Consider the following 142,012-nt stretch of genomic DNA (forward strand, 5'->3'; position numbering starts at 1 on the left):
TAAACTGCCAGAGCTTTACCGACTAAGCTAAAGCTATATAGCACTTGGGTGACAGTGACAGATAGAAAACAAAGGCTGGGAACATTGATTTCTGAATTATTTCTCTTGTCTCTAGACAATACCTGTATGTAATAGAGATCAGCTAAAAGAATGGTAGTGGAGCAGATCTGAGGTTAGATATGCTCAGCCATTTGCTATTGCCAGGTTGCTGTCTTTGCAATAGCTGCTTAAAAATTGATTGCTTTAAAGCTGAAAAAACCCACCCAAACCCAAGAAACCCGCAACTGTATTTTGCAACCTGATTATTTTTTTCCAGCACTTTTGCCACAACTAAAAAGTAGGTTTGTTCCTTAAAACAATTAACTGTACAGAACTGTTTAAAATACAATCAATATTTAAAAGAAATCTTACTTTACCTTGATTTCAGTTAACAACCCATATTTATAATTTTGTATACTTAAAATTTTCTCCATCTGATTTAACAATTCAGCGTTTCCTGACTTTTATGTAATATTTGTAATTGACCAGTGATTTTTATATTGTTGTCTTGTATTCAGTTTTTCTATTATGTATAATCGTTCAGCAATTTCAACTATAACTGATGGAATCACACAACAATTTCTCTTTCAATCACATTAGTTCTTTATACTATTTTTCTTTCAGCTAATTCTAATTTTAATTAGTTAGAGCAGCAATTGATTGTACTGATGTACTATTAATTAATTCCACAGTGGTGACTGAGGTTATTTGCCGAGTGACAGCAAAATACCAGAGTACACCGTATTTTACAATAATTACTTACCAGTTCTACTGGAAACAGTGGCCCATCACTGGGTATATCTAAATGCTGATTTTAAAGTCACACTTACTTAGATTTTTTAAACATATTTCCCATGAGAAAACAAGGATGACTTCATTTGTTAAGTGTAGAGATCACAAGCTCTGTAACATTAAGAAGGAATTTTAAAAACTGGCCATACAAAACATCTTGAAGTTAAGTTTTTCATCAGGAGCAGGTGGAGTCTTGGTTTGTTATTGTATGCCCATTGTGGTTTACCCCGTTATTGCAGATCATGTAGACGCAGGGAAAATCATCTAGTGATCACTCTACTGTTATGGTCTTTTTTGTCTTTTAATTCCAGATTGAAAGGTAAAATACAGACTACACTTTTGTATTTTCTGAACCAGACAAAGCAGCTTTGGCTATGACCTGTGCAGACCGTAGACAGTTTGATCTATGTGGACTGTACATCTGTGTAGACTGTAGACTAAAACCTTGTGTACTGATCGGCAACAGTCCGCATTACCTATTCAAATAAGAAATGTTGCAAGAAGGTAAACTTCATGCCAGCATATAATAGCAGAAAAATACTTAGCGTATCTGACCTAATTCAGAATTGCCAACCCCAAGCATTCAAAAATTCAATCAGGACACCAATCATGAGACTAATGTAAAATCCTGATTTAAAAGCACATTGATTTTTCTTTTATCTACAGGTTTCTAAGTTCACAGGGATCAGGCTTCCAGACTTTCCCTGGCAGTCATGAAGGATGAAAACATTGTTTGAAGGCTGAGCTTCTCGCATAGCCTTATGCTTCTTGGAATCGGTGCTCCGAGGGATACCAAATATTTTGTGCAACAATGACAATACTACAATAATTGGCAACACAGTTCACAAAGGCAGGGCCTATGATTAGTCCTCAGTTATTATAAAAGAAATGGGAAGGCTAATAAGGAGCATTTGTTTCCTTCTCTGCAGCTAACTACAGTATTGTTAGCTTGTGAAACTCAGACACCAGCTAGAGCTCTTAAGGGTGAAGTCACCTGTCCCGTATGAAGTTGGTAATTAAGGCTGTAGACACATAGTAGAGAGCTGAGTAGGAACTTAAACCCAAGTCAGTGTCACGTTACAGGATTGTTGCGTTGCCTTCACTCACAACGTGCAGCTGCTTTTCCAACCCCTTGGCCCAAATCAGTGCCACCATCCCTCCGCCCCATTTGCCCAAGGTCTTGGGTTGACAGGATCCACCAACGTAACTGTCAATCAGCAGCAAGTCCCTTTTCCCACCTCCCCAGACTGTGGCTGCCACGCCAAGCTGGGATGGGCCGGAGAAGAAGTCCTGCCCATGCACACAGATACTGCAAGGCTGCGGCTGGTGGGTCCCCAAGGAAGCTGCCACGGAGCTTGACCAGGTTGAGGGTCCACCGGGTTGAGCCTTCCTCCATCAGTAGGGATAAATGACTACACACACTTGAAAAATGCTCCTTCCAAGCAAAGAAAGCACTGGTGCCTGGGCTTATGCAATCCGTAAATTGGTCATGCAGCCTACTGGATCTCCAAGTAAGAGGTAACCTCCACTGTTTCTCTTCTGTTGCCTCTCCCTCCATATTTTTCCCCATGTGAGGGGAGTATCAGCTTGCAGTCCTGAGCGAAGTCCAGTGTGGGTAATTACATTTTGCTGACATACCCTACCTCGGCAGCGGGACGCTATATCTTGCGCCGCTCGCTCTGAACTCTTGCACGGCCCCGCCACGTGTCAGGGGGTTGTGCACCTCCCTTCAGACGGCTGCACCTCATGGCTGGAAGATGCAATGCCTGCGTCTCTGTGGTCTGCAGAACAGCCAGCTCTGGACAGAATTTGGTATTTAAATGCAAAATGGAGATTACGCTGCAGAGTCGAGCCATTTAGCAGCAATATTTTGAATTTCAAAACTGTAGGAAAGATCAGTTTTAACCTTTGAATAGGGTTCAAAAGATGTCCCTCAGCACACTTTCACTTTTAAATAAACAGCAGAATCAAGGGTCCTGACATTTCCAAAGCCCAAACCACCGGTTTGTTTTCCTTACATAAATACTTTGAATCTTAGCAACTGTCTACAAATGATAACGATAGAATTTGTCATAATAAAATGTGATCTGACGATAGATTTAGCTTGCAGTTTTACAGCACCTTTGGGTAGCTTTGGTCCATTGAAGAGAAGAATTTGGATGTGTTTTGAGCTCTAAGGACACGTTCTTCCCCCTCAATGCTTTTCGTAAATGTCATTGAAGATGCAGCAGCCATGCAGCAAGTGAGAAAAGCAGCTGTGTTACCGTCAGGCTGAATTAGAATCATTGTGCAAATATACTTAAGTGACTCAGCAGTAGCTAATTGAGTATTTGGGATCTATTCTCCCCTGGTAGCGGTCACGTAATTCCCCTTCATCTACATGGGAATTGAGCATATGCTTTAAGCAGAAACTAGATGATGTGTAGTGATCTAAACCCTTTAAGAAGGAGATTTTTTTTTGAGAGAAAAGACACTGACATTGCTTTCAACATTTTTAAATTAAGCGAATCATAAGTTGGGAAGTTTTCTGAAAGCTGTTATTAAAATGAACATTTTTCCAGATTAGAGAGAATTAAAAACCCCTTTGTTTTTTCCAGAGTATCCAGTGTTTCTTTACCTCTCCATCTGTTAGTGACACAGTATTACAACCCTACATGTATAAATGACTTTTATTACAATATCGATGCCTTTAAAAGGCAGTTTTAAAAAGCAGGAGTAGCGATTTTTAAAACAGGTTAATTTAGATTTAGGTGTATTTTCTCTTCAAAGAACTAACACAGAGAGACCAAACACCTTTACTGTCCACCTCTGAACTAGACAACACCATTTTCCAGATTTTCAAACAACTTTCCAGTCCCTCCTTCTCAAGTCCCTGCTAAAATGTCTCCCACTGGCCTACACGAGTGGGTATTGGCTCATACTCCAGACAGAGCAGCACCTGGTAAGAAAACCTGATGCACCTGCAAAAAGATAAAGGTATTTGCACAGAAGGTGGAAGGAGCCCGTCTGGGAGGTGGCAGCCATGTCCTCACCACAGCGGGGTGTAAATACATTGGTGCGGTTTGGACCTGTACAGCTGGGATTGTGGTGAAGATTACGGCTCTGCGCCCGTCCTGGGGAAGCCACCACTCAGCCGGGCGGGTGGTAAAGCACAAACAGCATCACCCAGGGAACAGAAAATGGGTCATCATAAAAAAAGAAAGGTGAAGAAAAATAAAGAATTACAAGCCAAAAGACACAATCTGATTTTTTTGCCTCTTGTGCAAGGTATGAATTTCAAGATGAATTGACTGCCATCACGTAATCGCGAAATAAGTCCATCACACAGCCTCCGGGTCTGCATGTTGTTTGCATGTAACCCTCTTCGAAGCAGCAGCATGAGGCAGGCTGCTCCTTTACCAAAGACGAGGAGGCATCTTTCTATTGCTTAACCATTTTTTCTTTTAGTTTTACTATACAGTTACAGCCTTAGGCTGGGAGAAAAATTCATGCTCTTCTCTCCTGTGTATATGTCTTCTAAGGACTGCACCGCTCTTATGCATATGCAAAAGTGCATGCTTTGCATATTTACTTTCTTCATACAAAATAGTGTGCCCGCCACGTCAGGTACTGCTTTCACTTCTGTGCAGATTCCCCCAAATTTATCATCTTCTCATATTTAGAATGCAATTCTCACTCAAATCACAAGCAACCAGCTCTTCTTAATAAGTTATTCCAGAGATAACAGCTAATTATGACATTTCAAAAAGCGTACATTAATATTTCAGTAGGCTCCATATTTTGAAATACTACTCAGAGAAACATCTTGGTCTTTTTCGTGGGTGAAACACAAGGTTCCATTCAGCAGACAGACAGTTAAAACACCCTTCAACATACCCTTGCACACCCTTTCTACAGTGCCTTCTGTTTGTCATAAGCCACAGTTTGGAAAAACCAGCTTTAATGGATCGTTTCTTAATGTAATTAAATATATTTAACAACAATGTGCTTCAGAGTCCTTAAATTAGTCCTTTGCCTGAAGACAATGTGTTCATCCAAATCCCTCCTTAAAACATTCTTCTTCTGTAAATCCTATTAGCATTAAACTGCTAAGGCTAGGTGTGCTTTTTAATTTTTTTCAGATACCTGGAAAGCTTTGAGATCTACTGCCCACTTGCCATCTTACAGTGCCAAACACTTTCGGAGGTCTGATTTAGCCTGGAAACCCTGCGGGGTCACGTCACCTTCCCCTGGACATCCTCAACTCAATGGTGCCGTAGGGAAAATAACAAAGTGGAAGATGGCATCAGCAAGGGTGTGGTAAGAAGGGACAAAACTGAGACTGAAACCTAACTGTGTAAACTATTAGAAATGCAAAGGAGAGGAGGGATAATTCACCTCTCCTTTATCGCTCCCACGGTGCATTTTGTTCCAGGAACAACAGAGACTTATATCTGAAAGTCCTTGGACAACCGATCACATTTAAATTCAGCCTAAGCCTCTGCAGGCTGGAGTGAGGCCTGACTGCGCGGCAAGGTGGAGGCAGCGGGGACCCCAAATATTTTCCAGCTCTGAAAAATCATGGTCAGATTATTGTTTCAAAAGGAAGATTAACACCTCTCTGAATCGACGTGAAATGCATGAACAAAAAGCCTGGAAATGAAAGTGGCTTTCTGTTCCTCCCCGAGGTGCATGCAAAGTCTTTCTTGGAAGAAAGAAGAGGCTGCGTTTTCCTTTCAGGTTTATCTCACGGGCACGTGAAAGGCGCTCGGGGCTTCCCAAACCATCAGTTAAATGCTGCGAGAATTAGTAAAAGTGGACAAGGGGAAGAGGGAGTTATTCGAGGATTTCTAAACTATTTTCAGTAGGAGCATTGACAGATCTCTGAGTAGGCGTTTTTTAATCATTAAAGAGTTTAAAATCTTTGTCCAAGGTTCTCCCTGCTACTTTTAGCTTGGTCAGGAACACAAGACAGCAGGGGTGCCGACTTTATTTCCGATTTGGAAAGGGTGGTGTTGCGTAGCCTTGCCTCCCAAGCCAAGAAATGCGTCCTGAGGAGAGACTGAACCAGTATGGGCAACGCGCGAGCCTCCTCTCTTTGGGAGCCGTCATGTTGGAAAGAGTTAATGGTTTTATAAGGTTTCAGTGCTGGTTTTTACTCTGAGCTCTCCGGGTTACTGCAGGGGGACACACAGCCCAGGGACACTCACGCCCGCCGAGGGACTGCGCCCCAGGGAAGGCCCGGTGGCCGGCGGGGACCGCGGCTGGCCGAGGCCGGTGGCCAGGCCGGCACCTTGGCCCTTCCCAGGAGAGACCCCGGCCTCCGCGGGGCCTCCTGCCCGCCATCTTTACCCACTGGTGAGGAAGCCCACCTTCCCAGGAGCGGAGGGGCGCGGGGGGCGGCCCGGACCAGCCAGGCACCCGCGGACGGGGCTCAATTTTGGAAGAAAAGGGCGGCTTGGGGCGGTTTCCCTGCCCGGCGCCCTCTCCTGAGGGAACAACACCTGGGCAGGTACACGCCGAGCCCCGGTAATAAAAATCACGGCCCAACCCGGTTAATACGCGGGGCGCCGAGGCTGAAACTTTGCCCCGGGGCGGGAGAGGAGAGAGGGGGACGCAGGCGGAGGCGGCCGGGGCCGGGAACCGCGCGGCCCGGGAACGGCCCGGCCCGGGCGCCGCTGCGGGGCCGGGGCCTCGGCTGCCCCGCGCGCCCCGCCGTGACGTCACGGCCCGCGGCCAATGGGCGGCGGAGGCGCCCTGGTGCCGGGGCTGGAAGTTCCCCGGCGGCGGCGGCGGCCCCGCGACCCCGGCCCGGCCCCGCGCCCGCTCCCCGCTCCGGGGCTCCTCCCCCGGCCCGGTCCCGAAGCGCGCTGCCGCCGCCCCCCAGCCCGGTTTCTTTAAGCGCTCGCCGGCACTTTCCCCAGGCGCTCCCGCTCCCAGCGGGGCGCTTTACCGGGAGCGCCGCGTCTCCCGGGGGGGCCGGGGGCGCCAGGGCGCTCCCGCGGGGCAGGGCCCCCCCCGTGCCCCGCCCCCCGGTGCCGGCCCGCAGCCCCGGCGGCGCAGAGGGGCGGGAGCCGCCCGGCCCGGCCCGGCCTTCCTGCGGTGGGGCGGGGGGAGCGGCGGCCCTCCCGGCGGGCGAGGGGGAGTCCGGGGAGCTCCTCCCGCGCGATCCCGGCAGCGGCAGCGGCAGGAAGGGCAGGGCGGGGGCGGGGGCTGTGCCTGTGCCGGGGGGGGCGGGCGGTTGGCGGGGGAGGGGCCGCTGCCGCCGCCGCCGGGCGCAGCAGGCTGAGGGGAGGCAGGGAGCGGAGCCGCCGCCGCCGAGGGCCGGGGCCTTGGACGCGTCCGGAGCGGAGCGGAGGAGGAGGAAGGGGAAGGGGGGGAGCCAGCCGGCCCCTCTCGGAGGACGCGGCCCGCATCCGCCCGGGGAAGGGCAGAGGGAAGCGGAGGGGGGAGCGAGCGAGCGGGCGCCGCCGCCGAGGAGACAAAGAAGCGGAGCCCGCCTGGGCTGGGAGCCTCCCCGCCGCCGCCGCCCGCCCCGCTCCCCGCCGGCCGGAGGTAAGCGCGGCCGCGGGCGGGACGGGGATGGGGCCGGGGCGGGGGCCGGGGCCCGCCGTAAACTTGTGGCGGCGGCGGGGGGCGGCGGGGGGTGGGGGGGGAGGGCCAGCGGGAGCGGGGGGAGGGGCGGGTGTCACCTGGGCGGGGGAGGCCCCGTCGCCGCCGCCTCCCCGGGGGGGACCGGTACCTGCCGGGGGGGCGGCACCGGGGGCCGGGGGGTGTTTGTGTGCCGCGTCCAGCTGCGGGCGGGGGGGGCGGGGGCGGCTCCTCTTCATCCTCCCGAGTTGCAGCTTGCGAGTGTGCGTGTCCCTGTGTGACAGCCGCTGCTTTGTGCCTGCTGGCGGGCGGCGGCGGCGGCCCGGGACACCCCCGCCCCCCCCCCCCCCCGCTCCCCGCGGGGCTCCGCGCCCGGCCCGGCCCGGCGGGCGAACGGAGGCGGCGTGTCCGTCGGTCGCGGGGGCAGCCGGTGGGCCCGGCGGCGGGGGAGGGCGGGCAGCGCCTCCCGGCCGGAGCGCGGCGCAACCGGAAAGTTTCCCGGGCGGGAGCGCCCCCGGTGCGGAGCGCGGCCACAGCGGGCCGCGGCCGGGGGGGCGGCCTCCGGCCGGGGGGGGGCGGCCTCCGCGGCCCCTTGGCTTTCCTCTTCTTCGGCCTTTCCGTTCCGGGATTTTGACTTTCTGGAGCTGGAGGCGGGGGTTGGCTTGAGGAGCGCGGTGCGGTATGCCCCCGGTCGATGGCAATGTAGGTAAAGGACGTAAAGCTAAAAAAAAATTAAAAAATAAGGCAAAACTATACCTTGTGTACTGACTGCTCAGTAAAGCGCATCCCTGGGTGTTTTGGGAGGAAAATTGCTGAAGTTTCTAAGTCTCTTCATCCTGTTTTTAATTAAAAATGTGCCCGCACTAGGAGATGCGCCTTGCTGGCAGGCTGGGCGCCGCGGACCCCCTCAGATAAAGTTGTCAGATCGGGATTCAGGTTTGTAACTGGGGTCTGACCTGCCACCGGCTGACCGTGAGCGCCTCTCCACTCTAGTTCCTACGCTAGCATCTCCCACCCTTGGCTTTTTTGCAGTGCCTGTGGCCCTCTGCCTGTATCAGGGTTATTCCGTGAATTCCGTGTAGCATTTAACTCAGAACTGTCTCCTTCTGTTGATACTTTAAAACTCGAATGCTGACTGAGCCTCGGTGAGAATTTAAAGCGTTCTTTAGCTGAACCGCGTTTCTTCCCCTTGCTGTGAAGCAATATTTGTTTCTGAGGAACATACCGCTACTGTTGTAGTGGCTCAACGTAGGAGAATTTGACTTTTCTTTCATGAAACGCGGTCGTGCCCTTTGTAAAAACGAATTTTCATGGCCTAACCATGCGTGGTTTGTATCATCGAGAGTTTGGACTGGTAACAATATGGAGGAATTTGAAAGGGCTCACTGGGTAGGAGCTTATGAAGAATTTCTGTTTGGAAGGACTTGTTTGGCCACTGCTTTTTAGGAATCTGAAGCAGTCAGCACCGTGTAGATGATGTTAATGGTACTGTGTTTTCATTTTTAGGATTATAACTTCTGAAGTAAAATAATGTTTTTGCTTCTTGGAGGTACTGATTTCACAACTCTGGAAATCAAAATCCTCTGTCTGACCCAAGTCAGTTTAAGCAGTTAAGGAGATCGCTTTGTCTTCGTAACTGCCTTGCTTCTTGAGACTGTGACAGAAGATGTCGCTTTCAGGAGCAGTGAATAAATGTAGAGGTAGAAGGCCCCTGTACCACGAAGATCAAGACTGTAATTAGCAAATGTTTTTATATAGGCCATGAAACAGATACGGGCTCTTTGTGATGTTAGCTCTCATTGCCGTTGTTCTGTCATTGCAACGTTAGCTGTTGTATTGGCCTTTTACTTCTACCGGGTGACACTTCCAGTTGCTGTTGCGATATAATGATACACAAAATCTCTTTTGCTATATTTTTCCAAAACCAACAGCAGAGTTAGTCCTTGATTGTCTGGATGGTCCTTTTTATTACATCCTTGCTACTGAATATATGATAAATTAAAAACTTCAGCCTTTGCCTTGTTACTGCAGTGGCAAGGGAACTACTTCTCTCCCCTTCCTATCTTTTTCTTCTATAGTTTCCTGGCTAGCTGTGTGGGAGCGTAAGGAAAGGTATTCGCTCTCTTATGTGTCACCTCCCATCTTCTGTCTGCTAAAGAAGAGGGACAAGGTCAGCGGCGTCTGCTTCTTTTCCAGCCCTTCTTTTTTGTACCTTGTGTTGCTGTCGGTACGTTACTCCTTTGCAGCGCTCGTGGCTTTCCTCGGTAAAAACTCTAACACTAGCAACTCAAAAAGCGATGCCCAGATAGCTTTGTTTGCTGGTCATGGTCTTAAGCAGCAGCAAAACTACCTGGAGTGTCTGTGTTTTTCGTGTTCCTTGAGCATAAAAGCTGCTTCCAGACTCACGGAGGCAGGTGCTGTATCAATTTACTTGCTGCACGTTTGAAATCAAAACCAAGGCATCTTTGAATCCGAAGCATATGTTCTAGAAAATATTTCCTGTTTGCATCGAGGGACTGATGGTTTCTAAGCTGTGGGTATTCTGCCCCCTGCTCTGTGTTTTGAGGAGGGGGAATTGCTGGTGGGGAATTAGTTTTTTGGAGGAGTTTTTAGATAGCTGAAAACTGTCTGTGAAACCAGATGCTACCGCATTTTGGTTAGTTCAGTCAGACCCAGGGTAAGGTGCTGGGTGCTCGTCGCTGGACACCCTGCTCCCCTGAAGTAGGTCATCTGGCGTGTTGAAGAGGTGGAGAGTTGAGGTGCTCTGCAGGAAAGCTGCTTTCTACTTCTGCTGAAATAATAAACTTAAAGGCAATACACTTTATCCTTGTATTTACTAGGTATACAGAAATGTTGCAGAACAATAGTTTCCACAAAGAGAAAGTCAAGAATCCTTATTAGTTCCTAGGGTGGAAAACCTTCAGAGAGAACTGGGATGGTGTTTGTCATGTGGGAAATAGCGTTGTTTCTTCTTCCTAAAGCGTATAAGCGAGGCCTGCACTATTCATTTAACCAGTGGACCATTGTCCAGTCTTCTGAAAAATGTACTGCATGAGCCTGGTGGCTTATACCTTTTGAAAAATGACTTCTCTCTTTGTTTTGCTTTGTAAATTTATGAATGTCAGCCCAGGTATCCTAAGCTCGTTTCTGTTTTAGGTAGTTCCATTTAAATTTTTCTTGCAGATTCAATTAGGCCCGTTAGTTTCCTCATAATAACGTAGTCGTTGGTGTTCTGCCCAATTAAACCGTTGCTCTGTTCTATGGTGGGTAAAGTAATTCTTTCAAGTGTTAAGTTGTTTTTTTTCTTGGATTAATCTTTTTTTCCCCATCATAAGGATTCTTAATTGTTTCATAAATACTAATGAAATGAGTAGATTGGAAGTGCATTGAAATATGAAATATATATTTTTATATTCCATTAAATGTATGTGACACAACAAATGAATTTGTTTCTCACCATTAATGAAGTGAGTTCGTATTTTAAAACGAGCATAAATAACTGTGTGTGCAGTGAGGTGGCCTGGCAGTGTATGTTTTTAAGCTTTAATAGAGTATTGTAAATTTTAAGAATTCAGGTGCAGAGGAATAAATCTTGATTAGAGAATAGCAACCCATTGCATTTTAAATTATTGCAGCTATGCACAATAACCTGATGTCAGTAAAGTTTTAGAAATACTCGTGCTGAGAAAAACATCTGTTAGAGTGGAAGCTCAGACACGCTGGTATAGCCAGTATTTGTTCAAAGTCGTAGAGACAAACTTTGTGGCTTAGAGGCTTTTTTCCTCTGTAGGTTTGTTGTGCTGGTTTTGGTCCTGATCTCATTAACAAGTATTAATATAGTGACATTAACTAACATTGATTATTCTGTGAAGCAGACAGTGTGGTGAACATGCTGGGACTCTTGGTAGATACCTGAATTATCAAAAATGTTGCTTCTCTCTTACAAAGATGACAAAATACTGATGCAAAATAAAATGCAGTACAGGTGTGTTTTTAATCTAGGCTGAAGAAATCTGATCCAGTTTTCCTTAACTCATCTAAGTTATTGTCCGCAGAGTACACACAACTGTAGAAATAGATGTGAAAACAGATTGTGATATATACTGCAGATAGAGTATAGCTGAAACTTTATTAGGCAAAACTTGGTATATTTAGTATGTTTACAAAATCAGGTAGTAACCTTCTCAAGCAACCTCCTTTTTTTTTTTTTTTTTTTTAAAAGCAAATGAAATATAAACTTTGTTTCCAGGAAGATTTTTAATTTAAAAAAAAAAAAAGTATAATTAGATGGTAACTCGCTACCGTCATGTTTCAGCAGGTTGTGATGTTTTGGTAGGTAGGGCACTTTCTTCTTCTGTCACTTCTGCAGGTGTCTAATGCGTGGTCCTTGGAAGTGGCGTGGGTAGGATTTGCTGTGCCAGGGCTGGACTGTTTAGCTAAAATGGATCAATAACCAAAAATAAATGATCAGGCCTTCAGATTATTACTACTTGGGTAGAAAGGCAGATTTTAGCCTTCTGAGCCATTTAAAGTTTCTGAGTTCGAGAAATTACCAGAGTATTTGTGAGGCCCTTAATAGGAAGTGCAGTGACAGGGGTGTGAAAGCGGATACCGAAGTTTAGCGAGAGGCTGGAGGCTGTGGACGCTCTTCCTGATGCAGGTGAACTGGGTCACGTCCTCTTAGGGTGTGAGAAGCTGCTTTGAGCTGAGTGCTGTCTCTCGGCTGTCTTTCCTTACAGGTTACACTGGCTTCAGCTCCATGCAAATAGAGAGGAGCCGTCAGACCCTGCAGGAGAATGGGAGGAGGGTTAGCAAAAGCTTTCTGCTCACGCTGGGGTGAGATTTTGGGTTCTGCTAGCAGTGCAGCATTTAAAAAAAAAAAACAAACCAAAACACTTTTATTTTCTTAAAAATTAAATTTTTCTTAAAAATAAAAGTAAGCTGTTTAAAAAAAAAAATCAGTCCATTTCTCTTCTGATTTAACTATATTGTCCTTATTTATATTATTTTTCAAAAGTCATTAAACACTGTTTTAGAACCTTTCCTTCAAAATGATAATAGATCCCTTCAGGGTGGGAAGGTTTAGAAAGGAATGGTGGTGTTCATTAAGCATGCAAACTGTAAATTAAATATATTGGGGTATTCTAACTTATCCTTCTTGTCAAATTTAAGTTGGCTTAAATAATCCGTTTCGTATACCAAGTAAGTTTTTAGTTAACTGTATAGTAAAATAAAACAGTTCGTGAGTAGTTCCTTCACGGGTTTAGGAGAGAAGAGGAACACTAAATCCTGTTAAAACTTACTCTACATATGGAGAGTTAAATTGGTTTATTATTCTGAATTTCTTTAGGGTATTCTGGATTAATAAATCATTTCAAGGAACAGCAATAAATTAAGCCTCCTGTTTAGCAAGCCCTGGCACCGATACCGGAGGAGAGGAGTCCCGAGCATCGATTGGACTGGCCTCTTGGTTTTAATGCAATAGGAACACCCTCAGCGTAGCGTGGCTGCAAGGTTTTTTCCTTCCTGTTCTTACAGTAGCAGTGTATTCATCACACTTGTTTTCTCCCACATCCGTTGTGTGTCGGACTTGGCTCCCAGTGCCATCCTGGGCTACCGCTGTTCCAAGGGAGTTGACTTCTTAGTTGACATCTTAATGATGTTTTGGATGACAACAGGGAAAGTATTTTTCAGCTTTTTAATGCAGAAGGAGAGATACGTGGCTGTGTGATATGTTCTCGGGCTGAATTTTGATAGCTGTCATGACAACAAATCACACGTTCATTTCCCTGAATGGATGGTGTCCCTCCAGACACACACGGAGTGTTATCAAATTTGACAGATCTTGAATGATGACATGTCAAGGATTCTGGATTCCACCACAGGAGACTTGGGCTGCTGCAAATGCACGCTGCCACCTGGCTTGGCAAAACTCACTGTAGGATTTTTCTTGGTTTTGAGTTCAGGTGGAAAAACAAGTGCCCTTTGGGTTTTTGTGTGTTTTGTTTTAAATGGATTTAGTATTTGTTGAAAAATTAATTGGCAATTTTAGATTGAAACTTTGGTAGATTAGCAGAAGGAAAAAAAAGGTAGTTGGACTTCATCCTGTCACTTTCAAGATGTGTATGTTTCAGGTGCTTTCAGTGTTTTTAGTAAGAACTTCAGAAGGACAAGTGTTGGGTATTTTCTAGGTTGGAAGTGGGCACTTTATTCACTGAATTTCCGTTTTGTGTTAGTGCTATCAGTCAGTGATGATACAAACACCCTCTTAATTCTGCTGTGGAGGGCAGGGACAGGAGCTGACACCTGTATAGATGGGCTGTGAAGGGGGCAGTGGCACAGATGGTTTGTTTGGCTTATTTTTAGCCTTGGCTGTTGTTTACTAGTAAAGTTGCAATTTCAGTTGGACAGCTGTTTCTGGTTTAACCAGCCTGCAGAAGTAGTGAAAAGCTGGATAAAAGCCTGTAAATACTGGGTTTTGTGTGTTTTGTATGGGAATGTTATGCTGGGTTACGGCCCTTCAGCATCTAGCACTCTGGTAACTCTGACTCAGATGATCTGCAAACAGCAGTTTTACATGAGTGGTGTTGTATTTATTTATTTATTTAGAGTTCTGAATTATTTTTGTTAGCAGTATTGTCTGGCTATACCTGTAACATAAGTGAATTAAAAATTGGTACCATTTAGTTGCTGGAAAAAAGGTACCATGTTTGTATCTTTAATTAGTCCTTATTACCAGAACTCCTTGAAATCCTGTGGACATAGCAACTTTGGAAATATAAGTTAAGACATAGCATTTTTCCCAGCGAGTATTGAAATTTTGTAAAAGCCCTTGCTATTTTTGCAGCTTTGTGGTTTTAATTAAGAATGTTTTTGTTCCCGTCGTAAAAGAAATTGGCTATGGTATATCTTGCTTAAATGTGTTTTCCTTTAATCATTGCATGTTGAATACAAAAATATGTAGATGGTGTTTATAGGTATAAAGATGTATAGTTTTAAATCAAAAAAGAGCGTAAGCCGTTTAGAGTATAAACATATTGAGCTTCACCTTGCCTGTCTTTCAGAAAAAAGATTTAAAGGAAAATTGATGATCAGTCTCCTTCCTTTACATTTTCAGGTCTGTAGGCAGTCTTTCTGCTAGTGCTCCAGGGATAATATAGAAATAAATATATTGTGGACTATTCATAAATTCACACTGTTTTTAATTCCATTTAATTCAAATAGAGAAAGAAATTAATGCTAGTATCCCAAATAATTAATGCTATAATAAAGGATCTGCCTTCCACTTGACACTGAATGACTTATGTTCTGTTACATCAAAAGACTTAAATCATTTTGAGCATTCAATATTGAAATTCTAGTTCATGAATATTAGAAATTTAATCAGAGATCTCAGTAAGGACTGCGTGGATTGTATTGGGTTTAAACATGGGTAATAATAAAGCTTGTGTTTAGCACAAGTATCAAAATATGACACATCATTTTTATGAGCTCTGAGGCTCTTAAGGGATGCACGGGGAATCGTAATGAACTGAAATGTTATAGACCTCCTATGACAGAAAACTATTAAAGTCTGTGTAATGTTGTTATTGCGGCAATGTGTGTCTTCTGCCGTTAGTCCTGTCTTGTAATACTGATGGTTGTATTCCTTTAGGATCTTTTCTGATTTTGCTGACAGGAGATCCTGGATATTTATTTTGTTCAGATATTCTTTTCGCCTCTCTGGAACATCAGGAAGATGTAACATCTTGGCTTTGCCAAAATGTTCGTTATTTGTTTAATATCCCAACTTTTCCCATTGTGGCCCTGTGAAAATGCAAGGATGGGCTTAATACCTCTAGTGGTCCTGTTGGAATGAATGTCTCTTATTTACAAAACATGAAGCTGAGCCATAAGTGCATCTTTTTCAAGACAAGAACCACAATTACGTTGCAGGTCAACTCTTTTTTTGGTTATACGTTCTTTAACTTGTCGTGACATGTATGTTAAATTACATGTTGAACTTCTGCCTGCAGTGTCACATAGCCAGCTTATTTTTACAGACAGACTTTGTACCTATATGTTGTGTATTACATTACTCCATCAGCAGCCCCATAAAGTCAGTGGGACTGCTGGTAGTTTAGCATTGTTTAATGAATGATGATACTGAGATGTTAGAGAACAGGAGTGGATCAGGCAGTGCTTGGTATAATGCCTGCTTAAGTTGATGGAAAAAGGAAGTTAGTTCCTCATGGGGAAAACAAGGAATGATTTAGTTTGGTCGTTAATTTTAAAATATGGAATCCTAGAATTTAAAACAGAAAACCAGACTGTATGAAAGCAGAAAAAAGAAAAAAAACTATTAATGCGTGCAAGAAAAGCCCTTAAATGCATTGAGGGTTCTAATGTCTGTTTTGGAGGAACTGAGGTTTGAAGATAAGTGTATTAATGTAGATCGCTGAAATAAACAATTTTTAAAACTTGCCCCGCCATGTTTTAACTGTAATACATTGTTTAATGGTGCAACTAGACTTTGTTTCAGTCTTATGTGATAAAAGTCTTTTCAGCTTGTCCTTGTGATTTATCTGTTCTGTTCTTTGATGTTTTTCTGCTCTCCGGATGGATAATTTTAGCGGTTAAGTAGTTGGTCATTTGGATTCCTTTGAGATAATATAAGTGACATACTCGTGGTTAAAAGAAGATACCATATATAACTGCAATCTGAATTAATGGACGTTGCCTTACTCTGCTGCAGCAATGGCATACATACCATTCCTAAGTGTACATAGCGTTAGAAGCAGCTTGGTATTCAGTAGATTATACTGTGCTTGCTAAGCAGATGGTAAAATTTTAAATGTTTCATTCTTCAAAGATAGCAATCCTGAGTCTGATGTCAGCGAATCACGAATGCAGCTGAGTCAAGGTGGAGTTACACTAGAGAGAAGATAATTTTTCTGATGGTTGAGGTAGAGCACCTGTTGCTGTATTATCAAGTCACTTTAGTTACAGAAAAACCTAGGAGTCTATATATATATATAGATCAGCAAGATAATCATCAGCTACCTTGTGATCGTAAAGCCTTTTTGGTGTTGATTGTGTAGAGAACAGCTTGGCATTGCTAATTCGAGGTGCATTTGGCAGTTTAGGTTTTCACTGCGTGAACTGAATGTGTTCGGCAAAGGAGCTGGTAAGGATGAGCAGCGAGGGAAGGGCTGCGTGTCCCCCAGGTGTCCCGTGCTCCGCAGCCGCGTGAGGAGGTGTTGGTAAACGTGCAGGGCAGGGCTCGTAAACTGCAAGCAGCTCAAAACCCAAGAAAATGAAATGCAGTATCAGACAGCTTCAGTCATGTACACCGGTCAGCTCTCATCCCAGCCAGGTGGGGGGGGGAAAGAAATCAGGTGTTGCCCTTCAGGCCCCAGCCCTTGGGCAGCACTGTCCTGCCTGCAGGTGAGCCTGTCCTGTGCCTGCCTGGGCAGTGCTGGCAGCCCGAGATGTGACCTCCCTCTGCCATCCCACTGGTCAGCTCTGCCTGCTGCCTGCCTGCTGCCTGCCTGCCTGGCAGCAGCCCTTGGCTCTCGCTTCTGCCCTGTTTTCCTGGGACCGGCTATTTGAACGTAAGGGATGTGCCCAGGTTGCAAGATGCCGTGCCTGCTGTTCAGCAGCTGGATTTCAATGGGTTGTTTAAATTGCTGACGCCGTCCTAAAATCGTGATGCCCACTAGATGTAGGGAAACCCCAGCAGGTTCAACCCCAAAAAACCCAGCAACAATCAAAACCCCAAACCTGATAAGAGTACTTGCATCTGGTATCAATATAATTAATAATTTCGTTGGTTATGTAGATGCACCTTTAGATTTTATCAGGGAAATACCATTTTATTTTACAAAGTTTGTAAATATTTGATCTTCATTCTAGTAAAACTTTAGTTAGCGCATCCATTGATTGTAATGTTATCTAAACAGACGGCTATCGGCTCTGCTTTGTGGCTTTGTTAGTCTTTTCCCTCCTCCTCTTCCATTTTGCAGTGTTTTGTACACAGTTAGTATTGGGAATGGCCTTGATTGTGAGTGAATATGTTTTTGGGTTGTCTGTAATCCATTCATATGGCAGAAATCTTTCAGCAATTAAAAAAATAATTAGATAAAACTAAAAATACCCCCCCCTCCCCCCGTATCCTGTTTAGCATGATTACACTCATTTGGGAATAAAATGAGCAAGATTTGACTGAAACATTACAGTTAAAAGTGATGTTAAAAAATACAGTTGATGAGGTTTCTGAAATGAGGACAGATTATCCACACTTTTGAACCCTTGCATATAACATTTCTGTAAAATTGTTTTAAACTTTATTCTTCCATGTATATGTTCTGGCTTTGCATTAGGGTATTGGGGTGGGCTCCCACGTGTTTCAGTCAATAAATGTCTTTCACTAAATAAAAAGAAGCATGTTCACATTGAGAAAAGTCGTGAATGTTTTATGTTGGTTTTATGTCATTTTCAGCGCAATTGTCTTAAAATACTGTAAATTTACAGAAGGCTAAAATGAATGCCGTGGTGCGTACCCGTCCTGTGGAGAAGTCTGTCCCTGCAGCTGCTGTGTGAGAGTGATCATCATACGTTGTCTTGAATCATGCAGCCCCTTGCTCTAATCCCTCTTTCAAAGCATCCAAATCTGCCTTCTTCCCATCTCCCTGAGCAGGGGGGCAGTGGTCATTGCCTTAGAAATACACTTCTTTTGACTAATTCAATTTTTCCAAGCAGCTTAGAGGTGGTCAGGTAGCTGAATGGCATCCAGCTGCTGTGTTATGGAGCTTCTTGTCTAACGGTCTGCTGTTACAAAAGTTGCTGTGGAGGCTATTACTCATGTATTCTTCATGCCGAAAGAGTCTTTCCATTAAATTAACAGCTGTGAATAGGATTTGGATGAAGATATTTTTGTTCTTGTTTTGTTAGCTCACTATTCTAAGCATGTAGTCACACACCAGTCACAGAAATGAGGTTGTCTGCTTGCTTTACCTGCTCAGGCTGGGGGTAAGTACGTGGTGCCTTACAGGTTATTGTGTTGAATATCATGTTTTCGTTTCCTACCTACATATGTATATGCCTGCAACCTGGTATTTGGGAATGATTTGTTAAATATGAATTTATGAATATCACTGTGGTCCAAATTGGGGTAGGATTTACCAGTGTGAACTGGCTTTGGACTAAAATGAATTGTATAAAAATAACACCGTGCTTTCCTTCCCTGTGCAGCATCCTCCTCCTGCTTGTCCACTCTTTATTGTGGGAGAGAGAGAGCTGCTGAGAGATGTGTGATGAGGTCCAGCACTGGATCTCAGCACGGCAGGGAGCTGGGGGAACAGCAGAAGCAGTCTTATGTTTTTCTGTTTTCCAGTAGCTGGATATTCTCTTTTTAGCAATATTTCTCCAGAATGTTGCTGTTACAAAAAATCGCTATTCTTCTGTACTGAAATGTAGCTCGGGGTTTTCAGCTTGTAGATGTGCGATAATATACTTTGTGACAGTTGCTGTTTCTGAGGCTTTCATATGCAACACGGATCTGAAACTTTTAAATTTCTAGGGGTAGTTAGAGGAAAGTGAGTTGGAGAATAGAAATCCTGAGCTTAGAGAGAGTTAGACAAGGGATGCATGATTTACAGCTAGTAGCATTGAATGTGTATATAGCTTTTTTAAAAAAAAAAAAAAAAGTTTCATTTGGGCATACTTCTGAGCTTGGTTTTTTAAAGTCCGTTTTTTGTGCCTACCAGCCTTCGCTGCGAAGTGGACATAATGCAGGTTGCTGAGTCATTGACCCTTGTAATCAACAATTTATATATCTTCAGCTTGTTTAGCTTCATACCAAGAAGCGGTAGAAAAGTGATTTTTATATAAAATCACTAGGTGAATAAACTTGTTCACGAAGGAAGGGCTTTAATTTTTCTCTGGTATGTCTAATTTTTTATCATTATGTGTGGACTTACAGAATGTGCTCAGCTGAGATTGATCACTGGTGTGTGAAATGACCAAATTATAACAATGGAGAGTTTTCTGAGGTGGGTAATATATTTTCATACGTAGCTTCCAGCAATGAGTTTAATACACTGAAGGCCACATTTTCAGTGCTTCTTTTATTGAAATGTAGTGCTCTGATCGTTTTTCTGCTGAACTTCAATTTAGAGCTTCATCTGGAAAACATCCAAGGGAAAAAAAGCATCAAAGCAAAATAATAAGAATTGTCTTGGAATGCAGGAGGATTTTTAAGTATAAAATTAAAATATGCAACGAGAGCTTGAAAAAGTGCATAGAACACCTTAAAGGCTAAATCTGTAAGTAAGAAAGGAAAATAGCTTTACTGGCTAATAGCTTTACCTTGATGTTGTAATAGTTTGCTAACCTTGGGTACAGGAAGTAAACTTTTACGTTCTTACTGTTTATAGCTTCATTTCCCATCTCAAATGTTTTGGCTTTGCTTCAGCTAAAGAATTGTTACCATTTTAATGATAGATCCCCAAGGAATATACTACTACCTGCGGAGCTCTGGTTTGGTCCTGTGTTCAAAGCCAGCAGGTGAACTCTTCCAAATACTTCATCAGCTGAGTTATGATACTCGAGCCACTTAGAAATATGTTTAGTTAACTTTTCCAAGCCTTAGATTTGGGACTTTGGCAAGAAAAGCACATACGTGAAGAAGAAAACTGTGATTAAAAGAAGTGTATGCATAGTTGAGAATCGGTTCTCTCTCTTTAGCATTTTAGTTGTGACAGTATGAGAACTGCTATTCTAGATGCTTTTGTCTGTCTAGGAGAGTTTGTGGCCAGCGTAGTAATAGCTGTGGGAGGATGGTAGAGTGTGTGCAACTTCAGCATCTGAGGACTTTTCTGTTTCCAGGACCTGCAGTTAAGAATATGGTAAAAGTTGAATTTCAGACTGATGGCCAATATATTTTATTGTAGGAATAATTAAAGAAGAAACTTCTGCATTATGCAGGAACACCTCCATATATCATGCTGAAGTCATTCTCTCGTTTAGGCTTCCCATGTGGGATTTTCTTTTCTTTGCAGCAGGCCTGGACCTGTCAAACAGAGGCTTGGGTTCTTCTTGAATTGTTCTGGCAGCATCAGCAGGTGGTTTCCATGCAACCTGCAAAACATATAGAAAGTTTTGTAAAGTGCAGATTTTCTAGGGGTTTTGTTTGTTTTTATTCCTCCTTGCAATGAATATTAAAATGTTCAGGAAATTTAGCATACTTTATTTGTCTGCTGGGCACAATAAAATGTTGCTGTAGCATGTGAAAGCAGCTTTTCATCCCACCCACAAGCTAGGTATACATAAAAAGCCCAGTTTTTGGCTGGGGAGGGAGAGATCTGCTCATCAACCTAAATCTTAGCAGACATGGGGATTTTCTTCACCTCTTTTATTACCGAGGACTCTTGTGCATGCTTTAGTTTCTACATTGTCTTTCCAGCTCAGCCCATGCATTTTTCCTGCTTTTCTAGGACAGGAATAGCTTCCTTGGGTGGCAACACCAGTGGCTGGAAGTGCTGTGCTTGTTACGCCTGGGGAAAAAGCCCTGGCTTTCTCAAAGCCCACTGCCTCTAGCAGCAGCGAGCAGATATGCTGTCATCATTAGGAGATGTGAGTGGCAGATATGCAGTTGTCTTGTCTCTGGATGGCTGAAACACTCATCAGCTGGAGCAGCTGAGTGGATCCTGGTCTTGGATGAACATGATTGATGAGTATACAATGTCTGTGCTGTGTTGAATATCCCAGTTGATGCTGCCGTAAGTTGTTTTAGGTGCTTGCAAGTATTCTCTCCCAGTTAGGGTGGAAATGCTCTTGATTTTCTTCCTCATATATAGAAACCTTGCAGTAGGTCTGGATTAGACTGTGATTACAGAATCACTTGTGCTTCCTTGCTGTCTTTCCAGTCACCTCCCCATTCTGGTTAAATAGTATACATATGCTGTCTCCAAAACAGATTTTGCTATGGAATATGCACACGGGAAGTTCTTCAGAGACTCTAGCATCCACCCCTCTGTAGTAAGGTTTGTTTTTTTTTTTTTCTTGATTTCTGTGTGTGTTTCAAAACAGGGTACCACCCCCAAAGCAATTCTTTTCAACAGAGTTATTACTCACTGTTAATTTTCATCCTTGGGGTAAAGATGTGTGCTAAGATAACTTAGTTTCAAGAGGCAACTTGAGGAGAAAAGAGAGGAAGGTAAAACTGAGCGTGCCAGCAAAAAAGTGAATGATTCTCTGTTTCTTTGTATCTGTGTCGGAAAATACCATGATCTGTGATTCCAGCCTTGAAAGAAAAAAGCAAGGAGGAAAGTCGTTCCAGTCATGTAATGTCATTTGATTGCTGCTTGCTAATCTGCGTTTTCTTTCTTAGAAAAAGAAAAGGATCATTCATCACAGATTGCAACTTGTGGAAAGTAGACATCCCTGGAAAGTAGAAATTGTAGTAGAAGGATGAATTAGTTGCTTTCTACCTACAGCACAGGACTTGCTCATTTTGGCAACAGCAAGATGTTTAGCTCAGCTCCGCCAATTTTTTTTTTTTTTTTTGAAATCTCACTCTAATTTGCTGAGTTTGGAGACTGTGTGATTATTTCAGCCAGCAGGAGAGCCTTATTTCTTTTTCAAGTTTTAAAAAAAATCTGTTTGCTAATTGTTCTGTTATTTTTTTGAATGTTACTTCATAGTGTGCACCATTAAAGTTTGTATGCAGGAATGGGAAGAAGTAATTATTTCTTCTTCAGTTGGTTCACAATGAAATAGCCATAAAACTCTTGATCCTGATTCTCCACTGTTTTGCAGTTTGTAAATCATTTACTTTGTGCTCCAAGTGCAACACATTTGTATAATTCTAGTATTGATGTTGATTTATTATTTCTACTTCAGTCTCACTTAAGGTAAGTGTAAATAACTTTACAGAGTTGCAAAACAGTAGGGAAATAAGCCTCCACAAGCTAAGGCATCAGATTTATTTTCTGGGGCAAATGAAAGAGGTTCTTTGAAGCCTGATCAAAGCCCAGGCTCTCCAGTTGTGCATAGTGTAAAGTTGGTGGCATTTGAGCAGAATCTGTTGGCTTCAGGAGGTTTTATTTTGGTTTTTTTTTTTTTATTGGGGCTTTATATCTCTGGAACCCATATTCAACATATTTCTGGAAATGACAAATGCACTGCCATATGGCATGCCAGATTTCAAGCCACTCTGAGGTGCATGTGTGAATTTTAGAGTGCCTGGAATAAATGAATGAAAACCACATTCTCAATTTTATCTATTGCCGAGTTCTGTAGGCAGAGGAGGGGGGAAGCTTTGAAGTAAATTCTGCTGGAGGGATTGCATGCTTATTTCTGAGCCGCTGTCCTAATGCAGCAAGGTGTAGATGTAATTTATGTTTCAAAATATGCACTAATTTCAGCAGGACTGTCAGTTTATGTGGGGCTGTGTTTATTCTGGGAGATGCTAAGAAGTATTGAGCATCCTTTTGCTACTGGCAACTCTGTTACCATTTTCAATCGTTCATTTCCAACCCTTTTTATGCCTAAATCTCTCTTTCAGGCTTTAATGCCTGAACTTAATTATTACGTATTGTTGAACTGTTATTTTAATATATGTTGTGTCTCCTTAAAAGGTTCTGTATCGATTGTGCTTCATGAGAAGACTTCTTAAGCTTTTGTTGGTTAGTAAAAGCTGAGGAAGCATTACTGGAGATATTTGTACCAGGGTTATTTTTAATCCTGGAGACTCTATGAAAAGTTCTTAAATGCAGAAGAGATGTTTGGGGAATTTGTGTCAGGTTTTGCTTAGAAAAAACATCTCCTCCTTGAGAAGGGCAAACTAATAAGGTAGTTCCTTATTAAGATTAGTTGTGTTCATGTAAACTTACACAAATTCTGTGAATTTTCTTCAGAATCAAAGACAATGAATTTTGACATTTTCTGTATGCAGAAAGGGGGAAAAAGCCTACTTGTGAGACAGATAATTTGAATGATTAATATTTTGTCACAGTAGTTGCTTAGCTGGTAAAATTTGTTAAAATTAATTCTGTCTTCCTGTAGCAATAAGAGAGAGTTCACAGGGGGAAATAATGTTACTTTACTAAATCCTTTCCCTAAATTTTTCCTTTAAAAATGTTGTACCTTGATATAGTAATTGTTCATAACTGCTTCCAACCCACGGCCCCTATGCTCTTTGGTTTGTATGAAACTCCAAGGCTTTTGATAAGATTGTGAGTTTCCTCCATGTTAGATCATCTCTGTGGTTCAGTTCAATTTGCCGTGTGCCAGTTAATTGCCGTTTCTGACCTTGAATGAAAGCGTGCGTTGTGCGCTCCAGTTGCAATAAAAACGTGACGGCGAAGGGATGGTATTCAGTGATGTAAAGCAGCAGTTTTACATGTGTTTATAATTACCAACAGTTCTGATATTCTTAGTCACCCAGCCTTCTGGTGGAAAAATGTTTTCCTTCCTCCTGGAAAATACCGATTCATTAGGCCTATGTTAATTAATAGATCAGTTTGATAAGGATGGATCTTCTGGTGAGAGTCAAGCATCAGGAAGCTGCGGTTCTCGCCAGCGGTGGGCAGGAGGGCCGGGAGCTGCTCCTGGGGTCTGGGTGGGCGCGTTCCTGCTCCGGGCTGCGGGCAGCTCTCCTCGGATAGAGGTCGTGGTCAGGAGCACGAACTGACACGGGGTGCGGGATGCCTGATGTTGAGAGCGTGTTCTTTTGTGGGGGGCAATGGGTAACTGAAAATTCAGGGAGATTTCTAAGAGGGGAAAACTATATCCTTCCTCTCTCTCTGAATGGGTGCTTTTTTTTTTTTTTTGTGAAATCCATCTTCAAATGATCTTCCTCTTTCTGAGACGAAGACTTTTTTTTAATAATTTAAGCAAACTTTTTTTTTAATACTGAATCTCAGCTCATATCAGTACTCCACTTCTGGTGTATAAATAAAAAAACCCAACAATAATAAGACATTGTTCTTTGCTCTTGAAATTCTGTAACGCCATATGTAGCATTAAGCATGTACTCAATGTAATGTTTATTTGTGATCAAGAATTTGGCATTTCTGAAAGGCAACTTCTGTTTTTTGGTAGGAATAAAAGACATTTTAGAGTTTTTAGCTTTATGTGTTTTACAGACAAAACAATTTTGAGTATAGTGTTCTATCTCAGAATGGTAATATGATTCTCAGATTTCCATCCATATAGAAATTAGCTTTGAAATGACTTAGGTGGAGTATTAGTACATTATGGATTTGTTAGTTAGGGGTCTTTCTTCGTATCTCCATTTGAAAACTCTTCTCCCACTTTTTCCAGAAATGTTGTGTGTATTCACATCTTTAAAGAAACTTTGGAAACAAACTTTGAAAAATCACCAAATGAAAGTAGTCAGACATTTGAAGAATCCCTGCATGCTGAACCTTTTCATCTTGTGTCTTTGACTTGGATCGGAATTAACAACAAAAATCTCCACCATTCTTCCCCTTCTGAAAGACTGGCTTGAATTCATTAGTATTTTATTTTATCTTTGAGGATTAGAGTTTAAGCTGTCAAATACAAAACCTTAACTAAAACCTGAGATCTTCTGATGTAATACTCAGTGTAGATGGTCTGTGTTTCCTTTATTGTTTATAAATTTCCTTAAATTTATTGTCTCTGAAATTTCAGTGTATCAAAAAGGATGTCTGCACCTAGGCTATTACCAGCCAACCCTTATTTTCTGTCAAATTGTTCTGAATACTTTAAAAAAATCTGCTATAATTAATGGTTGTTTGTCATCAGCTTAATTAAGAAAACTAAACTCTGCATAGGTCTTCTGTGTGTATTTCTCTTTCCCTGTCTGTGCAGGGAATTGCTAATTGCGTAAAATCTTTCTGCATCTCTCTGTGTTGTTCCTCTTATGTTTTGGCTGCTCTTGTCCTGTTTCTTCCTCTGCTTTTGCACTGCTCGACCTTCTCATGTGAGTTATCACACCAGCCTCCCACTCCATATTGTACGCAAGGCGTGGAGTCTTTACCAGCCACTTACTAAAAGACTACATCTGCTATCCAAGCTCTCATTTTGACGACACCAGTGAGGAGCAATTTGGCAGATCTCTCCGCAATAAAATTAAGTTGTGATTGCATGCCCATCCAAGCTTTAATCTAGATATTGCAGGTAATGGCAGTAATGAAGATGTGATAGTATGGTCTAGCAACCAGGATATATCCCCGGTAGATTTGTACGCTCGTTTACATGTTGGTACTATTTGGAGAAGCTCTGTAGACCTGAAGCAGAACTCATGCTGTCCTCAGGCCATCAATTTACACATACTTTTAGATCTGCAGGTTTTCTTTGAAACCATAGATGTGTGGGTTTTTCTTGTTTTGTTTTGGGTTGGGGTTTTTTTTAGTGAAGAATTGTTTTGTAACATTTGGTGGTAATTAGCCTGAGTCAGTCTTTCGAGTTGTGGGGGAAATCCTGCCCTGCTGAGAATTACAGAAGTCCTGTGGTTGATGTTTGAGGACCCCACAGCTCATTCCATTTTTCAGTACAGTTTTTGTATAGGTACACAACATGCCTTCAAAGTTTGCGGACATGTATGTATTAGTCTGATGGCTCATTCTTCAATTTGACATCATCAATTTGACGGAGTAACACGTGCCAAGAACTTTTTAAAGCTGGTGTTTGTCAGATTACCTACTCTTCTGCTTGCCAGTGTAACTCTTCTTCGAATAGCAGGTCGAGGCAGTCCTCCTGCCTCTCAGCTCTTGTTTGAGTATTGATAGGACAGAGAAGTTTTTTGCCTGCGGGTATATTACAAGGGTGGAAGAAGAAACAATACAGCCCTCCTTTGAGGTGATCCTTCCTTCAAGAATCTGAAGCTTTATTCAGACAGGAGGCGTTTTCACTCTGTGGCAGCTTTGAGTTTGGTTCTCAGACCCAATGTGCTCATTTGAAGCTCCCATCGGGTACTCTGCAGAAAAGAGGAGTCATGTTTCTGTGGTAAAGCCAGCCAGCTTTTTTAGGTGGCAAAGCTAAAATTGGCTTCTGAAACATAAGTTATGCAAAGTATGTAACATTTAGCTTCACAGTTTATAAGTGCAGCACTATCTTCTTCAAAACTTCATTACTGATCGGAAATAGGCATAGAAACCCATGCTAGGGAATTTTGCTGGGTTCTGGAGGGTTGCTTTTTTTCGTGTCCTCTGTTTCCTTTTGCGTCTCACAAAGTGAGATAGTAATGTCTGTAATAAAAATGAGCAGGCCTGAGTTGCTTTGTTCCATGTATATTTTGAAATGCTGAATATAGATTGACCCTTCTTGAGAGCATTAATGCTAGTCATCAGCAGGAAGGGTAAGGTAATTCTAGTTGAACAAGCAAGTTTGCACATGTAAAGTTACTACAAGTTAGTAAAATGGAAGGTGAGAGTTGTTTTTCGGCAAAGGAATGAATTAATGGTGTACACCATAAGGGGACAGAACCAGTACTAGGTAGAATGATAGAATCGTTTAGATGATGCATCATGCTTTTTGTCCTTGGTATTACATCACTGTGGTATGTTTATTGCTGATTGTTGGACCATCACCAGAATTTTGACTCCTGTTCGCACAGAATGTCTGTTCCTGGACTGATTTTTTTTTTTTTTTTTTCAATAAATTTTTTGCTACCATATGTCAAATGTGCTAAGAACTTGAAGCTTGTTGCACTGCTTTCTTAAGGTACCTAGTGCTTCTAAAAATACAGTAGCTATAATTTAAGCACTTGATATGCTCGTAGTCTGTATTTAGGCTCTAGTTATGAAGAGTCTTGATTTTTACTGGGAACTGTTACTTTATATTTGTCAAGAAGAAAGCACTCATGGCATCTGTGATATCGCTGATTTAAATGGAAGGTTGCTATAACTGATTTTTCAAAGAAAAATTGTGTGTATACTCTAGCAATAGACAGTGGGTTTCTGAGACTGTTACTCTTAAGTTTCATGTCAATAGGCTTTGTGCTCTGAAGCATGTGCGATGTTTCTGCTCTTTTGCAGCTCGAGAGGTGTAACTTCCCTAGAAGATAAATTCTTGTGATAGGATCCGTATTTGCCATCATAGCCTACTGAAAGGAATGGTAAAATACAGTCAAAGCAAATATAATTAAAATCCTGTAGAAAGGAGGGGAAATCGTTCCATCTCCTTGAAAGTAAACCAGATTTTTCAAAATTCTTTAAGTATACAAGTACAATTTAGTGTTTTCAGTTCTTTATTAGATTTAAAAACTATGCGATGATACTCTTAGCTTCATTTTCAGGCAAAGACATCTGGATCATCTTCATATTTTTGTAAGTGAAGCCTATGTTCCTTAAGGTCTGTTATATTGCTCAAAGTTGCAGGCAGAGTTAATTCAGGGTCTGTGGTTTTTGGCTTTTGTTGTTCCCTCATGTGGCCTGTCCATAGATTTAGATATAAGATGAAGATAAATGTGACGGACTTAATTTGGAGCAAAAGATAGGCAAAGCAGTGGGGAAGGGGTTTTAAAGAGCGTACAGGAAAAGCCCATGGAAGTATACTAGAAAAGATGATGTGATTGAGTAATATGCATGGAAAAATGCCTCTACTTTTGCTTCCTTTTCTAGCAAAAGCGAAAAAAAAAATCAATAATGTTACTGTCTTTGTAATCTCCTCCTCACAGAGAAGGCTCTGGCCTAAATCTTCCCATTCTAATTGCAGAATTGGAGCACAGACCTTGAAATGACTTAATTACCCTCCCTTCCCCCCAGCAGCATCTTCTCTCCCTCAACCTGGAACTTACCTATTTCTCATCATTTTACTGACTATTGGTGTTAGGCATGTAAAGGCGAAATTTAATAAAATTGTAACTAAAATTGTTTAATGGGATGACTGAAATATTTAAACGTCTGTTCTTGAAACTTTGAACCTTCCTGTCCTAGCAACAAAGTGTCTGGGGAATATGTTTGTAAGGACAGCATATGTTTTCCTGGCTTTTGTGCTTTAACAACAGATCATGTGTTTAAATGTCAGCATGACATTTTGATTTCTAGCCTGCATGAGGAAGATGATTTAGTCAGGTCAGCTATTAAGAAACAGCTATTCAACAAGGCTTTTATGCATGCTTCAGAGAGAGCTTTGACTGTGGCGACTGCTTACTACAAATGAGGGATTTTTTATTTGTTTTCTTTGGGTTTTTTTTGAATTCCCAAAAGAAAGGGCAGAGCTGGACATATATAAACAGTAGTCACTGGGTAGTGAGACGAGCTTGGGAAATACTGTAATGAATGTAGAGGGCCATATGATTATAATATATCCATAAAATAACTCCACTGAAATGGTGAAGTATTCAAAGCTTCTGGAAGTCATGCAAATTTACTTTGCACTATTTAGCAATGATAGTTTTTTATATCCAGATAGGATAAGCGCTTATTGAGAAATGCCATCATCTTTTCAGTACGCTTCAGATTGGTGGGGTTTTGTTTTGCTCTCCCCTCCCTGCTTCCCAACCTGATGTTACCCTGTGTCAAAGGGTTCCTTACCCAGGAAATCTTAAAAAAACAAACAAACAAACCAAAAAACCCCCAACCGTGACACCTTTGGAGTAAATGTTGAATTCACTAGGTGGCGGTTGGAAGGGTATGCATGTGTTTTAAGCATTGAGCACGGGGACAAATTTCTGTGCCACAAGCAGAAGGCTCAGGTGTTTGAGAAGCATGAAATAGCGATGGCCAAGTGGCTTCTTCAAGGGAAGATGGGAAGAAGCAGCGTTTCCCAAGTCTCCCTGAAATGCCTGGCAGAGAAAAAAAAAATTCAGACCTACCTTCCTTGTAAATGAAGTTTTATTAAGCTGTGATTGCCATCTATGTCATACTGTAAAGACAGTTGAAAAACGTGCTGATGCTCATTTTGTTCAGTTTATTGTCATACCGTATGGGATTTAAATGAGACCTAATAGAGTAGTAATTGGATTTGCAGTGCCTGTGTGACACAAAGGAGGATTCATGGTACTGTGCTTGGTGTGTTCTAGAGAGCAAATGCAAAAATGAAATCTCTTGTAATAAAGAACTGTCAACAAATGGATTCCTTGTATGTGTTCTTAAATTTAACAAAAAAAAAAAAAAATTGAAGCTGAAGAATTTTCTTCTAGGCTTTGCCAAAATGTTTCTGACAGCCTCATTGACTGCATGGTTCAACTGGAAGCTATTTTAAATAAACTTTGTATTTTTTCATTGTAAGAAAATACTCAAAGTATATTATGAACAAGTTTAGTTAAAATGATTGTACCTGATATTCTAAGTTATGCTTTAACAGCAGAAAATGTGGTGGGTTACTGATTTGAATTTTGTCCAAACTGGTAATATCCAAAATTGCTGGATTGCAAAGGGATCTCTATGCATGCTTCTGCAAATGGTTCTGAGATTAAATGCCCTGAGCGGGTGAAGATGGTAGCCGATCTTCCTTGGCACTGCTTTGAATTAAGGCTATCTCTGGTTCTGGAGTGCAACCCTGCATTTGTGTATTACCCATTTCTTTGAATTTCTTTTTGAATTAACCTGTACACTCTAGAACTTACCAGATTTTGACAAAAAAAGCTTCTTATTTTCAGACTTTTCTGAATATCTCTAATGACTGTGCTCAGGAAAAATAAAAACAGCAACAATGCCTCCCCCGCCCCCCCCAACTGTGTGAGTCTTGGTGTAAGAAGCACAGCCTGGAATGTGCAATCCTAAATATAGGCCCATTCATAATGAAGCTTTACTCTCTCCTGACTTTGATATAGTGTTGGTAGGAGAAGCACTTGCAATATATGTACAGTGAGTTATATCCTTACCTTTGAAAGCGTTCTCTCCAGTATTCGGATAGATCGGGGTTAGAAACTTTGTCTAAATCAGTGTCTGCTATTTTGCATCATCATTTAAAGGTTTGTTTATGTATTCATAATGGAGTTAAAGGTTTCTAGTTAAAATGTAGTTACTAACTGATATATATTACTTCAGTTATTTGGCACATGCAATTTTTTCTTCAGATTCCTAGCAGTCTCTTGAATAGTTTCATTTAAAAAACAGATAAACTTATATTTATCTGTAGTTTCAAAAGCAATTATTTTAAGATGCCTGCAAAGAAAGAAAAAAAAAAATCCTTGTATTTTTTTCTTTGTTGAATTAAAAGGCTATTTTCCCCCCACCTTGATCATTGTCTGTTTTAAAACCACAAATAAACAGAATCCTGTGGCAAGGTTCAGCAAACGGAATTTGCCACGTAATTAAGCAGTAACACAGACACTTCCCAGGCAAAAGGGAAATAGGTGGTTACAATGGTTTAAGGAAAGCAGCAAAAGCAGCAAGAAATCATACTCTTGAATTAAAAGCCCTGAATACCATTTGTCACTGCTGCCTAATATTTAAGTGAGGGAGAACATTATTTTCTTTTATGTAGGTTTTAGATGAATTTAGTTCATGCTTCTGGGAAGTTGGCATGTTCTACCACTACTGTTAATATTTTGTTGGGAAAAAGAAGTTTTGGAAAAATCAAAGCGGTAGTGGAGGATGTAGAGGTAAGCAGAAGTCTTTTTAATTACTGGAGTTAATACATGTTTTTTTGAAGAAGTGAACCTGGAAGCTATTATCTTGGGGGGCAAATTTGGACAAGGTAATTGGCTTTGACCTTTTGCCAGATGTCTAACAGTTCTTTTTCCCTTCTCCCTTGTGTCCAGATAAATGTCATGCCTTTAGGTTTTTGTTCCCTTGTTCTGGTTTCAAGAGTGGAGCTGCTTATGTAGCTAATCTGTGCTTAGAATTATTTCCACTTCTAACCCCAGTAGGACTCTCTTTTGGGGTATTCAGACAGAATTGACATAATTGGATTTCTGCCCAGATACTGTATTTAGATAGCTTTGGAGATGTTATTAATTTGACAGCTGCTGTAGGAAATCTTTGTTTTGACTATTGTTACAGGGCCTGCAATGTTTCTGTTGCATTTTCATTTGTAGTCTGCCACTGAATTGGCGTGATTAAAGTGGGTAGAATAAGACACCATCAAATGTGTACAAGACATGAAAGGGAGGAAATCAGTGCTGAAAACCTCAGAAGGTAGGCTGTTGCCAAATTTTATTGGGGTATTATGAGATTTTGGAATATCTAGTTATCTTTCAAATAGCAATAATAGCAGTGCCTGCGGCTAGAGCTGCTGTATGCTGCGGTGGAACCAAAGCTGTGTTAAGGTTTCTCTTCTTGTTGTCAACCTAAAGCAAAGTTTCTGGGGCAGTTCAGGCAAAAACTGCTTCAACAGTTTCTGATGATTAACTTGGAAGAAAAAGCAGGTGTTTTGGGGGACTTCTGTGTTTTTGGGAAGTGGCAATCCCAGCAACTCAGGCGTTGGTTCCTTTTTGTGGCCCTGAGGAGCCTAGTGGTTTTGTTTTGACCTGCAGATTGAAGGTGCTGACTTTGGGGACTGCCGTTCTGCCTTGTCCAAAGGGGACAGTCACAGTGCCACACGTCGCTGACTAGCACGTGCCACCTACCAAGTCATGTAGGAACCAAAGCTGCTTCTAAATTCCAAGTGTTTGTCTTCCACTTACCGTTGGCTCTTAGTTGTGATCCCCCTAGTTATGGTAGTTTTGTACTTGAACTGCAGGAAGTTTGTTGGTTTTCTTCAGTTGGGTCATCAGAGGAGACTCGGAAAAACTTCAAATCTGGAATGCTAGTTTTTCCCAGCCTTTGATATACAAATATTATGTGGACAAAATGTCTTGCTCCTCCCAAGGAAGATCATTTTCATCAGTGCATTACTGAATTCTAACACCAGGTACTATTTGAGCATATTCCAGTTTCAGTAAGGGATTTTGTGTTGTGGTTTTTAGGTTTTTGTTTTGTTGTTTCCCCCCCCCCCCCCATTTTACTAATATCCAGTTTAATGTCTGTTTATGTGAGTCCTGCAGCCCTGTGCTTTTCAATGTTGTAAATGAAATACTGAGTTTACATAAACAATAAATCTCTCTACTCTTCCTGCTGGTGGTGGTTGAGAGAGATTTCTTCAACTTGCTCCCTCAGCTGAAGTCATTATAGATTTCTTCACCTGAGGGCCAAGATGCCTGGACTTCTTTCTGCCATCCCTTCCACGTGAAATGGCTCTCATTTACGCTGACAAGTACTTCAGGTGCAGTTTGCCTGAACAGAATAAGGCAGAGCTTGCATACTCTTCAGAATAAGATACTCTACTTGGGCAGTAATGCCTACAGCATCCTTATATACCTGGTGGCTGTGCACCTGGAGGAAGGGTAGAACCCAAAGACCCTCAGCAGGCAGGCTCGGGCGCAGGCAGTGATTGCTGCAGCTGTGGGTGATGACAGCTTTTACAGCAGGTGGGGAGTGCCCAGACCAGGCCTTGTTCTATCAGCGTAATGTATCAACTTGCCACTTTGCAGTTTGAGAGTTACCAGGACGTTTCTGACAATGTTTTCCTTGAAGACGTCAGTCAGGATCTGCTCTGTGCATTTCCTCCAATTACCTGTATCTGCCTGGTGGTTTCAAAGACAACCACTGACCTTGACCTATCCCTCTTAGTATCACCTTATCCATATAGTTTAGCACCAAGACAGTAGTGGCACTATTATTTTAAATTCAGACAGTGCTATGTTGAATGTACACATAGGAAAGATTTTCCTTGGACTAAGAAAGAATGAATAATTTACCAGAACAGGATCTCTAATAAGGATTGTAGTCAGCCTTTAACTTTGAATTACCAGTGGGCTAAGTCTGCCTTACTTGACTCTACTGTATTAGTGATCTGTAGTCTTTCTGTAGCTCCTGCTACAGTCCATTTTCTGTTACATCTCACCGCAAAGCAAATCCTTTCTAACTCTGTAGATGTGAGATTTATTTCCTTATTTTAAACATTGGTCTCCCTAGCAAAGAGTGGTAACCACGCGTGTCTGCCTAGTGTTTCTCTGATAGTGAGTTAGCGTTGCATCTTTCTGTGGTAGCTAATTCATTAGAACCTGTGGTTTTCACTTCTCCAAAAGGCATCTGTGAATGCCTCTTTCCAGTGGAGGTGTGCGTTTTCAGTAACTTAGATGTGCAGATTACGAGATTACTGTAAAGAGTATATTAATATACTGTTTGTAGTCATCTTTCACAGCCCTGAAATCCACAAGCATTGAATTAAAAGCTCTGACTCTAGTAGAGAGGTTTGGAAGAACTGGTATGATTTGAGGGGTTGTACGTGTCTTTATGTAAAACACTTTAGTGGCAAAGATGCAATAGGAAAAACAGATTTGTGAAGGAGCTGCTTGGGCTCGTGAGTTGTTAACCACTCAGGTATTCAAAGATTCTGAGCTGATTTTACTTAAAGGAAAAAACTGTCATTGTGCAGTTTTTGCAAACAAAAAATTAAAGCATCAATCAGAAAAAGGGTGAAGTTCCACTGGAATGAATTATTAAACTATATGTATAAAATACTAATTTCTAAAGTGTGAAGAAAATTATCTAACTATAAATGCTAAGATGTTTCTAAAAATGAAATCTGTAATTTGAATAATGAGGTATCCTATTAAAGAAACCAAAATAATTATCTCATGTTCAAACCATGGCCTGAGAGGCTTGCTTAGTTAAGCACTACCTAAGATTGAAGTCTAATCCTTTCCTTTCCTTAAAGATAGTGTGAGACAAAGTTTAAGAACAGCCTTGGTACATGTAGTTCAGTTTCTGCTTATCTATCTGCAATTATAATTGGTAATTCGGGTCTTTCAGCATACATTTGTAAGGGTTCTTGAGGTGCTTAGAGCTGTCCTAAGCATAAATCAAGACCTTTGTTGCTTCTCCTATGTGGGCTTTAGGGATATTTATACATGGCACTTCCATAGCCAGCTTGTAAACCCTTAAATAAGGAAAATTAGAAAGGTGGTGAGTTCCTATTCCTTATTGTAAATAGAAAAGAAAAACATAAGGGAATTGAGATAAAATGGAGTTTGAATACTTCACCTTTCACAGATGGCTCTTGAATAGGAGTGCTTAAAAAACCTGGGGCTGTTTTGGTGGCATGGTACCTTTGTTGTGAGCCTCCTTCAGCTTGCAGAGAGTGACTGGACACGGCTTGCATGTATTTTGATGCTTGATTATCAGTCTGAAAGACAGGTGTGTGTGTTTTTGTTGGTCGTGATTTTTTTTGTTTGTTTTTGAGATTGCAATATTACATGTCCTCTCAAAAGTTAGTAGCCTTGCTGGGGGGAGGCTTCCTGGCCTCCCATTCACGAGTTCTCCACTCTCCTGTGTGGGTTTTTTCTTTTTCTCATGCAGGGACTGCCCTGGAAGTTCGCAGCTCAGCATAATCAAATTTGAATTAGGTCAATATCAGTAAGCATTAAGACGGAAAATCCTGCTTAAGCCAGGAATTAAAAAAAAATTGCATATTACAGTGAGTTTAGGTAGTAATTTCGTATCAGTATTAGGTTTTTTAATAGCTCAGACTTTTGGGGGAAACTTCTAGCTGGGAGAATGTAAGAAGCGTGTGATTCCTCTTAATAAAATAATGTGAATCTGTGCTATATATATCTTGTAGAATTCTTAGCAGATGCAGTCACTAAAGATGTAACCCTCCTCATTTCTTTCCAATTTAAAAAGATGCTAGTCATGCATCCGGATGGATTGCAACTACAGAGGAAGCTGGCAATGGAAGTTGGGTTTTGAAATACAGTATTTATTTTAAATGTTGATATGATTTAGACAGTCAACTATTTGTGTTTCATGAGTAGATTGGGAGTTGGTGGTTGTGCAAGTAGATGTAAAAAATGTTCTTGTTTTTTGAAAATGTGTCATGTATACACCAGAGTCTGCAGAAGATATGCATTTGACTGCAGGAGTTAAATGAGAATATAGGTCAGCGTAGCCTCTTTGATTGCATGTGGTTAAAGTATTGAGCCATAGTACGCTTTCTCTGGTTGTGTTCCTTTCCCCATTCCCCCCCAAGTATATGTTTATTTAAAAAAAACCAAACAACAAAACCAAGGGAAACCCGGAAAGTTGTTTGAGCGAGCAATGATACATGTCTAATCGCTTCCTCTTTGATCCAGACAGCATGGCCAGGAGGTGTACTACAGCTCCTGCGTGCCAGATAGGAGCACAGAGAAGATACACAACCTCCTGCCTGTGCACTGTTCAGAAGCGACCAGAATTTCTTAGGCTAACCCTTACAGCCTCTGGTGATGGCTCCCAACCCGCACTGCTTAAAAAAGCCCCTTTAAACACAGAAGTTTGTCTTTGCTTTAGTCTCATTTTCACAGCTGGCATACAGGCTTAAATCTTTTACAGTGTTTTAAGTATCTGGCAGTCTGTTCTGCATGCAAGGCAGTGAACCTGTTCTTGTGCCCCATTTCACTTGCTTCCTTGCTGTTAAGGAACCGCAATCTTAAGAGAAGAAAAGCTTAGTTGTGTAGAGTATATAGCATGAAAGGATTTTAATTTTTTTGTTTGTTTTCAGAATGTTATACACATTGCAATGCAACGTTGCAATCTGTTGCCTTTTTGAAACCTTAAATATGATATGAATCCAGTCTTGCTTTCTCTTTTCTCCCTGTGTTTCATGCTTAGTTTTAAAACGTAGTATTCAATGAATGCCTTTGACTTATTCGAGTTAAAGAATAGTTGCCTATTTTAACATTACCACTTTCTTAGCTTTAGAAGGTAATATTAAGTGAGTTTTGTGAGGATATATGTGACTAGGAGGTTAAAATACTAAGCTTATGGTAGAGTCTTGAATAAATTTGGTGGGTTTCTTTTCCCTTTAAGCAAATTCAGGCATAGAGCTTTTGAGTGCTTAGGCTGATCTGTCTGCTGCTGGAATGTGCTTGCCCAATTGTCTGCATAGTTAAAATATTTTGAACATGGCCTATTTTGATGTAACTTCATTTGAAATATCTGCCTAATGGAGAAGTCTTAATGGAATACTTTAATAGCCTGAAGTGGTTACCTGCAGTTGCTCCAGCGTATTTCAGTCAATTACAAAGGAAGGCAATATTTAATGTTGGAGTGGAGCTAGATGGTGTAATGAACTGGCAGATTGCCAGCTTGATCTTCTCCACAGGAGAATTTGTATTAACGTGATGCTTTTCATTTGTTCTCCAGAAGGTCACCAGTAATATGTCAATTGTTGAATTTTATCATAGTTATCGGAGTCACTTGAATGCCTTACTATTGGAGTTAAAATTCCCACTCTGTGCAGTACAGGTTTATGGTCAGGTCATTCTTGTGTATTAGCACATTAAGTATCAAAGAGATTATTTTAGCTATTTCATGTCAGAATTTAAATAGGAGGTGGTCGGGTGTTGGGAAGAGAGCCTGAGAGAATTGTCATTGAAATAGCCATTGTAAGGCTGAATCTGGATTTTAGCCATGGGGATAAAGAAAATGGGGCACATCAAAGCTATTAGTGAAAGGAAAGGTGGCTAATAACTTTGGATGTTACTTGTAATACAATCATTACAAGAGCACTAATTTATTCTTAAGGTTGTAATCTTTAGAGATTACACAGTTAAATATAAGGTGCTTACTTTACTATATTGGATGTTACTGATATTTGTCCTCTGGTGCTTGTTTGCAAGCATCAAGTTCAGACTTTTATTTCTGACTGTTCAGAAGTGCTTTTTACTGTGAGACTTGTTATAGTCCTTGTGTTCCAAGGACCTTGGTCTAGAAAACAAATGACTGAGGTTGCCGTTCAAACGCAGACAAATCTGTCTTTCTACCTCGCATGTTTTTAATCACACGTTCATCCAATTCCCATGCTCTGCCATTCCTGTTCCTTGTTGTCGTCTTCTGTTCCTCTGCTCTGGGCCTCACGGTAAGCGTAGGATATGAAGGCAGTCGTGAATGGTAAGGAACTGTGGCGTTTTGCGTGCAGCAGGGCTGACGTTACTGCCGTAGTATGGGTATTAGGATTGAGGTATGACAAATGGACGTCACACTAGGTGGCACAGAAGTGATGGGCACTGGTGATACCATGGGATACGACCTCCCAGCTCTGTGCCTCTGTTTGCCTTGCTGCCCTTCAAAAAAGTTGTTGGCTTCGTTTCCCAAGTTTTCTAATGTTGCACCAATTTGTCTTTTGGGTGGACAGTAAGCATTTACCATGTGTGTTCCAAGGCTTTTGAAGGCCAATGGAGATTATTTTGTACTCTCAAAGTTTAACTATTCATTCCCCCAAAGCCTGGCTTTGCTATCAGATACAGCTGTCTAGGAGCCTGGCTGGTAGGATGCAGCAGCAGAACCAGAAAACCCCACCTATGGTGCAAACCCTCTGCCTGGGTGCAGATAGTCCCAAGCCCTAACTGCTGTTTCCATTTACTGCCCCTTGAGAAGAAAGATCTTGCACTTCTCTAACTGAAAGATTGCTTCAAGGAACATATTTAAAGTGTAAGCGAATTATTTGCAGACCAGGTTTCCATCCTGAGTTTGAGTCACTCTGCAACTCACAGTGTTGCAGGCGAAGCTTTGGGCTGTGGGGGTGTGTGATGGAAATTGGTTGCTCTTCTGGGGAAGTGGCTCTTGGTGTGACTCCTCGCAGAAAACTTCCTCTGGCTCTTCTGTAGCAAAGCGAAGATTTTTACCAGGAGCAAAATAGAAAAGGAGGTCAAAACGCAAATGGAATTGAGCCCAGAGAGGACAGAGACCAGTCTGCATCGTGCACTCGTGTGTCTGTTAGACTAACAGAGTTTTATTTCAATCAAAGTGTTGGTAGGAATGAGGTTTTCTTGTGCATCTTCTTCCTTTGAGTCTTTGCACTATCACTATTAACATTCTGAGCTACTTTTAATGTATGTTAATTGAGCTGTGAAAATAAAACTGTTCTTGCTGTATAGAAGGAAGTTAGTATTGTTATATTGAGATAAAAACATGACTCGTTCTTTTCTTATGTATTTAGATGGGATTTGGACTCTTATTTTCCCCAACTGTACTTCCTCCCCAGTTGACTAGTAAATACAAGGTTAGTTTTTCAGGTATTGATGATTGACAGTACTGTTTTTCAGCTCACTTTCAAGCGCAAGGTCTCTATGCAAATGTGTATTTGTAAAGGTGGAAGCAATAATTGAGGGGGCGTTGGGTTTTTTCTTTAAGGAACAAAATTAAAAAGAAGAAGAAAAACAAAATCAGAAGCTTGGTACAGTACTTCAGTGGTGGATGGTAATGGGCAGTAGATGATTTGTGAGGTAGGAAGGGGAAGGATAGTACTGTTCAGAAGATTTGTAACAAAAAAATGAAGAGACTTTTATTTTCTCACTTTTTCCCCTTAGTAAGAAAAATGTTCTTGCATTATTGACAGGACAAAAACATGTACTACAAAACATTCAGCCAGTAGGAAAGTAGATCTGCCCTGCCGCAGGGTTTTAATGTTGCTTTGCTTATTAAGGTATCTTTCCCATTTACTTGGTATCAGTCTTATAATTTCAAATATAGAGCAGTTTTCAGCGAGAACACAGTTAAGGTCTGTAACTGGGTAGGAAAATTGATACAGCAAAGTGTTGCCCACGGTCCATGTCTGCAGAAAGCTCAAGACCCAGGTGGGGTGCTGGGGCAGCAGGCATTCCAGCCAGCACCCTGGCAGGGGAGAAGGGAGTAGGTCACCCTCCGGTCCCATCTGCTCTCTGCTGTCACAGGCATGTCTTCATTCAGGTGCCAAACTGGATCAGGAGCCTCTTCTGTTTGAGTAACACTTCCTCACGATTTGCTCTCCTCTGTTTTTGTGGTTTGTTTTGGTTTTTTTTTTCCTTCCTTGTGTGTTTTTCAGGAGGGCTAGCAATGCTCTGGCTCCCCTTGCAGCTGCTGGGGAGCAAGGGGTGAGCCGTCGGGGAGCTGAAGAGCAGAGACTCTCTCGGGCTTTACCCCCTAACAATATGTTTATGCTTAAATGTTTGTCAAACTGTGGTTTTAGTAGTTCTGTTACTCCACTTATTAATGGGTGGAAGTCTAAATCTCACTTTTAAACATCTGTGTAAGGTATTTATGATACCTTTGTCAATACTTTTTCTTTTTCTCCATCATTATGATGCATGGGATCATTGGATGAATTGCTCTTTTTAATAGGATTTCTTCATAGGATGCTTTTGTAGAGTGGCAACTGGTTGGAATCTGTTCAGAGAAGGCTTTGAACAGAAACATTTGTGCATGAGTGGCCTCAGGTTGAGTAGGAGTTGTAACATTGTCCTCGTGAGCTAGGGGCTGCAGCGCTGGAAGGCGCTCAGGATTTTTTTCCTTCTCTTTGAATTGGATCTTAATGGGTTTACGCTGCCTGAATTTGTCAGACATCCTAAGGAGGCAGAAGCGTCATTAAAAAAAACAGAAACAAATGCTTAAATACTTGGAAGTCTCTTCTGAAAGGTTACTTTTGTGGCTAGAAATACTTAACAGAACAATGGAGGCCAGGAGGGACCTCTGGAGGCTTGTGCCGTCCAGCTCCCGGCAGGGCTACGGCTGCAGCTGGGGCCATGTCCAGGAGAATTTGAGACTCTCCCAGGAAGAAGGTCCATCACTTCTCAGGGGCCATGTGGCTGTGCTTAGCCACCCTCGTGACTTCTTTACATCCAGCCAGAATTTCCCTTAACGGAGTTCTTCAGCCCTGTGACCAGCTTCACCGCCTCTGTCAGCGCTCACTTTTGTTGGGCTGGTGGGCCCCAAACCGCACGCGGTAGTAATCCAGCTGGTTTACATGTCCAGATGTGTGTGAGTGCCTCCCGGGTGGAAATAGTCCTGTCCCACAAAACCGCTGGCTATGCTTTTGCTGATGTACCTCGGTTTTTCATGTGTAACAGCATTTCCCTTTTCTTAGGAAGTATGGGCAAGTTAAACTGACTAATGTAAAAGTGAAGGAAACAGTAAATAATGGTCCTTTGAAAAATGTAATCTTTCTAAAACTGCGCTGAATTTTTAATCCCGTTTCTTGACTGATTTTTCTCCGTATTGTGATGACTGGGTTTGTAGTTGGTTTCTTGCCTAGATGGTTTGGATTGTCTGTGGTTAAATTGACTTTGTATTCATCGAGAAAAGTTAAATATGAAGATGGATTCTATTTATGCTAAACAGGTGGATCAAGTTAGAGCCATTCTGCCTGCTCTTCAGTGTCTCTTAGGAGATTTTGATAGTATGAAAACTAAATTGCCTAGCTAAAGGTCTTCTAAGTTTAGGGCTGAAACTAAAATGTGTTGTTTGTTGTTTCAGATAGTGGTGTACATAACTTTGTTGGAGAGTCCTACCTTTCACTGCCTGGATCCTTTTAACAGTGTGCCAAAGGTGAGTGGTTCAAGTTCAGTGGTTATTTTCAAAAGTAAAGATAATGAGTGAACTGGATGTATTGCTTGGTTTTTGCTTTTATGTAGAGTAGTACTTGTGATTCCCCCCCCCCCTTTTTTTTTTTAAACTGCTAGATGGGTGATTAAATAGCAAGTCTCTTTCCTTCAGTGATCTGAGACAAATGAGTTTTAGCTCTTACTTTCAAAAAAAGACAAGAAAAAAGGATAGGCTCTGACTATTAATTAAGCACTAGATATTGCTACCACTGTGTTTTGGCTCCTGTCTCCTGTTACCTACTGCTTTGACGTGGGACGTTTTCCCCTGAAGGCAGGACATCGTGGTGTGGGAGGTATGGAGGAGTAGCGGCCATCCATAGCCTGTGGTGGAGCAGTCGTAATATTATTCTTTGATTGAATTCTAAAAACTAAGTAATAGCTTATAAAGTATTGAGAGGAAAGAAGGTTTGTGGGTGTTCTGTGAGAGCAGAACAGAATTGCTTTCAGTATATATAGAGTATCTTCCTGGGCTGGCTCTGAAGACCTGAAGTAACCTAATTAAGCTGATGTTTTCCATAGGATTCATTTTGTGGCAGAGTCTGGCTATCTTCTTTCTGTTAGTTCATGTACCCTGTTCTCTGTTCCTAGTAACTGTAGGTGATCTCTGTGGCTTAGTAGAGATTTATTAACAGAAACTTTTAATGAAATGAAACATCATTACAACTGTGCCAAAAAATAAAAGCAAAAAGGCAGAACACTGAATGAACTCTCAGCATTGTAGTGGCTGCAACACAGAGCAGAAAACTGGGAATCTTAGTTTCATTCATTACTTTACCAGGTGGATTTATTATTTCTTACTCAAATTCTCTGTTTATAAAATAAAAATAATGTTGCCTTCTTCAGAAGGAAGTTACGAAGGCTAATTATTGACATTTCGGAGCCTTCGAATGGAAAGCAATGTATGAAGTCCTCATGTGCCTTGATATTAGTTGTGAGTTCTGTTAAATACTTGTTCAATGAAGTGTTACCAGATGTTGAAATTAGACTTAATTTGTGTAATAAAGTGCAGGTGAACCAGTTAGAATTAAAAATGCAATCCAGTCTTAAGTATAACATCTACATATGTTTTTGCAAATCATTCAGTTTTCTTCAAACTGAAAAGGAAATTCTGAAGTACTAGGATAGAAACTCTGAAATGGTACAATTGGCTTTTGCACTACATTTTCAAATTATCCGATATATGTCTTTAAATGTAATGGACAAATTTATAACGCTGGCCTTTCCAACAGATCACAGTATAGCCTTGAACATTTTTGTTTAAAGACTAATAGTGAGAAATCTTTTTGTAATAATTTTCTGGAGTAGAAACTCCAGTGTTTCCTTTATAATTTTTGTGTGTCGTCTAGGTAGCAAAATTAAAATATTCTTGAAAGGGCTGTTAATGTAAAAACAAAACAAACACACAATCCTAAAGCAAGTGATCCATCAAACAGTAGACTTAATCATAGTAAAATTATTCCAATTTTTCTACTAAAATTTCTACTCAAAATTAAGCTTGTATTTTACTGACTGTGGCCCAAATTTTTTATTTATTTCAAATATGTAATATAAAACACTTTAGAGTTTTATCTTCAGAATCTCTTTCTTGTCCTTTTTTATAATAGTTTACAGTTCAATGTTCAGTGAAAATAATTAAAAAAAAAAATCCATTGCTTTGTTCAAGGAAATAGGTGTTTGGAATCTGGGTTATGGATTTAGAGTCATCTTTATTTCTTGAACTTATTTCTTTGATATTTGGCTTATTGAGTAATCTTTTCTTCTGCCCTTCTTACAAGAAGTGAGGAGGGGAACCAAACATGCCCAAAGTGAAGGTGTTTACAGCAGGTGAAGGTTTTAGCATGTCTTATATCTTTTAGCATATTAGTATGTGCTTGTCAAGATCTGCCAGCTCATCTTTTATGTAGCTGGGCAAGCTGGCTTTTTTCAGTTGTTTGTTTTTGGTTCTTCCCCACCCCCCACCCCCACCCCCCCTTTAAAGGAAGAGAATTATGTAGACAGCACCCTTTAAAAAAAAAAATATCTGTCATTTCTGCAATTAAATTAGTATGAAGTTACAGATGAAATCTAATGTTCTGGCGATTTATTGCAATCATTCAGTTGTTGCAAATCTGAAACTATCTGAAAAGCATTTAACCTATTTTAGAACATCATATTGTATGTAGCGGCATTCTGTGCTTTTGAACTTGTTCCTCATTCACTTACAGTCTTTGAATAAAAAAAAAAATCATATTTTCACAATAGAATATTTGGAAAAGTGATTGCGATATTAATATGTGCCTTGAGCAGTTCTTTTTTGTAGTTTAGATATAATCTTCTGGGAAATGTCCTTTAATAGTATAATTTTTTGAGACTTCATACACCTTTATGGAATATACTGTTTGGTTCTTCAGGGATATCTCTGTACACAGGAGAGGGAGGCTGTTTGATGAGATCAGAAGCAAACAGGTACAAGCGAAGTTATCAGTGTCTTAGTACTGAGCAGATTGGCCAAAATGCAATCAGATGTCAGTGGCTACGTTACCACAACATTTAGTGAAAAGCCTAGTCTGTAAAGGTACTCGGAACAACCGCGACACAAATGTGCTACTCGCGTTGCGAGACTGGGGACCTCCTCGCAGCTTCTGAAAGACTGATCCCCCTCCTCATTTAAAGAGGAAAAAATGCCACAGACATTTCAACTTGATGGAACTGTCTGCAATGCTGTATCAGAATATTTCTTGGTATTTTTCTGTGGGTCAGCATGTTTGTAGTTGTTGATTTTTTGAGGAGTTTAAACCCAAGGAAAACAATCCCTATTCTTAATGTTTCCTATGAGTTAGTTATGGGAAATTTTGATTCTGGCGGTAATTAAGAGAATGAAAGGTATGTACTGAGTAGATGTCTGGATTACTTTCCCTTAAAAAAAAAAAAAAGTTTCCTGTAATTATGTCGCTTATCCCAGGTGCCTAAAGTGTTGATTCTAAGCCTTTGAGTGCAACTTTAGCATTACTTAAATATATTTACAGACATTTAGTATAATAAATGAATTTACAGAATACTACCCTTTATGTTACACTAGTGGCATAATACTTTGTAACCTGTAATTGTGGACAGTAAGGAAGAACACTTTCACCCCACTCCTAACACCCCCATAACCACAGGTATACCCCCCAAATAAATTGATTTTCCCTGAATTGTGTAATTTTAGTACTTTCTTTTTTAGATTTTTTTACTACATTTTTTCTGTTTCTCCTTGTAGTAATTGTAGTTCTTTCCATGAAAATACAGGCATGCTTTTATTTACTAGTAATATCAAAATAGATTATTAAGAATCACTTGTCTATAATTTTTTTTTTTTACAGCTTTGATAGCTTCAGGCACAACTCAGGTTTATAGATATCAACGGTACCTGTTACGGCCCACAAATGGCCTTTGCAGTATACTTTAACTGCAGTCCATATGGATTCCTCATCAGAGAACACCGTACAGCTTTCATCAATACATGAAAATTCAGTTCAGTAAAAATAAAACGATGACCACGATTTTCCTGGTGGAAGTAGTTTTGTGGTTTGATAGCCAGTATGGACTTTGGCTGTCTTCTCATCCAGCATGTCAGTTTTTCTGAGCCAGAAAAAGCTTTGCCTGCTGAAAAGAATCTAGCATGTTGCTACGAGTTAAGCTATATATATAAAAATAGATATATATGGATAAGCTAAGGTTAAGCTTGTGCCGGAATATGTTCGTGAACTGAACGCAAAACACACAGTGACCAACCTTAGTGTCTTGACCAGTGTTCAGAGGAATGCCGCTGGCAAAACCGGTTACTGAGCCCCTGTTTCTGTGGTTTCTAAATATAGATATCCCTGCATTAGGCAAGGTTGTTGGAAGATATGAATATGCACTGCACTTTTGAGGGACAACTGATGTGGCTTCGAATATGATCTTGAGAAACTCTTCAAGGTAGCTTATGCAGTTAAGCTACATCACAGGGAGGTGTTGAGATGCTGAAAGCGTTCGTGACTTAGATGAGTGTTGTACGTAGAGGCATCGGTCGGGGAAAGTCAGCACGAGGCTGTCGGGATGTGGGGACTGTGCGATAGGGCTGTATCGGCGCAGGGGGGGGTCAGTGATCCCGAACCCTCCCGAAGGAGGAAGCAGATTAGCAGCTGAGGCCACCGACTTACTCCAAGATCTAACTGCCCCATAAAGGAGCTGCTGTCATCTGCTTGCAGATGCCTCCTGGAGATCCCCTCCCCTCAGGTTTCTGGGGGGGTGCCGTGCCTGTTTCGCAGCTCTTTAGGGCTGACTGCTTGAGCTGACGCTTTGCAGGAGCGGGCATGCAGCCAGCGTTGGCGTAGGTCACTTATAAAATCAGTTGAAGGCTTGTTCCTCCATTTGATAATGGCTGGAAGGGAGTTCATCTGGTATGGAGGCTTTGAGGGAATGATTCATTGTTCGTGTTAGAATTGGTATGTGGTAGAAATACAGCTAAAACTGTAAACGTGTATTTTCAGTAGTGCTCTTAACATATTCCATATAACATCATATTCACATGGTATATATCACATTAAATTATTATGATATTAAAAAAGAGTTTGGCTTGCTGAAATACTGCCTCTTAATGAGTGAGAAGAGACTGTACACGCAGTTCATCTCATTTCATATCTGGCGAATGGTTTTGTGTGTGTTACCTAGAGGCACTTTGGATAACTGCTGAAATTGGTGGATTTCACAGAACAGAAAATATTTAAAGGTTAGTGTGGTATATTTGCTGTGGAATTCTGTTTCTAATAACTTGGTTAATTAATCTTGGATTACAGTTAGTGTTTGCACTGTAGTAACAAAGCTTGAATTGTACTAAGCAGAGAGGACTGAGAAAATGAGCTTGTCCTGTTGTTTATTTTTTAAGCCAGTAGTAACACAAAGCATAGAATACCATGCATACAGATACAAACCTTTTACAGTCTTTTTCTTTCCCTGATTATAAGTTTGAGTCTTGCTTTAAGACATCAGAGGCTCCCTGCAGTCTCCTGGGTTTAACCCCTGCTTTCCTTTGTGCTCTCTCTTCACACCCTTTTGTTTCAGGGATCCCCTGCAGCTCTCATCTCTCTCATCTTACCCCTCCTTATTTTGGAGGCTGTTGTCTGTGTCAGCTGCTCTTAGTTGTTCCCTGTAATAGAACCTCTGTGCAGCTTATTTTCTGCCTTCTCTGTCACCATTTTTTTTTTCCTCCCCTCCTCTTTTCTTTAAAATGAAGCTATTCCTGCTTTTTGATTCAGCAGCTGTATGTGCAATCCTTCCAGCAAGTCCCCTGCTACTTTTGTTGCTACTCACACTGTTTTTTTTCCTCTCTAGTCTGAGCCCTTGCATTTCTTTTTAGCACTTATTTTCTCTGTGACCACTTGTTTCACCTCTTCCTGCTATCCTATAAAATTTACCTGTAGTCTGATTTTTTTTTTTCATGTGAAAAAATGCAAGTTAAGTATCTGCCTCTGATGCAAGCAAGCTATCGCAGGTGATGTCGGAGAGGTCCTTTGCCTGAAGAAGAAGGTAGTTTGGGGGATCCAGGTTTTCCCAAAAGGCTGATTTTTGAATTCTCTGTCTTGCACCAAAATCGGTGGTTTTTTGTCCTTTGGTGCTTAGCACATTCCCTGATAACCTGGGTTCTCTCATACCATTAGTTCTGAAGTTGTCACGTACCAGCCCAAAAAATGCTGTTGAACGAGGGTTAGACCTCTCTTTCTATTTGATCTCTGAATTTGTCTTTCAAGATTAAACAGTCAGAGTATTACTTTTCCTTTCTTAGTTCTCCCTTGAGATTACTGAATGGCATTTTCTACCAGCTCTGGATTTGTATAGGATCTGGAAAGGTCTGTTCCATTATTGCTAGAGAGAGTGCTGGATTATGATGATGAAGATCTGAGTGTTTGGTAAGCTAAAGCATTTGTCTCAAAAGAAAAGGGTGTGACATCCTTGGGTTTACCGAAATGTTTTGACTAGAACGACAAACCTGGGGCGGGGGTGGTGGTGTATATGTATGTTTATAAAACTCGTTTTGAAACTAGCTTGTAAGCTAGGTTTTGAGAGTTGTGCTCTTCAGAAATTGAATTTACCATCAGAGGAATAATGGAATCTTGCATTCTCAACTGCTGACTGGCGCTTTGGGCACTTTTAGGATACATGGACTGCTATAGCATACTTTCTGACTGCAGTAAGAGACTGAAACTTCAGGAAGTCTTAAGCTGTGAGCTTTAACTGTGTAACTGGGAACACATCATCATGTGGCCAAAATGGAGACGTCCCATATGTGTGCTGGGCTTATGTCCAGTTGTGTGAGGAGCAGCTGCTGCTGTGTATTCTTCAGGAACCAAGGTGCTGGCGGAGAGATCAGTAGGTTGCTGTGACCTGCTCCCTGGCTGCGGTTGAGGAGAAGCAGAGGAAAATGACAACAGAAAGCAGGCTGCTGGTCAGAGTAAGGATTCTGGCCCCTAAGTGGTGGCTGGGTACCTCCGCACCCTGAGTCAGTACCCTGACTAATTCTGTAGAATCCTTAAAAACAAGAGTAAGGAAAAGCTGAGGGCAGCATTTGATGCAATGGCACAGTACTGCTCACTTTTTTGAAACTAAAGCTTGGTTTCACGTTTGAATTTTTGAGCTTAAATGTACTACACACTCGAGGAGCAGGAACAAGGCATCAAATAACACTTCAGTCCAAGACCTGTTCCTCAGAGCTTAATTTTCAACAAGCAGTTTAAGAACAAGAACAAATAAAATAAAAATGCTTGGTATTAGTCACTTGAAGCATTCAGAGGTTCTGTGATTCAGGAAAGAAAAAGGGATCTCTCTTCTGTAAGTTCTCCCTGAGGTCCAGGGGGAGAGGGAATGCATGTGTCTTCCCCCTTCTCCCTATTCTCTTCCCCACCTTGAGGTAATTTGTGAATTTTTATATACTTGCTCTTACTTTTGATGAGTCAAGGGATTGTAACTTGCTGCTTCTTTCATACGCTGCTCCACATGTCCCACTATTTGTGTATGAATTCTCTTTAAAAAGCCTTTTTTATTGAGGCCTAATGCAGATTTGGAAACACTATTGGCTTCTCTTAGTAACGTCTGATTTAGATAATGAAGAAATTGTCTACTTCTCTTATAATATTACTTATAACAGAGTTGTGCTGTCTTGCTCTTGAATTTTGACTATAACTAATACTGAGGTACTACAAGAAGCTGTCAAGTGCTAAGTATTTTGTGTGGTTCTCAGCTGAACTTGTATGTGAAGCAACGATGGCATAGACACTTTTATTGAAACTCAGTAGCAATATGAATTTTTGAATTTGTATTAATCTAGAAGTAATGAGAACTCTGTGGCTAAACTTCCAAATTTCAGACCTGTGTTTTTGAGCCTGTTTTTCCTTTATTTAATCTTCGTTCTAGGACAGATATTAATCCCCACAGTCTCTCTCCATGTTTGGAAATTATTTGGCTGCTATTATTTCCCTTACACATTTGTTGATGCATTTTGTTGTTACCTGGTGGGAGTGAGGAAGAAAATGTGTCTGCGAGCGTGTGAGGATAGAACGTCTCGTCAGTGTAAGAGTACATAACGTTTCTGGATGAACGGGAATGTGATGTAGCAGCCAAAGCCAAGTGTTTAATTTTGAACCGATTTGTTTATTGCAGGGAGATTTTATTCAGAAAAGTGAGCTGTGGAGAAATTTCTGGCAGAAGATGAAACAGTAGGAGGAGATTTAGAGGAGTTTGGAAAGATTCAGTTTTGTTCAAGCACTGGAGCTGAGAGTGGGAGAATCTGGCGTCGCCAGGCAATGTTGGTCTCTATTGAATGTATATTTTGCTCACAGAAATGTAGACTCCTCTAATTGCTTACTCTTTGGTTTTGAGTAACTGTTTCTATGGAAAAAGTCGGATATTCCTAGTCTTTATCCTGTAAAAGTTTATTTTCAGAAGCTTATCTTTTTGAGCAGCAGTTCTGCTGCAGTGGAAAATCATGTTGGGGTAATAGCAGTGGAACAGCTTTTTAGGTTGTCTGTGTAAGCGGTCTTAAAGCAGCTGACACCTGCACTGCGAGGTAACGAGTTCAGAATAAGGAGCATCTTCCGAACATGCTTGCAGCAGCCTGTGTTCTCTGGAGCACGCCTGGCAGGAGGGTTTCAGTAAATTCCCTTTCATCCTTTTCCCCCTTTGGTTAATGGTGTTTCTCTCTTGGTTTTGTGTCCCTCCCCTTCGACTGATGAATAAACAATGACTGGCTGCTGCGATCGTGTGGCAGAGCACTCCCAAGTACTTTTTTTTTGGAAGAGAACCTCATTTGAACTGGAGGAAGGTATGTAAGAAATAATGTGATTGACATAAATGAATGCTGCCACATTCCAGACCAAAAATGCAGTCTTGACTTTAAATTTAAAGCATTTTTAAGAGCTATAGGACAGGCCATTTTGAAACCTGTTCTATTTGGAAAAGTGCAGGGGATAGAGTTTCCTCAGCACTTGTGTTTTGGGAGCAGTAAGAGAGGATTTCTGTCTTGACTCTAAAGAGCTGTTAGATGGAAGGAGAACAGATAACTTTAGGGGGAGACAGAGATGGCCCTTTCTTACCTGGGCTGATACTTTTGCGGTTGCGTAGCATCAGCACACCGGTCAACCTGACCGACAAGAGACTTGGGAAGCTGCAGCATTCAGTCACAACGCATGCAAGGTCCAAGAGTGTCTCTTCATTTAAATCGTTCCTTCTCTTGGTATGTGTCCTATCAGGAAATTAAAAGGATAGCTTTCTGAGTAACTGTCCTGTGGTCCAGGCTTCTTCAGGAAGATGAACGGATGTGTACAGGAATAAGTTTAATGGTATTAGCTGTTTCTAATGAAACCTAACACTGTATCTTTCAAGCTGCCTCTTTGGTTATGTAGATGATACCTTGTGTCTGGTGACTATTTTCACCTGTACTATTCAGAGTCCCTGCTTCTAGAAAGTAGCTTGTTGCCGGAGAACCTCTCTTAGTTACGGGAAATAGGTGTTCAGAAACCCTAAATTCAGGTAAAAATCTGTGAAACTTTGCCTTGAGAGTTAAATTGAGAAGTATCTTAACATTTTTTTTACACTGCCACATGCACCTTTTTATGCTGGATAAAAATTCTGGTCCAGGTGACCTAGTAAAAAAAAAAATCTAGAAGTCTAAGAATTTAGTCAGTATTTGAAATGACAGTAAACTGGAAAGCTCATGGGAACAGAGTCTGAACAGGGCCCTTAAAATACTTAGTGCTCTGTGTGCTAAAAAGTTAAAAATTGTTTTAATATACATATTTTTCACATTTTCCTACTGTCATGAGGTAGATTGAATGGTTTTTTTGTAAAGCAATTGATAAATTGCTTAAGACTATAAAGTGAACATTGTCTAGAAATGGACAATGTACTCTTTTTTTCCTTAAACAGCTTTGGTTGGGAATAAATGCGTTTTTGAACTGAACAAACATCTCTTCCTCTTTCTAGTTAAAAAGTGGATATATGATTTTTCTATTGGGGAACAGAAGGTCAGCAGTTCAATTTTATTTTCAGCATTTTATAGACAGTTTAAAGTGAAATCCCTTGAAAAGTAGGTAGCAGTGTTTCAAGGGATTAGCAGTAAAATGTAGCAATCCACAGTGATTCTGAGCTTTGTCCTTCTGTGCGAGATCAAGGTTAAACTTCTTATGTCTGAGGACTGTTCTTTGTTTGTACAATACATAAATGTACTAACACGGCCAGTGAGTGTAATTCCTGCAGACTATTAAATGTTTGAGCTAGGGGAAAAGCAGCAGCAATGGAAGCAAATAATTCAAACGCTTTTTTTTTTGAATCTTGAAAGAAATTCAAGGATGTCTCCTTTATAAAATTTCATGGTTTTCACCATTTTCTGAGTGGCTGGCTGTTTTAATTTCAAGGCGAGAAGGAAGGTTTATTGATAGTGAAGATGAAAGTGCATGAACAGCAGTGCACTTAATTTGTTCTTCCACAGAGCATGTTTCACCAGTCTATCATGTGTCTCAGTAAGGTGTCTCAGTAAGGTGTCTGTTTTCTTTTCTCTGTGATCTTGTGTGCTCCCTCCTACCCCCTTTTTGTAAGGGACTATGGAGAGGTTGGTAGGTGTAAAATGATTTGTAATTTTGTCTTGTTCAGGCACCTAACATAAATAGTATTCTTCCTGGACTTTCCCCTCTCTTCTATTTTGTTTTTTCTTTTGTTGTTTGTTTTGTTTTCATGTATTTCCAAATGTATAGGTAAGCTTAAGTGTCTGCTGGGAGGAATGGAGAGATAACAGTCTAGAGCAACACCAACAAACATTAAGCTTATCCGTGTCTCTGACTTAGTAGAAACACCCATAAACCAACGCAGAGATGTGGCCATTAATCATTGCTGCAGTTTTAGAGGCGAGAAGAGGTCTCTTTTCCCAAAAGTTTCCTTTAGTGCAGTTGAGCTGTTTATTAGCTGCATGGCTTTTCTGAAACTGCTTTTCAAAGAATTCAGGAAAATGTGAGTCGATGCTCTTTTCTGACCTTCTTGCTGTGTATATCTAAATGTGAGGCAGCGTTTGGGGTTCCGTTGTGTTTACTCTGCAGCCAAGAAACATAGGCCAAAAAAAGCTGCCTCCTGCCTGTTTGTTTTGTCTCATGCTCTTTGCAGCTGAAGGGTCTGAAGATGTCCTCTCCGCACAGCCTGGGTTTTACCGTTGCTGCCTAGAATGTGGAAAACCATCACTCTTGATGGCAATGCCTTCAAAATAAAGCAAGAAGCAGCTTTTTGCCTGTAATAGTGGGAAAAGTCACCGCAGATTGGGTCATCCGCAGTGGTTGCATCTGCATAGGCTGCTGACAGACGCAGAATGAGAACCTGCCTGAGCCCTGCCTGCTGGTGGAGCCTGCAGCAACAGATGTGGGAAAGGGAGGTTGAGGGCAGATGACACGAGCATGTGGGGGCTAAAGGCTGGAGGAAGGGGTTGGTAGCAAGGGATGTTAGCTGACTATCTGCAGTTGGAGTTGCTTTATATTCAGATGTTTCCCCCCCCCCCCCAACAGACTAAAACCAGTGATGACAACTTAACAATTCATGCTCCTTGTGTTTTCTGATAAGTATATAATAAAAGGGTGTGAAAAGATGCAATTTCGTATAGTCTTCAAGATACGGGGAAATACCTTCTTCCAAAAATACCATCTGGGTTGGGTGGAGCGCTTAATAAAATCATCTAACTACAAAAATCTTCTCTCTCAGCATTTTTTGCCTGGTCTCTAGAAGGTTGCCAGTACTGTCTGTTAATCTTTGTCCTGCTTTCCAAATGAAATAAAAATATAAATTTCTTAAAAACACCTGCCGCCCCAAGCAAGCCGAAATGTTTGATTTTTTTTTTTTTTTTTTAATTCCTTAAGGTTGTCCTTAGCCGATTTCTTAGTAGTCATCCCATGTTTATGGAAAGACTTGAGCCAGGTTTTTATTACAAACCCTTTGCCCTTTGTGTTGGTGACCATACTCAGTTTCAGTGTAGCTGAAGACCTATTAGAGTGTTTTCTCTGTACCTTCTATGACTATCACTATCTATCTTTTAAGCATAGGTAAGTTATAAGGCTCCTAACTAGTATTGCAAAACTTAACATATGTTGCTATACCAGATTGTTCCTGTAGAATACCAGCTTTTTGTCCTTTGAAATGAATTTTAAATTTAAATCATCTGTCAGATCTAAAAATGAACACTGCCTACTTTATAATAGGCATGCTCTTCCAAAAAGGGTATAGAAATATCCTTTTCTTTTTAAGTAAGACATCAAAAGATTTTAAAAAACTTCACTTCCCGAAACAGCAGAGTGCTTATCACATAAATAGGAGAGAGAGTACTTAGTATTATGTGTTTTAAAGACTGTCACATTGATTAAACATTTGTATCTTGAACTGCCCCAGACCAGGAAATTTTGTAGCATAGCAGTATTACTAATGAAATTTAAAAAATCTGAAATTGGGAAGGTTAGCTTGTATGAAGGTCACAACATGAAACAGAGTGAACAGCGTATAAAATTAGGGTGGTATTGCATGAATTAATAGAAGGCCAGAACTCAGATTTGTGTTCTTTCAGTGCTGCGGCAGCCTACCTTGTAACAGCCCTGATGGCTTTCTCTTTCTACCACTAGAAACGTAGCAGGCTGAAGTATCTGCTACTTTCTCAAATAAACGTTAGCAATTTTATTCTTATCTAGTAACATTTTGCAGAGTCTTACTGCTATGACAGCATTGTGTCCTTTTCTTGCAACTTCAACTTTTTCTAAGACCGTATGCCTCAAATTATGAAGCTGTGTTAGTCTGAATAATGGGCAGCCGTGACTGTGAGGTGACCTTGGCTTACAAGAAAGGTGGAAAGATGTGAGCTGGGGAATTGCCCTCACTGCGTTCGTTGTGCTTGGCAGCCTCTACCTTCGAGGGCATCCCCGCTGCTCTTGGCTGGCAGACACTGGTGCTGGAGTGGGCTTGGAGAGCTGGAAAGGGCCTTGTCACCTACAGCCATCAGAGATGGTCATCGCTAAGACTCTGGGCTGCACACAAAGCATATGTGAGTCTCGCTGAGGAGATGCATGCTTTGTGATTAAAACTGTTCCTTAAATGGTGAGTTTACATTTAAAAAGCTCATTTGAAGCAGTCCCTGCTTATTTCATCTGGGCAGGCTGATTCGTGTGATAGGTTTCATGAAAACATTGGGTGGGAAATTTTTTTACAAACATCCTTTTATACGTTGTTATATAAACATATATAAAGTGAGATTTCTTTTTAGTTCAATGATAAAGTGCTGTATGGACTCTTTAACAGGAAGGATGTGTTTCTGGGTGTTTCTAATCTGTATTCTCCTTTATTTCTTTGTGTGTCTTTTAAAAAGACTTCTAAGACAAAAAACAAGCTTAACTTTTGTGCTCTATTGGACCTACGCAGAAATTCGTTACCACTAAACTAGTCTTGAGGTTTCCTGTTTGCAGTTGTTCTGTAACACAAGATACAAGGTGCCAGCATGTAGCTGCAGTTGTATTAGAGATTGGGATATCAGATATGTTGTGGGGCTGAGAAGCAAACACTGCTTAGAAGCTGTCAGAGGCATCCAGTTGAAGAAACAAAACCCCAAACCCTGCAGCACTGGGCCCTGAAACAATGGCAGGCGATGCAGAGCGGGGGAAGAGGGCTTGAGGTGTGCGGGGCAGGCTGTTGGGTAGCATCAAGGTGAACAGTACAGTTAGTAGTACTTAGCTAGTACAGTTCTAAATTAACAGTTAATTAAGACTGATCTTTCACTTTTTTTGAAGATACATAACCCGCTTGTATTTTAGCAAGAAGTGCCATCTAAAAAAAAAAACCGTGCTTGAGGCGACCGCAGAAGTGGGCTGTGGCAGGGCAGGGCAGCCCTGCCTCTGGCGCACAGGCCGCAGCACCTGCGATAGGATTAACCATTTCACTGGGCTGTATCGCCCTCACAGTTTTATCTCTAATTATTGTGGTTTTTTTTCCTAAGTGACTCATAAGGAAACCGAGTACTTTTGCACCTAAGAACAACTGTCTTGGGACCTGCCAGAAAGGCTCATGGTGTTTGCTGAGCCTGCGTTTGAAGTCACCCCTGTGGCTGGGCCTGCCTGGCAGCTGGTTGTGAACCTGTCCACCATGGGTGCAGGCTTGGGTGGATGGGTAGACCTAAATCAGGAGCTCAAATGAAGTGAAAAATGTACAGAAAAAATAGTTAGTTTGTGCCTGTCTTCCTTAAAACCCTTTTAATAGGTACGAATTGCACATCCATAATCTACTGGTATGCTGTGTGGGTTTTGGGGGGAGTCCTTTGTCTCTTTCCTTTATTTTTCTTTAGGATTAGACTTCATCTGACTACTTGGTGGTGTTATCAAGGACGTCCAATTTACGCTTTCAAATTAGCGGCACAACCGTAACTCTCCAGAACTTCTTCATTGCTCCAAATTTTCCTCAGAATTGACGTTAAAACTGTGAAAGCTTTGTGGATGGTTCTGCTATCTTAGGGTGCATTTGAAGATGAAAAATATTTAATTTTTCTTACTATTTTTATACCCTAGTTAATGACAGAGAAGAAAATGGTTGTCACTGTAAAATAATGCCATAGTGTAGAAATAAGTATTAAACATTTTGTTCTTGCATCGCATGCAGGAAACGTAATGTTCTGTCTAATTCTGTACTTATTCTATTGCTAATATTTAATTTATTCCAGATGCAGTTTAATGACTTTTTATGGTTCTTAATGAGCTGAACTGCGCTTCTTTTGATACCTTCAGTTTGCATTTCCTGACTTGAGCTTGTTGCTATCAGTTTTTCCTTTTCAAAGAAAGGACCAGGGAGAGGGGACACAGAAAACCTTGAGAGCTTTTTACCTCACTTTTTAAACAGGTTATTCTTTTAACCATATACTACGACTTTTGTAAATGCTAAGTTGTGAGAGTAGGTTCAGAAACGTAATAAAATGTTCCTCCTTCGCAGTGGATCCATTTATTTACATCTTTGTTCATGTTTATTCTTTACAGCTTCCACTCCTCCTTGCTTTCAGCCTTGGAAAACTGACCCTCCTAAAGTACCGACAGTGGCTTCTATTGATTGTGACTGTGTCTTCAGTTGGCACATCAAAGTAAATTAGATAATAATCGCTTGCACTTACTCAGCTATCACTTTTAGTTCAGTAGACAGTGCATCTTAATGAGATCTAATAGCAAAAATATCCCAAATTAATTGTCAAGCTTGTGTTAAAACAGCCAGCAATTTTAGGCAGCCTGGGTATGTGGGGGTTTTTCTGCTCAGGTGTCGGTTTGACACCTCAGAACTGCATAGCCAGATGATGAATGTTTGGTCACTACAGCTATTTAGTTAACTTTCTTTAAAGGCGGGGGGGGTAGTATTCTTACAATAATTTTTGGTACAGTGACCTCTTTCAAAAGAAATGTGTCTCTTGGGGTGGATTGACACACTATATGCAGTATTATAGTGTTAAACTGCAGAAGCAGTTAGCCAAGGTGGCCTTTATGTGCTCCATCTCCATTTGTCTGAGCACCAGCAAATAGCCCATGTCACAGAGCATGGAAAGGGTTTTACTGGTTTTAACAAAGGGCAACGGTTTGCCATAGTTTGGGTCAGCTTGTTTACTTTTTATACCTCTGCCTTCTGAGGTTTTCTTGTAGCAATCGTTAGAAATATGATATTTTGCTTAGTTTAGGTTAACTTTGGCCTTCGTGTGAAGGAGACGATATTTTCCTGTTTTTTCAAACATACATACTTCAAGTGTCAGAAGTGCTATGTTCTACTGGAAATCGCTAAAAGTATGTCCAAAAGGTGTATTCTTTTTCACAAGCCTTCATTTGAATTCACGTTTCTGTTCTTTTCAATGCCTTCGGAGTTCTGTCTTTGAGTTTGGTGCTTTACTGATCCCCAAGAACCAAGTGAAACAATCTCAAATGTAGAGAGATGCACTTTTTTGAAATCTTTGTATATGTCAAAACTATTCATCCAGGCTGATTTTAAAAAAAAACAAACAAACAAAAAAAACCCAAACCACTAACCACACACCCACACATGCAACAAAGAAAACAACTGTAAGTGAAAACAAAGCTTCAAACTTCCTGAAACAGTAGGCAGGCTAACCAGAGACTGCATCTTTGTAAATAAGAAAGCTTCAGACTTAGAGTATACTTCAGATGAAGTGATCTAATACAAGTTATTCTATTAATTACAGAATACAGTAAGCACATCTGCTTACTGTGAAAGAGGCCTTGATGGAAAGAGACTTTTTTTTTTTTTATTTTCCACAACTGTGTTACTTTAGAGGACCAAATATTGCCTATTTTCTTTAGCTTACAAACAATTAACCAAGTAGACACCAGATAGCTGGCCCGTCAGCAAAACGTGCTGCAGGGTTCAAAACCCATTTTGATTTTCAGAGATTGGGGGAAGAAGGAAAGGTTGTTCAGCCTTCAAATCTTAGAGTTAACTGTGATATGTCATTAGTTATCTTTTCATTCTCCCAAGACAATTAACTAAATATTGTGTAGTAATTATGTCTTATGTAATACCGTATAGCAATTATGTGTTTTATGCACATCAGTGTCATGTAAAAGCCTCCGTATCAATTTTAGTACCTTTCTTTCAGTGTGTCTTAGGAGAACATCCAATTCCAGAACAGTCTGTTATATCAGTTGTCACTTCCCATTAATAGAATTTTTGCTTGTTCCCTTGGTGAGGGATTAAATTTCAATCATTACTGTCAGTCATTTTTCAGCCGTGTTTCTTTTTTGCAAACTAAGTTGTGAACGGGGAGAGCAACTGCTTCTTTTCTCACTGCGTCTTTAAAGCTCAACCGTACCTCCTGTCTGCACTGTCCTAACTAACTGTATCCCCGACGTAACCCCGAGCCTTCCTCCTGACGGCAAGCAGAGATGCTGCTTTTCTGCCCATTGGGTCAGGGTGTTAAACTAGTGGGGGTGTTAACTTATGTCTGCGGGAGAAGATTCCAGTTTGGGTGTCATGCTGGAATGGATCCTTTCTTATTTACCACTGTGGGAGAAACACATATGGGGGGGAAGGGGAATAATCCAGGCCTGGTAAAAGAAAATGGGATCTGTGTGATGATTATATATAGTTTGATATTTAAAGTAACATCAACTGAGCAAATATTTCACGTGAAAAATCACTAGCAGATTTACAAGTTTGTGGGAGCAAATTCTCTTAAGTTCCTCTACATCTAAGTTTCCGTAATCTCGACTATTGTTTGCACGGTTCAGTTTTAAGCATTGGTTCAAAATGGCATAGGTGGTTGGTTTGTTTTTGTTTTGTTTTTTTTCTGCCATTGATAAATTCTCGAATCATTGATAGTTTATTGGACATAACCTTTTCCTTTCTGGACTTTCTTCTGATAAAGTCTATAGAGGAGCTACAGTACTAGATACTCCTCTGATGTCTGCCTTTGTTCTGCCTTGGGGTTAGCTAATGTTCCTCACCTGTCGGAGCAGGCGTTCAGTACGGTCTTCTTATGACTGGCTTTACCTTGGCTGGGTCTTTGTTCACTACTTTCCTAGCCTGGCAGATTTCTCGGTTTTTCCCTCTCTCCCACGTGTGTTCTTTGTGTTGGAACACTTTCACATGTGCTTCTGCAGTAGGGCAGCTGCCACTGAAGACAGGACTCCTCTCCTAACAAAAACTGGAGGGAAGAAACAAAGTGGCTGAAAATACCTGAGCTCAGTCTAAGCGAATTAGTTGTAACATTTCAGCAAATACAATACTGGTAAAATACATTAGTTTACTACCACTGCTAGTAATGAAGGAAATGCTGGCTTAAAAGGGGTTGGAAGTGTGCATTGGTCACATAGTTAATATAAGAATTACATTGAAGGTCTGGGTTGTGGAATTTTGTTTGTTTGCTTGTTTAGCGTGGTGTCTTTGTGGGGTTTTTTTGTTTGTTTTTGTTTTAAAAACTGCAGTTGGAAGTTGGATTGCTGTAAAAGTAAAGCAAATGACTGCTTGATACAGTAAGCTAAAAACCAAGGCTATACCTACACTTTTTAAAGTGAAACAATCTTGTACTGAGAAATGGCTATTTTGCATTTCATAAATTTACAGTTCCTTGCATAGGTATTTCAAAGCTTTTCACTGATTTTTAAAGTGGGAGGTGTTATCCTATCGGGTATGAGGAGAAGGCTGTATTTCAGCGCTAGGACTTTGGAGCTTTTTGAGGAAGAACATTCCAGAAGGTTGTATGCCCAGCAGTAATGGATTTTCATTTTCTTGATGAAGAAGGAGCCTCGTGTTAACAGTAGACCCAGTGGGGACTCTGGTGTTTTGTGTTGTGCAGTCTGTAAGCAGTATACTAAAGAAATTCCATGTTTTGGGTGTGTGTGAAGTTTTTATGGGGCACTCAGGTGCTTTGGAAGGTTGTATTATTTTTTTTTTCCTATATGTTTTTCCCCCAAATCTAGTTATGTGATTTGCTTCTAATCTTTTGTTTGGTGCACAGCTGTTTTGCAGAAGCATTTCAAAACGATTAATTCTACAGCCCCCCTTCTGGGGAACAAATGTGTCCTTATTCACATACAAGGAAATCTTAGCTCTGCAAATGTCACAGGAAGAACCTTATTGTCCTTGATGGAGCCAGTCTAATGGTGTAACCAGAAGAAAGTAATTTTAAGAACTTTAATACTATTTCCCCACATTTAAAAACAAACCAAACCAAATAAAAATACCCCCAAAAAACCAAAATCAACCCCCCTCCAAAAAAAGAAAAAACAAACCTGATAAACCAGCACAACCAAACTCCTCCACACACATGCATACAGCTTTAAATGGACAAATGTTTAGCTGCAATTATATGATGTATTTTGACTCGTTATAAATCCTGTCCCCACTTGGGTAGGAATGTTTGTGCCGTTAAGCATTCAGCAAAACCGGGAGTACTTTACTGACTTGGGTTCTGCGTGAGCATGCCACTTGAGAAACTTGGCTTCCCTACAGTTCTGCCAAAATTGCATCATGCAAGTGCTCTGCTTGTGAAATGACATTGTTTCTCCCGCAGAGTGGCAGTTTTACATGTTGACAATGACTGGAATTGCAGAAATTGGGTAGCTTGGGGCTCCCTGTCCTGAGTGAATTTCGGAGGACTGCGTAGTCGATGATGTCAGCCCTGAAGTGTGGCCTCTTCCTGTGCTCCTTCCTATCCTTGCCCAACACCTCGGGGAAGCACTTGGCGACTCTTACAACAGGGGCTAGTTCAGTTTGGTTTTTTTTTTTTTTTTTTTCTTCAGAGGTATAGGAAGAGTTTATTAGTTTTCCATCAGTCACTAGTCAATGTGTGTTTTATTATTAGTATACTGTAATATATCGAGAGATAATTTTAACTTGCCTGTGTTGTGAAAATAACCTTTTTTTAGAAGCGGAGCCTGTGTGGTGGCAACATCAGCCAACTGCATTGATGGTGGCCTCTTTCTTCGTGTTCTCCATGACCCCCGGAATAGTAAGAATTGACCATTTTACAATTGCTGAGATAAAATAAACCGATCTAAACTGGAGAGAGAGATTATATTGACAATGCCGGCCGCCAGAACATGCTTGATTGCAGTCCCCCTGTGGCTACATCAGCTTATCGACCTGTGGGCTATCTGTCCATTTTATGTGAGTCAGGAACCAGGGCAGTTTATTGGAGACTGCGGTTCAAAGCTCAGGCTCTCCTATGTCATTGTCAGACGGATTATTATTTTAGGGAAAAAAATTGTTGAAGGGTATAGTGACTGACTTCTTGTAAAATCATCAATTCCACCTCCATAAATCACATCCTGTTTGAACTGTAAGGGTTGTGTTTCTTCTCAGTTGTTCAAAACATCGTAACTTCTTTCTGAATTAATCTTGGGGCTCTCAGATAAGCATACTCGCATTTGAATAATGTTTTAATTGTTGCATGTTCCTTTGTGTTTTCTAATTGGAAAATGAGAACTTAAGCCTATTGATTTTTGGCTGCAGATTTTCAAAAATGTCATCCTACCTTGGCCATAAGGGGTGACATTGCTGGTGCGTTCCAGAGCTTTGCTGTCAAATAGTTTAGCAACCATAGCTCAACCCTATATGATGTTCTGCTGGGAACAAAAATGAGTTTTAATAGCGTCCACTATTGTGCCTTATGGTTATAGGTTAATTTTAAATAAGGAAAACGCTCCTTTTTTTTTTTTTTTTTTTTTAAAGAGTAGACTTCTGGGCTCCCTAGCACGTAGCTTTCACAGCTTGTACTGTAGCTAAAGGGAGAAAGTGTTTGTGTGTGTGTGTTTACAGACTGCAGAAGGAACCCTTTCTGAATATAGGTGATGTAACTTACATGCTGAACAGAATTTCTAAATGAGGTTTGGGGTTTTTTTAATTACCTTTCTGTCATGTGAACTGTTAGGTATCAGAGGTCATAGGGTTGTGGACTGCTAAAAGCTAGGCAACAAAGTCAAATCATGTTAAAAAGATCCTTGGACATTAATAGTTTGAAGTACTCTGGGACCTGTTTCTACTAATCTGTAATTTAAAGGAAATCAACAGCTTCTACTTTTTAAAAAAGAAATAATCTGCTACATTGATTTTCAAATATATTCTCACCTTCCACTCTCTCCCATCCTCCTCCACTTCTCTGTCCCCCAAAAACCCCTGGCAGCGATTAGAAAATTTTAGGTAAGTTCTCAGAATTTAAAGGATAAAATCAACATGTTTTGGTTGGCATTATAATATGTTTGAATGTCACTGGTACTGGCATGGGACTTTTCTCTCCCTTGCACACTATTGTGCTCCCTCACGTTGTTCCCGGTAATTACGGGGATGCGTAGGAAAACGTGGAGGCATGCAGCTGTCTTTATGCAGCTGACAAATAGCTTTGGAAAAGATCATTCTTGTTACAGGTAAGTAAAAAAAGACAGCTCATTCAGTCTTAACAGAATTCTGGATAAGTTTTGGGTAGGGAAGAAATGAAATGCAGTCAAGGGAAGTGCAATGGGTGCTATTCTCCACCCTGCTGACTCGTGCCCAGCACAGGACTGTGGTGAGCTGGGATCTTCCCAGGAGCGAAGGCTTCCTCTAAAATGCAGTCTTGTGCTGCCTGCCTGTGAACAAAGGCTTACTGAAGACAGTACCCTCTTCTTGATGGCAGGTTTCCCTGCTGAGTTACATTACTTGAAGTATTTTTAACTATATACTAAAAAAAAGATGGATAGCTTTGTTTAAATGCAGAAAACTTTTAAATAATATGTTAGTATGAGGATGAAGAACTAGAGCAGAAGGAAAATATATTTTTGGAATGTTGCTATATTTTGTTTTTCTCAGATCAGAAGTTTGAATGCCAGGTATGAGAGTTCTATAATGCTATATGCAAAAATCTAATGGGTTTTATAAATTAGGCTTTGCTAATTATATCTGAATAATATTTTATATACATTCAGAGGAAGCAAATGTAATACATTATGACTAGAATTTACTATCAAGGTGTTTTCATGTTTTAGTGGCAGAAAAAGCAAGAAAGGTCAACATGACTTCTCTTATTTTTAAAAGAGCAGTTCCAATCTATGAGGTTTTTCTCTGTATGGCTTTCTCATTTTTCCGTACCCTTTTCTTGCTTATTTCAGAAGAACTCAAAGAAAATACCGAGTAAGAACTACATGATATAATTTACTGATGAGCATGTTTTAATATTTTGTTGCAGAAGGACTCCATGAAAGATGACAGAAGAAGTTATTGTTATTGCAAAGTGGGATTACACTGCACAGCAGGACCAAGAACTTGACATCAAGAAAAATGAGCGTCTTTGGCTATTAGATGATTCCAAGACATGGTGGAGGGTAAGAAACGCGGCCAACAAAACGGGATATGTGCCATCAAATTATGTGGAGCGAAAAAACAGCTTGAAGAAAGGTTCTCTGGTTAAAAATCTAAAAGACACATTGGGTAAGTCCTTTTTTATTTTGGAAGAAGTTTAGTAGACTTGATATGTTTGAGATTGGGAATGTAATGTGCATATAAATAATTTTTAACATGCTCGTTTGGATTTTGTTAACCCTTAGTTTGAGGTGACATGGTGGATGATGGAGGGAGGGAGAGAGAGAGTGGGGGGAGAATCATGTGCAAAAATCTGTAACAGGTTTTGTTGCATCACATCAAGGAGAATAAGATGTTATTTTTGTTCATGTTTGTCAGAGGTTGTGTATTTTCAGTGGCTGAAGAACTGTGTTTTCATTGAGGTATCAACTACTGAGTCCTCTCATGCCAAGTCCTCTCACTCAGAAATAGAAGGATGTAAACTGGATTGTTCAGCATAGCTATCATAGCAAAGCTAAATCATTTTATGAATGGGATTATATGATGTAGCTATGTGCAACGTCAGGGGTTAAGTTTTTGTGGTCTGAGATGTTCCTCCTGCTTCCAAGTCCTTAATATGTACTCTGTTGTATATTTGCACATAAATTCTTCACAAGAGTGTATCATACATAGAAATAATATACCTTTGAAAAATGTTGAGTGTATTTTGAAGAAATGTCTTTGGAAGTCAGGTGAAATGAATTCTTTTTTTCTTTATTTTTGCAATGATTTTTAATGACTGATTAAATTACTAAAAAATAAAGGGCTTTGCATATGGCTAGAAAAGGTTAAACACAATGATAAGTGATCATTGTACATATAGATGCCAAAAAAAACCCCCACCCACTAGTTGTATTTTAGGATGTAATGAATAAAACAGAAACAGATATGCACCTGGTGGTGTTTTGAGGTTATTTTTTGCTTGTGTTTTGGTTTTTGCCTGTGTTTTGCAAAGTCTTACATAGGGAAAACTTATTCTGTTGCAGTTTGCTGTAGAAAATACTGACTCTTCAACAGAAAAATTAGAATTTAGGATTGGACTTGTTGGAAAGCAAAAAGGTTCACTTAAAAATAACATGGCAATAGCTCGTGTAGGTTTATCACAGCTGTCCTGTGCTAGCGTTGTGTCTAACAGGTTAGATTTCTTGCTCACTTCTTCATTACCATGTCCTCTATTGCCATAAAGTACATGGAAATTGAGGACTACAGGATGGGTGGCAGGCAAGCAAGGTTATCACAAGATTTACCATGGTAATATTTAAAGTCATAGGTCTTTCTATAGATACTCTTGGAATATACTCATTACAGTGCCAGCAAATGTGATTATGCCTTTTCAAAGATTTGTATAGAGAAGAAGCCCCAACATAATTAACTAGTTAAAATCAAAATCTCAGTTGTGACCTTAAGCTCCTTTTATATTGATTTATATTGTTTAAAATATATATATATATTTTTAAAAGCTACTTTATGAAAGGATTGTGTTTCTGTTGTGATAATATAGCAAGTGTTTGTGTAAAATGTGGACAGTATTTATTTAATGTAAATAAACACGTTTTCATTTGTATCCAACAGAAATGTGTTTAAGTGAAGGAACAGAGAGGAGTCCTAGCATATATGCATGTTTACCTCCTTGATCTCAACAAAGCTGCATGCTGCAGGGTGTTTCATTTCAGTATGGTGGCGACCGATGAAATGGTGTGAGAACAAAGCTTGGTGGTTTCATGGCTCAGCCTTCGCTAGTGTCGCATCTTCCAAACCTCAGCCCTTTGCACGTACACAAGTTTTTAAGTTCTGAAGGACCGTTATTACAATCAGCCTACTGATTCCCCTGTACCTTTTCTAATCGTTTCTGTGTGCATCGTTTGTTCAGCTGAGGCAGAAAATACCATGTGGTGAGCCTAGCTTTTTCTTTTGCAGTGACCACATGTACCCGCTAAGCGTACAGAACGCAAAGCACCTCTCACACTCTGTTATGCTTCTACATCCTGTGACAGTAAGAAACTGCCTAAGCTGTACCTAACCCACAAATAGGCTCAGGATGTTCTTAACACCCCCCCAAAAAAGTTGGTGCTTAAGAGTATTCTTTTTTTTTATAGTTTAAGGGCTGTGAACTGCTTAGCGTAATGAAACTTATGTCTGTGCTGTGCACTACATATCTACACAATTTTCTTTTTACCTTTCCTGAATCAGAGTCCTCAACTAAACTATAGTCTTTAGACTTTGCTTGTCTTGCTGTACAGTAATTTCCCATTCAGAACAAGGAGAGCATATGTCCTTCTTTAGAGGATCCTTTGTTCTGAGTGGCTGTCAAGAATGCTTTTTTTTTTTTTTTTAAACGAAAGCTTGCAAATTGCAAGGCTGATGCTTGATCTAGTGAAACAGCTTTTGAAAGTTTTGCTGCGCCCAGTGAAACAAGTTCTTAAGTTCTCTTTATAGAAATATGTCTAATGATTCATCAAACGTGCCTCTCCTAAGATCACAAGAAAATTCACATTAAAATGCCCGCTAACCCAGCACAGATGGGAATGGCAGTCATGAGTATTCGTCCTTAAACCAAATCTGTTTCCAACTTTGATCGTGAAGCTATTACCAAAATACCAGGTACTGAAGTGAAAAAAAAAAAAAAGTCATTTAATAATCAGTCAATAATTAACCATAAGTCTTATGACATGTCAGGCTCTTAGCTGCTTCCAGTGACAAGGCTAGAGGGCTTGAAAGAGAAGGACCCTCTGATGTACCTGGACCCACCTTTCATACTTGCAGCGCTCCAGCAAAGTTGCTCCTGTGAAGATGCACTTTTCCCTACCTCTTCCTTAATCAATTACACTTCCCTGTGTTCAAACGTATTTCATCTGAAAGCACTGTTACCTCACAAATGGTGTGGTGTGCTGTCTACGTGATTGCCTGTAGCTATCTGCCACTCTTATGCTTATCCACAGTAGTTACTGGTGGTTGATTTATACTTACTTCCAGATGTTCAATAAATATGAAAAGTGCCATCCATAGTTCAAGTTGTGGCAGACGCCATAAGAGCTATTACTATTTAATTAAGTCCCCATAGTTGGCTGTTGAAGGTGCATCATCAAAATAGTTCTTAATCCATGTAGTCTGTGTTCTAATGAAAGTTTATGGCACCAGTTAATACATTAGTGTCTCGTACATAAAAAGCCAAATACACCACGAAAGTTTACTGCCTTTACGAAGTGGCCTTTTTCAGGAAAACTTTTAATCTCATCAGAGAATGAAGTCGTGCCTGTTTGATGTGAAAACTAATTTTCCTGGAACTCTGTTGACTGTCATCAATTGAATCTCAGCCCTTGCATACTTTATTAATAGAATCCCATCAGCTTTACCGTTGTTTGGCTTGGGGTTGGTGGAAGGTTAATGGGCATGTGGGTACCTAGAACATGCAGCTTGGTGGTTTAAAACATCAGCCCGTTTTCAGCACTGTCTTAAGGCTTCTGGTATTTCCATTGTACTACAGCATTTTTGGAAAAGAACATCAACAAATAAAAAGGGTTCAGAGCCAGCTCTTTTAAATGTGTTGGGTGCATATTAAAATGCTGATTAACACGTGCTTAGCGTATGTTCATTGAATCAGTTTCTTGTTGACTGAAAAACAGCTCACCTCAAATCTCAAATGACCCCCAGTAATTTCTGAAGGGATACTTTTGGATTATCCTACATCTTTTTACAAAACAATAGCCTTTTCTGCACCATTCACTTTGCCTTTCTCCTTCTAAGGGCTTACTCTGTTATACTGCATCTTCTTTTAGTCCTGTCATCAGGGAATTTTTCCAAAACTTTTAGATTTTCTTAAGTGACTTGGAGACGCTTTGAGACTTGTAATTTTTCTGTTGATGGGTGTCTGGTTTTATCATTTTTCTGTTTGATATACATTACTTCTGTGTTCTTAAATCTCTTTTTTTGAGTGAACTCTAATGAATCCATAGCTACAACAGCCTGGTTTTAATTACGGAAATGTAGCGTATAGGCCACTTATTAAGTATTTTAAATGCTTCATCTTCTCATTCCCTTTTTTGTCTTAACTGAGTGATACTGCAAGTAAAAAGTTAATGGCAATTTAGCCATTTTAAATTACTGTCTTCTGTTTGCTCATATTGAATGAAATCTGGTAATTATTACTATTCTTAAGGCAAAAGCCAGCTTCCAGGCCTGTGATTAAAATTTCATCTTCGTTCATTACAATGAAGTTTAAAATAGTTTCCTTGTACAGTATTTCTTTTGTGGGGAGGGTGTTTTTTATACATTTCGATGAAGTCTTACTAAGCAAGAGACCTCCAGCATGCATCTTCCAAAGTGTAATTTTCTGTAATATAATTCTTCCCATGCACTGGGGGTAGGAGGGAATTCCCATTCCCATTTGGATGGAGCGGGTGTTTGCCAGCACCACCCCCAGAGCTGCCTCTGAGTGCGGCTTCACGGGTTTCCCCTTCTGCAGCAAAGATGATCTCTATGCTTGCTGGCTCATCTCCGTCATGCCGAACAGAAACCTTATCTGAAGGAAGCAAAAATAATTTAAGAAGTCAGTTGTTTGTGTAAGCAAAATAAAACTTATGCATTTTTTCCATCCCTTTGCAAGTCATTTTCCTGGCAACAGCACAACGCCCCAGGCAGCAGTGTGCCACGGGTGACTAATGCATGTGATCCAGCAGCAGGGTGCCATTTTCATGGCAATCCACAATTTTCTGAATGTTACTGCTTTTGCATAATAGGAATTTCTTAAAGGTGTCTGGTCTTGCTTCCTTTAGTGAACAACCACATAAGAAACCATGAAGACGTTTCCACTCGGTTCTTGGTGTGGGTTTTTGAACAGGTGCCCAGCAAAAGAAAGAAGGCTTATTAAAAGGTATTGAAAGAGAGATTGGACACGAAGAATACAGGAGATGCGTTTCCAAAATGCGTAGGAACAGTAGAAACACTAGAGAGGAGTGTTGGCAATGATGGCAAATAACAGTAATCTGGATAACATTTCACAGAGACGTTTAAGTTCCACGAGAGACTCTTCAAATGGCTTCTTTATTAAGCTTCTGTAAGTCAGCAAAACCTTTCAGTAACTTTTTAGTTTTAATTCACTCAGCATGCCAGATTTTCACATGGGAAGTAGGAGTTGCCAAGTGAGATGTAAAGTACAGAAACCAGTCCTTACTTGCATCACCGTTCCTAGTACATTATTTCAGAAGTGTCGTGAGCGTCCAGGAGTATCTCCTGTGTTCGTCAGCCTCCACGGTGTCTACCTGGGTCAATCTGTAGATCTGTGCAGCGGTTCCTAAGTGCTATGTATACTGTTGCTTCCAGAAATCAACAGGTTTGCACCTCTCCCCTTCTCCCCTGGTTATTTTTATTTATTGATATGAAAAGGTTTTTTCCACATCTGTAACTTCACATTTTCCAATTTGAGAGCTACTTAATACCGCCTTCACCATGCCTTTCTGGAAATTGCCAGGGGAGTTAGCTCTTTTTTTCTTTAGGCAGTCACTGCTTAGTAACAAGCAGAAATGCAGAACAGGTCATTTTTTTTAATGCAATGTTTTCTTTAACATTGGAAAACACTGTTGGTTAAGAGGTTTGGTGTACTTCCTCTTTAGATACAAATATTTCAACTCAAATTTAAACTATTACCATCATAGTTCTGCATAACATGGTCATGAAATCTCGTTCTCCAAATAAGTCATCAATCTTTAACTTCTGGTGTGTGGGTTAGTGGTCTTTATTTTTTATTTTGGTTTGATTTTGAGGATTTTTTTCTTATTTTAAATATCTTAGCGGCCCAGTTTTGGTAGCTCTGACATGTGTCTAGTACATTTAATTGTACAAGGTGGTATTTTGACATTCATCAAATTGCTTCTAAATCTTGTTTTAAGTACTGAAATTTGATTACTACTTAAGTCTTTCACTGGTGAAAGTTGCTTATGTGACTCTAATTGTTGTGGTTTTTAACTTTTTCCAGTTCTTCAGCACTAGTTTTTAAAAGTGTAGTCATGAGAAGCATACACAGTATTTCTGGCACAGTCGTAGCTATAAATTGAGTCTTCTGTACTCTTGCTTGATGAATTTGTGTGTGTCTGTCAGCAAACTGCCTAAGCCGTATTAGCTGCAAGATCACAAAAAACACATTAAATCAGTAATATGACCAAGTACTAGTTTGAAAATATTTCTATTAGTTGTTTTCAAATTTAGGATTTTCTGGACACCATGTGGGTGTAAAATTTACTACAGAATGAAAGAATGGTGGAAATAAGAATAAATATGGTATCGCTGTGTAATAAGCACACTGTTGTACAGTACAGCCTCTTAAGCCTTGTAGAGCTCATGTTAATAAAAACAGGGCTGCCTTGTAAGACAAACAGAAGTTATTTTAATCTCTTCAGAACTTCGAGTTCCCGATGTTGTCAGACTTCTTTGTCACAGACCTGTAAGAAATGCTAGTCTTTCCACTCAAGAGCAGGCATTTAATAAATTTGATTTAAAAAAATAAATAACCAGCCAACCTTCAGAACTTTCTCCAGTATGTAGCTACTTGTCAAATTATTTACCATATATAAGGATTTCTAAGAAGGAATGATATGAAGTCTTCCATTTAGCCAAACATCTCTAGTTGAAATTAGCAGTAAAATCCCCTTGTGGGAATTCAACACAAATAAAAGTATTTTTCCTGTGTCACTTTATGTTGCTTTGAAGCTTTCTAACTTGTCAGAAAATGCGGGCATGACAGTAGTGGCACATCTGTCCTGTGTCTTGGAGGACTGCATGAGGGTAAGTTGTCTGTATTGACACTTTTAAGCAGTCGATACACAGGAATTAAAGTTTGTTTTACAGAGAGGAAGTAGTTGAAGTTTTTATATACAGCAGAAATTCTTGCTCAGTTTCCTAGAATCTGTGTATTAAAATAGCTTATTCCATGGTTGAATTTGTTCAGCAAAAGCACTTTCTCTGCTGTGCTTCATCCTGCTTTTTTAGTTGCCTTGCTCAAAGTAAGTATGTTTGTTTGTGGGGCGGGGTGGCAACAGTGATGGCTCTTCACCAGTAATGAAATTGAGGAACATGGTTTTGTGGTAGTGAGAGAAGCTGATGGGAACTCTATTTAGGTGTGGTGTCTTTGGTGGTTTGGGGTAAAAAAAAAAAAGCTGGAACAACTGCATTTCTTCCATCTTCACAGTAATAGTAGGTCAGTCTGGTTGCATGGATTACTGTCATTAGATGCTGAGAAAGGAGAAATGGGAGATGCTCACCATGATTTCAAAACACAGGGAAGAGATTTCTTCCATTGCCGTCTACAGCATGTGGAGTTAGAAGCTGGCAGTATTGATACCACTGGAGTGGTAGCAGATGATTTGTATAATAAGGAATTCGAATGCTTTGCTACTTTCTGGAAACATATCTGCCTCATGATCATCATCAAGACCTAGACTTAACTTAAGCAGCTATTTTCAGTTCATTGATGATCTTTGAAGATCTAGAGACATATTCAACAGCAGTAGCTCTGCATATGGAAAATGATACAAGAAGATATTGCTGACATGGTAGGGTCTGCTATGTCACTATCAATTTGATACATACATAATGACAGAATAATATATTCATTTTGAATTACTGTTACTATTATGCATGTTAAAATAGTTATCCAGAATGCAAAACAAACTCACAAATTTCTGGTTATGGACCTATTGTACACCTGTAAAAATTTAAATAACTTTATGCATATCAACTATGTCCAGTGAAAGTAGCATTAAAGGAATTGAAGTCTCTGCTTTGTGGAGCTAAAATCAGACTTTCTAAAAAATGCCGTGTTATCATTTCTAAAGGAACATGTGCTTAAGAAAGAAAAAAAAAAAATCTGAAATTACAGAGCAGACTAATGCAAAGAAAAAAAAAAAAAAACACAAAACAGAACAAAACGAAATAAAACACAAACTTCATGCTTTTTTGTTACCTGCAGCAAAAAGACTTTAAAACAAAGAAAACTGGTAAATATTCTGGAGAACTCAAGGTACAGAGTAACGCTTCTTTCATTGCTTGATAAAAGACTTTCTTTGCCAGATGTATGCATCGGGCCCTTTATCTGATCTGAGGTGAAAAGCCAAAAGCAGCGAACCTACAGCTTGTTGAAGTGCCCCTGAGGTCCAGTGCTAGCTGGTGTTGGCAGCAGAAGTTTGCTCTTTTTTCAGTTTACAATTGCATGTATTATATTCTGCTGAAAGTTTGTCTTATGTGGATTATTTAAAGGATTTGCTGCTTCAAGAGTTTGAAACAAACATATAATGGAAATCATGATGTGGCCTACCTTTCAGCAGATCTTTCTAATGTGGTGGTTGCAGTAAAATGTTGCAAGGCTGAAGGTGTAAAGAAATCTTGCTGGTTTTAGTCCATGTTGAGTGAATAAATTTGTTCTTTGTATTGTATTAGAAGTTTTATGTAACAGGTACTTCTCTCTCCCCTCCCCCTGCAGAGAGTGTGTGTGTGTGCGCTTGGAGGTACAATTTGACATTTACAGATTTCAGAATGAGCCTTTATTTTAGTGATAATCAAGTTTTGAAAAAATAAAAGGATTGCCTTAACTCAATGTGGCTGCATGTACTGGTGTCTTTGGTGGTATTACTTCCCTCAACTGTCACCTTTGAGGAGCCTTGGTTTTGCCCCTCTTCGAGCCAGTTATTTTTCAACATGTTACTGTGTTTGGCCTTAGAGCAAGCCCAAAAATTAGCTCCCAAGGTATTTTCGTGTTCCCTATTAAAGAGAGTCACCCTGTTGCCGGTAGCTCTTCCTACACCCTGTTCCAGCTGTGGAGGCAGAGTCTTTTGCTCTCTTAGCGTTAAAAGTTCATGTCTGAACCCTCAACTCTTTTGATGTTTCATTTTTTCCATAGAATAAAATCCTTTAAGCATTCTGCTAATTATGTCTCCTCTTCTTAGGCAGTGAAAATAGAGTACATTTTTTACCAAGTAGTGTCTTGTACTGGACTTCTTGCGTTGTGTTCCCTTCTGTCCTCCTTTCCTTCCTCAGGTTCCTGGGAGGTCCCAAGTCTGCCGAGGCAGCAGGACTGGGGCCGCAGCAGTGTGGGTGCGTTTGCACCCTGCTGCCTGGCTTGGACCCTTCCCGTAAGCATGTGCTTGTGGGGGGATGTAGTGACCACCATTCTTCAGCAAATGTGGTCTCTCTGCGTACTGTCCTCTTCTTTCGCTTCACGTCCTAGTGCATGAAGGTGGTAGCAGAGAAAAAACAGTTGACAGTAGCTGATTTTGAGGTCTTGCATATACATTGTTTGGTGTGTATAGCTGGGTGACCCTTATAAAGACCAAACTAAGAGGGCCGGCAAAAATCAATAGCCAGTTAGCCAGTGTATGTCCTCTCAGGGACACCACTTTCCAAAGAATTCCAGTGACTTAAAGGACAAGTGGGTTTTCTATATTGAAGTGACAGTGGCAGCTCCTCCTACCATCTTAGCATCGTCGGGGATTTCTTCTCATTCAGATGTGGGTATTTCCTCCAATATGCATCCCTAAATAATTCTTTCAATGTTACTGGATCTCTCTTTTTGAGGCCTTGGGTTGTCTTAACATTTGGTCTTCCAAGGTCTTTTGGAGTATTAATTTGTTTCTTTTTCTCTGCGTGGTCCCACTCGGGTTCCATTGCTTTCTGTTTCTCAGGGTTTTTTTTGAAGGTCTGAACAATAGGTGGCCATTCTGTGACATGTTTTCATACCACACAAACAAAATTTCTAAATTAGTATCCACGCCAAAAAATTGGGATTTGTCTTAGAATGTAAAAGACAATATTTCCTTCTTTTCTCTGAGTCTCAAAAATGTTTTTTTTTGTGTGGGATGTGTCCATAAAGCAGGAATCAAGATGCATGCAGTGTATGCAGACACCCAGCATAAACCTGCCATGTGAGAGAAAATGCCCACCTCTGTTGTTCCTAAGGAGGAGCGTTCCAGTGGCAGAGATGGCTTTCTCTGAGAGTCACTTCAGTGGTAAACATGATTGCTGAGACCACAAAAACTACTTGTCAGTAAACAAACAGATTGGGACAGACACGTTCTTAGTGTGAATGGGTGGTCAGGTTGGCCAGGTGGACATTCAGGGGTGCTCTTTCTACTAGGTGACTATTTGTAGCTGTATTTTGCACCAGAAAATTTATTTAAGTCTTTGGCTGTAGACTGTCTAAACTATACACAATCATTGCCATCACTCCTGTTTAGCAGTCTTTAGGACTTTGTAAATGAAAGAAAATGGAAAGCAAAAGAAAAAAGAAAGGGAAAATGTATTCTGATGTAGTGAAAACACCGTTGTTGTTGTACATGGGCTCTACCAATTTACAAACCTGTGAGATATTTTTTAATTGTTCATTCAGGAAGTTGTTCTGCAGAACAGGAGCTAAATTTATTACTATATTACTTATTAATTCATTATCGAGTTTTAATCTACAGAAGAAATTGGTTTAGTTTGTGTGTGTGTTGTGGGGTTTTGTGTTTCGGTTGTGAGGGCCAAACGTCAGAGGAGACGGGCTGTTTTGTTGAGCAAGCCTTTTTCCCCTGTTACTTCCCCTTCGGTGATGGGGAGGTCTGGTTTTGCATATGTAGTTGCAAATAACCTGAGAACCTTTGATTAATGAAGCTACGGGCATTGCAATTCAGAGAGGAAGCTAGTAAAGAAAAGGTGGTATTTACTTTGCTTTCCTTTCCTGAAAGGAGCTTTGAATAAAATTGTAGGATCTATGACAGTCTTCTAAGGAGGTCTGAGGTTTCCAAAGAAAAAAAAGTAGTAAACACCTTGGATTTTCTTGTAACATGGTATTTAATGTTTGAAAACATGAGTATAGTATAGCATTGTCATTCTGACCTTACAGTGGAATTACTAAGGCTTTACATCATGCTCGGTGCTGGTATGGGCCAACTAGAATAAAATGCTATAACCTGAAAGAGTAGCTGGCCATGTTACGTTCAGGAGGGACTATCTTGAGCTTTTTGATGCCGAGGGATTGCTCTTCTTTAGTCAGTGTTTGCATCATTGTCTGCTAATGCATTTCTTTCTATTGAGGGACTGTGTAAGTACTGCTTTGTAATTTATCTGTTCAGGTTTGGGCTTGATGATCTGAACTTCAATCTGTATTTGTAACACTCATTGAGCCTTTCATTTTCATGTACAGAATTGAGGGCAAATTTGAGAAAACAAGAAGTGAAAAGACGAAGTTAGTACTACAATCACCCACATCCAAAGTAGAATGATTCCGTCTCAGTTATCTGGAAGAGTCTTTTAATTGGAGGGTCATCGTCTTACATTCATGGTAGTCTACTTTGTACTTGCTGTATTATTTATTTTTTAAAAAATAAAAAAATTGAGTGGGTTTCTGTTAGCAAGTTGGATTTATATCCAAAGCTGTCCTGTGCACCTCTTTTACCTCATATAAATGTGACATAGCTCAATATAAATCATCTTTCCATCAAATGCTGGAGGAAGGGGGGGAACATAAGCTGTCATATACTTATTGAGGGACAGGAGCGTGTATTGGGGTAGACAGTTTGGAGCACCTCATGCATGTTAGGGATTTCTTTGTCAATATTCTGTTACTGTTTGTGAAGGAGAGGCAAAATGGTGTAGCTTTCCTTCTGCATATCAAGGGAACAGAAGGCACTGAGAAGTGCTACAGGGCTACTGTGCCTTCTCCCCATACTTTATAAATCTGTCCTTAGAACGATAGGGCTGCCTTAGGTTTAAGGTGGTCCTGGTTATTTTGTCTTATCGGGGTATTCTACAAAATCAAGAAAGTATCATTAGTAAGATTACAAGGTAGGTGGAAATATCTTTAAATGATCTCTATTTGAAAGCAAAGACTGTGTATTTAAAGCAAGCTGTCTTCAATTTAAATTTGTAGACAGAAACTGGAACCATAGATCTTGAGAAACCCCATTCATTTTATATGCCTTCTGTTTGAGACTGAGACAGCTGTTTTCCTGTTCCATAGGGTATTTAAAATCCCAAGGCCATTTTAAATTTGCCTAGTAAGACTTCATCTACTTCACTTTTCCACTGGAGTAAGAACATACATGAGGCAGTTGATGGAAGCCTTCAGATCATGTTTGATGCTTTTGGAAAACTCTGTCCACATACATTCCTGTAGTACATCTTTCAGTTTAAGCTCTTGTTCTAAAATGCTCTGGGTACAGGAAACTTGTTATCTGGTACTGGCATTTGAATGTACCTTTCCTGATAAGAGAGAGGCATGTTTAACACAGTCTAAATTACAAGAAATAATGCAGTAGTTGTTTTTAATACGGTTGTTGAGTTGAGTCCTTTATGGAAGCCTCCATACCAAGTAGTGTTTGATGTATGGGAAACTTTGACACTACTTTTTCCTGTAGTTGAAAAACATAGTGATAAAGCAACCTGGTTGTTGAAATGTCAGAATTTCACTTTGACATTTAAAGAACAGTTTCCATTTTCTGATTTGTTCTAGTGTGGCTTTTTTTGACATTGAGCTTCTTAAAGAAGATACAAAAAGTCATTAATAGAGCTGTAAGGCTTCATTTCTGTATCACAAATGCAGTTGAAGATTTCTGGAATTTATAGCAGTGTCCTTTAAAGAGTGCTATTGACGGAGACGTTGCTTTTAAAACTGACTATCCCATATGGATCTTGGCCTTTGAACGTTCGCTTGGAAACTGGACGTGTAGGTGGAGGGGGAGAAGAAGGGGTGGGAGGCTGCAGACTGAAAACGTGCAGAAATGTTAGGTTTTTCTTTCTGTGGAACAGAAGAAACTTCAGTCTGCTGAATTCCTTTTTAATAAAGAAGCAAAGACAAGTTAATTTAAAATTATAACAATAATAATGATAAGTAACAAAGCTAAATGAATGTCTGATCTGGACATTCCAGCTGTCAAGAAGTTATGTGTTTACCTTTGTATTGGGTGAATTAATTACTTAATTTACATACTTTTATGTTTTTTCTCAAGAATTTTCCCGAAAAGTTAATTACTACTTAATACAATTTTTTTGTTTGTTTTAAAAAAGACACTGTACACTTTGCATACTTGTTAACTGTATGCACTAATATGCAATATAATTCAGAGCCTTAGTATTAGGAAATTAATAACTTATTTCCTAAACCGAAAAGGATCATTTTTTAACTGCATACGTGTGAAGCCAGATGGATTTGCAGTTCTATTAAAATGCACAAGAAAAATCATGATTTTAAGTATCTTAAAAATTGGCTAAAATGTTGAATAAATGTTACCTCTAAATAAAAATGGATTTTGATAAACTTGCTTGCTTCTGCTGCATCTAACACAAAACACTCAATCAGTAAATTGAATGAGAATTTCTGGTTACCTTGTTTTTGAAGATTTTTAGAACTAGGAGGGCTGTTCCGTAAAATTTGGTTTTATACTCGGGGGAGCTAAAACATATTTCCATCTCAGCTGAAATTGATTTCTTAACTTTTTATATAAGTCACTAAACTTAGCAGAAATTATTTAAAAAATGTTTTTTCTAACTCTTTCAGAGATGACTATTATTGAGTATTTGAACAAGCTCTTGCTCTAGGTATTTATACTGGGAGTTTTCCTAGCTCATTTGTTTGACTTCCTTAAATTTATCAGCCTCAAACTTCTTTTCCTTGAAAGTTTCAGCTGTTTAATTGACGTTGTCTTAATAGTTTGTAGTAATGTTAATTTTTTCAGCTCTGGATTGCCTTGTTTCAATTTGAATTATAATGGGTTTATTTTTAAGGAAGAAAAACATTATTTTAAAAATCTGCTTAAAATGAAAATATTTTCATAAAAAAGTATTGTACTTATGCTCTTTGTGGTTGCTTCTATGATCATTTTTCTAACCATAAAGCTAGTAGAACTGTTTAAAGCATTTTACTCTAGAAGGAGGGTGCACAAATTGAGATGCATTAAGATTTATATAAAAATTTTTACAAGTAACTGCTTTGGTTTTGTTTTTTTAATTTTTTTCTTTTTAATTCAGAGAAGAATGACCAGTAATGTAAAGAAGTAAATTTCCAAATACTCATTCATTTCATGTTTCAAACCCATGCTTTGACAGCCTGCGTGAGAGTTGCGGCAGCGTGGATAAGATTTAAGGCAGAAGCTGAAGGAACTGTCTCCCAGAATTTTCTCCCTTTTTCCTTCTCTTTTCAATACCTTCGTTTTTATATATTGGTCAGTTTGATACTGAACGGCTGCGAACTGAAGTGCTGAAGTAAAGCATCAAGCTGAAAGGCGTTGCCATCCAGTGCAAACTGGGAAGTTGGGCAAGGGTGTTAGGACATGTCAGGAGGGAGGCACTCAGCCCCGCAAACCGTAGCTCCAGCACTGCGGCACGCCTGCTGACCCATCAAAAGCAGCCCAGCATTGCATTCATCTCGCTAAAATCATGCCGGTCAGTCAGCTTTTGACAGAATGTGCATCACGGGTTGATATTTTTTTGGGTACTAACCTGATCGTAAAGCAAGTCTCTTTGGGGGAAGGCATGGCCTGTTTGGGCAACTTGGGGGCTGGGGCGGGGGCCAGGAGGTGGGAAGGCAGGGGTGCTCACTAGCCCTGCCTGCCTTTCCAAGTGGGCAGAGCATCAAGTTTCTGTTTCTGGAGTATTTAAAAAATAAACACATCTACAAAACTTAGTTTAGAGAGATAAAAATAAAATACACCATTTTTTACCCACCTTTGTTTTTGACTGTATAGAAGTGTGCTTTTAATTCAACTCTAGTATCAGTTCCTGTGTTTTGACTAGGTGGTACAGCATAATTTAGTTTTTTAATTGAGAAAAAGCTTGGTTTTTTTAAATGGACTATGAAAGAAAGTAGCTGGCAGTATTTGATGGACTATTAATTCAAGATACCTATTTGATGACCCTGATCATACTTGAGTTAGTTTTTTACTGGTTTACACCTTTGTAATAATATGTAATAACTGATGGAAAACTAATTTCAAACATAAAAGCTTGAATACATGATACAAAAATCAGTTCTGACTTGTTATGAAAAAGAATCTATTAAGATATGTAAATACAGCAATAAAAGAAAATCAACTTTTTCTATATTTTCTAATTGCCACGGGGAGAGGGAAGGTAACAGCATTGCTCAGCAGCATTTGTTATTATATTTCTAGCTGTATATCTAGACTTAAAACTAGCTTCTCCAAAGCTGATACAGGATATTTGAAGGACACTGTTTAGCAGAAATCTAGTCCCTCAAAGAGGAACTAGTTTCCAAGAATTTAGTTGTATTGAGACACTTTTGCTGTTTGTTTTGCAGTGGGTTTTAGAGTTTAAAGGTCACTTACTTTGAGCGGCGGGGGGTGTCCTTCCTTAATTGCTCTCGATATTTTAATAAGTTGTTGGAGGCTTCTTAAGCAGTTGTATCTGGCGTATTTAGTGGCACGGTCTCTCATTGAGTTCTGGATTGAGGAATTCTATTTTGGAAATTGTTTAGGGTTGCCTTTATGATTTCTCAAAACAATATGGTTGTCTCGTATTGCACCTTTTTTCTGAAGGGCTTTTTTTTTTTTTTTTTTTGTCCTGTGAATTTGATTTGATGTGCAGGTAAGCTACAGAAAATATTTTTGCTCATGATTAATGTATTAAAATCAGAGGTGGTTTTAAAAAAGATAGGTTGGGAGAATTCAGATGACACTAGTTTCACTTGCCAACTATTTTTCAGAAATTGGCTTTGGGTATTGACTGACCTTTTTTATATACAGAAGATGGGAGACTGGAAAAGTCAGTAATCTGAGGTATCAAATAAAATTTCTTTGGAAAAGATGCAACTGTATTTAGCCTATTTAAAGTTAAGCTACATACGAGATGTAGTAAATTTAGGGAGCAGTCTTGGGAGGGGGATGCTAGACAGTTGGACTGCAAATATCTTCAGTGTTTAGTGCATGTGGTTCTCAAGTAGAACTTAATAAAATAAATGTGAGTACAGTTAAGCCTGCGGAGGTGCGTTGTACAGCCACGTCAGTGAATCTGTTCTTTCACCTCTGGGGATGAGCAAAAGCAGTTAAAATACAAAATGTGGTCACTCATCGGTTTCAGACAAGGACACCAGCTCCCAGACTCATCAAACAAGTCTTCCTAAAATTAGGAAAAGATATCTGTTTTGTAAATCGGCTTTTTCTGGTAAAGGTGGTATGTAATATAAACCATAATTAGCAAATGGAATATGAATTTTTACTAGTGGCAAAAAAATCCCTTTCTATGCACGTGTTATGTATGTATTTGATAAAAGTGTGTATTAGGATAAAGTTTTACAGATAATTAAACTTGTTTATCCTAAGCACCAATTTTCATAAAGATCATAGCTGTGCAACCTTGTTTCAGTGCCTTCGCTGAAGGCAGAAGAAGGAGAGAGAAATCCTTCCTTCGGTTTTAGCAGGAGAAGGCTAGGCAGTCGGAGCATCTGTGCCGTCTGACAGGTGGCCAAGCTTTGGGCTAGGAGTGTGGCCAGCACGGCAGAAGACATAGGTAAGGGTAGGGGAACTGGCAGTATCACAGTGTTGAGCCAAAGGGGGACCAGAAGGAAATTCCACCACTTTGAGGTTTGGGGTTGGGGGCAGCTAAAGACATTTCCCAGGGGAGCTTAAGGAGCACGAGGGGGGAAGGCTGGAGGTGCTGCAGGGAGAGGGCGTTGGAGGTGCGAGCTGGAGGACCTAGGGGTACGATGGGAAGGGCGTCACAGGGACGAGCTGGTAACGAAAGGGTGCAAAGCTGGGGTTTGCACAATGGGGACTTAAGAGACAGGAAGCAAATTCTTAGGAAACTGGTCTTCCTTCGGCCTGCTGCTCGCAAAACAAGCTATTCTTTAGACAGGCTATTCTTTAGAGCCGCAACTGAGCGAGGAAAGGAAAAGGGCACGAAGTAATGCGGGAGGCACGTTTCTGGGTCTCCCTAGGGCTAACCTCGGGGCCAGAGGGTTTCTTTCACTGCAGAGAGAAGGAGCATTTGCAGTCTATCCCATCTCTGGAAATGATGCTAACCAGTTGTTTTTTGTTTTTTTTTGTTTTTTTTTACCTCAGCAATATGTCCACCTAAAAATTAAACCTACTCGCATCATTCGGCAACTTGTTTGTAAGAATGAAAATGAACTAGTTCAGTGTGGGTCAGCTGTAGATTGTGAACAGTGTTATTTCTTACGAGACACCATAACATAAAGCAGGCTTTCTGCTGCTTTGCAATGCTTTTGCTCCCACTCTTTTCCCCTCACTTGAAAGCTAATCCATTGCTTTATAGGTTTCTCCTTACAAGAAGTAGTTGTAGTTGAACTGTAACCAGTGAGTCAGAATGGGAAAATACAGTTACATTTCACTAGTAGATAAGTTTTCATTAAAACAAAGACAATAAAAATGCCAAAATTATGACTGCAATCACAAGTATATTTGACTCTTCCAAATGTGACTCCCAAAGTGCTTGAATGTTTTGTTTTCCATGAAATTCCTTACATGGGTTTCATTCCATTCAGACATAAGCATAGAAATACCCTTACAAATAGTCGTAAGTGAACATTTCTGTTAGTAGCGAGTAATGGCAGTGTTTACTCTTCCAATGATTCATGTAGATTGTAATTTTTTTTTTTTAATGGAGTTGCGATTTTTGTCAGATGCATATGAAGTTTATAATCATCTTAACTTTATTCTTGCTTAGCTATGATCAGCCATCCTACCAAATTATATTTTTAGACTTGTTCCCTAAGGAAATGAAGCTTACACTAGTCATGCTGTCACAGTCAGCTGTCATCGTCCGTCCATCTGTCCACCCTTGATAACTCAGCCAATTTTAAACAAACTTGACAGACCGGCAGAGATAAACTAACTAGTTTTCTCCAGCTCGGTGCCTGGGAGAGTCATTGCTGGTGTCCCTCACTGAAGGAGAAGCCAGAGCAATCCCAGCTCTTCGCTCAGTCCAGGCAGGGCTGAAAGGCAGCGGGGCACCGTGCTTGGCTGGCCAGCCCAACGAAGGTAGGGAGGGCAACACCAGGGGAGATGGAGTATACTTTGAGGGCAGTTTGGAGATTGCAGTGGGGAGCTGGAGGTATAAGAAGGACCTGGGGATGCCAAGGCAGTCATATGGTAAGGGGGCTTATTGTGGATCCTGCAGGAGATGGGGGAGGCAAAGAAGGAGTAGTGCGGCAGGAGGTGTAAGGAGAAAAACAGGAACAGATTTCCTTCGTTCTGCTCGTGGAACAACTTGTTTCCTCTTCTGTCACAGACGCGGTTATGAATGTTGTAACCTCAGAAAAAATGAGTGTCAGCTAATGTTGTGCATGCCCTTCACTGTGCTTGGCTGCAGATGGGTCTCTGCATAGTTACCTTGGTCAAACCAGCTGGAAGCACAATCTTTGGTGCACATCACTGCTATTGCAAAAGGCTAATCATTACCATGCTATCAGCCTTAAAAAGTCTGGTTACGTTAAAGGTTAAGCTTAAACTGAAGAGTTCGGACAGCCTTTATTGATAAAGAAAAAAAGTGAAGTTTCTGATTTTTTTTCTGCCCCCCCATGTTGTTATGGTTTGTGTTGAATGGGGAGGATAGAAAGGAACATTTAAAATGTCAGACGCAGCATTGGAAGGTTTGTGGAAAAAGATTCAACTTATGAAACTCCAAGTGAAAGAAAGTGCTTGGATGATAACTTTTTGCTAAATGTTTAGACACCTTTATCAGACTTCAGAAATTTTTTTGAAAAATTTGTTTCTTTCTCCTGTTTGTCAACAATTTTTTTCTCTAGATAGTTCAGTTTATGGCATTCTCTTATCACATAACATCGCCATATCGCACAGTTATCTCTGTGCTCTGATTTTCAACCAGTTTTCTCCCGGCCAGCTACTTCATCATCTACTGGTTTTTTTTTATTTTATTAGTTGTTCTGCTGTAATTCCAAGAAGTGGTGCTGCATATCTCCGTTACAAAGCACATGAAAACCTAAGCTTTTAATCTGGAAGGTTCAAGCTCAGTGTAGGGCGTTATGTAGAGTGAATCTATTGAAATACAGTTGCTTGTTTTCCATGAAGTTATAACAAGCAATTTCCCCCCTTTCCTAACGGAACGACCCTTAAGTGGTGTTTGTTTGTGTCACCCTAATTTAATGCTCCTTAGTTCTGATACATCCTTGTCTTTTGGTTGAAAATGATCTCTAAACTGATAAAAATTTCCAGCCTTGGCAGAGATCAGAAGCCTGGCCAGCTTCCGATTAGCGCTTGCTTGGACACTCTTTTCCTGCGATTGTCTCCCCCAGTACAATAAGCTGCTCTCCCTCATTTTGCCTGAGAATGCAGCCACCGGCTCTCGGCTGAAATGTAGTTAGAATGACGTTAGGATGTAAGCAGGCTCCGACAGGAAGCAAGGAGCTGCTGGCGAAGGTCAGGAAACACTTTGGGATCATTGGAATTTTCTGCCATCTTCTGAGACCTTAAGACTGTATCAATTAATGTATTTAACCCTTCTAGTTAGCAAACCCTGCGTGGTCGTGCGTGTGCTGTTTGTCTGTGCTGTACAGCTAACCCTGTGAAATAAACTGGGTAGTTTCGCACTCAACAAACAGCTTTGCCGAAGATGTTCATTGTATATGCATGTACATATATATGTATACATATTTTTAAAAATGAACACACTTTCCAGCAGTGGAGTGGCCAGATTAAATAGTCCTGAATTGTTAAAAATGAAATAGCATGCATCTCCTTCTGTCAGATTATTCAAAGAAACAAAAGCAAAGGCCTATTTTTTTTTTTTTCCCCATTCAATCTGCCATAATCAGTGTGTAGTCATTATGTCTCAAGTGAATCTGTCACCTGCCAGCAAGGCTCTAGGAGCATGGAGAAAAGTACAAAAGCTCCTATTTCTATGTTGGTTTTTGCTTTCTGTCTCCTGCATGACATTTTGGGTGTTGCTTGGTTTGTGCTATACTGAGACTTCATCTTTTGTTTTCTCTTCAGAACTTCTATAAGTGAATTTCACAAGAGAGGGCTGCCTGTCCACTTTATCTTTCTGTTTATACATAAGCTTAAGCAGTCCTTGCTGGAAAAGTTTGAAAAATACACCAAGTGTGTTGTGTGGTTTTTCTTCCATATTTAAACAGACATTAGCCTGGTTCCTCTAATTAAGAAAAAAAGAAAGTTAGGTAAATGTTATTGTTGTTTCTTCTGTACATTGTATTTTGTGCTATAATTAAAGCCACAACAGTACATCAGAATTTAGAGGTTATAGGGGAACGTATGCAAATGGTCTTCCTTGCTGTCAGGTTTACGCTTTTATAGTACAGGACGAAATGTAGATGAAAGAGGTGTGCATTTCAGAAGGGGGCTTGCAGTTGGAAGGAGTTGCAGCTGTAGCTGCCTGGGGACTGACTGAAGAATGAAGAGAGCAAAATGTAATCTGCGGAGAAACTTAGGCTTTTATTGCTGTGCTAGTTTATTTTTGTAGATTTTCTTTCATGTTTTGGTTGAGCCAAATTAAAGTCATCACTAAAAGGAAAAGACGTGATCATTTGGCTGGATTTTTAAGAGACGTAACAGCAAGCTGTGCAACCGTTCCAGTGATTAGCTGTTCTCCTAGTGAAGAAACTACTGTTTTTAAGCGTGTTAAAACTCTGGTGCTTCTGGGAAGGGAAGAGAGCCATTATAATGCAAATTGCTCCTTACCTAATGATGCATCAGCTGGATGTTGAAGATAATCTCTTAAAGGTGTTACTGTTTCTTGACTATGTAGTGTTACAGAAGAGATCTCCATTTAGCAGTGTTGTTAAGGTGACAGAGGAGCATGCCACCAAATCCAGCGTTTGCGTTTGCGGTCTGGGGACGAGCATTCCGAGTGACCACTTCACGTTTCTCTCTTTAACAGGTTTGGGAAAAACCAAGAGAAAGACGAGCGCGCGAGACGCCTCACCCACTCCTAGCACGGACGCAGAGTACCCGTCCAACGGCAGCAGCGCCGACCGGATTTACGATCTTAACATTCCAGCCTACGTGAAATTTGCCTATGTCGCGGAGAGGGAGGATGAACTGTCCCTCGTTAAAGGATCCCGAGTGATTGTCATGGAGAAGTGCAGCGACGGCTGGTGGAGAGGTAGCTACAATGGACAGATTGGCTGGTTTCCTTCGAACTATGTGGTAGAGGAGGTTGAGGAGGCAACTGCAGATTCACCCAGCTTTCTCAGCTTAAGGAAAGGCGCTTCCATGAGTAACGGCCAGGGCACCAAAGTACTCCACGTTGTTCAGACACTGTATCCATTCAGCTCCGTCACAGAAGAAGAGCTCAATTTTGAAAAAGGGGAAACGATGGAAGTCATTGAAAAGCCAGAAAATGACCCAGAATGGTGGAAATGTAAAAATTCCAGAGGGCAAATTGGCCTTGTTCCTAAAAACTATGTAGTAATCATTAGCGATGGTCCTACTATTAACACTTCCCATCCGCCTCAGATAAGCTACACGGGACCATCTTCTACAGGACGGTTTGCTGGAAGAGAGTGGTATTACGGGAATGTTACCCGACACCAAGCAGAATGTGCCCTGAACGAAAGGGGAGTGGAAGGAGACTTCCTTGTTAGAGATAGTGAATCTTCGGTAAGTGGTACTCAGCCCGGCAGGCTTTGTAATACCCGATGCTTGGGTTAGCAAGCGTGACAGTTAATAGCTTCCCTATCTGTAGTAAGGGGCTTCTCACCCTTAAAGAAGCAAACAACGCTTCAGCGTTACCAACCTATATGCTTACAGCTTGTGAGAATCGGTCTGTTACTGAAATGCGGTGGCATTTACAATGAAATTTAACAGCTGTGGTCTGTATTATCCAGGGTTTTTTAATTAGTGGACAAGCAAGTAAATATTTCAGGCTTCAGTTTGAAGCCTTTTCATGTGTTCCTCATGCAATCCTCCTCAAATCTACAGCACTACCAGATAAAATAATTCTTGTGAATTGCAAATTTGGTCATTAATTTGATTTTAAAGCTAATTTCAAATGGGATCTTTGCATTGGTCAGTTTTGTTCTGCTTTTAATTGAGTAATAACATAGGTTCTTTAAACTATTGGTTAAAATCCCATTTTAATGTGTATCTGCTCTACTTACATTATTTAGGTTGTAAAAGGTAAAGTTATTATTGTATCTAATTGTTAAGATTATGATACACAACAGAGAGGGTCAAGTGAGCCCCTCATATGCTTTGTAAATTGAGCCTTGATGACATCAGAGGGATATGAGTAATGCTGCTTAAGGATCATGGTAATTCTGAAAGTTCAAATTTAAAATTACACTGAAAGGCCTTTCGTGTGTGCTGAGGCCAGAGAATTCATAGGTAAAGCTCTCAAAATTTAATTATCCCTTGACTGTGATTTTGAAAAGGTGACAGATTTTAATAATTCCCCTAATACATCTTTCAAAAGCTACACAACAAAAAAAAAATCAACTCTGAATTTGTGATTAGGGCTTTTCTGCATTTGTTTCAATTGTAGGGCCATTCCATAACGACAAAAAGACAAGAAATCCAAATAAAACTTTGCATTCTAATTTTTGGAAAACATCAGTAGTTTGTTGTTATTATTATTGAAGTTAGGACTCTTGCTACTCTCTGAAATTTTTACATCATTAGGTAACATTATTGACAAAATACAATTCTTTAATAGTCCCGAATATTTATTTTTTTTTTCTGGATACAGTATTGTCTGATTAAATTTTGGGCATCTTTCCTTGATCAATGTGCTCTGCAGAAGACATGAGAGCTGTCAAACTACCCTTTCTTTGAAACTCTGTGTCATTGAGTTCTATTTTTGCTCTTAGTTAACTGTAATCACTAAACGAAGGCAAATGCAAATAAACCAGAGGAGAACAGGAAAAAAAAATAGAAATTAAATAAAAATAAACCGGAGGAGAACAGGAAGAAAAATAGAAATTTAGAAAACATGACTGACTCTAGGCTGAGAGGAATCAAGTTTGTTTAATCAACAGAAGAAAAGACTGAGGTGGGGCATACAGTCTTCTAAAATGTAGAAAGCCACTAGAGGATTATGGTAATCATTAAATTACAGTAGTTCAGCTGTCTCTTCAAGGTAGCACCCTGTCTGACAGGGGCAGGCGGGTGTACTGGCTGCGGTGTGCCCTTGGTGTGTCTGTCCAGCAGGTAGAAGCTCACTTTCAGATCTGGATGCTGCATTTTCGGTTATCCTGAGACAGTAGCTATTGATTTTCTTCTGTCTTTCTCAAAAGTGCCAGAAGGACAGTTTGGAAATAAATACATTACTTAAAATACAAAAATGCACAGCCATTTCTCAGGGCGTGCCATGTCACAGTGGCTACCGTGCTACGGCTCGTTTCTTTGCTCTGAAGAGTCTACCTCTGGAGTAAACGAATTTCCTTGAAAGGACACCGCAACCTTTTCATTTAATATGATATCATAACACTAAACACCCTTGTATTCAAAGCAGTTTCAAATTTGCTGCCTGCATTGTTGCAGGGGAAATTGTTGCTTGTGGAGCACAAAAAGATTCATTTGGAGTGTGGTCTTCAAGTTGTTTCCAGCATCTAACACTTACTGGAATCTCAGAAAGTTTACTCAATTCATATTACAGCAAGTTTTTTGCACACACACCAAAAAAAGTGCTGAATTGAGGAACTTATCTTTTTTTTCTTTTTGTAGTCTTGATCTTGTCTTGCAGATCCTGTATTTGGGATTTTTTTGAGCAGTGAGAAAAACTGTAGTTATGCATGGAAATGCCTCCTTTGTCTTAGTACTACTTGAGAGTTTTAGTTTTTATTTGGTTTAAAGAAATATTTTACTACATCTCAAAATTTTGTCTGCCCTAATCTTTGTGTATCATACCATCATATAATTTGTTTATGTATGTGAATTATAAAAGCATTGGGCATTGCTAATTTGTTTTTATTTTTTTTTCTGAAGTGCCAGGCATGATATAATAAGCAAATGGGCATACTTGATAGCATTGGGAAAAAGATCATAAAAGATCTATTTCAAGCTTATTGTGTAATGGAACAAAAAAGGATTTTAGAAATAACTCTTAAATTCTTGACGGTTGCTGTATTTCACATGTTTGACTACAGAGGCTGTTCGTGCTGTGGCTAAAAGTCACCAGGAGTGTCTGCACAATCAGAGTGAAAGATCTTGATTAGAGAGACCAGACTGAACAGAGCAAAGTTGTCAGCTCTCAGATTTGCTCATCTTCCCACCAGACCAGCACTTCCCGTTGCATTGTGTTATGAGCCCACCTATTAAAGCTGTGGATGCAGGGGTTATTCCTTTCTAAAAAGGCCCATAGATAAAACTGAGTCATCCTGCTAATCCTCTGCCTGATTTTTTGACCTGTTTTAGGGTTTTCTATAGTCTTCCATCACCATAGTTACGAAAAGTCACCTGTATAAAAGTTTTCCTTAGATTTCTTTGAGTTTTGCTCTTGTTACTGAACTATGAAAAGCACTCCTTGGCTAGATGAAGGTTCGTATTATTCTGTATTCACTTGATGAGACTGTCATGTTTTTCCATTTCACATTTTAGTAGTTGCAAGATTTTACAATGTTTCTCTAGATTTAACTTACCAGATGTTTGTCTCACAGCTAGATTCCTTTAGCCAAAAATATTCTCCTCAGTTACGCTTAGATCTAAGGGATGTTGCCATAGTGGAGAATATCCTGAGATGAACTGTTAGGTAGCTAGGAGCCTGATTATCTTCATTAATTACGAAATACTATTATTAGAACCATAAACTTGTTTAAATCATTTAAGCCCATAGTTTATGTAACAGGCACAGTTACCTACTGATAACATTTTCGCCAGCTCTGTTATACCTAGGTAACGTCACCTTAGTTTTGGAGACGTAAAGGAGGCGACTGAAGTGGAACATACCTAGTTAGAAATACTGCTTGATTTGTTCTTTCTCTTGCAGGCTGCTCAGTTGATAAAAACTGAAGTTTGTTATCTTGTTTAAGTAGCACTCCTGAACAAATAATGCAGATTTAATCTCCGCAATCTCTGTACAGCCACTTCTTACCCTTTTTGAATTGCAGGCTCTTTAGCGGTCAGATTTTTGTTCTCTCTGTGTAATACCCAACGCAAGACAAACAAGCCTTGGCTGACACCGTTGGCCTGGTTTGGGTAGGTGATCGTCATGCTTTGAAGATCTAAGATTCCACGGGGGAGATAAGCAAATTTGAAAGGAAGAGGGGTTTTTGTTCAGATTCACCCCGGGAAACAAGTGTGCTTGCTAGCACTGCATCTAACAGGAAGGAGTAAATAGGTTGTGGCCAGTGATGCAGGAGGGCAGCCACACCACACCTCTAGCTTCTGAGCAGGTCCTCTGCTGCAGACACCCTTTGACTTCAAAGGGAGCTTCTGTCAGGACTTGCCGTCCCCTTGCACTCCGCTGTGAGTGGGTGTGAAACTGGCGATGAGACAAACACCGCTGCTTCATAGCCCTACGATGTCTTCCCATGAAGCAGAGATGATGTTTTTCTCAGACCAGTTCTGTTTATTAGCATGAATGAGCTATGCAATTTTTTGGACAATTTCAGGAGCAATTATTCGTTAGGAAGTAATGCCAATACTGTCACAGTTATCAAATTATAGTAACCAATCCTAGATAGGGTTGCAGGGTGTAGTGTTAAGATGATACTGACGTTTGTAGATGTATTAAGAGAATACTGTGGATTGTAGGTGCGACTGGATTTGTGTCAGTCCTTTGAGATTGCATTGAGCTTCTGTGCTCCTTGTCCAGCAATAGTGACAGCAGGGGGAGGAGAGACAGGCTGAGAGTTTGTATGGTTTTTGAGGTGCTAATTCTGTAGTGTTCAGGGTGTCCCATATTTTCCTGGGGTTTTAATCCTGCAAGTGTTGGATAGCAGAAATGAAATGTGGCGACTGTTCAAAAAACTGAAGCATTTGTCATGTTCTGTGACATGCTGTGATTGATGAGTACAGCGGAGAGGAGGAGAAAGTTTATCTTTAAAAACAGGCTTAAGGAAATATCCTAGTGGTTTATTTTAAATGGAAGAATAAAAATCTTATTAGAGTTGTATTTGAAGATCGATGGAGCCAATTCATGTTGCTGACCTGTGTAACGTTGATTTTGGAACATGGTGAACATTACATAGAGAGGAAGGGTATTTGTTTATATCTAAATGAGGTGAAAGGGGTAGAAAAAGGAATTTTTAACCCTCCCAGATGGTTCTGTCCAGCCTGACCTTAGACCTTTGAGCTATGACTTTATTTTTTTGGCTGGGTGACTGAGTAGGAGGAGGAGTGAGGGAAAACCTGGGTATGTAAGTGGAAGGAGTTGGGGAGCTCCAGGGCAGGCTCACAGATGGGAGCTTGAAGGGTCTAGAATAGTCTGAAGAATGAGTGTATGAGAATATCTTCCATGGAGGAAGGGCATTGCCAAGTGGAACTGGATCAAAAGGAAAAAAAATAAGTTACAGGAACAGTAAAAGGCTTTCAGAGGGAGTTATTTTTCCCAACATTTGCCGTTTATGATAAAATTGTCGTTTCGTTCTCAAATGGAGATTGTAAAGCAGCAACTTTCTTTCCCGTTTTCAGTTGTTGTCCCTTATATCATTTTATAACTTGCCTTCATAATAAAGTTTTCCATCTTTTTTGAAAAGACAGTGAAGTTCCTGACCAAAAAAGTAAAATTAAAGGAACTTCTTCCTACCTGTTGTGTTCCACATGCTGTAGGCACCAGCGAGAGCCTATGGTCATCTTAGTCATAAGCAGGAATTAAAGTAAAGGAATCTGAAACAATTCAGAGAAGTGCTGCACCTGGACTGAAGAGCTGCAGATGCATAACAGCTAATCTTCAATTTTCTGTTTTAGAAATTGATTTAACTTTAGGTTTAGGTCTTCCCAATTATGACGGTACAGAAATAGTCACAGGTTCCCTGCCACGAAGCTATGCTCTGTCATTCTGTTGCAGAATCATCAACTCCTCTATAGATTTCAGGGATTAAAGCTCACTTCTGATGTGCCTTTATTTGGTGTATGTGAGGCTTTTATTCCTGGAAAAGTTAGTGTGCAAACATCCAAATGTAGCAATTAATTTAAGAGGAGGAGGGAGAAAAATTGGCCAGCAGTTGAAACAAAATAGCTTAAACAGTAAATAAAATAAACAGACTTGGAGCAACTCCAAAGAGGACAGCAGGGAACCAATTCAAGCTGCATTGAACCAGCATACTTTGAAATGGTAATGTTAAGAGCAGTAGTTTATCTAGAGATTTTTTTTTTTAAATAAGTCTTTTTTACATGTTCGTTAGAGTGGGAAAGAACCAAAATAAAAACAAATGCAAGTCCAGTTGCTTTTCCTGTTTGTTCTCGAATCCTGTAGAAGTTACTATGGTGAGGCCAATAAAGGGTTTCAGGATTTTTGCAACAGCTGTTCAAGCTCTTCCATCTCTTTGCAGCGGATGATGGCTCTCAAAAGAGTTAGATCAGCCTTTCTGCTATTTTTTTTTTAATTAAATCAGATCACGAAAAGAATAAACTTTGTAACATATTCTGGAGAAAATAAGTGATAATGTTGTCTTCTATTTATACGTCAATCTTACTAGCAGCTCTGAGGCTGGGAAGAATGGACAATAGTTCAGGAGAATGTTCATTCATTAAAGTTATAATTAAAATGGCAGGAAAAGTATTTAAAGTATTGTGTAGATCATCTCACAAAGATCTAAGTCTGGCCAGTGCCTGGGACGTAGGACAGTAGATCAGAGGTCTAAGACCTATTCCAGCACCTTTCTGGGTCCTTAGTACATCCTTTTGGGTCTAAAGATAACGATTCTCAGCAGATAGAAGGAGCTTGGAAAACTCATAATTTTGACATGCTGAAAACAACTGTGCTTTGTCAGAAAACATTAAAACTTTGTTGAGTGCAAAGTGGTTATTTCGCTTATTTTTAAACCTTTGTCATAACATCTTCTCCTGTTCTTAAAACAAAAAAATGTGTTTGGTTCAGATTATGAACTTCCCCGTTTGTAAGTTCTTCTATTTTAAATGAAGGCCCTTGGTTACTGGTTTTCGTTTGGCATAGGCATCGCCCACGGAAGCAGCAGAAGTCAGTCAGCAAGAATGGATCTCGTTTTTTGAATCCTAAGCAGCTAGTCCATAAGTGCTTCCCTCAGCGCTGCCCTTGAAGAGAACCTATGGACCTGCCTGGTAGCCTGTGTTCGGAGCACGGTGATCAGCACGCTGCCCAGAGCCTGTGCCTTACGTTTCTCCTCCATGAGCCCAGGGTCCCAGAGCTTCTGCAGAGCTTCATTTTTGCAGGCCTGTGCTTTGTTACTGTTTAATGGCTGCTGCTTAGAGCTATGGAGATGTCCATTGAAAGAGGTCCTAGGCCTCTGTGGTTATGGCTGCTGGAGGGTTTGTCCACACTGCATTCGGGGTCTTAACCACAGTGCAGTGTTGGTACAACTGGGTTAGCTTTAACCCAGTAGTATACGTGTTGAAAATAGGTCAGTCTTGGTGTGGGCTCTGTGCAGCCTCATTTGCAATGCTCCTGAGGCAGGGGTTTAATATCAGAGCTAGCTGGCTTAAAATAGCAGTTTTCAAACTTGGAGCTAGGGATGGATGACAGGGCACGAAACGTATCTTGGGTGGAGCATTGGAAACCCCAAAGATATGCTGTCATGCACATTTCTTTCCATCCCTTTCCCCCACCCTCCCCAGTCCTCGCCTCTTGGCAGTCGCAAGGGGTGCTGCGTGTATTTTGAGGCGGTGGCTTTGGAGCTGCTCGATGGCTGAGGCAGCCTTCCTGATGGAGCCCACGCTGACCTGGCCAAGGCCCGCTGACACTAGATGATCGATGGAAGAAGTAATTCTCCTACAAGTGTTACGTAAAATAATTTTAAAGAAGTGATGCTTGTGGATCTCGAAGGTAGTGGCTCGAGGTAGAATAGGGTTAGTCCAGAGGTGTGGAGAGCTAGCTGCTGGCTTAAGCAGCACAAGACGGGAAGAGCTGCTGCCCAAAGCCGAGGTGCGAGCCTGGGGAGTTAGGCCAGAGCCAGATCAGCAGGCATGGCAGGAGCTTGGTTTGCTCAGGGCAGCGCAGATGGAGTCGAAAGGGAAGGCAGAGAAGGCGTTGGTACTAAAACAGGCGAGGGGAAGATGCGAGGAACGAGATTTTGGGATAGGCCGAACGTGGGGGATGTGTGGGGCAGAGACCCACATCATTGCAGGAAAAAAGACAGCGTGCTTGAGGAAATGCTGTCCTTCAGCTTGCTTGGGTACGTACTCAGTGTGTGTCTGACCCCCCAAACGCAGTGTAGAGGACCCCGGAGGCTGTGGTTGCATGAACCGAAGTCTGGTGACAGCAGTAACATTCGAGGGCTCCCGCTCCCCCCTTCTCCGTCCTCTGCTGTGCTGCAGCTGCACGCGGGGTTGTTCGTCAGGCGATGCTGTGAACCGGGTAGTCCCTTGTGGGTTTTGTTTATCCTGGACAAGTTCAGGTTCGCAGCACTGGCCCGACCGAAGCAGCAGCGTGGTGGGGGGGAGGACCAAGGGGCTGCAGGAAGGCTGGGTCTGAAGTCTGGCACGTGCCTTCCGTAGTTTCTGCCTGAAGCCATGCCTTCAAGTGGGCAGAGACCCTGCAGTAGTACCTTCAGAGTCGCATCAGGCATTAGTTAGCCCCATTAAGCACTTGCTACAAACCTCTGGTGTGTGCTTTTTATTTTTTATTTTTCCGTTTTCCTGCTGGCTGGTGACACCTGCCTCCAGCCACCTCTCGTGGGGCAAAGCCCGTACTCCCGTCTCTATGGCCAGCCAGCAGCGGTCGATGGCTAGAGATGGAGTTCAGCTGGAAGCAAGGGACAGTGTGTCCTTTCTACACTCCTACAGCAGCATGTGGTGCAGAAAGCTGAATGGTCTCATCCCGGCTGTTTGGATGACAGCGCTCTCGAAACGAGAGCCAAGACGAAGAGATTTATCGTGTTCTGTCCTGTATAACTTAATTAGTGCTTAATTTTTTTCTTTTGTGGGCAGCGGTTTGATGGTGAGACTTGTACTGTGTTTTCATTCTATAGCTTTATCTTTTTTCTTTACAAAAAAGGTGTACTCAATAGAAGAAATTATTCCCCATATATGTGGTAATGAAGATAAAAGGTGAATGTGTTTTTGTCTTTTGCAATGCAAAGCAACAATGGCCCTCTAGTGGTCACGGCTCTAAAAAAAGCGATATGGGGAATTTTCTTCGTCTCACCCAAGAATGTTGCAATAATTGCTTTCTCCAGGACTCTGTAGCAAGGAAACCATACATGATGAAAGTTTTTGCCTTCTCCTTGACATTCTCGTGCTTCTAGATTGAGTAACTAAGATAATATTTGCAATGTAGTCATGTAATTGGCAACTTCAGACCGTGCATCTGGGGAGCTTTCACTTAACTGACTTAACTGTTCACGTTAGTAATGACGGCAATTATTTATTGAATAATAGACTATTGGGTTTCTTAAGTAGCTAAAGCACCGAGCTGTGGAACAAAGACTAGCATAAATTACCATCAACTATATGACACAGTTTGTTCCTGAAACCACAAAATTACGCCTTCATTTTGTTCACCTTTATATAATTCTTTTTTTTTTCTTTTTGAATTCTTCTCAACAGCCCAGTGACTTCTCGGTATCTCTAAAGGCGTCGGGGAAGAACAAACATTTCAAGGTGCAGCTCGTGGACAATGTCTATTGTATTGGGCAGCGTCGCTTTAATACTATGGATGAGTTGGTGGAACACTACAAAAAGGCTCCCATCTTCACCAGTGAACACGGGGAAAAGCTATATCTTGTGAAAGCACTTCAGTGACGTTGAAGATGGACTTGGCCACCTGGGCCTCTTATAACTTACAAGCCTTAGGTCCTAAATTCACTTTTATAGAGCAGAGCAATATCTGAAGCAGGCTTAAGGAATAGGCTCTTTCTAAAGTGTTTGCCCTGTCGGTTGCTGTTTGTCTCTTTTTTTTTTTTTTTTTTTTTTTTTCCCCTGCCTCTTTTCGTGTTCCAGTTCTGTTAATCTCCGACCACCTCTCTTCAGGTTGAGAGTTTCCCTTGGGTGGCCGTGGCGAGCGCTCACCTTCCTGGCTGAGTTCAAAACTCCCCTCTCCTGTGTACGTTTACATAGTTAGCTCAGATCAAGGAGGGGCGTTTTCAATTCAAACCAGTGTTAATCTGTTCAGATTGCTCACACAGGCAGAACTCTCCGTTCAGAGACATCGGACACAGTTTGAATGCACTGAAGCTGCAGCTACTTAAGTGAGAGAGAGTAGACATAACAGTTGTGGCTGTGAGTTCTGTAGCTATATCGCTTACCGAGTAGTATATTACAAAAACTCCTAGTTCCTAGAAGCACTCTTTACACTGTACTCTGCTATTACATTGCCTCTCTGACTCTTTGTAAAGAGTACACTAATTAAAAGCATTTTGTAATAGTACTTCTTAAACTACTATGGTAAGATTGTAGTAAAAGAAAACTATCTAGTGTATTTTGGTCTGTAATTGCAACAAAGAGAAATTTTATTTGAAAGTTGATTACTAGAGAAAGAATCATTGAATTGTAAAGGCTGAATGTTTTGGTAATCTACAACCAAATGTGCCATCCACATAATGCTTTTTCCTCTTGCCCTTCTGCTTGTTTGAATTAAACGATTATGTATTTAATTCTCAAAGTAATATGTATCTGTAGCTGATTGTTGACACTAATACAGAAGATTAATAAAAACTGATCTTGGGACGGGGTGGGGCGGGCTACCAACACTATATATATATTTGCTTTACAGAAAGAAATCTTAGGGTTTTACAGAGGATGGCGTGGTTGGTAGGAAGAGACACACAGAATGTTTATGAAGAAAATGCATTTTTCTCTTTTCTTTACATTTAAACTCCTTTATGGTTTAAATATACAGTCTTTAGATGGCACATTCCTGAGATTGAAGAAGGGATCGTGAGATCTCAAAATCTTGCATACTCAGTTTTTTTGGATATTGTAATAAAAAAGGTATTATGTCATGATGGAGTACTGGATTTATCCTTGGGTGGTAGTCCTGGTGTTGCTTTAGCAAGGTGAAATAGAGTGAATAATGAATTTGTTTGTCTTGGAATTTGTGTGGCCTGCAAAGAAAAATTCTGCGACTGCAGAGGACAGTTTGATATGAGGCAGTGTCTAATGAGCTCCGTGTTACTTGTTTCTGTGATAAGTAAGTCTGTTCATAGCTTTAATGAAAACTGCAAGATGGAGCTGTTTCCTGGTACCTTTTTGCTATTAAAACATGTTCCTTACCTGTTCTGTATTTCAGCCAGCGGTAGTGCAGCTGCCTCTGTGCATAACTCCAGTGTAGGTTAAGCAGACACCAGTGCTGTCTGACTCGCTCTGGTGTAAATCGTACCACTGCCAGGAGACTGCACTGGTACGTCTGCGAATGAATTGCAGTCTTGCTCAGACCCAAGGGGCAAGCACAATTTTTGAAGTTCTACGCACATACTATTTTCCCACCACTACTGAAATCTTATTTCTGCTAGGTTATCTGAATTGACAACTGTATTTGAATTAACAACTGTATTTTTCTGTACATGCATTAACTAAAAATTGGGCAGCGACACTTCTGCTTGGTCCAGCTTAATGAAGGAAAGCAGTGATTCAGAGCAATCCAGAGTGGTCATGCATTATCCTGAAGAGCACCTACCCATGACTATCTTCGAAGAATATAGAAGCTTTCCTTAGGAAGTTGGTGAGAAGTACCAGTTGTTTACAACCTACCTACGGGAGGACTCCACAGTGGGCTGCTGCTTAAACTTCATGAGTGAATTCTGCAGAGAATGTAGGTTTCTGATAGCTAGTTCTTTAAGTGAATCTAAGCATGTACCGAGTATGGCAATGACGCTAAGAAAGTCAACTATATGTTGTATGAACATTTTCAGGTTTGAGTGAATTGCTTTTCAGTCTCATTGACTCCTTGTAGTATTTGGAAAAATGATATATGGGAATGGTTTTCCTTTTCAGTAAAGTGATTACTGCAATTACTCTTTCATGCCCTTTGTTCATTTTTCTGAAATGTTCCCCATGTTTCCTGTTCCAGGAGCCTTTCTATGCCTCTTGCGATCCTTTTTTTTCACTTTTTTCTATAGTCCCTTTTTACAAACTGTGTTCGTTCCTAACCCCTTTCTGGTCTTAGTAGCTTAGAACTAAATAAAACAGACATATAAGTGAAGTTTTTACCATATGCTTTATATTTTAATGGATTTATCACATCTTTTATTTGTTTTTGGTTTTGGGGTTTTTTTGTTACCTCATCCTCTGTAAACAGCTTCTGTGTATTGAGGTGTGAATTGTTAAAGTATTTTGTTTTGGAAGCAGTTAGTTAATTTACGACCCAGCAGTGTAAATGACTAGCTTGAGCTTTTTTTTTTTTTTTTTTTTTTTTTTGAGACAAGCCTCATCTTGTTTTTGCCGATGCTGCATTTAATCAACATGCTCTCCATTCAACAGGCTCATTAATAGTTCTTCAGTTGTTCCTGTCTTTACTAATTGAGATAAGTTTCTGCAAGTTTTGCTGCCTTTTTGACCTCATTGGCTGCATTGGGCCTAAGCATTAACCATCTTCAGTACTAACTGCTTAATAAAGACATGGATCTTATTTTTATTTTCGTATTTTATATGTACATTTCTATCATTTCACAAACCCTCACCCTTATTTTTTGACTACTTAAAGCCTCTTCGTCAAAGCTTTGGGTTTGGGGGTGTGTAGGTTTTTTGGTTTGTTTTTTTTTTTTAAGATGAGAGGAATTGTGGTGACCTGAGTTTCTTCACTGCAGTTTTCATTAAAGGCTCAAATAGTTTCTGATGCAGTAGAAGTAGTGATTTTCTTTATGGTATTCAGTTTGGCTTTTCCCATCCATACCTGGTTCGTATAGATGCATAAGTTGTACTTTTAAGAATTATTCCTGTACAGCTGTTTAATGTTTTCTTGCCTTGCTGGTGTTTGCACAGGAATGTGAATGAGTTGTCTGAATCCATAGGAGGAGTTGTACTTTCCGCGCAGTGGCAGGAATTTGAGATCCATGTTTTCAGCTTTAGCTCTGGGAGCTTGTTGACGAGCTCCCACTTCCAGTTATCTCGACCATTTGTGGTCTCACCAAATAGCCCTACCTTGAGTAGGCACAAAAAGACGGTCAAAATCCTGTCACCTCTGAACTTACATGTCATATCCCATCTGTTCTGTGGCACTCCTCTTCTGAGGACGTTTTATTTAAAGAATGCTGTGGTAGCTGTTCTTCCTAAATATCTACAGTGTAGTCCTTGGTCCCAGCTTTTATGCTGTTCGGTCGTATGCACGTATGAGACATTTTCCAAGGGTTGGGGAAGACTAGTGTTACACCAGCCACTCCAGACTGGTGTGTAGCCCCGCGGCAGCTGGGAGCCGCTGCTCTTTGTGCAAGCACCTACACTGTCACTGGTGGTGGTAATTTGGCCAAAAACGTTGGAGAGCTTCAAGGTTTACACTGGTTGGCAGATAAATGCAGGCAAGCTTCTGCACAGGTCCCAAGCCAGGCAGCTGCTAGCCAGATCCAAATTGGAAGAAGCGTGAACCCGTGGCGTGGTGCTGAGTCTCAGCCTGAGAGTCTCGCAGAGAAGTACAGCAGAAACACTTAATACAGCTCTGCAGCGTTCAGCCGGCTTGGAGCGTCTGTCAGCAAAATACTGCACAGTTGGGTACCAGGTAGCCACCGCTGGCCTGATTTAGTATCAAGGGTAGTCACCTATTAGGTGGGGTCAAAAGGACTATTATTATTATTATTATTGTTAAAGGATTAATATAAGAGTGAACTGAGAACGTGCCAGGTAAACTCACATGGATCTACTGTATTATAACAGCAAAGGATTTGCTTCGTCTTTGCTTCAGGGGAGAGGAGAGAAGAGGCAATAAAGACGTGCAGTTGGGTAATTAATGTTAATATGGACTATATGAATGGACTGTAAAGTCCCACTCTTGAATGATTCTGTTTAGTGTTCTCTATTCAGATATTTTTGCCTTACAAATTTATATGAAATCCTTAAAGTTTACAGCTGTTCTTCCAAGCCTTTATAGTAGCTTTTCTGTACTGTAAAGTTTGCTGCCTGGTTTAATGGTTTCACTAAGGGTAAATAGAGATCTTCCACACTTGGAACGTTAACGTTTGTTATAACACAAAGTTGAAGTACTTTTAAAATACCACTATACAATTTTACTTATAAAAATGAGTCAGATTTTGCCTAAATTATAAATCAAAAACTAGAAAAGGGATCACACTTCGATTAGGTCTGGCAATTTACTTGGCAAAAGCTACTAAATAACTGTAAGGGCTTTCATTCCTTCTTGGTCTTAAACTAGTCTAATTCCGTGATTTAGAGGTAAATGAAACCTGTGCAATCTCCAGAATCTGAATCTGATAACACGAGTTCTGTTTTCTTACTCCAGTGGGATGAGATGACTCATTTTTAAATGGAAACTTGTTAACGTATTTATAACTGATAAGCTGTGAAAGGTGTATTGCTAAAGTAACTCTCAGCTCTTAAAATGCACTAGGAGGAACTGTGAATCTTTGTGGTACATCCAAAATCCAGTGCCTTTTTTAAGAAGTGGAAAACTGTAAACCAGCAAGAGCACAGGGTGCGCAGTCCTGAATAGTGTTACAGGACGCCTGGACCACGTGAATGAAAGATCTGAGAGTAAAAGGAGGATGCAGGTAAACGCTGCTCTTCATTCACTAGTTGCTCCCAGGTGGAATAGGCTTTTAAGTAACAAGGAAATCAGTTGTGCAGTACTATTCTAGAAAGTATACTGCAATTGCAACCCAAATGTGCACCAACTTTAGTATATGATAACAATGCCTCATATGCGTATGTTCTTGTGCTGGTGTCTTGCAAAAGCAATAGCTTATTGTCTTTTTCTCTGTTTTAGGTGGGTATTCATATCTATAGCTGTTGGATATAGTTATAGTTTGTTGGAAAACCAGCACACAGAATGTTTTTTGACCTAAACTGACTTAACGTGAAATATAACCTATATATAATATGCGTAAAACTATAATATTTTCTGGTCCTTTGCATGCCCCTGGAACCCTATGCTACTTTTGTATTTTAAAATGTGAGTTTTTCTGGCATATTCTTGGTGTTTCTTTTCTTGTGAAATAGATTGTCTCCCCTGTTGTTATTTGAAATACCTACCCAAGCTCATACTGGAGCTGACTAACAGAAGTGGCATGTAACCATTGACAGATTAGACAAGTTTTTCCATGCTTTTTCTTTCATATGTGGTAATATTAAATGTAGGAGTGGGAGGTTAAAAAAAAAAAAAAAGGACAACTCTTTAACTTGACAGGTTATCTTCAGCAGTGGGAGTCCACAGTTATGAGGAAAAAGTAACAGGTAAGAAATGTTATTTTCTATTTTCTTAAGTGAATTTAGTTTGGAATTTAGCTTGACATCATATGGCGCTAGTGCGTGAAGTATTACAAAGGTTGATAAATTAATGCTGTCTTGGTCCAGCTTAATGAAGGAATGGATGGATAAAATTGTTAATGTCCCAATCTAAAAAATAGTAATCTTCAAAAGGGGACAGCTGTGATTTTAGGGACTGTGGTGGTGGTGGTGGGTTTTTTTATTTTGATTTTTGAGGGGAGACTTCAAAAGAGGTGCCTTGCTCCAGCTTTCAAGCCAAATTTTTCTTCTGGGCTTCTTCCTGAGTAGCATCTCTTTGGGTGTGAGCCAGGCCACAGAGAATATGTTAACTGGAATTATTCTCCCAGCTGTAGTTGAAACGGTGGTGGTGAATAATGGGTTACTTTTTTTTTTTTTTTTTTTAATTTTGATCTCCATTGGATTGGATACATACATCTATATGGTAATTAATTAGTGGGTTCCTTGGGTTACTGACTTAGCTTTTCACCTGGGTTCAACTCTGTCAAGTTAAAATAAGCTTGATGACTTTTTTTGTTGTTGTTCCTTTTTATGTCACAGAACCAGTAGTGCGTTCAGTGCAATTATAATTGGTAATGCAAAGAAGCCCTTCAGTTGTGGGCGGCTGGTATGTTTGGAATACTAAGTCCGTAGATGATGATGATAATACAGCCATAAAGAATCACGGGTAAGGGCACCAGCAGACAGGCAGAGAGAACAGGCTCCTGGGATCATGAAGCAAGTATCTGATGGTTGCTCTTTGGAGAATTAGGATGTTTATTTTCATTTGAATATGCATAGCTAATTTGTAAGAGTGAAACTTAACCTTTTTTTGATGTACAGCGTGTTTATTCAGAAATAAGTGCCAGGAATTAGCATTGCAGGAGGGAAAGTGGATGTTTAGGCCTTAAGAAAAGTTAAGGGTACTGGTGGTTGTGGCTGCTTTCCTACTGAAAATCCTTCCAGGTTTACATCCCAGTGAAAAGTGGGATACTCCGTGTTACTTGGTTTTGTACCAGTGTTGGCCCGACTTTGTGCTGGCATAACCCATCTCCACTCAAGACGAGGTAACTGTGATTATGTTAGAAGAGATTTCCATAATGTAGTCAAGGTTCCTGTGCAACTGGCTTGGGCTAAGCACAGAGTTCAAGGTGAAGAGCAAGCTGTTGAATGAGTGTTCACCAGTAATGGATGGGTGCCACGGAGAACTCACTTAATCCAGTTATTTTTGTCCTTTGCCCTTACTAATTCAGCAGTGGGTGCTGACATTATCAGTGTTTGATGTTCTGTGTTAATAAGGCACAGAGTTTTTTCTTCTGCTAACAGGTGACTTTGATCAGATGTGCCACTTCTCTGGCTGTCTCTGTGAAATCATTTTGCTATGAAATTCAGGATGATTTAAGAGAAATTATGTCATTTCTTTTTAGCAGGCATTTCTGATGCGGTATATAGCACACCTACATTGTGAGCCTTCTGATGCTCTTTGGTGTAACCTCTTCTGCAAGAATGAGAAGTCTGAGTATGTTTCAAAAGTTAGCAATCTCAGCTCAGTCCTTTGCTATGTGGTGAGTGTTAGATTACCAATCATGGGCCCCTTGATGGCAATATCTCATGTTTTTTAACTTCAACCAGTCTTTGAGACTTGTCTTCCTAAATTAACATCGAATTTGTCTTCCACCCTTTTTTTTCCCCTTCCTTTTTTTCTTTTTTTACCTCCACCTTGTCCTCAAAAAAGCACATGCATCTGTTTTTGGCAGTCCTGTTTCTTCTCAGATAGTCTCCTTAGCTGTTAGAAACTTTGTGTACTGTTTGGAACAACGGTGTTTCCATCCAGTGTTGGCTTAATGGGAAATAATACGCTTGATGAATTGCATGATCCTGTGGTGGGGGAAATAAGACCCGAAGGTGCTTTCCTACTTTATACTAGGTCTTGGGAGCACTTAGTGCTAATGGAATGAACTCTGGCCATTCTTTAGAAAAGAAACAAAAAAAGGGAGCAGGTTACAGTTCTGGTTTAAATCAAATCACTTTGTAAATGCTTGTGAATCATCTTAAAACTGTAAGGGTGGAGAAGCTCATTATATAGTGCAATGCCAAGAACTACTTTAGTTATGGATGGAAGGAGGAGACTGCTTTCTTCAGCATTAGCAGAATGTTAATTCTGCAATATATGTAGAATTTTTGAAAAACAAACCCAACCACCTTCAGAAACATATCCGAAACCAAGCAGCCGTGCTAAATACAGTTCTGAGCCTTTGAGCATAGGGCATCACACAGTCATCTAGCTTGAATTTTTGTTATTTTTCTGTTAACTGCAACGATTTTACTTTTATGATTACTCAGATGAATGAATTTTTCTTGTGTGTTTTCTAGTGCAGTTGTATGTGGTCCTGCATCGCTTCCATTCGGGCTGGTTGAGTTTCCAGGACTCCTCCTCGTCCTGTGCTTTGTTCTGCACTGCCTGCCTGCCCCCTTTGCACTTGGTTTCCTACTCTGCCTTTTCTCCTTTCCTCCTCTGTTTTATCTCTTGTGCCCTAAAGCTTCTCAATTTTTTCAGCTCCTCCTTCCTTTCTTCAGTTGTCTCTCCTCTCCCTCCATTTTCAACCTTTAATATTTAGAGCCTATCTAATGGACAGGAAAATTGCTGTACTCCACGCTTTGCCCTTGCACATCCAGGTTGCAGAGAAGCAGGCCTGTGTCCCTGGGTGGAGCTGTATTTGTGCTGTGGGCACAGCAAGGAATAGGCTGTCGAGGGACTGTATTGCTTGAGCAAACCTGTTCTTCGCATTCACAGAAGTGGTTCGTGGGATGATATAATCCCAGCCTAAATCAGCAGCTTGACTTCAGGGCTTCAATGCATGTGTTCTCACTGTTGAAGGCATGGCGTTCAAACAGGCTAAGGAACTGCAACTCTGAAATAGGGAGGGGAAAGTGACATGGTCAGTATTTCTGCATATTTACCCCAAATGCCATACAGCGTGCTTGTCAAAACAGAGGCAGTGAAATTCTTATGTTGGTATTTGGGGGTGGTTGCCCACCCCTCCTATCCTGCTTGCCGAAGTTTCTTCTCTCTGAACTGCTGGATGGTATTTTCCGGTACTGAAAAAAAGAAAATACCAAAGATTCCTCCAAGAGAGCTGCAATTCAGCAGCAGCAGCAGCAGTTTTTGTGAGATCTGATTTGCTTGAAGTGCATCAATGCATAGTTAGGCTGACATGGTGGAGATGTTATGCTGGCATGTAACTATAACACTGTGTTGTAGCTGTCAATGACAGTTTGTACTGTTTATTGGGACTATTATAATTATGGAGTCTGCTATAAATCTTCATTCAAAAACCTGATACTGTAAACAAAGCCCTTTAACTAAAAAAAAAAAAAACCACCCACCACAACCCAGCCCACATACAAAAGGAAGGAACAGCTCAAACTGAAGAGAGCAACAAAAAATAATTGCTGTCTACTGTACAATGATGATGGAGAGCAGACAAAGAGCATACACTGAGGAGCCATGGAAATGAAGCATCATAAAAGGACTGGTGACAGATAAGGCTATTAGGAGCGCGCTCACCCACGCGACTGTGATGATACATACGTTGGCACCAGTGAGCAGGAGGGAAATTCAGAATGATTGCACAAGGCATTTGCTAAGGGACCAGGCTCCGCAGGGCCGTGCCGGGGGAGCTTCAGTTTCGTTCTGAAGCAGTTCTTGCTGTTTTCTCTCAAGATGCAGAGCCCCGAGTATAAACAGCAGTAGGCTTGAATAAGCAGTCAGCCTCTGCCTCTGTGGCAGGAAATGAAGACATCTAAGAAATCCCCTTTGTGCCGGATAGATGCGTGTGTGCATGTGCTTACTTTCCCTCCATTTAAAAGATTTCTTCAAATTTGAATTGTTCCAGAACTAACTCCCTCATCCTTTCAGAATCACTGCACGCCTTTCCGTGGCAGGACAATTGCTGGGGAAAGGTTTGATTACGTTTGAACGTGTGTGCAGACTTGCCCTAGACTGCACGTGGGTGACTAATCCTTGATGAGCTCAGCGCTCTCTGAAGGGAAAGACAGTGTTTGAACAATTGTGCCCATGATTGCATTAAAAGTCATCTACTCTTCCACCTTCCCCACCACACTGATTGCTTGGGGACACATATCCCTTTGGTTTCTGTGATCTGTTCTGCAGCCCTGATACTTGTTCAAATATATTCCAACTTCAAGTCTGATACATGGAAGAAAAACCCTTGAGCCTGCTTCTCCTCACACCGGCCTTTCCCACTGAATATGACAAATTGCTGCACTTGTGTAGTCATACACATGCCAGCCAGGGAACCTGGCTGTCCACTGCCGTAACCAGATGAACACGTTGCCTGCCATCAGCATCCAGGCAATAAAAGATTGTTCCGTCACCAGTGGAGCAGCAGTATGAGGCTCTACGTCAAGCCCATGTCATTCCACATTCACATGAATATGAGTTGAAGTGGGAGCTGGTGATGTGTAAAACTTGATGAGAAGAGGTAAAATATGGTGCATGTCAGTTCTGAATTGGCTCTTTTAAATGCAGTGGTCTTAATGGCTGTGCTGGCCCTCTTGTAACCATGCAGTTGTAATAGTGGACTTACCAGTACACGTACGTTAGGGCGATGCAAGGCCTGAAAAGCACTGAAATTCACTGTGGTGCTTCTGTTTCTAAAGCAGTGAATCTAGACTAAAATACACCTTTCTTGTTAGTGGTACTGACTGACCCAGTCTCTTTGCTGGTTCCCCATCAGTTCTTGTGGGGCCTTCTGACTTTCCCATCTCCTCCGAGGCAGGATTAGTAGAAGTGAGTGGTGAACTTTTAGTATGGTGCTCTGAACTAATCCTTCCCTGGGCTTCGGGCTGCTGTGCTTCCCGGTGATGAAAACCACATCCATCATTTACTGGTCTGAAAAAGAAAGCGGAGATATTTTCCCAAAAGCTTGGATCTCTGTCAGCAGACATTAGCAAGAACAGTATTTTGAAATTAAAGTATGATGAATTGTGATCTAGACAGCTAGAGATTTTCATGCTCATCTAAGATGACAGATAGCCAGGTACCGCAAAAATAGGAAGAGTTAATGAAGATGCTTCTTTCCTGTAAGCCTTGGCCTTTCCAGCCCATAGGGAAGTTTGACAATGCTTCCTCCCCTCCTGATTTCGTGCCCCAGAACTCAGGAAACTGGCCTTGTCTTGATCCTGTCTTCTGGTGAATGCTTACACACTCACTACATGTGTTGAATATACAGACTTGTTAACATACTTCAGCAAGATTCTTGTGTAATTATGCAAGCACAGACACAAAATCGGTGACCCTCAGTGATGCTGCCTATCCTGGTAAGAGCACACGTACCCCTGCAAATATATATATTTTAACATTTTTCTTATAGGTGTTAGAACACGATAGTGCTTACCTAATTTTTTGCATCTTTTGGTAGACTTCTGGCTGGTCCTTTGTGTACATGACTGCTTTCCGTAACTAGGTACTGCATGCAGATTCGTATCCTTTATCTGGCACCCTGATTGTTACTTTGATAATGCTTCGGGTTTTAATGGGCAGTGGCCATGAACGGAGATGCAAAAAAGAGAAAATGATTTGCAAAGAGCCTCGCAACATGACGCAATAACCACAAAGAGCATCAACGTTTACTTTCCATGTTTCCTAAGGGTTTATACCAAGGCAGGCTGAAATTTAATGGAAAGATCAAAGTGACTAGGCTTGGCTTTGGATCAAACTCTAATACAATTCATTTCTTACTGACTTTCAGTGATATCAGAAAGTATTAAGGCACTTACCCTTATGATTTTAAGAGGCCTAATTTTAGAGGATAGAGGGGATCAGAAATGTTAACTTCTGTTCCAGAGCAGCTGACTGAATTATACATCTGTGTTTTCTAAACTATCACAGGCAAAGCGTATTTACTTTACCAATCTTGCAAAAAGGATTAAAAGTGGAGATGGTGCCAAATCTGCAAAGAAAATGTCATATGAAAGAGGATTTCATGCTTACTTTGGTATCAACTATTGCAGTGTTCTTTAACTGAACCTGACTTCCTAGGTTTTCTGCTATAGAATTGCTGCAGCTTTTCCCAGATTTTCTGGTTATTCAAATTGAGCCCTCCAACTCCTGAGCTCCCTTTCCTAGTGTTGTTTTATCCTAGCTAGAGGAAAGTGGTTTAAGCGATAGATACATTTTTAATGGACAAAACCTTCTTACTATTAAGAATTTAAAGAATATTATACTACTTCTGGACTTAGAAACCTCAGGTTGGAGAAGAAAAGGATGCTATTGCTTTCTTCTATTTGTTTTATTTCACCTTTCGAATAATGTTCCAGCTGTCCAAGGAATGCTGCGGTATTACTGTGCCTGTGCTCTTGGACCATACGTTCACATCCCATAGGGATTTTGCACGTTTTGTTCACCTATAATAAACCACCATGAAAAAATAAACCCTGGGTATAGAAACATACTTTCCCTCTGTCTTCTGGAATTACAGAGTAGACAGTCCCTGGGCACATTCCCAGTTTCAGGACTTGTTTTCAAGATAGTCACTTGTTGAGACATTGTAGTGAAAACTTTACCAATACATGAATGAGCTCCAAGGGTAGATTATGAATGGTTGTTTTCAGTTCGTTCATCTCATGGGTTTTGATGTCTATCTTTGCGATGGTATAGTGATATAACACACAGCTTAGCTAAGGTTTGGCAGTTTGTTCCTCTTGGGTTCTCTTTGTTTCATCTTCTCAGTCCTTGCTGCTTAGTGATGTTGCTTTCTTCTCCACTGGCTGGAGCTGGCTGGAGTCACAAGCTTAATATTGCAGTAATTGCTCTGGAATTCATTATAAGATGTTTAGTATCAGAGCTTGGCTACTTAAAGAGCAGAGCAGCAAGTTTCCAGGCTGGGATCAGGTTCTGGTAACTGCTTGCAGAAGGATTTAGTGAGGTTACACCTGTTTATCTGCTGCAAGCTGGTCTTTTTTTTTTTTTTTTTTTTTCTTTCTCTTGCTGCCATTTTCCCACGTCTTCAGTGATTCACAGCCTCCTACACTGCGGTCCACTGGGACTGCCAGAGATGACTTTGTTATTAGATGATGTTTCTTGGATGGCCCAAGTTTTCCTTGTAATCTGATTCCATCGAGGGGATGGTGTCAAGCCTCTGGGACTTTTGGGAATGGCTTGAATTGCACACACTTAAGGGAAGGTTGTTCAAAGTGACCTAAAAGGTCAAAAGTCTCAAAGCAATCACGAGTTTTCAGTTCTGGGCCCCAAAACATGAGTTACTGAAGAGCCCGAGCTCTTTAGGGCGAGTCCCCTCGCTCCGTGCTCAGCTCTCCTGCTCGCCTCTCTAGTCCTAAGCTCCTCTGTGCAGGCAAGGTCAGGGTCCCGCCTGTGCGCGGGGCAGCCGTGTCGGACGGCCCCCAGTGTCTGTACTGCCCTGGTGCTTTCACTGCTGTGGCCTTCTCTTGTATCTGTGTGCTTCGTATGTGAGATTTCTCGATCACATATAGAACTAAAAGCGCAATCTTGGGGCCTATTTATGAGGCACTGCTGAAAAACCTTTACAGACTTTTGCTTCTGTCGGATATATGAAAGTCCACCTTCTTGACAGAGTGGCATGTTCCCATTCTCTGCTTATGAGAACAAGAACAAATCACAAAATATCAAAAGGTTACTTCCGTACACTGTACGCACTCTTTGTAGACACCCCAAAAAGCAGAGGGAATTAAAAAGAGAATTCGAAAAATAAACGGTACTGTGTGTTTTCTGCCACCTGCTTGTTAAAGCTCCCACTTCTTCCGCATGCTTTGCAGCACTGAGAAGTATAAACACAGCTAGTCTCTTCCTTTTTCAGCGCTGCTTAGACAGTGTGTCCCTCTGCTACTCAGATTCCTTGCCGGAGTTGCCAAGTGGCAAATGGCACTAGTGAATGGACGTTCATTCACTTGAAATTGCATTGGTGCTGCAAAACTGTTTCCTATAGTCACTGATTTGCTGTCATTCAGGTGATTAGTGATGATGTTAATAATTTATTTTTGCTGTTGATCTGAGCCACACTTTAGTCTGTGAAGAAGAGCGTAGAGGATTTTCAATATAAATCTGAACTGTGCAATTCTCTCTTAAGGTACATGTCATAAAGATGCCAGGGAATTAATTCCCTCTCTGCTTCTGCCACAAATGGGATTTAATGTGAGCCAAGAAACTTCAGCTGATGTTCAGTGTTTTATTGTGTGTCAGGCAGGCCCGGAAACTTTCTGCATGAGGGCTGTGCATGCTGTTGACTGATGAAATATTTCACCCACTTCAACAGTGGGAGGTTGTTTAATTAAAGAGAATAGGTAGCACCTACTATATCAAATACTTTAATTCTGAAAACTTGGAAATGAGAATTAATAGATTCATGCAGAAGCGTGCTTACAGGGGATTAATGACTTTTTTTAAGCTGGTGATTATTCATTTCCATTTGAACATTGCTCTGAGAATACACTTGGGATCCAAAAAAATAAAAAATGAGGGTGTGGGGGCTTGAGGGTGGGAAGACCAGGACTGAAATGTGTTTCCCTCCAGTGGCACGGAATTAAAACCCCTTGACTGATGCTTCAGGTAACTGTGACTGTCATTTCAGCCCTGCATGCGGCCCTGCATCCTTCTGCTCTGTTTTCAAGCATGCAGGGGACATACACATATGCAGGGGACAGGGCTTAAAGAGAGCTGTAAAAATACTGGGTGTGGAATGTTAAGAAAAAGCCCTATTTCATACCCACGGTTGGGGGGAAAACACAGTGAAGGTTTGTACAATGTTCACATGGGTTTCGGTGTCATCTAGCTCTCGCTGCCCCAGAGTCCTCCAGGCTCGGAGACTTTGATCAGACCTAGTTTACCTGGATTATCACATCAGCGCAACCTCTTTTCTCATGTCTTGCTTCATCCAGGATAAAAGAAACTGCTCCCAGTTGTAGGATTGGGATTTAAAAACAAATGGGCAGTAGTAAGAGATGTAAGCAAGCCCTTTTTAAGGAGGTGCCCTGTAGAATGGTATTTGAAGAAAAACTGAGTGTGGGGTAGAACAAAAGAAAGCCGAGGTACCCAACTGTGAGCTTTTGATGCAGCAAAAAGGATAGGGAGGTGACAGGAAAGATCAGGAGGGGGAATGAGTCTCCACCGATACTCACACAGAAAAGGAAGAGCATTAAACTCGGATCTATTGATTGGCATTGGTACAAAAGTAATATTTTTCCCTTAAGCACAACTCTGCTGTCACAGCTGTTTGGTTACTAATGTCTCCTCCTAACAAAAGAGATTACTTTAATGCAGAGAGGTTGCTGTAAGCTGCAGGCATAACTGAGGCTGTGCCATGTTCTCAACCGTGGCTACACAGGTTTTTTTTTTTTCTAGTGTTTTTTTACATCTTTATATTTTTCTCTCCTGAATGCTTCTGTTGATATCCAGACTTCCTCAATAGTTCCTGCTCACATTAAATGGTAGGAAGAGGGAAGAGTAAAAACCTGAGTGATTATGATGGGAGGCTCCGTTCCCCTGCTATTGCAAAATCGTTATCGGCAACAACTGAGATCAACGTGGGGGATAAGAGAAGCACAAAAAAAGTACGCGAGGGGTTAAAAAGACAATGCAAATGGCTGTAGAACAATATCTTCCTCTCTGAAATCAAATGCTCTCATCCACTAACCATCTATCTCAGTCCTCATTAAAGTTAGTGGGAGCCTTTCCATTAACTTAAAAGGATATTGGATCAGCCCCAGATCCTCCGTGCTGGGTGTAACGGGCACAGTCTTTAAGCTCAGAGGTGAGCGGAAGGAATTTTATGACTGAATAGTCTGTGTGAAATCCCAACCCACTTGAATTCGATGGTGAAACTCCCATTAACTTCATTAGCGCTGGGATTTTGCCACTAGACTCAGCATGAAGTGAAATCAATGTGGTGAGAGACGGCGGGATGTTTGACAACAGAGATGCTAGCTATGTTTTTTCCACGACTGGAATGCCTAAGCATAAACTATTTTCGCTGTTCAAGTTTCATGCTGCCATTTCAGTGGCAATAGGAGTGAATTGAACCCAACCACAGCTGCCTGTCTCGTACAGAGAGAAATGCTGGCATGGCACCTGGCATGGGCTTTCCTTCCAAAAACGCTCCCTTGGGAGTTTTCTAGTTTATCCAGAGGTGGCTGTATCTAACAGGCAGCAGATAACTGGAATATAGTATGCTTCATCCAGCAGCAGAGACCATGCCCATAATCTGCACCCAGGTGGAAGAAAGCATAAAGCAAGAGTTAAAATAAAAATAAGGAATTTGGAAGAAAAGAATCTTCTAAGAAAGTAATGAGCTGTACCCATCCAGCTGTGCTATCTGCAGGGAAATGATGTATTTTTGAATTGGAAAGAGATGTGTGTGTATAAGAAGGAGGAAAAAATGATTGAAAACACATGTGGATGGAAAGGATTGTCACCAAACTCTCCCCCAGTCTGAAAAGAAAGCTGTCCATTATAATAATTGCAATGTAAGCCCCAGAAATATGCTGCAGTGTGAGGCCAGATCCCTCCCTGGAGGGCTTGCAGGCAGAGATGAATATAAAAAGAAGGCACAGGAGTTCAGGGGTAGGTCAATACAACGATTTCAGTTTTTAAGCAACTAGTACAGGATTTTCTAGAAAGGGCTGAAAATCTATTTCCCTTAAGCGGTTGGAGTTGAACTCTGCAACCCAAGGGCTCTTAAAGCCTCAGTTGCTTTCAAAAATGTTTGTGGTTATCAATATCTAATCCTGGCCTGCTTCCCCACCTTGGGCTGCCTTTGAAGTATTGCTACCAAGAGCCGCTCTGTGCTCCTCCCCTGCCCCGGCCTGCTCCCTAAGCAGGCTCCAAAATGGAAGGGTTTGTTGTAAGCATGGGATTCACCTATTATATCTACGTGTTGTCAGCTGGTATTAGCAGTACCTTCCTCGAAAGAGATGGGGATGATAACAAGGTGACGCTTAATTGAGATCCCTACAATAAGAAGCCACTTGATTTAGGCTCCCTCTGTAGCCACCGAAGATCTTGGTCCCTTGTGAAGAGCATGTAGGCCTAGGTGCTCCATTGTAGTGCCTGTGTTTAGATGGGCTGCGTGTGAGGCTGACTTCTCCTGGGGTTAAATGGTCCATCCCTTTAAGTACTATTTAATTGGTAATGCCAGCATGTCATTCATGTATAGAATCATTAAAAGAGGAACATTTTTTCACCCTCCTTTTCCGTGTAGTAATGCTAAATGTGGTCCCCCGCCGCCAATCCATTTTTCTTTCTGGAGCATCCGGAGTGCATGACTTCATCTGCTTGATTATCTCGAGCCTTGGGAATGCTGGCTTTGTCTTCGAAACCACCAGAATGTGCTGAGCAAACACCTCTGCTAGTCAGGCTGCATCAGGGCTGGCGGTTAAAGCCTCCCATGCAAGAAAACTTCCTAGGAGCTGCTTTTCGATGAGATCATCTTTAGCAACACGGGGTTGTCTTATTTGGTGAACTGGATTGAACACGAGGGCAGCATTATGGCTAAATAAAAGAGCTGTTGTTTCCGAATGTTTTTGTAGCTTTCTAGGATTGCGTTTTTTGCACAAAAGTGGGCATTCATTCTTCATTATGTTGCAGTTTCATCTTTCATGCTGGCAGCGTGGTTTCTGTCGTTGGAAGCCTTCCCTCTGAGAGGGATGAAGAGCTGTATCTCTGACGACGCAAACTTCTCCGTAAGCAGAACTGTGGTGTTCACTCAAGTCCGGCTATGGAGCGTTGCTGTTCTTGTGCATCGAGCAGCTGGAGTCAGCAGAAGTAATGGAAAGGGAAGGAGTGCTAACGGGCATCGCATGGGGGCCATTCCACGGAAACTCCTGTGACGCGAGCGCAGGAGCACTCCGTGCAGCAGCTCCGGCTTGTCGAAGGCTGTATTTGCTGCCACAGCCGTTCTGAGGTGCCGTCTCCTGAAAGAAAAAACAGGAAATTAGGATGGGTTAGATATTACTAGGATACGAAGAAGAGGTATTATGTTTCTATATTAGCTGATAATGTCTAGGCTATGCAAATGCAATCTTTATGGTCTGCAGATATCTCCTCCTGCTCTCCACAAGGAAGATGAGTTTTTACAGCTTGCTCAAAACTTCACAGAAGATCAAGCTGCAGCATTACATTGTCAGACATGATCCGGGGGGTGTGTGTGTGTGTGAAAAAAACAGGTAACTTGAGTTGTGTACCCTGACCCCCAGCCTGTGAGGGGAGGCACTTATTAACATCTTGAATTTCCTCCTTGAATATTCCAGAAACGTGGGCCTGCCACTCTTCGTACGCAGCAGAGGCAAATAATGCAGATGGCAATAACAACTGCTGTTCAAATCTTAGTCGAGCGTGTGCTTATTAGTCTGAACAGTGTCAAGGTCCCAGCTTTCCCCCTGTCGGGCAGTCCAACCCCTGCAGGTTTAGGAGCTGCCAGTGCATATGAGGACATTTGCTGGTTGCCGTCACTGTTCTTGTGATATGTATGAAGTTGAGCATTACCCTGGTGTTAGGGTGATTGCTTCCAGCATGGCTTTTTAGGGGGAAAAAATCAGTCTGGTCAAACCAGGAAGGCATCCACGGTCTTGCTTATAACCCACATGAAGCAGAACAAAGCTTTTATTTTATTCTAGTTTAGAAGAGGTTTAACTCTCTTTGGCATGAAGCCCTCTATACTTCCTCCTAGTCCATTGCGCAAACGTCAAAAAAATTGTTATAGCTCAGCCAGAAATTCTTGAAGATGTTCTAGAAGAGAAGTTACTCTCATGGAGCTGAGAGGATGAGCTTGTGCAGAGCTGAAACCGGCTTCCAGGATATTTTCAGGTGGAAGCTTTGAAGGTCCAACCTGGAGACTGGCTCAGTTTTGATGGTTTCTATTGAGACTGGTGTTCGAGCCAGTGCTAATGCAGTTTTTTGCATGGCCTAGCAAATAGAAGATGTAGCTCTATCACAGAAGGTGAAATTGGAATGTTTTCCATTGAGACAGCAGCTAGAGAAGGTTACACAGGACAGCTGCTGACTCTGAACATTTTAGAATCGTTAAATCCAAGAAATTCGTATCTGAGAATTTTTAAAGAGCTGGAGAGAGGAGCTCTGTTGACCTCTATATGTTGCTTTTTAGTCAGTGAGTGGAAAAAAGTGTATTGTAAACACGCTATGAAAATTGAGTGCTGGTGGTAAGTATAGTTCTGTCAGCTTGATGTTGATCCAAAGCAAAATAATGGAACAACTGAAATAGGATTCCTTTAACAACAAATTAAGGGAGGACCACTTTGTTAACGTCTATCTACCTGAGCCTAAGGAAAACGGATCTTGTCAAATCAGTTTGATGTGTTTTACTTGACCGAGATTACAAGCTTGCCTGATAAAAGATGCAGTAGTCTTCTGAGTGGGCCTCCTTCACATCTTGATGCAGAGACAAAATGAACAACGTCCAACAGAAAATGGTTTTGACACTGATGGATCCCCAAATGGAGATGGATGGAGGGAATAATCTCTGAGCTGGTGTGTGTGTAGCAGGGTTCCTCAGGGATCATTTGCTGGCCTTTCACTATTTAACACTTGTACCAGTAGCTTGCTAGAAAACATAAAATCATTACTGATAGTGTTTGCAGATGTGCACACAGACTGGAGACTGCCGAGGTGATGAATAAGTCAGCTCACTGGAAGAGCCACCTCCGTTATTTAATAAACCAGGAGAATGTAAGAAATATTTATTATTTGCCCGGTACAGGGACTTGTATTTAGAGCTCAGGAGAGCAGGTCTTGTGGGGGCCCGAGGCTTCGGTCCTGCAGAGCAGCGACTGAGAGGCCCTGAGGGATGGAAGAGGGAGTATAAATCCCGACACTCTGCCAGGGCGTGGGGCTTGATAAGGCACCGTTGTGGATGGGGAAGGAAATGTTGGAAACCTGAACTCAGTATTGGTAAAAGGAAGTGGGTTGTTGACAAAGTCACTGTATGTTGGATAAAATCCACTTTTGTGCAGAGGGCTAGCACAGATGATATCAAGGCTTGGAATGAGATTTTCATCTCGGGCTGCCTTTCAGTGCAGGGGTGGAGTTTACCCTTTGAGCTTCTGTATGTAATTGTGCTACATCAGGATTTAAATTCTGTATTTACTGTTTTCCTGGCAAACATTTAGGTAAATGTTGCATTAAGTAGACATTTATTTTTAATAACATTGACATTTATCTTGCTTTTCTCCTGACATTTTTAGCATCTTCACAGATATCTGCATAGCTATTTCTGTTCTAAAATTTGCACTAATTAATTGCTTTTCTGTGTATCTATGGGAGCAGCTATCAGCAAAGAGAAAGGGAGGCACTGCAGTTACACATCGTTTGATTAAAGATAAATTGAAATAATTAAAGATGTGGTATTTAACGTAGATGCTTTAGGGCTGAAAACCAACATCCTGATACCTGCTGAGAAATACCTTACTCCACAAATAACCTCTGTTGTAGTAACTTCTGCTGCGACTAAGGCTAGCATTGGAATGTGGCCCGTGGTAATTACTGTTTTGAGACAAAGGGGACGCTTTCTGTTCCCCCAGAAATAAATCACTTTGATTGCTCTTCTCCTATGGCAGAGCACTGTGTGTATAATTGAAGATGTACAACGCAGCAGTGGAGCCTTTTAGAACTGGGTCATCCCAGCAGTCAGCAGTGAGAAAGGTAATGCAAGTGATGGGTGAGCAGGTAAACGCCAGCAATTTCAGGAGCTGGCTCGTGTCAGGGATGCTACACAGTACTTCTGCAGCTGCAAGCACCGTACATCTTTCAGTCACCGGTATCGGTCCTTCCCGAGGTGAGAGCCAGCTTGTCCAGGTGTGGCTGAGCTGCAGGAACCCCTCGGGATTGCTCTTTAGGGGATTGCCTGAGCGCTGAGCTGCAGTCAAGAAAACCAGTCCGTCGTGTCAAGTGCTAATAACAGGAATTAAGTCATTCTGTGAGAGAGGCAAGGCAGAGCATCCTCTTTGAGAGCGTATTTGCTGAAAGCGCGGGGCTTTCTCATAGCCGTGTGTGGAGCTGCTCCAAGCACAGCCAGGGGTGACCTCACGAATGCAGGGTTGTTTGTTGAGTTATTAACCAGCCACTTGGGAAGGGCTTCTAAAAACAGCTCTTTTCTATTACTTGGTGAGCACTCAGAACATACAGTCTAAGGTAGAAATTGCTGATGTGCTTGTATCAATTTCCTTTCGATGGTTGTCTCGTCTTTCTTGAGTCTGGGGTCTGAGATGCTTTGGGAAGTCTGGGATCTTCCTCCCTCTCTTCCCTGACTCCAGCTCCTCCCCAGGCTGCAAAGTCAGCCTCAGTCTCTCTGTCTCTCATCCTGCTCTGAAGTCTTTAAACCTTTAACCAACACCGCAGCTAAACAGCCCCTTCTCATGGTGCCGCGAAAGCACGTCTCGCTCTGCACGCCCCGCGTTTCTGTACCGCAGGCGTGGCAAGAACTGGCGGAACTGCCTCTCCCGGCAGCCACCCACTCCCAGGGCTTCCCACCCGAGCAGGCAGTTGTTGGCACTCGATAGCATCCCTGCTCTGCCGGAGAGGAGACGTGGGCAGCGAGCGCTGGGGTTCTGGTGTCACGGAGCGTCTGGCAAGGTGGCGTCGGCCAAAGTTCGTGAGCCTGGGCTTGATACCGTGTTTTCTCTTCTGGCTCAGCTGAAAGGCTGACTTGGGAAGTTCAGTAAAAAGTGTTAAGTAGGCACCCAGCACCTGCCACTGACGAGATTGCCTCATTGTCTCCCATGTGTTCCTTTGAAAAAGCAAATACATGTAGTTAGCATGTCTAATGCAACTAGAAGAGCCAGAAAAAGACCAAAAAAGGGCGCCTTTCTGTTTCATTTCTGGAGCCATTCTACTTTTGTGTAAAATCAGCATTGTGATTGAGGCATTCTTATTATAATTTTGCAGATATGTGTTTGTAATGTGAGGCGTTGCTGCCATATGGCATTCTTACAACCCCCCCCCCCCCCTTTTTTTTTTCAGTTCTTTGTAAAATTTTATGCTCTCAGTTCTGAAGTAAATTAAAGGTTTCGGGTTGACAGTTCCAGATGTAGATGCTGTCTGTTCATAAAGCAGGTGCTGTGCAGTAGCAGAATTAAACTGCCAATTTAATTTCGCTTGAGCACCTTTGATCTGATCCGAAGAAACCTTCATGCCAGTAGAGAAAGTTAGCGATTGTGTTTTCGGTACAAGCATGAACTTTTATGATGCAGAAGTTAGTTACGCAGCTGGCTGAAATGAACTTGGTGGGTTTGCTGCTCTTCCATCCCTGTCATCACTTGGTGGTTATAAAAACCTGCCTTTTTACCCCTGTTCATAGCAAGTTTCCTACTTTCTGGATCTGCTGGGCTTCAGTAACATGTTTGCTGAGAAAAATTCCTGTTGTTTAATTCTTAAGCATGTGCATTTTATGCATTTTCCTGTCATTTGCATTAAAAAAAAAAAAAAGGAAAAGGGCAGGGGGGAAGCTGAGATCCTAACAGAGAGGCTATTTAAGCAGTGAGTGCAACTTGGAGGCTAACCCAAACTTTTTCCTTTTGAATCACTCCATGGGTGGTTCTGCTTCTGTACAAGCACAAGGTGCCCTTAGTACGTTTGCAATTCAAAATTATTTCCAGAATATGTGTGCAGATGGAGCCAATAATCAGTGCTTATTTCTAGGCTAGTTCTGTCTTCTCATGGAGGAAAAAAGTCTTTCTGATGCCCATTTGAAGCTGAAGCTGATGCAAAAATCAGTCAGACCTTTCATCTTCCTTTATCCTGATGCTCACCATCTTCTCTGTTGACACATGAGAACAGTGGCACGTGTCTAGCATATGGATCGAGACTCCTATGCACAGGGCCAGAGATGGACCACAGCCGTCTCTTCTGTGCAGGACCCTGAGAAATGGCTCATCCCAGCCCCAGCCTGTGGGATGAGCAGTTCCCGTGAGGGTCTGCGCCCAGCCCTACGGCAGGACTGGATCCCCATCTCGCACCGGTCCCAGGCTGGAGCTGGTGCGGACTGCCCCTCGCACAGGGACGAGATGCAGCGCCAGGGCGAACGGCCCTCGCCTGTGCCTGGTGCTATCAAAACCCGGGGGAGGTTTCTTTTCCAGGAGAATAATGGGAGATGTTTCAGTTTCTTCTAACTGACTATTACTCCGAAACAAAATGCCATTTAAAAATCAGTGTTCCTCTGTACGCAGCTCTTCTCTCTCCCCTCTTTTGTGATGATCGAGGCGTGGAGCTGAATTACAAAACCTGCAACAGCTGGGTAATGACTGGCAACAGGGCATATTCGCAAGGGGCCAAAACGTGGTCTAGACCAGAGGAGGGGAAGGAAAAACCGTCTCCTTTAAAGAAGTCTGGCAGCTCGAACAGACCGGCACAGTTTCTCTGCCCCTCATCCCGACCGCGGTTAGCCACCAGGCCGGCACGCCGGTGGGACGCTCTCCACACCCATCCTCTCTCTGCCAGGCACAATCTGTCCCTCTGTGCCGGCTGCTGGAAATGCGCGTAGGGGTGATTGAACAAAGGTCTGCCTGTGCAGCTGGTGAAGTGAGAAGCACTCGCTCTCGGATGGAAAAGACAAAAAGACAACAGCTTTTTTTTTTTTTTTTTTTAACCAAATCATTTATTTGAGTAGATTAGATGGTAACTGCGCGCTGTCTTCACAGTCATTTAAAACCAAATTAATGGAGCGCACTCATAAGCCGAGGCATAGGGAGGAAAGTAAATCCTTCTTCCCAAGTCTCAGGGGAGTTACTTTTTCACTGCAGCACGTGAGAAGGACTCACGCGTGCTTAAAATGTCATGTTACAGAGCCCACGCTGACGTTCAGACGGCACCACTGGTAAGCACACAGTTTTCTTCCCTCTTGACCTAATAATGTGTGTGCCTTCTCATCATCACCCCCCATTTTATTTTAATAGGGACCAGGCTACACCAGCAGCATAACAATTTGTTTCACAGGGGTTTCTCCTCATCTAAGGATGATCTTTAGAAAAAAGCTGGGGTTGGATTGACACATGGGAAATCACTAGATTAAGGCTGGAGTGCATGCAGAGTCTGGCCTAGCCCATCTGCATTCAAAGCTAATGCTGCTCTTATTTTTTAGGATTAGTATCTGGCAGAAATTCAGGCGGGGTGCAGCAATGCTGCTGCTTGCAGCTGGAGGTGCAGGGAGAGGTTTGCTGCTCTGTTATGCACCATTGTGGGCTGTCGGGTTGCTGGAGAAGCTGGCAAGTTGCTTCAGATAACCGCCTGGGTGGGGTGTTTTTGAGTATGCTGGGATTGCCCTCAGCCCAAAAGCCTGTTAAAGTCAGTGGTAGTCTGCTGAACAGTGATTTCTGCTCATTGGCATAAAATCTAAAATGACTGGACAGAAAAAACTATTGGTTTCCAGTTCTCCTTGAGCAGATGTTTCTGCCCAGGTTAACTCCCCTCTGGGGGTGGGGGTGAATGGAATTAGTTACAGGGAGTTCCAAGGGAAGGCAAAAATAAAGGCAATTTCATTATAAAGTAAGCGTTTATGTTGCAGAAATAACTAATGGGTTTTGAGCAATAGTGATTTCAGGATATAAAATAGAGAAATGGAATATTTTTTGCATGGAAAAGATTTTTGGTAGATTCTGAATACTAGATTTCATGCTGGAGTAAATTTGTACCATTAGTTTTGTCCAGAAAAATGAGATTTTTGTAATGGAAACAGTAGCAGGACATTGTCTCATAGGGAGACATGCTGAAAGAGGGGCTTTCTCTCACCCTGCATTTACACCCGGAAAATTTTGTTTTTTCCTGTTAGTGTCTTGACTAAAACCCCAAACATTTTTAATGCATGCTCTGAATGCTGCTTTGCACTGTACTGCACAGACTAGGAGCAGCTGACTGAAATAGACTGATGGGGAAAGCATAAAAATTATTGTACAAAGAGAGATTGTTTAGATATCTTTATTTAGCAAGTGAAGTACGTTGCCAATAGGAAGGAGAAAAATGGAGACTCAGCTGTGTTTACAAAGGCAACAGAAATTTTCCTGAAGCGAGGCCAATTTTGATACAAGCTATTAAGTTTGCTTGATTTTTGCAGGGCTAATTCTGAAGAGGGTTTGAATGTCATGTTTTTGAGCGAGGGCATAAACAACTTACTTCCAGTTCATGTCAGCTTTTCATCTGTGCTTCTAAAAACTGACACTTGCTCTGGTGCTTGCAGACCTGTAACGCAGCTGAAACTGCAGCGCGACCTGAAACGGGTTGTTCCCTGAGCCCTGTACGCTTTTGGGAAGAGCTGGAATCCCTTGTGGCACCAAAACAGGTTCTTGATACTAGTGCCAAGTGCATTGTTTTGATCTTGTATTTTTTGTCTCTCTTTTCCATCCCAGCAAATGTTTTCCTTGTGGCCTTGATCCAACAAGCCGTTTAACTGCGTGCAGGTGCGAGCACGTGATGGGGCCTACTAGAATGCCTCACCGTGTGCTAAACTGTGTTTCCAATGAAAAACAAATTACAAGACAACCCCTGCGCCCACCTGCCCCTGCCAGCCCCAGCCTTTGTTAGCGGCGAGTACAAACATCTTTCCAGAGCATTAAGCTCAGGGTGGCAAACCGGGAAATACCAAATTAAGGTACAAGTCCCTGCATTGCTCTCTCTGATCTCCAAAGCTGGGTATAGCTGCTGGGAACTGCCTGCAGCACTTTGGCTTTATCCATGAGAGCAGTTTTGCTGGGTGCTTGATGTGGCAGCTGGGCAGCACGGCAGGCTGTTCCTGGGTCTTGTTTCTCTGTGAATGCAGTTGTCTGAGCACAGGTTGGCTGGTCGTGCAAGGCCACCTGCATCACTTGCACCATTGGTGATCCACATTGTGCAGGTTGTTGGTGGCAGGCGCAGGTGGTGATGTCCTGGGGACTGTGATCCATGAAACATTAGAGGAGGGTGGACGTGTTTCCACAGGGTTTCCTATGAATCACATTTCCCATTGCCTAGGCACAGGTATTACTTGGTGGCTTCAATACCTGCAAACCTATGTGAGATGTCAAGTCTTTTTCTGTCTTCATCCTGCCGCAGGTAAGTTCCAGGCATGAGTGCCAGTACACGAGCATCCTTTTTCATCCCACCAGGCCACTCGCGCTCCTAACCCATTGACCATTAACTTGTGTCTTACTCCTTGGCCCCTTTACTGCTGCAGATGTAGGTGGGAAGTAGTTCTGAAGGGTCTCCTGTATCTCCTGCCTGCTCTAATCACTACCCTTTCCCCTTAACAGGAGCCTTTGGCCTTCTCTTTCCTCACTGATTCCTTTCCTCATAATTTCACCCTTCCTATTATTCCCTCATTTCTCCTTAATCCAAATTTTTCTGCCAGGAAGAATTTGTTTAGCTTCAAGTGCTTTTTTGATTTCTTGCTGTGCTCAAATTGCAGTGCCACAAAGTGAGCCCTGCCCCTCCCCACCACCTTCTTAGCAGAGCCAGGTTGTAAGAGTATACCATGACTTTGCTTCCTTCTGCTCCCTGGTTAAAGAACACATTTAGTAGGTACTGTTCAGGTTTCAGTGCTAGTGAACCCTCCCACTATTTCTGTTGAGCAAAAGAGAAAAATTGAAAGCTAGACGTTTTCTTGACCTGCCCAAGCATGTGTACTGTGACCCGTTTAGCTGAACCTCTTGCACGTATGACTGCCCACTGAAGAGCTCAATTGTTGTGGCAATACAGTGTTGAATTGGCCATGCCCCAGGAGGGACTTACTTGGTGCTACTTAAGTGGAAATGTCAACAGGCTTGCAAGTATGAAGTTATGACCAAAACATGCTCATGAGCAAGTTCTGGTAGACTTCTATCTACCTTAAGAAAATGATGGATTTGTCTGAAGATCATATCTTCTGGTTTGCACAGCCAAGAAGTGTCAGTCCCAAGGAGTTATTTATGGTGTCTACCTCACATCAATGATATTTTCCTCCTTTGGAGCGCTGTGAGCATTCATTGGGTACAGCCAAGTTTGTGAGATTTGGGTGGGAGTTTTATTTCAAAGGACTACTATGTAACATCTAAAAAACATTTGATTAGAACCCTGAGGAAAAAAATGCAACAAATGGGCATGACCCAACTCCCGCTGACTCGGAGAGAAAAGTATCTACTGACATTCCTTGACAAATGGACTTGACTGAGGCTTAACCAAGGACACTAAGCCATGGGCCCAGATGAAGAAGTTCCCAGAGAAGTCTTTTTGTGTCCTGTCCTTTCCTTTGGCAACCCCAAGCTGATGGAAGCTCTCAGCTTTGTTTCTTTCCCAACCCAAACCCTAACCCTAGGCATAGGTTAAGCCGTTTTCCAAGGACAACAAGCAGAAACCAAGAAGCTATCGGGGAGAAATATTCTTGCAGCATCCCTATTCAGCCACAGTCCAACTGGAGTTTAAGGATTTTCCCTCTCCTAACCTTAACCTTAAACACTGGCCTTGGCTGGACTATCACCAAGTAGCACAAGCCACAGCAATGATGAAGTTGTCAGGGCAAAATCCTAATGAAGCCAGTCCCTCCCCCTGAGGGAGCTCCTTGGCAACCCCACACCACATGGACCTCTAGGCTTTGACATTCACCCAAACCTAACCCTAAACCCTGTGTGTGAGCTGAACATTTGCCAAAGAGACCAAGCCATGGCCAAGATAAAGAAGTTGTGAGGGGAGAAAGGTCTTTGCAGCCTCACCCTTCCTTTGGCAGTGCCTATTGGAAATGCAACATCAAATGAAGCTTTAGGCCTTCTCTCCCTCCTAAAGCAAAACCCTGACCTTGAGTTAACTGTAGCTAGGGACAACCAGCCATGGTCTCAATGAAGATGTCGGAGGAACAATCTTTCAGGTAACCTGTACCTTAACCCTAACACTAAGCGTGGCATGAACCCTGGGCCGAGACCCTCACCCATCATTTAAATGAAAAAGTTGTCAGGGGAGAAACATTTTTACTGCCTACTCCTTACATTGGAAGGCCCTTGGCAGCCCCATGCCACTGGAGCTCCTCTCCCAGCCCTCTCCCTGTTCCTCTCCCAACCCTAACCCTACTTCAGATTCTTACCTCAGCTTACCCACAGCCAAAGGCCTGCATCCGTGGCCCAGATGAAAAAGTTGTCAGGGGATACTTTTATTTTTCAGCCTACACATTGCTTTAGCAGTCCAATGCCAACTGGAGCTTTAGGTTTTGTCCCATTCCCAACCATTAATGTTACTATAACCTGAATTTTAACTTTAGTCCAGTTTAGGATAGTGTTATTCAAGGGATAACCAGGTTATTCCAGTGCTGAGATGTTGTCAATTTCTAGCCTTTCTACCAGCTATCAAGTGACTCACTTTTACTTTTTAAGGCCTATGTTCCTTTTGACTATTTTTTAGTATCACAGCTATGCATAGCGCTATTAAAAGTTATTAACAGAGCCATGTGTTGCTGGTGTGTTTGTGAGCGCTAGGTATGGTTCTTCCTCTCTAATAAAAAAAAAAAAAAATCCTCTGCCAGGTAGCACTGTTGTGTCTGTGATTAATTACGGGCAGGACGGAAGACCAGACGACATCCTTGTGAAATGTGTGCATTTGTCCACTAACCCACGTGGACTGATACAGCTGTGTGATGAAGTGGTGGTAACATGGACCTCGGACACCACGTATCTTCCTGTCTGTTCGGGTGCAGGCCAGGCACCGTTTCCCCCGCCTCTTGAAGACTTCCCCTTGGCATCCAGCTGGGCAGAACAGAAGGATCAAACCAGTTCCCTGTTCTTTTACATCCGGCTCTTGCTGTTCCTGCCAATGGAGCTGAGAGGAAGACCGCGTGTTTATTTTCACATAGTGTCTCCTACCCATCAGCTGGAGCAAGCCATGGATCCCTGCCATCTGAATACTGAAATCAATTTCCTTTTCCCCCTCTTCAACTCCGTGTGCTCATGCTGGAAAGTAACTTAATAATAATAATAATAAAATAAAAGGCTTCCCATGTTAGGAGAGATTATTTTCTGTAGCTTCTGGTACAACATGTTCCAATATGTTCAAGGCACAGGAGTCCAACTGGGGGCCCCTAGATCGAGTTTACCGTTCCCTCTATTGTGCTGTAATGCTGGGAAGTCCGGGGCACCCGTCCCCAGGGTGTGTACAGAAACCTCAGCGCCCATCTGCTCCAGAACAGTAGCCACCATGTTCACGTGGGAGGGCTGAAAGCACGTGACATTAGCGAGTCATTCTTGAACATATGCCAAAATCACCCCCCCACCACCCATAGGTAACTTGGCTAGGGAGGCATTTGGGCCTTTTTGATGTGGAGCGTGCTGGTAGACAGGAGCTGTCAGCCCCAGCAGGTCTACTTATGACTTGTGATCCCTGCCAGCTAGTGAGACTGCTGCTTTCCTCCACGCTGTCCCCCGCAACGAGAGAGCTCCTCTCCTGTGCAAGCACATTGCAAAATCTTATGCACCTCTGCAAGCAATGCCATATATTTCCAGGCTCAAACTCTGGGGCTGTGAGGAAATACCTATTATCCTGTATGAAGAGAGCCAAGGAGACAGTGTTGGGACCTTGTCAGATCCTTAGCAAAACAAGGAAACCTGCTTCCTGAGATCAGCCCAGCTGCATCTTAGGCTGTGGGTCCTGAATCTGAACCACAATTCAAAGCTTTAGCATCAAATCTAGACTAGTGCAATGGAAATCAAGGTAAACCTGCAGCACGTGCAATTGCTTTTTCAGAAAACTTGAGGGTGTGAGGCCAGGCAGGGAGGATGACTCTGAAAGTTGGAGGCAAAACGGAGACTCACTGACATGAAAGAAAATTGCTGTATTAAGGATTCCCACAGGTGAATACCAGGTCAAGTGCTGATAAATGGTAATGCCCAAGCCTCACTCATGGGTTACTGTGGGGTGGAAAGTAATAGAATACTGCTGAGCATCCTCATTCAGCAGGGAGAGCCCTGCTGTACTTCCACTTGACGCACAAGGTCTTACCTCAATGGTTTTGGTAGTAGTTTAACTCCATCTGTTACAATTAAATCAGGACAGCCCTCTGGCATGGATGCAGTTACGCTGTCGGGACCTGATTCTCACACATCTAGCAGAGAAGGCTACATGGACATGAACAACTCCAAGCTGATACAGCCATGACCTGCACAAAGGCTTGTACCATTGGGTGACACTGGCAGTAAATCACAACTCTCTACCCAAAGGTAGAGTAAATTGTTAAAACGAACAAAACCAATCCATGTGTCATAATTTAAAAAAGAAAAGACAAGCTTTGTTTCGCTGCATGTTTATCTTTCCGGCTCCTCAGAGCCAAGAGCCAGAGAGATACGTGGATCTGCAGGCAGCAGCAGAAGGGAAAGGCAGGCTGAGCCAAGGGTGGAAGAGCTGCCCTTGGCACAGCACGCCGAAGCCGTGCCACAGCCGTTCCCACCGCAGGGCTGTTGTCATGCAGTTTAACAGGCAGCACAAAAGGAGCAGGGCCTAAGGGAGGGTTTGAAGAGGCTGGAGTTGCTGAAAGGCTCTCCAGCTGTAGGAGACAGTGACGGGGAAGGTGCTGAGGGGAGCAATGAATGGTGGAGCAGACACATGGGTAAATCCGTTGGCAAGGTATTGGAAAGCCATAAATCTTCAGCCCTGGCACATATCTGACAGTTCATTTGCTTGATAGGTCGATGATGGAAGGCTTATTTATCAAACTGTTGTATACTGAAATGTGCTGCATTTTAGTAGAAATAACACTTTGGAGCAAAATATATTATTTATTCCCAATCCTTTCACCACAGCCAGAACACTTTTTCAAGTGATTTAAGCAAATTAACAAGTAGGCTGTGAGCTGATGAAGCAGTGAATTCTGCAGCAGTGCTACAGGACAGAATTCCCTGTCCCTGTGGATGGGGCTGTGCCACCAGGTCAGAGCTTGAAAGAAGCAGCTAGGGGAAAAAAAAAATAATGAGAGCTAAAAAGAGTATTTTTTTTAATGGGTGTTGAGGTGGTGTGAATGGGCAGGCTGGGGTGAGAGCTTCAGCTGGTCTTGCCATGATATTGTCAAACCTGAGTCAGCGGTCATGCAGTATAGAGAGAAACAGATGAGGAAACACCAGAAATAAGAGTTTGCCAATAGTTGTGACATATTTCAGTTAACAGTGTTCGCAAAAGCTTACAAAAGATCATAACCTGCTCACAGGACCAAATTAGCTGAGGAACATTTTTTCTAGAGTAGAAAAGAGGCTGAGTTTGTTGGATTATATATCCACAATGAGCAAGATGCCCATTCTCAGTACAGAAATCAGGTGTATGCCGAGAGGTCCTGCCGTCCTACTGCATTACATTTAATTGTTAGGAAGCTTCTGAAGTCCACTTTCAGCAGGAGGCGTGAAGGACTTACATGGCCACCATTCGCACAACAAGCTGAAAACGTGCTTTTAAATGATGGTCCTCTCTGCTCACAGCATTTGGGGTGGCATTCAGAAAGCCCAAGGAACTCTTGTGAGCCTGGGAAATGGCTGGCTGCATGGGGGTAGATTTTATTCTTCCAGGAGTAAGTGACCATTGCTTCCCATGGTTTCTCTTTCTCAAAAAGTACAGCAGGAAGAAGAAGAGCGACCCCCCGCCTCAGAAAGCACCAGCATTAATGCAGGATGTGATAGATAGGGGTTAGCTTCCTCCTCTCTCCCTTGGGCTGCCGGAGCATGTCTCTCACACCTTTCTGTTGAAGCTGCTTCACTTCACTTCAGTAGTCACTTGGCTAGAGAAAAAAAGAGCAAACATAAGGCAATTGCAATAATAATAGTAGTAGTGATAATAATAATAATAGTAGTAGTAGTAGTAATAATAGCAATAATAATAATAATAATAATAATAATAATAATAATAATAATGTACTGTTGACAGCTGCATGGATCACATTGAGATCTGACCCTTTTCTGATCACTTTTTCCTCTTGCACCTCTGAGAGGGCAGGAGATTTGCTGGCCCTGCTCTCCACAGGTGAGGCAGAAGAACACTGAGGAAGCAAATCCGGATCACCAGAGTCGCAGCCCACTGTCCCTGCAAGACCCTTCTTCTTCCTCTCCATCAGAACCAAGAATTAGGGGTTGCAGCCTGTTCAGCTCTGCCTGGGAGAGAACACAGCTGATGCTCAGAAATCAAGGGGAATAATTCCTTTTACACAAAATAAATTTAAAATGTAGCGAAATGACCAGAAGGAAAGAATATGCAAAGGTGCTGAAAATGATTAGTGTTTGCAGATGCAGAATTTGCCTAATCAGGAAGATAAATGGTTGGGGCAAGGTGGAGGCTGAGCTGGGGAAGTGAAAGTTTTTCCAGCTTTGTACATCACCACTCTGGACTTAAGGAGGGAGCAGATGGAGAAGAACTGGCAGGAGTGGCTGTCATGTCCAAAAGCAAACCCAAAAGAAACCTCTTACAAAAGCTAAATCTGGATCCCCATCTCCCCTTTGCCCCAGCTCTCAGATCACTAACCATCAGTTGCAGCTACTCCAGGCTCAAAGGGGAAAATGCTGAACTAGGGCAACTCTTCCTTCTCCAGGAGATTTATTAAATTTACGCCTTTATTATTCAAAATATTTGAACAAGTGGTAGCATGGTTACCTCCCTCTTTCGGAGGTCTGCTGACGCCAGCCCTAACACAGAAGAACAAAGTGGAGACTTTTGTTCAGCACTCCATTTCTCCTCTCTTCTGTTTCCCCCACACAAAGTGACCCCTGATGAAGGGCAGGCGGGGGCCTGAGCTTTAGAGCAGATTATTTCATTCGCCCTTGGAATTGAAAGCAAACACTCCTGAGTCTCCTTTGATGCCAGCTGACCTGAATCGAAGCTCACAGACCCCTAGCTGATAATGTTTACCAGATGCAGCAGCGAAGAAGGGTTTCCAATCTAGCTTCTTGCTTGCTAGGCATCCATACTGAAAATTAAGTGCATGGGTAGGAGTTTGGCATCTGACTGCTGTGACAGAAAGCTTGCAGAAGAGAAAAAGCAAAGAGAAAACGAAGCGATGATCATTCTGCATAGCCCAATACATTCAGGTACTTGACTAATAGCTTGTAATAATCCCGGTAAGTGCAAAAGGCCCTGTTACAGGTTCTGCAGCGCTGGGGTTTCCTTGCAGCTGGATCTGTACTGACATGTAGTTTGCCATTTCAGGGCGTGAGGGGAGTCCTGTGCAGCAAATACACACTGGCAGAAAGGCAGAGCCAAGTGAAGGGAAGGAGCAGCAAATGCGGCGTTAATGTTTATGCTGACAGAAGCAGAAGAAAATGGAAAGTGTCACCTGAGGGAGTCTCAGTGGCTGATACAGGCACTGGCAGGGCCTGACGGCACTGGGGACACAGATACATCTGTCATCTGCCACAGGGAGAGCGAGAGAGAGGGTGACAGCTACCCGATCACCATGTGTTGAATAAAACAATGATATGATGCAGATATTACTTCATAACCTGCAATTTCATTGCCTCAGAGAGTCCAGTTCTGCCTGCAGCTCTGTGCCGGCAAAGCAGAGGCACCTCGGTACAGGGGGAGGAATGAAGTTGTCTTAGGAGAAAAGCAGAGAAAGGCATGCAAACGCCCGACTTCCAGAGGCGCAATCTGTTACGTGAGCACGTTGTCCAAGCCTGTTGAGAAGGGCAGAAGGAGAAGGAAGGGGGGGAAACATATGCATTCATATTTCAGAGGCCCAGCTGCCCAAAGCAAACCCAGACAAAAGGCACTGTTGTCCATTTGCTGCAAATAGCAGCAAGATCAGGCTTTTGGGGCAGCAGGAGAGAGCTAAGCATCGCAGGACAAGACATGTCCACTCTTGCGAGGGCCATCGTGCTGTATGTACAGCTTTGTATAAGATACGGAAAAAAACTAAACAAAAGAAAAAAATCCAGGCCCCACAACTCGGCGCATGCCCTCGCGCCATGGGGTTGTGCCTGTACCCTCAGGATGCAGCAGCTTGCCACCCAAACAGCCACATCAGTTCTCCTGGGCTCCTGGGAATGTGCTGGCCATCCTGGGGGACAGACTCTCCTTTCAGAAACTGCCTTAAAAAGCAGCAGCAGGCTGGGGGCAGGGAAAGCAGCTGAAAGATGTAACGCTGCTCCGAAATCCTCCAGGCTTCTGCAGCAAGCAGGGGAGTAGCGGGGAGCTGCTCCTCTGAAAAGAAGGCTGGTGAGCGCGGCCGGCACGGGGGAGCACAGCCCCCAGCTTGTCCGGGGTTCAGGGCAGTAGCAGGAGATCTGGCACGGTTGCAAGTCCTGCATCTGGGGAGAGGGAGCATAAAATAAGGGTAGATCTGAGTCCACAGAGATGCTTTCCCATCCCCCTCCTCCTCTGGCCTTTTTTTTTGTGTGTGTGCCAATTACTGATTAATTGCCATCCTCGAGAGACCGTGTTAGGATAGTTTGACCTGGGCTAAGACCTCTCATCTATCTTTGCTTTTTAAAGAACTGGGGCACAACCACATCGTGTGGCCAGAGGGCTTCATGCTGCCCTCCTTCACCCCAGGCTTCACTGTCTGTGAAAAATCATTAGCTTGCTCTCAGCTCCATGAGCCTCTCTAGGCATGACAGCCTGAAGGGCAAAGGACATCGCGCAGGAGGTGGGCAGCCCCTCCAGAGGTCGAAGCAGCTATTGCACGGTAGCTGGTCTCTCCATTGACTGCCAGACCCGCATCAGCTGCGTTACAGCTGCTGGGGTGCTCCTGTGCCCCCCGCTCCGTGTATCACTGACATACAGGGGCTGTAGCCTCTTCCCTGGCACTGGGGCCAGTTCGGTCCTACAGCCTTCTCCTAAAGATGTTTTTCCCTCTGTTACTGTGCAGTCCCTTTGCCTGAGCAGGACCCTGAGACTTCAGAATTCAAGCAATAAATGACATGTTAATTAAAAAGCATATGTGACATTGTCCATAGCATGCTGTTAACCCGTTCTTTGCAAGGAGTGAGTGGCAGAACCCATCTCTCCTCCACAGGTCTCATCCTTTGTCTCCCAGGAGCCTGCCTTATCACAGAGCTGATAAAACATCAGTGTGATGTCCAAGCCAAAACCCTGTGCAGGTCTGAATTTCTGTTCCTCCCAGCTCCCTCAGTGCATCCTGCTGCAGCCCTCCACATCCAAGATGCAAATCAAAGGATGGAGTAAAAGGGACCCCCTGCAGTCAATGTCCTCTGTGATCCCTAATGTGCAGGTGAGAGAGGAGGTTCAGGGTCTTCTTATCTGATCCTGAATCCTAGTTATTTTTCGCCCAGTACCAGCATAGGAAGGATAAATCAGTCACTCACCTACATTTCTCGAAGCCCAAATGTTGCAACTGATCTGGGTAATACTGTGTAAGAGAAAGGCTCCCTGTAGTAAGTTCAGGCAGCCAGCTTTCCCGCCAGGGTCCTGGGGTGCCCCCAGGTAATGGGAAATGCATTTCTCTCACCACCCCGCTGGCTCCAGCAGCAGCAGTGCTCACATTCACATGGAGATGCACCTGAAAGCATCACCTCTGGGATGGAGTGAGCGAGGGCAGCCTGCATCCAGTGCTGGACATCCCTGCCTCAGGGCTTATCTGCGAGCTGGACCATCCACCCTGGCTGAAGGGGAACCAGCACGACCCACACAGAGGTAAAGAGCACAAGCTGGTGGCAAGGGTGTGCGGCTGGGATGCAGCCTGCCTGGCCTGCCTGCATTTTACTGTAAGAGTTTCAGCCTCAAGCTCACTATAAGCTCAGCTCAAATCCCCCCCACCCCTTCCCAGTCTGCCCAGTGCCTTTGGTTTGGTCTCGGACTGGAGTCTGAAGTGAGGCACCAGCTCTCCCAACCGGGAACCTCAGGCTCAGGGCAGGCACACAGGTTTTAGGTTTGGGCAGCGGAGGTGTGCGTGACTGCACCCACCTGGTTCCCCCCTCCATGCCTGAGCGGCGCTGGCAGTGCGGTGCCTGCAGCCTTTCTTTCCCTCTTTCCTCCCAAAGCACCTCAGGGAGGTCACCCCGGCACAGAGCTGCCTCCCAACAACAGGGGTGCCAAAGGGGACACGTGTTTAAATATTATTTAGCATGTGGTTTGCATGCTGTCTAGTCTTTGCTTGAAAGAGACATGTAAAAGTCCTTGATGAGCTATAAACCCGACTGCTCAAAAGTAACCCAAATCGCTGATGAAAGGAAGAGCCATGTGTCATTGCCACAGGTAAGCAGCCAGGCATCTGCTTTAACAAGGAGTGTTTAAAGGCCCCCAGTGAGCACACCCTTGCTCAAGTTCCTACCAAAAGGAAATTCAGTCTCAGGAGGATTTTTTTTTTTTCCCTGAGAAGTTTTCCAGCCATATGGTGCAAGTCTCAAAAATTCATGTCTGAATCATTTATTTTTACTAGGTAAATAACTTTATAGAATCATAGAATCATAGAATCTTCCTTCTGTCTCTCCCTTATTCAGGTTTCCTGAGCACTACCAGAACAAAATTATAATTTATTTTTTTTTTTAAATAGAGAACGGCCTCCCTGCCTTTCTCCCTTGGATTTGTGGAAGTTCTTCCTTGAGAAGTCTCTCCAGAAGGGAAAGGTGGCCGCGCTTGCCCCATCCCGTGGGGCAACCTGAGGAAGCGCTGCTCTTCACCGCCTCGTACGCAGCACAGGGCTGCTGGCAAACTTCCCTGCTGAAGGGGGGAAGTCCCTCAGAAATTGCATTTATGCAATAATATACTTATGTTACAATATATGTGTCCAGCTCCTCTTACAAAGTTCAGTGTGGTTTTCTTTCTGCTGGCTGTATTGCAGCACCTTTGGAAAATATACTTCATCACTTCAGCGGTCCTGTTGCTCTCCAAGTTGTCCGCAACCATCTCTTGCAAGCTGGAAATGAAACCGTACTTTCTGTCTCTCCTTTTATCTCATGGAAGCCAATAATACAGACGTGTGTGTGCCTGGATGGGTGTGGTTGGTTTAAATGCATTGCCCGTTTGGTTGCTATGTGCTCAGCAGCTGAGCAAGAAAACCAGAATTGTGGCTGTCCTCACCCTGCTCCTCTAACTGGGCTCTGCCGTTTAAGTGCTAAAATATCCTTCCAACAGGCGCCTGAAAGCCATGGTGGGAAGGTGCTCCGTGTTCAACCCGATGTACTCAATCGGGGCTGCAAAAGTGTCTGAATTACCTACTGCAATTGGGTTGTTATCTCCAGCGATTAGATGTGCGCTAGCATATGTAAGCGAGTGGATGCATCCAGCTTTGGGAAAGATTTTATATAGGCAGCTTAGGCAATCCTCTTGATTTCTCTCAACATGAGGATTTTTCTGCTTTGCTGGTTTATTTTTGGACATGCAGGCTGCAGAAAAAGAAATTTTGTTAATAGAGGCATGCAGTCTCATTTGTGAAAGTAACTTTTATTTTCAGAAGTACTAGAGAACATTGTGCTGTTATACTTTAATCTATACATGTTTTGCTGACTTGGAAGTTGGTACAGCATTTCAAAGACTAACTTGCTAAGCCTGATCGGTGTCCTTTATCTTTTGATGTTTAAGAAGCTTTTCTTTCCAAAGTCTCCTTTTCTTTCAAGGCACTTCAATGAAAGTCTTCTCTTGCCCACATACAGAACTGCACGTAGCATCCTTCTATTTTGCCTGATTTATCTTATATATTCTCTTGACTAGAGACAGATCATAAATTTGCCCTAGTTTATAATCTGGTGTTTTTCTTTTTCCTTTTCTTTGACTTCTGCCATTTTCTGAGACATATATTTCGCTTTAATGAAATAATGTATCTGCTGGGGTACGCTCATCCCTCTGAAAGTAAACTATGGTGGTCTATACTGCAGTAAGGACATTAAATGCATCAACTGGAAGCAGAATCAACTAATTCCTTGCTGACATTTCATCAGGCATCTGGACCTTTTTTTTTTTTCTTAAACTACTACTACTTACATGTTCAAATACAAAAAAATCTGTTTAAAAATAAAGCGAAGGGTCAAACTCTGACCTTGTCTTCTGTGGGAACCACACTGATGTGGTGTTTAAGACCATGTTCTGGTCAGAATTCCACAGTAGAAAGAGGAGCATTTTAGTTTTGTTTTGGCTTTTTTAGGGGCAGCAATAGCTACAGGGTAAAAGACCCACTTATGTCTTGTTTGGAGGCTTTAAAACAAACCATAGTCTTCAGTGGCAGTTCTGGGACTTGTATATCACTTAATTTTTGTATTTGTCTTCTTCTAGCTGTTTGTCACCAGAGGTGTTTGCAGGAAAAGAGGATTATTATTATTAATTTTAAAGAGGTCGTCTGCTCCTGCTTCATCTCTCTCTCTCCTGGAATCATTATTTTCTGTTTGTGATATCAAAATTGTTGCTATGGAATTGTTTATCATCTCAAAAATAGAAGAACATGACATCATGCAGGAAAATAACAGCAGGAGCTGAGGAACTTTTAAAGGTGACCTAATTTTTATTTGTTTATTTTCTTAAACTCTGATTTGAACTGTGTTTCCCTGAATAAATTGATTTGGCAAGCCATAGGCCTCCTACCTACCATGTCCCTTGCTGACAGGTATGACTTCACAGAGCTTTCATGTTTCAATATGAGATAATCAGCAATGGCTCAACATTTAAACTTCCAAGTCAGAGTTAATCACGAAAATGCAACTAGATCGTCAGCCACAGACTCCCTGGCAAAATGCTCCGTTCATTGTGACTCCTGCCAAGCTGGGATAAAGATTAATTAGTTCCATGCTCCTGATGGTCCTTTGTAGGACCCAGGGCACATTGTGTCTTCCCTTGATGCTCAGCTTAGCTGTGGGGAATATGGAAGGTTTGGACAAGGCGCCATGCTTGGTGTTTCTCCTCCTTCTGGAGGTCAGAGACTGGCTACAGCAGGAGGGGAGAAGGTGGACAAGAGGCAAAACTTCTCTGTGTAGGACTGAGCAACCTCGTGAGTGGTGAGGTCATCTCTCTGGTCCACAGACTCAGAACTGAGATGATCACCAGGTTAGAATCAAATCAAGAACCAAAGGGGATTTTGCCTCCCGAGGTAACACAGGGTGCAGTCCACCCTGGAAGATCATCTGGACTTTTTCCCCTGACAGACTTCTTACTTTGGCATGGTCCTAGGACATTCGGACCCTTCTTGCTACCTTTCTGTGATCCTTTGAGGTGGCTGTTGTGTGCTTTATTTCTGCACCAAAGATCTTAAGTAAGTTTGGCATGGATTAACGAAGTGTTTTGTGGCAAAGCAAAGAAGGGGTGTGGATCCTTCCATTATATGGTTGCCTGTGACTGCCAAAGACTGGATTTAATGACTCAACAGGTTTCTTCCAGTTGCGTTACTGATACTAGCTGTTCAGGCTGAGCTTGTAGGAGGATCTGGACTATTGCCCTGACAATGCTTTACTTGCATTCAGGCTTGGGTTGGGAGTAGGACTCTTGTAATGAGCTCTGAAAGCCATGAGTTACCCAGAGGAAGGAGCCAAGGGGAGCAGTCTACTGCCCGAAGTCTGCGGCCTTCATTGATTTGAAGCTTTTTGACTTTGAATCCCTTATTCTTCTTCTGAATTTGCTTTTTTAGAGAAAGGCTTTCTCGTTCTCCATGCAACAATGGAGTCTCTTTGCATATCACAGTCCTAAACTTGCCTGAGGCCTCTGGATGCTTTCATCATGAAACAATAGTTCAAGAACCAACAGGAGAGACTTTTGGCAGCCACCACAATCCTGCAGACCCAGTCCCCTCCTTATTTGGTGTACCAGTTTGCTGCAGAATTTGGCCAAACTTGTGGGATAACTCCTTCACACCTGTTTTTCTTCTGAGGTTTTGGAGGCCTCTGCACAGTTCTTCTTATCTCCACCTCCGTGCTCCTGCTCATCTGTTTGTCACATCTCTTTCAACAGGTGGGATCATGCAGTCTCTCAGACAGTGGACGTGTAGAGGCTGTGGGAGTAGCATGCTCACCCCACAGACGCTTAATGAATCCGCATGGCTGCATTACCATCCTGGCCAGGAGGCATTATCCTGGCACGGGAACTGGAGAGCAAACGATCAGGGTACGTGCAGGGGCTGAGGCAGAGGTACCCAAGTGGCTCTTCAGGGCTTTATCATGGATTCTCCTGGCCAAAGGGCCTGAATGCAGCATTAACTGTGACAGACCAGACGTGCCTCCTGCACTGCACCCCCCAGCACCTCTGAGCATCTCGGTGACTTTTCTGAAATGGAGAGCACAGGGGACCGTGGTGCAAGCTTCTCAAGGTAGCTCCATGGAGAGTCTAGGCGAGATGGAAAGATCCACGCTGGTCCCATGGTAATGAGCCCTGCATGGCTTCTGGAATGAGTTATAAGCAAGGAAGCCACCCCTGTCTACCAAACAAGAGAAGAAAATATGAGGCAAAATCTTGCCACAGTGATTTTAGAGGCCTGCCTTAGAGAAACCTTGATAGAAAAAGCAGCAACTAAATGCACACAGGATAATGGGAAATAGAAGATTTAGAAAATAACAATTGTTACGTGGAGATAAGGAGATGCTGGTAGACGTGATTTAACAATGGGAACTTTATCCTCATCTTTACATTTAATAAGAAAAGCTGATTAAATTCTCTTTCATATGAAAAATAAAAAAAACAACTGAAAAGGAGGGAATGGTAAATTGTTAGCTGCCTATTTAAAAACACAGGAGCTGCAAAGAGTTATTCCAAAGGCATTTTCTTCGTCTTGCTCACTAACTCGTAACTCAAGTGGAATAGCTAATGAATTTGAGACATTCTGAAACGTGCAAGTGCGTTTCCCAGCGTCTCCTGTAATCGATCACTCTACAGGGAGATGATTAATTTATCAAAATTAGAAATTCTTGATAGGGCTGCTTCACAGTTCCTCTGCCTTTAGAGAGGAAAACAAAACAATGAATTAAACAAAAGGGAGAATTTCTCCAGAATGGTGGCTCCCCAGCCAAATAAGATTGAACCTATTGTGATAACTGATTTATTTTGGGCTTGGTGAAGAAGTTGGTGAGCTCAGAAGGTAAGCGGCATGCATAGACACCAGTGCCCAGAAACTGTATGAGCTCTCAATCTGGAGCATGGCTAAATTATTGGTGCTAGGTCTCAGCACTTCCTCCTAAGGTGTTCAGCAACACTTCGAAGCACCGGCTTAATTTTAAACTTGTTGGCTCACTGATTAACTGCTGAGGTGCAGTTTAACCAAACACGTAGCCACAGGTATTGGACGGCTGAGCAGCTGCCCCCTCTGCAGGTTGGTGTCACCCTCAGGAGGTGCTGGTGGTCATGGTCGCCGCAGCAGGCCCTGCCAGGAGACGTGACTTTTCTACTCGGCCCCAGCAGAGTGGAAGCCACCAGGCCTGAGGCTGCTGAGGATGGCTGCAGGGCTCTGCCATTTCACAAGCTCCAGCAGCCATTAGGTGCACATTCACTTACAAAACGTGATGTCTTCATGGATGCTTATCTGGAGCTCAGCACAATGGGACCCCAAGTTTGGGGCTTTTGAGTGCTCCTACAATGCAAATATTAGATAATAATTCATAAAAGTAAGAATAGGAAAATAAACTAAACAAAAGCTTGGTTCAAACTCTGTTGAAATCAGTGAAGCCTTTCTTTTGAGCCCATTAGGACTTCGATTTGGGTCTTGAGAGAAATTATTCTTTCCCGTGAAAGAAACACTGAAAGTATGTTTGTTGTTCCTGTGTTCAAGTATGAGACTCTGCCACGTTTTCTCTGCATAATGAAGAATTATAGACTTATTCCTGATCAGTTAACGGCAAGGAGTGAAGAACAGATCCTACACACTAGACATTATCAGAGAGATAATGAAACCCAGGTGACATTTCAGGAAGAACTTTGAAATCTTTTTTCCTTAGATAAGCTATCATCTGCTCTGTAAGCAAAATTGTTGTGACTATGGGTTTTTTCCCTTGGTTTCAATTAACACAACCATTTGCATAAAAAACAAGATTCTTGTTTCTGAAAAGTTCATATTCTCCTGCTGCTTGTTCCCCCACCGAAGTTTTCATTCTCTGTTAGTAACCTGATAAAACACTTCCACTAAACTCAATTATGGTATCACCAACATGGCTTTATCGCTTCAGGTGATAAGGAAAAAGCAGCAAGCACAGCCACAAAACCTGCAGGAATACAGATTATGTTTCCATGTCATTTGTTCCATTAACAGCTTTTATGGCATATTTGAAAAAAAGGAACAAAAAGAAGACATGATAGAAAGAGATTATATTCTTTATATACCTCAGATGCTTACAGCCAAGGTAATGCATAGATTACGAGCCTCAGGTAGGGCCTTCTGAGACCAATGGAAGGACTTTCATCAGCTTCAGTGAGTTTCAGATAGAAGTACCCATTTGGAGTGAAGCAGAGTACCACTATGTAATCAACACTGACAAAAATTGGAAAGGAAAAAAAAAAGCAAGTGAGAAGAGAAAAAAGGCTGAAGGCATTTTTGCTGACTTGGATATGAAGGTTCACAGCAGACTCCATTGAAGCCGAAACAGATCTATATCTAAATGGAAATAAGGAAACCACTACATCTCAATGAGATTTTGCTGATCCCGTCTAATTAACCTGGTAAATGTTCAGGTACTTTAGTAATTAAACTTTAACTTTAGAAGGTAAATTGCTTCTAAATAAGCTGCTGGGATTTACCTTTGGCATGGAGATCAACAGTCGTCTTGTCTTCTACACTAGAAGAGCCTGGAGTATTATCATGACAGCCAGCATTATAGTCCAAGCCACCACCAGAAACATATTTGAAGAGGAAGAGACCCATATTTAACTATAGTCAAGAAGAACTGTGGAAAAAAAATATTCCAGAATTTTAACCAGCAAAATTTCATCTAATATTTAAATCATGAAGTGTTATGATCAACCTGTGCTGTAAAATAAAATGCACTGTGGGAAAGTTAGTGGACGAAACTACGGCGATAATGACAGGTTACTGAGAAAGGATAATGCCTGGTTAATAATCGCCATCCAAAACATGTTTAAATATTTCTAAAATAGAGGCAAATTGCAGCTTCAAAAATATAAGGAGTACCTGTAAGACAGGAGAGTCTGTCTCAGGAAGGCTGTGGGAGTGGTTATGAATAACCTCCTTGATACTACTTCTCAGGGCAATGCTGCACAAGGACAAGGGCATCAAACAGAAGCAGGCATGTTGCCGTGCCTCTATGCAGCATACACGAGACCACTTCTGGAGTGAGATGCCCAGTTATGGGGTCCATGCTGCATGGAGGATGAGGAAATACTGGGGAGAGTCCACAGGAGGACAGTCAGAGTGACCCTCAACCTGGAGACCAAGCCTTCCCAGGTGTGACTTCAGGTAGACAGGCTGGCTTTCTTACCGAGGAGGAAGCTGAGAGGTGACTTATGTTCTTACGCACAGAAAAATCTATCATCTGATAAGGGAATGGTGGGGTGGTATATAGTTGCAGACAAGGGGATAACAAGATCTGGTGGGTAGAAATTGAAGTCAGACGAATTCAACCTTGACACAAGATGTAATTTCCCACTGCTAAAGTTAATGGGATGTCAGAGTGCCTGAAAGGAGGAAGAGGGGGGCTTCATTCACAACTACACTAGGCACCTCTGTCAGTTTATGATAACACATGCCCTTTACAAAATGCTGCTCTCTTAAAATCAACTGCACATAATCTGTACAAAGTCATGGAGGGGCGAGTAGGCAAGAGGGAGCAAGCTACAGGGGATCAGGTGCAGAGGGGAAACTGGGGCAGAGGACATTCTGGCACAGACACATGGATGTTATTTGCACTGCTGCGGATGGCTGTACAGATGAAAATACGACCATTCCCCTGCTCATTGTCTCCTTGCTCCACGGAGAGGCTCAGGAGTGCTCTGTGGCTGGGTAGTGCTAGCATGTGCTGCTAAGGCCATTAGTGCAATGAATCTCCCTGCATCCAGGCTTCGTGCAGTTGCCTGAGGGGTTCTGGGGGGATATTTTTGTCCTGTCAGTGTATGCCTACTAGATATGTATTTCAGACGAAGGCAGAAAGAAGAAATTTAACTCCAACTGGGCACAATAAATCCAAACAGGACAGATCACAGCATACCAAGGCAATCATTTGGTGCTGGAAGATGGTATCGAGACCTCTTTTACATTTTATTTAGCCCATTGCCAGATATGGAACTAGACCAGGAGAAATCTTTGGGTAACATCTGCTGGTGTCTACCATGTCGAGCACAGACCACCTGCTACCACGGTGTCCTGCAGGCCCCGGGATGCGCTGCCTCCTGCTGCCCACCCCTGCCTGGCAGCAGCACAGCCTCCTCTCCGCTGGAGCCTGGGCTTTGCTCGTGTCTCCAAAGAGGAGATGGCCAACGCGATGCGGTGCCACGGAGGGGGTCAGGGTGGGCTTCCTGGCCTTCGGCTGCCTGAATGCTCAGCAGAAATGAAAAGCTGTTGGTTGAGGACTGAGCTCCTCTGGCTTCCTGCTGAGCCTGGCTGCAGCCCTTTAATTAGGGGAAGCTAATTACATTTGACAGAGCAAAAGAGGCTGTCAAGTAGTATGGAGAAATTCTTTTTGATTCAGCAGGTGTCCTGTAGGCAGTAGGCGCAGATAGGAAGCCGGTGCGTCTGAGAGCGGGATGCGTTGTCTTTACAGCAACATTTCCCCTTCGCTGGGGATGTGTCCTATTTGGAAAGTGGCCGAAAGACAGGAGATGAAAGGCTGCTGAGGCTGAGGTTTCATACCAGCCAGCAGCACTCCGCCTTCCTGCTGCATTGGAGGGGCGGCAGCAGCCCCTGGGGTGGGGGCTGCCAGGGCACGTTTAGGCTGGCATTGGACCTGAAGAAGGCTTAGGACATGCAAAACCTCTTGACTTATTTGCTTATCAAAGGATTTAGGCTGAGCTTTCTAGAAGAAGCTGGCACGGGCTGAGCACAGCCCAGCCCCACTGACATCCAGGAGGAACTGGGCTCCTTAGTTCCCAGGCCTCTTTGAAAATCCCAAACTTCCTCTCCCCTCCTGCCCCTGGGGGGCTGGGACTGGCCTACGGTGCTTGCTTGTGACTTATTTCATTATGTCGTTAAATAATCACGATATCGCAGAACTTAACTTGCTAAACTCCAACAACTAGCGTAATGTGGAGTTTGAAGAGCTGGCGATTGCAAATGGTTAACTAACAAGTGTTTACAGTGCCTCATGATAGTTGCTGGCACTAAGACAAGGGCAGTAAAAAGTGGATTAGATGAAGATAAATGTGAGACACAGGCAGAAACAAGTACTCCAGCAGATGTGTGTGGAAATTAATGGGGTGGTGATAATAACAAATTCTGATTCGCCACACAGTAAATGTGTCTCTTGATAATCGGTTTCCAGTAGGATACCAACCGGGCATGCAGGAGACAGAAACCTAAATGGGGTGACATCTCCGCATTGCCAATGCATTGGATAGACACTGAATAGCTCGAAAAAGATAGCTGGAAAAGTTGAGTTTGTTTTGTCCCCTGCAATCTCCCCCCCTCAAAATTTTATTTTCTGGATCTGTGACCCAGTCTCTTGACAAATAAATCCACAGGGCTACCAGGGAAAGAGATCTCCCAACTCAAGCATAAGGCTGGTGGTCAGGAGATCTTGGTCACGTTCCAACTGCTGCCGCAGATATCCTGCATGACATGGGACGGGGGGTCACTACCGACCCCACGTGTCTGCTCAGCTACTGAACTGGGATGTGAAAGCTCCCACACAGCACAATGCTTCGCCAGATGTGTTGTTGAACTTCGTGTGTTTATGTTTGTGAAGAGAACATAGGATGAAAGGCATTACGGAAATGGAAGATATGATTTGTTATGATTTAAAAGCCATGCTGGTTTAGCAGTGCTACTTTCAAATATTTGCACCCTGCAGGCATTTCCAGATAAGGACTCAAGCTCAGCTTTTCTTTTCCGGTCCCATTTTTTAAAGAAGCAGCATGGTTTCCAAACCCTTTGGAAACGGGTCTTTGAGCTTGCCCACTGCAGCCTGTGTGAACACCAGGACCAGGCAAGGGCTCCACAGACATGGAGGCATGAAAAGCAGCCCCTGTGCTCGCCTCTCTCCCCGGTACCTGTGGGCACACAGACCCCCGGCTTTATCCCACACATCCATCCTTGTGGATGCACGTAATGAAGGTAGCACAAACCCAGCCAGGGCTTCAGCTGCGTCCATTCCCTGGTGCCTTGGAGGAACCAGGAGAGAGGGAATAAGTGGCAAGGGAAGTGGAGGGGAGGGGGTTGTTTTGCAGTTTCCCTGCTAGAAGCATAAGCTGCGTGCCTGGTGTGCAGTGTTGGGGTGTAGGTCTACAATACCACTTTCTTGGCAGGGAAATAATTCAGAAGAGTTGCACTCCTCCATCCTCTGCATCACGGTTTGCTGCTGGTGCCTGAATTGTGCAGATAAAACTGGGCGGCAGCTCTGTGCACCCAGGCCTTGGGAAGCTCCAGCTTAACAATAGCAAATGGAGGTTTTTCTTTGCTTGCTTTGCTTTGAGGAAGGGTTGGTTTTTTAGTTGGGGTCATTTTGGTGAAGCTGTTCACAGAGCAGTGCTGTAAACACATTTCCCAGCAGGGTGGAGGCTGGGGAGATGAAATTCAGCTTGCAAAGGACCTGACTGGCCTGACTGGCCAATTTTGCCAATTTATGTGGAGCTCAGGCTGTAGCAGGGGAGGGAGAGGAGGAGGAGGATGGGAAGCCCTGAGGCTGGCATCACCATGGGGGTAACTGTAGAGAAGGACCCACCTCATTACTGGTACTTGGTATTTCTGCCCAGGTGCCTGGAGTGAGGTTGGGTGAGGATGAGAATAAATCCTGCGGAGCCTCTCTGTGCACCTGTTAAAATCCAGTAATTTGAAAAAGCAGAGGGTACTAAAGACAAAGAAAATGGAATTTATAGATTTCTGTGTTACACCCTAAAATAAATATGACATTCCACTCCCGGAGAAGGTAGCAAGCACCTCACTGCTCGAAGGACGGTTTTCCCTGCAGAGCCCCCCGGCCGGGTGTGAAAGTGCTGCTCAGATGGATACTCTGGCCCCTGGGCCCTCTTTCCCGATCTGCCCATGTTCACCCACATCAGTCCTGTGTCCCCTTGCCTTGGGCTCGGGCAGGGAGGGGTCGGCAGTTGAGCGCGGTGGCGAAAGCCCCTGAAAGCAGCGAGCAGGGACCTGCCAGCTCCAGACCACCGATGGTTTAGCCCAACCGAATGCGTCCAATTTCTCAGTCACCGCTTCTTGTGCACATGACCTGTTAAAAGGATTAAATTAAAAGAATTCCCAGAGCTAATCTAGTGATGATATGATGAGAGACAGGAGCTCAAGCGTATCCCAGAGGTGGCTGATCGGGTTTCCTAGGATGTATTATTTATGGGGCCATCTGCTTGAGACAAGTATTGAAGACTGAAGGGGAGGAGGATTTTGATGGAATTCACTCATTTAACTGGGACGGGGGGTGCTGTGGGTTCCCCCCTCCCCCCCAAAAATGCTGCTGTAGTTATTTATGGAATAAAGCTGGCAGCAGAGTACCTGTGTGCTGATGCCTTCAATAAAATGCTGCTCAGCTCTGAGAGCTTGCCCGTGTCCTCACAGAAGGATCCATTCATAGCAAGAGGGAGAGAGGTATAAATGCATCGCAGTTTGAGTTACTGGTACGCAGGCTGTGAAACAAACACAGCCGTATAAACAGAGCCATGGCTGGAATGTGAGGAGGCAGGGGCAGCAGCCAAAAGAGGCAGAGTCTGCAGGAGAACAGGAAGAATTTCCCCAAAATAGCTGGTTTAGTTACTGTATATCTCAGTAACTGTAGGATTTGTTTACCGCTATTATGGGCAACACGAAGCAAAATCACAAATGTAAAAAAAGAAATTGTCTCTCTGATTTGGACCGACGTGCTATTTAAATAATATGGGTCAAGAAATCTGAAAGAAAATATCTTCATGAACAGGATTTGTGTTCCTTCTCTTCTTGTCCATCTCCCCAGTGCTAAAAGCAGCCACCTTCTGCTGACATTTCCCCATCGCAGTTGCATCATCAGATTTCTAAATATCGGAGCTTCCTCAGGCTAATGTCTAAGCCTTTCTTAGTGATTGGGAATGAAATTCCTCTCAAAGCTTTAGTTGGGAAGGTTCTACTAAACCTTTACATAGAAATTTGCTGGAAGGTACCTGTCAGTTTGCTGCCCATTTTCCAGTAATTCAGACTAATGACTCGTCAACACCCCCCCCTTTTTTTTTCTTCCCTTTGCATCTGTCTAGAAGTAGCTTTCTGCTCCAGTTACCAGTTTAATAACACAAGGATCTCTACTGAGGCAAAATTCTCACCCAGTCTTACTTGATTTGTCTCATGACTGTTTTTGTAGTCCTTATTTTGTTAGTTATTACAAAAAAAAAAAAAATCTGGGGAACTGGTTGTAGATTTGTACTTCTGAATTGGGATATTGCTTAAGAGTTTTTCTCCTGGACACTGGACCTATGCAGGGAATTAGGCTTCTGTCTGATATGTGACTTGTGATAATGATCCATGTTCCAAATGTTCAGGCAGGGAAATGCAGCCCGCAGAAAGAGCCTGGATCAGGCCATGCACCGGGATTGTTCTCACTCGCAAGCTTCGCTGCAGTGTCTTTCCAATGTAGCTGCCCTGTGCAAGCCGCCCCGCTGCCCCCCTGGCCGTGGCATGCCGAGGCACCATTGGGCTCTTCTGCCTGGGGGATAGTGCCATGGGATGTGGTGGCCTGGAGGAAGAAGCAACAAAGCTCCCCCACGAGTGATGTTCAGGCACATCAGCATAACCAGTTCCCTGTGAGGGCCTACAAAGGGCTGGGTGCCCTCAGCATCCCCTGCTCTGAGGCGCCTGGACAATAAGGGTCAGGGCGCTACAAGCTGGGTGCATATAGTAGAGGAGAGTCGCATGAAGCCCCGGCTGCAGGGCCACAGGGGGGCTTCTCTGTGCATGCTGCCATAAGGCACCATGAGAGCAACCCCTTGCCGTGTGCTTCACTCTCTAAAGACCTAGCAAGGTACGTGCAGTGCAGACCAGACACAAACCTGCATGAAGATTAGCGCCTGGAGACACGCACTACCTTCTTGTTGCGAAAGTCTGAGTTAGCAAAATGATAAAAAGCAACCAAGCCACTGGAGTCCCTTTTTGTTCCCGTTGCTGTAAGACTGATATCAATGGCAGATTTGTCTCTCCTCCTCCCAGCCCAAAAGCCTCCCCAGGACTGGATTTCTCTCCCGAAACTGCTCTGGTTGGCAGCCCTTCACCTACTGCAGGGAAATGACTCATAAGGAACAAGACCTTTGGGCAGGACAGAGCGCTAGGTATATTAAAGCCCTTGCAGGGCAAAATACTGGAGGGGCTGGCATCAAGTGGCTTTTGAGCAGGTGTTTCTGCAGAGGCTTCTTCTTTTTCCAGCAAACCAGGCAGTAGAGTCATGAGAGCTTCTTAAGGAATACCTACGAGCAAGCAGCATCGTGCCTCCCTATGTGTTTTTACAGCCATTATCATCAAGCATTTGGCTGCTGCTACCCCACAATTAAATCAGGGATGAAATTCAGTTTGCCTGATTTCACCATTCTGAGCTG

The 142,012-nt window shown here is 42.0% G+C and overlaps 1 protein-coding gene across 3 annotated transcripts; it reads left to right on the top strand.

Annotated features, from left to right (window-relative positions):
- Nucleotides 1-7,102: 7,102 nt before the first annotated feature.
- NCK2 (NCK adaptor protein 2) lies at nucleotides 7,103-95,212 on the top strand. 3 transcript variants are annotated; one of them, XM_087758724.1, is made up of 5 exons: nucleotides 7,103-7,365; nucleotides 40,572-40,643; nucleotides 61,905-62,146; nucleotides 82,907-83,628; nucleotides 92,650-95,206. In XM_087758724.1, the coding sequence occupies exons 3-5, from the start codon at nucleotides 61,921-61,923 to the stop codon at nucleotides 92,842-92,844; spliced, it is 1,143 nt and encodes a 380-aa protein (XP_087614850.1). In that variant the 5' UTR covers nucleotides 7,103-7,365; nucleotides 40,572-40,643; nucleotides 61,905-61,920; the 3' UTR covers nucleotides 92,845-95,206. The 3 variants fall into 3 exon arrangements, with proteins under 3 accessions (XP_087614850.1, XP_087614851.1, XP_087614852.1); XM_087758725.1 differs by lacking the exon at nucleotides 40,572-40,643; XM_087758726.1 differs by lacking the exons at nucleotides 7,103-7,365; nucleotides 40,572-40,643; nucleotides 61,905-62,146 and adding an exon at nucleotides 82,356-82,436 and having other exon boundaries at nucleotides 92,650-95,212.
- Nucleotides 95,213-142,012: the final 46,800 nt, after the last annotated feature.

The sequence above is a fragment of the Nipponia nippon genome, unplaced genomic scaffold (assembly GCF_047370975.1).
Source record: "Nipponia nippon isolate SJK-2023a ecotype South Korea unplaced genomic scaffold, ASM4737097v1 scaffold_2, whole genome shotgun sequence".
NCBI classification, from domain to species: domain Eukaryota; kingdom Metazoa; phylum Chordata; class Aves; order Pelecaniformes; family Threskiornithidae; genus Nipponia; species Nipponia nippon.

What these genes read in the sequence shown, in the direction of transcription:
- NCK2 (XM_087758724.1), top strand. Translation starts at nt 61,921, where the DNA reads ATGACAGAAGAAGTTATTGTTATTGCAAAGTGGGATTACACTGCACAG. An exon ending in AAATCTAAAAGACACATTGG is followed by an intron (nt 62,147 to 82,906) that starts GTAAGTCCTTTT and finishes TCTCTTTAACAG; the next exon opens with GTTTGGGAAAAACCAAGAGA. An exon ending in TTAGAGATAGTGAATCTTCG is followed by an intron (nt 83,629 to 92,649) that starts GTAAGTGGTACT and finishes TCTTCTCAACAG; the next exon opens with CCCAGTGACTTCTCGGTATC.